Below are 143579 nucleotides of genomic sequence, written 5' to 3'. Positions count from 1 at the left end.
CATATCACAGTGCAGGAGCACTTAGCAATATTGCTAGAGGCGTGGCTCCATTCATTTTACTGTGAACTTTAGTACTTCTTTAAACATAGTCCTTAAGCCCAGAAAGTCATTTACACTTCACTCAACTTTCCCCCCTCCGTCTCTGCCCCCTTGCGCCAGCACACGCCAGCACACTGCCACCTCGGTCCTCTGAGTAGCTCCAGAATTGAAGGCAGGCACCCCCCTCCGGTGCCTCCTCAGTCTCCAACCTAATTTGTAGTTGATGGGTTCTTTGGGAGGTGTGAGTTTTGATGAGATAACAGACTTCCTGGGATGCATGCGGTTTATCTTCTTTGTTTCTTGAAGATGTCTTGGTTTCCACCTCTGTAATTTCTCAACTTAAAGGACATTTATTATCATGTGTTTCTTCCTACGTTTCCCAACATGTTACCACTCATTCGAAGTTACAATTTACTCTAGTCTTGTTTTTACTTACCTATATTTTACCTTAACACTATTTCTACATAGTACATTCTCACTTCTAAATGTTAAAGTGATAGATGCGAAAGACAAAATTTATCGTTCACTCATTTATCACAGGAGGAATGTGTTAGCTGCTTGTGTTGCAGTTCACTTGTAATTGTGGTCTATTACCGCAGGCCTGGGCCCTAGGGTGTATCACTGTGTCCCGCAGCCATAGGGAGGAGGAGGAGAGAAGATCCAGCAGGCAGGAATTGTGCACCAAGATTTATTCATTTAATTATTTCACAAACTCTTTTACAGACTTTTTTCTTCATAGTCTAATTGGACAAAGGATCAGCCCCCCCCCTTGGGGTGATTGGCTAAAATCCTAAACCATCCATTGTCAAAATATTTTTCTACTAGACCATAAACCAGACTTTTCAAGGTTGCAGGTGGCTTGGTTGTTTACATACTCTGCTACCTCTTCTGTGAGAGAGAAAAGTCTCTCACAGACTTAGAAAATAGCAAGAAAATCCTCGCTAGCAGCATTTTGGTATCTACAATTCCCCCTTTTTGTTTGATAAGATAACAACTCCACTATTAATCCTAAATAGAAATTTACATCAGTTATTAATTCTAAATATGTCCTTAAGGCTTTAACGATCTGACTCCATAACAAGAAATTTAAAGTTCAGTCTCTGCTTGTGGAAGGACCATCCCAGTCTCTGCTTGTAGAAGGACCATCTGCCTGATGGTCAACATCTTGGTCATCATCAGAAGAGTCTGATGGCTGATGATCTACATTCTGGTGGCCACTTGGATGGTTGGTGTTCTGGTCATCATTTGGAGGTTGCCTGTTCTGCCTCTGGTGCCGTAGGGCAGGGCGAACACATTTTGCAGCTAGCCACCGTACCCCAGTATCTGTAGAAACGCAAGCATAGCCACGACCCCAAACCATAAGTTCCCGCAGGCCTTCCCACTGGTTAGTGAGTAAATTCCACACCCAGACTTTTGCCCAGGGCAGTTGTCTCTTGCCTGCAGATTGCAATGAGAGAAAGTGATTCAGAAGAACAGGATTCTTTGAATTTTGTGGTACCGTAAGGTGATTAATTGTATACGAGCTTTTGCTAGTCGGCTTCAGTAACCAAATTCAAAGGTTCCTGTGAGAATCGTTGAAAAGCCATGATAACAGCCCTTAATTCAACTAACTAAGCAGAGTCTGACTCGGATTGGTGTGTTAATCAACCACTGCAAAGGCAGTGTAGGATACTGTGCACCTTTGCGCACAGTGACCCCTGCTAAAAATTTGTCCCGATCCGTATGCCCCAGGCTGCCAACACATCCCGTCCCCAAAGGTTAAGGGAAGTGGTAGTAACATAAGGCCTAATTGTAGCTGTGTGCCCCTCTGAGTCCTTCACCGTCACAGGCCGTTCGCTTCAATAGCTCTGTGTGGTTCATCCTCATCCTGTGATGGCCGATCCCACTGGGGGTAAAGGCCATGAGGGAGGCCACGCAGAGAAGGAGATGATAGTTACATCAGCACCAGTATCAATCAAACCTTGAAGCTGAGTCCAGGGCGGACGGGCGTTCGGCAGGATCAGGGTACACGTCATCTGTGGCCTTTGGTCAGAGATGTCTGCAGTCCAGAAGGCCTGCAGAAGTCCTGTAGATCCACTGCTGTTATCTTTGTGAGTTTGTTGTTCTATCCTGGGGACACAAGACTTAAAAGGCACTAATTTAGCAAGGCAGGTCTTTTCAGGAATAGTTACAGGGGGTTTTCAAATTCCCTATAAAACTGAGGACAAGGCTCCGAGGAGCGGATTCCCATCAATCCGACCTCATCCTCATCCTATCGCATTAAACCTGTTAGAAGCCAGACCTGAACAGCCCCTCTCTTCCTTTGTCTCTGAGCTAACGTGAGCCGACATCAACGGCTCCTGCCGTGTTTCCCTCTGCAAAGAAGCCAGCTAGCTAGCCCAGCAAGCTCTTTTCCTGATCCCGAAGTCGCTTCAGCGACGCGTGGAGGTAACGCAGCTGGACTGTCTCTGACCAGGGGCACGCCAGAGTCAGTGCCTCGAGCACCAAACGCTGCGTTATTGGACATTGAAGGTTCAGGCTAAGGAGAATCCAAAACGTGGACAGCATCTCCCTTCTGCTGGAAGCCTTGAAGTTCACCACTGCAGTCTGCAGCCTACACAGATCATGTGAGTATTGTAAAAGTTCTCCAAGGAAGAGCAAGAACGAGGCTAATGCATGCACACAAACGCTGATCAAAAGCACTTGATGCTCTTGGACAAAAATAGGGAACCTTCACTTTTGGAAAGACAAGGTGACTATGGTTGTCTCTACAGTACTAGTAGGAAAATATCCCTGAAGTTTTGCAAAACCTCTTTTCAGGGGTTTGTTAACTTCATCTTTGTTAAGAACTGGGGAACACAGGGAGACCTGTCACTTTTTTTGCAGAATGCCATAGAAACTGCTACACTCACTTCAACAACAGTCCAAGTAACCTTCTCTGCAAATACTGACCATTTGCAGTTCTGGTTGATACAAGCCCCCATTACCTAAGAAAGGAACAACTCGGCAAGCAGTTTGCATAGATGAACAACTTAGCACGACTGCGGCTGATGACATGCCCTGACCTTTTTTGCCTTCAGCTATGGGTGCCGTACCCTCCTACCCTCACACATGCCACTCAAAGATCCACCTGTGACAGCAACTGTGCCAAGCCGCCACCCTTCTTCAGCACCATCGCACCTACCACAAGGTAGCTGAATCAGAGGGAAAAGGAGGTCGCCAATGGAGGTGTTATAAACATATATTATATTGGCTTCTCGCAAAGTATAAAGTAGATATTATATAATGTTAGAAATGCTTTTTGCTGTGTGGATGTAGTTTTCTTTTTAGCAAGAATGTTAGCAAGTGTGAGCACGTAAGATAACCTCCAAACGAACAGAGGATGAGGCCCGAAAAGCTGCTAATCAACACTTTGTCTAGGGAGCAAAAGGGCCCAAAGGCTACTCCGCCCGGAGAACAGGCGGCCAGGAGAGTCCAAGAGCCGTTATCACCACTCTGCCCGGAGAGACGAAGAGGCCCAAAGCTGCAATCAGCCCTGTCTGTCTGGAGAATTAAGAAATCCACCCTACCATCGACTCTTGCCTAGCGGGCCCAACCCCAAGAATCAAGAGAAATAAAACCACAAGGCAGAAGACTACGCATGCTCTAAAAAGGCGGAACCAAGGAGTGGCCATGCAGAACAGCTCCAGGAAAAGTTTTAATATGAATAAAGAACAGACAGTAAAAATGGTATAAAAAAGACTCACCTCTGGCATCAGGTGTGCTCTTGGCAGAGCACCAAGGCACCCGGCCATTACCCCGTTGCTTTATTTGATGTGTCTCTTATTGTCTTTATATTAAACCCTTTAAATTCTCACAGGAGAGTGAACCTCGTTTTTCACAATTAAGGGCTCGTCCCGGAGCTACACCTCGCCTCTGAAAAGCGTGGGAGGATTCAAGAAGCAAGGGTAAGGCGCCTCCCGCCCAAGTTGGCAGGACCTTTGCTTAGCATCCTCTGGCGTGATTTGGTGGCAGCAGGGCAACACCCGGAGGACAAGAAAGACACAAAAATAAAGCAAATGAAAGAGAGCGCTCTCGACAAAAATCCCACAGACACTGGAAAAGAAACAGGACTGGGAAGTATTGTCCAAAGAAAAAGGGGGTGGTTACGGGAGATGAGCGTGTGTGAATGAGACGTGGGCTGGTTGCCCCCAGATCTGCGAAGCGAGTGTGGCAGTCTCTGAGTGCTGCCGTTCCGTCTTGTTCACGAGAACAGCGGCCAGCGAGGAGACAAAGCGAGAGATAAGCGGAGTGAAAGAATCTCCGGGGGTGACTGGGACGGGGTCCCAGAGAAGGGGTTGCAAAGTGGGAGCTACCCCCCCATATGCTGGGTTGAGGAAAACTCCAAGAGCACCCAGGGCCTAAAAGTACCCCAAGAGAGGTTGGGGTTTGGATGCTAGCAATGCTGGGTTGAGGGAAATCCAAGAGCACCCAGAATCCTAAGGATTATATCATACCCATGGGTGGATACTAACAAGTGACTTGAAAGAGGTACCTTATTATTCTGTTGTGAGTAGGAATGAGTGAGTGAACAAATATTAAAAAAGAGTGAATGTGTGAATGAAAAACTGTGTAATTCGAAGTTAACTTTGTTTTTGGGGAAGGTGGGCTCTAATAAATTTTTTGGTGTTTTTTGTACTGTGAAAGGGTGGGTAGTATTTTACAGCAGTGAAGATTGGTGTTTTAAAGGAATGAATTAGTATTTCAAAGGGGGGGATAAATTGGTATTTTGAGTAATAGAGAACTCCTGGGAAAATGGGACAACAACCTAGTAAATTAAGTTCAAATTATAAAAGGGTGCCAGAGGATATACCCCGAGACAGTCCCCTCGGGGTCAAACTCGCAAACTGGGAAACTGATCCTTCTACAAAAGGAAAAGAGAAAGTAAAAATGATTCAATTCTGCATGAAAGAGTGGGTAAAAAAGGAAATCAGATCTGATCATGTGTACTGGCCAAAATACGGGTCTGATGAGGCATGGATTTGCCAGGCTCTAAATGTATTTGTAAATTCAAAAGAGCCATCTCACCCTGAGGAGAGAGAATATGCTTCTTGCTGGACAGGAATTACAAAACCTCTGGGAACCAAAGTCTTCAAAATATCAGAAACCGCAGAGGAAAAGCAAACAGAAGAGAAAAAAGGCTGAGACCCTTTAGAAGTATTGCCTCCGCCGCCAGCACCAGAAGCTGCCCTCCTCCCCCTGGCTCCGGGGCTTCCCCCGCCAGCCCCCCCTCCGCCCGCACCGGGGGCCTTTCCCCCGGCAGCCCTCCCGCCCCAATGGAGCTGGGGGGGAGCCCTGCCCCCGCCCATGCCGGGGATCCCACCCTTCCCATATATCTCGGGAATCCCAGCACCCTCAATTGCATCAAGGGAAAGGTCACACGTCCCGGCTTCAGCCCCTACCTCTCCTGCCTTGAGAAACCCGGCTTTAGCCCCGGTGCCCGCCTCCTGTGCTCCGGAATATCTGGCTTCACTGCCATACCCCACCCCCACCCTCTGCACCACAGAATATTCAGCTTCAGCGCCAGACTTTGAATCTGCCCCTCCTCCCCAGGGGAGTTCGGTGCTTTCTTCCCAAATCAACCCTCTTCTTAACGAAGGAGCACCATACCAGAATACAGGAGGTGCCATTAAGGCTCCGAGGCAGCCCAACAAGCCCTCCATTGCTAAACAAACAGAGGGAAGCCGAGAAATTCATTTCTTTCCGTTAAGAGAAGTACCTACGGGAGGAGGGGGAAGCGGCTTTGTGAGTGCTCCTCTAACCTCTACAGAGGTTAGGAATTTCAAAAAAGAAATTAAAGGATTATTAGAAGACCCCATAGGTACAGCTGAAATGTTGGACCAGTTCTTAGGTCCCAACATTTTCACTTGGGAAGAAATGCAATCAATAATGAAAATAATATTCTCCCAAGAAGAAAGAGAAATGATTAGAATTGCTGGAATAAAAATTTGGGGAAAAGAAAACCAACAAGGTCCACCCGGGGATCAGAAAATGCCCATTACACCTCCTAACTGGAACCAAAATGATGAAGCTGGGAGGGGACATATGAATGATTATTGTAATTTGATAATCAAGGGAATAAAAGAGGGGGCACTCTGAGGACAAAATGTCAGAAAGGCCTTTGAAGGGCAGCAAGGGAAGGAAGAAACCCCGACTGAGTGGCTGGAGAGGCTCCGAAAGAATATGAAACAATATTCTGGGAGAGACCCGGAGTCCCTAGCAGGGCAAGCCCTGCTAAGAGTTAACTTTGTCACTCATGCCTGGCCAGATATTAGAAAAAAATTGGAAAAAATAGAAGATTGGTATGAGAAACCATTACAAGACCTAGTAAGGGAAGCTCAAAAGATATATATGTCCGGAGGGATGAAGAAAAAGCCAAAGTGGGAGCAAAGATCATGATAGCCACTATGCGAGAGAGTACCTTCCAAAAAAAATCTAAAGCCCTCAGGTAACACTCCTAAACATTCCAGATTCAGAAATGGTGGAAAAGAGAAAAATAAAACCTCAGCACAATCAAGATTCCAAGAACAACCCAGGGATGCCTGTTTCTATTGCAAGGAAGAAGGGCATTATCAAAGAGAATGCCCCCACCTGAGGAGGGATCTGAAAAGATTTCAAGAGACACGCACAGAAGAAAAATAGGGAAATCATGGGCTCTATTTTTGGGGGGATAAATACCATCTGGAGCCTTTGATAACTTTAAAAGTAGGCCCCGAAGAGGAAGTATTGGAATTTATAGTTGACACTGGGGCAGAAAAGACTTGTGTGATGAATATTCCAAAAGGGAGTAATGATATGGTAAAAGTAACAGGAGCAAAGGGGGAAGGATTTAAGGTCTCTGTCGTTAAAGATGTGGTTATTGAAGGGGAAACAAAAATAGGGATAGGGGATGCTTTGTTAGCTCCTGAGGCTGGCAGCAATTTATTGGGAAGGGATTTACAAATCCAACTGGGGATTGGAATCATACCAGAAGAAGGGAAAATGACGGCCAAAGTGTTTAAACTTAGCCAAGAAGATGAAAGCAAAATTAACAGAGAGGTTTGGGCTAGGGAAGGGAATAGGGGTGGACTAGATCTTGACCCCATAAGGGTCACAATTGAAAAAGAAGAAGGTCCCATTTGTGTACATCAGTACCCTATATCTTTAGAAGGGAGAAAAGGCTTAAAACCAGTGATAGAAGAATTAATAAAGGATGGGACACTAGAACCTTGTAAATCCCCTCATAATAGCCCTATTCTCCCAGTAAAGAAATCTGATGGAAATTATAAATTAGTGCAAGATTTAAGAGAAGTAAACAAAAGAACACGGGCCTGCTACCCTATGGTTCCTAATCCCTGCACTCTTTTAAGCAAAATTCCACCTCAACATCAGTGGTTTAGTGTGGTAGATCTTAAAAATGCCTTTTGGGCCTGCCCACTGGCAGAGGAAAGCCGAAATATTTTTGCCTTTGAATGGGAAGATCCAAACACAGGGAAAAAGAACCAGTTGAGGTGGACTAAACTGCCACAGGGCTATTGTGAGGCCCCAAATTTATTTGGGCAAGCCTTGGGAGAAATACTACAAACCTTCCCCACTCCCCCAGGAATACAATTTATCCAATATGGAGATGACCTTCTAATATCAGGAGAAGATGAAATGAAAGTTAAAGGAGCTACCATAAAGCTTCTAAATTTTCTTGGGAAAAAGGGACTAAAGGCATCAAAAAGGAAATTACAGTTTGTGGAATCAGAAGTAAAATATCTCGGCCACCTGATAAGCAAAGGTAGCTGACAACTAAGTCCTGAAACAATTACAGGGATTTTATCCCTCCCTCCTCCCTCTTCAAAAAAGGAGGTTAGGAGACTGCTGGGGCTACTGGGATATTGCAGATTATGGATTGAAAGATATACACAAGCAGTAAAATTTTTATATGAAAAATTAACAGGGGGAGACAATATACAATGGACCAAAGATGATGATGATAATAAATTAGAAAAACTGAAGTTGAAACTAGCCTCGGTACCAGCCCTAAGCTTACCCTCACTAGAAAAACCCTTTCATTTATATGTGAATGCAGAAAATGGAGTAGCTCATGGTGTATCAGTCCGGGAATGGGGAGGGGTGAGAAGACCAATAGCTTATTTAGCTAAACTATTGGACCCAGTAAGCCGTGGCTGGCCAGTATGCATTCAAGCCATAGCAGCTACCGCTATTTTGGTGGAGGAGAGCCGTAAGCTCACCTTTGGAAGTAAACTGATTGTATACACACCCCATGCGGTCCGAAATGTGCTAAATCAAAAAGCTGAAAAATGGTTAACAGACTCCAGGCTATTAAAATATGAAGCAATTCTGATTGACAGTAATGATCTAACTATAGAAGCAAGCAAAAGCCTCAATCCGGCCCAATTCCTGTATGGAGAACCAAAAGATGACCTGGCACATGATTGCTTAGAAATTACTCAATACCAAACAAAAGTTCGAGAAGATCTAGCTGAACAAGCCCTCTTAGAAGAGGAAAGAATATATGTGGATGGTTCATCCAGATGCTTGCAAGGAAAAAGAATGTCAAGATATGCCTTAGTCGATGGGATAAATATGCAGGCCATCGAAAAAGGAAAACTACCTTCAAATTGGTCGGCGCAGTCTTGTGAATTATACGCTCTAAAGAGAGCACTGGAGCATTTAGCACACAAAAAGGGGACCGTCTATACTGATTCAAAGTACATACCTTTGGAAAGATCTGGGAAGAAAGGGGTTTACTAAATTCAAAGGGGAAAGAACTGATACATGAAGGCCTGATTTCAGAAGTGTTGGAAGCATTAAAATTGCCTGAAGAAATAGCCGTAGTGCATATCAAAGGACACCAAGAAGGGATGACCCCAGAAATAAGAGGGAATAACCTAGCAGACCAAGAAGCCAAAGATGCAGCAGAAAATGGGACTGAACCAATTCTGTTAATCCTGACCCCAGAAAGGGGAGAATTGGAAATCCCCAAATTTAGTAAAGAAGAAGAAAAAGAATTATTTAAGATAGGGGGAGAACAAGATCAATCTGGAAAACGGAAACTTCCTGATGGGAGACAGTTACTTAATAAGCCACTCACTAAGAGAATATTAGAAGATATGCATCAAAAAACTCATTGGGGTACTCAAGCTAGCTTGTGTGATCATTTTCTAAAAAATTATGGGTGTATTGGAATCTTTGGGGTAGCAAAACAAATAACTGGGAACTGTAGAACTTGCCAAAGAGTGACTAGGAAAATAATGAGAAAAACAACATTAGGAGGCCGTGAGTTAGCTCTGCGACCATTCCAAAGTATCCAAGTAGATTTCACTAAACTTCCTCAAATACAGAGATGGAAGTTCCTATTAGTAATAGCAGACCACCTAACTTGTTGGGTAGAAGCAGTTCCTGCTACTAGAGCTACAGCTAACATAGTATGCAAAACCCTTCTGGAACAAATTATTCCCAGATATGGAATGGTTAATAAAATAAACTCAGATAGAAGAACACATTTTACATCCAAAGTCTTACAACAAATAACTCAAGCCTTGGGAATAAAATGGGAATTACATACCCCCTGGCACCCACAAAGTTCAGGCCAAGTAGAAAGAGTGAACCAGACTTTGAAAAAAACTTTAACAAAATTAATGATTGAAACTCAAATGTCATGGGTAAAATGCTTACCTTTGGCTCTGTTGAGAGGCCGAACACAGCCCAGGTCAGACCTGGGAGTGTCTCCTTATGAGATGATGTTCGGATTACCCTTCCTTACTGCTCAACATGAAACAGCCACTTATGAAGTAGGAGAAGTAAGTGTCAAAAAATATGTCACCGCAATTGCCAGAACACTTGAAAATTTGCGGCTGAAAGGAATGATCCCTCAAACCACAGCTTTGGAGTTCAAAATTCATAATATCCATTCAGGGGAATGGGTACTAGTAAAAACATGGAAAGAACAATCTTTGACTCCACAATGGGAGGGTCCTTTTCAGGTACTGCTGATGACTGAGGCCGCAATCCAGACCAAGGAACGAGGGTAGATCCATGCCAGCAGAATCAAAGGACCTGTAAAAGAACCTGAAGAGTGGACTGTAATATCCAAACCAGGTGATACCAAATTGATTCTTAAACGGAGACCAGGTGGCAATGAGCTAGAACAATCTAAATAATCCAAGGGATATGCAAAGAATCACACCTAACTGAGAAGTAAAAGCCAAATTTATATCAGTGGCCCCTGGACAAATTCTGGGACATCGTGGAGAAGAATATTCTCACTTCAAACAGGAAGGGTTGGGACTGGATCAAACAGGGAACTCTCATGTCCTGATTCTAGCCTGTGATTTGTATTAAGAAGGGGGAGAATCACAACTTCCATCAGTGCCACATCATATACCCTGTTTGAATCATTCTAACACGGGGCATGCCAACCACGTCAAATATAAGTAATTAATCTAGAGGGAAATTGGCATTTCACACCGTCGACACCCTAGTTGTAAAGGGTGTCAAGCACAAAATCAACCCCCTATCCAGACAAAATCATAAGCAACAAAAGCAATAACTTTGCTCTGCAGATGGGAATTACTAGTGCCTGTTGAATGGGAAACACCTAAGATACGATAAGATACTACAGTTAAAAAGGTGCCAAAAGAAATTTGCCTAAAAGCTACAAAGGAAGTGACAAGGAAATAGAGGGCAAGACCGGGTCGGCCACTGTACTCGCCACCGAGAAGATCCAATACACCTGCTATGGGTTGCAACCTCATAGGCAAGGGAGGTGGGAGTATAAGCCATGCCGGACCTCTGTTATTCCTTCTTTTGTCACTTCTCCTGGTCCCTTTTGGGACACCGGCAAGACCATGTTACAAATGCTATCGAAAGCTCTACATGGAAAGACACCGGGGCTTCTTTCTTATTACTCATACCCATACCAACAGTCACTGTTATGACTCATCCAAATTAGGTATTTGCATGCATAAAGGAGAAAAATATTGGATTACAGAAAATTTAGGAACAAGTGGAAACAGACTAAGAAGCAATTGTCCAAAAGGAGAAAAATAGATTTGCTCCACAGCTGCCACCAGGGGAACAGTCCAAGATTTGGTAAAAGAGCAAGTGGTAAGTAAAGATACAAAGCCAGCACAGCAACCTCGCCCTATATTCACCTCACCACGCCAGGACCTGTATGCAAAGCTCAAACAACAAAGAGGAAAAAACCCCAAGGTTAGGAAAAAACCTGTTTGTGGAATTGGGGGAGAGGATAGGTAAAGAACTTAACATAACCAACTGTTGGGTCTGTGGAGGAGCTTTAATGACAGAAGAATGGCCACGGAAAGGTAGCAGCGTAGGCCCGGTAGAACTCCTTAAATGGAACCGGACAAATATAAGAGGGGGGAACCGACCTGAGGGGTGGATTTTAAGTTCAACAGTGATAGGGGAAGAATGCCTCTGGCGAACTGGGATAAACTTTCTTAATGAAGTAGGAAACACTCCCTGTAAAAGCTATAAAGTGAGTAACAAAACTTCAAGGTGGTGGGTCCCAGAAAAACCAACTTGGTATTGAGCCCAGAAAAAAGGAAAAGACTGTGTATATGATCATGAAGTTGGACTCTTTCAGTGTAATGACACGAGGAAAAATCCTTATTTTGGAATCCCAGAAATAGCCAAATTTGGGGAGAATATAAATCAACAAGAAGGTGATTATTGGAAAGCACCAGATGGCTTCTTTTGGATATGTGGGAAAAGGGCATCCCCAAGACTCCCTTCACATTGGAAAGGGAGTTGTACACTAAGAATCATTCAACCAGGGTTTTTCCTTTTCCCAGAACCAGTGGGAGATCAATTAGGTATACCTCTCTATGAAGACTTCAAAAGAAAGAAAAGAGATTTAATTGGAGGATTCCAAAAATGGAAAGATGAGGAATGGCCCCCTGAACGAATATTAGAAACAGATGGGCCAGCTACCTAAGCACAAGATGGAAGCTGGGGATATCAGACCCCAATTTACATGCTGAATCGTATCATCAGACTCCAAGCTCTTGTAGAAATCATAACCAATGAAACAGCTGGGGCTATGGAATTAATAGTCAGCCAGCAACGCCAAACCAGAGCTGCAATACATCAAAATAGGCTGGCTTTAGACTATTTACTGGCCGAAGAAGGCGGTGTGTGCAGGAAGTTCAATACATCGGACTGTTGTTTAAAAATTGATGACAATGGGGATGCCGTTCTAGATATGGCCAACCAAATCAGAAAAATAGCCCATGTACCAGTCCAAAAATGGGAATCAATGATGTCTGCTAACTGGTGGGATGGCATATTGGGGAAAGAATGGTGGAAGAAGCTAGGTTTCTTCCTCTTATGTGCTACAGCTAGTCTAATATTTCTCCCTTGCTTGATCCCCCGCTTTATTCGGCTAATCACCAGCATAGTTCAAGGCATGCAAGTTGTGGCAATGCCTACTGACCCAAAGTTGGCTATGTCTGGAACAGCACAAAAAATTATGGTATTAAAAAGACAAAGTGATACAAAAGACCCTCTTGAAGAAGCCAAATTGATCTGTGAAAAGAACGAACAGACATTAGAAGCCAAGAAAAAAGAATTATTGCTCAAGCCAAATGATTTATAAAATAGAAAAGGGGGGATTGTTATAAACATATATTATATTAGCTTCTCGCAAAGTATAAAGTAGATATTATATAACGTTAGAAATGCTTTCTGCTGTGTGGATGTAGTTTTCTCTCTTTTTAGCAAGAATGTTAGCAAGTGTGAGCACGTAAGATAACCTCCAAACGAACAGAGGATGAGGCCCGAAAAGCTGCTAATCAACACTTTGTCTAGGGAGCAAAAGGGCCCAAAGGCTACTCCGCCCGGAGAACGGGCGGCCAGGAGAGTCCGGGAGATTTTATCACCACTCTGCCCGGAGAGACGAAGAGGCCCAAAGCTGCAATCAGCCCTGACTGTCTGGAGAATTAAGAAATCCACCCTACCATCGACTCTTGCCTAGCGGGCCCAACCCCAAGAATCAAGAGAAATAAAACCACAAGGCAGAAGACTAGGCACGCTCTAAAAAGGCGGAACCAAGGAGTGGCCATGCAGAACAGCTCCAGGAAAAGTTTTAATATGAATAAAGAACAGACAGTAAAAACGGTATAAAAAGGACTGACCTCTGGCATCAGGTGTGCTCTTGGCAGAGCGCCAAGGCAACTGGCTGTTACCCCGTTGCTTTATTTGATGTGTCTCTTATTGTCTTTATATTAAACCCCTTTAAATTCTCACAGGAGAGTGAACTTCGTTTTTCACAGAGAGAAGTTGTTCCCCCTGACAGCTAAGCTCCAACTACGGTGTCGCTTATGTCCTTCCCAGGACGGGCGGGAAAACGCCTCGGCGCAGCGCAGCGCTGGCCGGGAGCGGCCGGCACGGCACCGAGCGCGCTCCCCACTCCCTCCCGCCCGCGCCGCTGCGGAGACCCCGGGTTCGCCGGAATCGGCCACATGCTGCACGGAGGGCAGCGCGGCAAAGGCGGCCTCCCCTCGTCGCCCGGGGAAGGCCGGCCTCGGATCCCCGCTCTCTCCACCGGCACGGGCAGTGCCAGCAGCCTCTCGCTGTGGTCGCCGCTGGCCGAAAGCCTCGCCGCGCACCGCCCGGCCGGCCCCGCCGCTCCGCGGGGTCACACGGCACCTGCCGTGGGCGGCCGCCGAGCGACAGGAAGCAGAAGCACTCACCGCCGCGCCGCTCGCCGCCCCGCCCGGGCGCTCCTCTCCTCGCGCTACCACGATGGCGCCGGCCCGCCCCGCCTTCCCCGTCGCCTGCGGCGCAACGCGGCTGCTCCGAGCCACGCAGCACGCGTGCGGCCGGGCCCTGCCGAGCTGCCGGCGGAGCCGGGGCACAGCACGGGCGGGAGAGCTTCCGGCAAGGCTGGGCGGGCGGCGAGCGCGGCCGAGCGTGAGCGCGCCAGGCGGGCGGCGGGCGGCGGCGTGATGGAGAGCTAGATGGAGGCGGCAGCACCGCGCGGCATAAAATAGCTGATCGTCCGGCAGCCGCCCGCTCCGCAGCCCCTCGGCTGCTGTCGAGAAGGGCCCCGGCCCTGGCCGCGGGCAGCCCTGGCGGGGCAGGGGAGCACTGCGGGCAGCCCCGGGGCCGCGCAGCCGTCTGCAACGCGCGGTGGGAGCCGCTGGGAACTATTTTACACGTTCCGGGGGGCTGGAGAGGAGCACGGAGACCACGCGGCAGGTCGCTGCCGTTAGGGAAAATTAATCCACGATGCCTGAGGTTTATATCCGAAAAGGAGACAGAGGAGTCCTGCAACATTCTTCGACTACAGGGAGAGTCCATGGGGCTTTTCCCATGGCGTCTGTCAAACGGTTGCGGGATGCAGCCCCCTTTTGATGCCAAGTTCCCGGCCACAGCACCCTCTTCCTTTTCCCCACTGGCTGAGGTATTCGGGAGATACAGACTTCCGGAACTGCCTACTCTATGCGCCCCCCTCTAATATGCACCCCCCTCTTGGCATCGAGAAGAAAGAAAAGAACCCCATTCCTAATGCTCTTAAGTCTTTGTTGCCTTGCTCTAGGTTCAGGAATTTAACACGGCCTTGATTAATCAACAGTCTCTGATGATTAGTAACAGTTCTAGAGAACTCCTAGTTTCTTCTGTTACTTCACTAGCCATAACTTCCTAGCCTTGTCTACAGGCCGATTCACACGGTCTCTTTGTAAAGACTCATCCATCTCATTCCTTTTAATCCCTCCTCTTTTTATTTGCTCTGTATTTGTCTTTACAAACCTTAATTACCATGGATTTAATTTTTTCTTCTGGAGTCTTCTTGGGTTTTGCTATTATTTGCAGTGACATTCTTTTCTGTCCTTTTGTAGTCATTTCTGGATCAGGTAGGCATGGCTGCTAGCGGCATCCCCTTGAGCACCTGCTGAAAGAGCTGCAGCCAGCATGGTGTCACGCATGGTAAAAAGATGAGAATTGCGATAGCATATAAGAGGAGAAATCGTATTCATTTAGCCCATAGCTGGCCAGTTAACTATGAAAATATGTCCCATTCCCATCCTTTCAACATTTGGACAGGTCCACGAGCTGACGTTATTTCCTTTGTTATTTGTTTGACCACTTTTCCGCTGTCATCTGCTTGCAAACAGCAGCTCGAGTCATTTAATTTCCCACAAACTCCTCCTTCTTCTGCCAACAGATAATCTAATACCATCCAATGTTGAAATACCGCTTTCCTCATTTAAGTGGGTTGCTCAGCAAAAAGGTCAAGCGCTGTGGCTGGCTGGTTGGTAATTATTTCCGAGACAGCTTGTAACCTAATTATCTCCTTCAAATGATAAATGGGTTCCCAGGCATCTGGGATTAATTCCTTAGGTTTCCAAGGGGCTGGTCCATCGTGTTGGGTAACTTGTTCTGTTGGCCGTTCATCATTTCCCCGTTTTGGGGTGCTCCCTCCAGCCAGGGCTGCATCAGCTGACTGCTTTTCTCTAATTAAATCATCACAGATTTTGATTCCTAAGCGATTTCCCAGAACTTGTAGTAGCAAAAAGAACAACAGTCTACTAAATATACCATCTCCCTGACCAGTTTGGAGGTAACCTGAGCTAAGCATGTTGGCCACAAATCCAATACTGTCCTTTCAAAGCCCGTGTTCCATTAGCAAAGGAACCTACCCATGGTCATCAATTGGTGGCTCAAAATACAGCAGGATTCCCGGGCCTAACGGTCCTCCAACAAGAGTTGCCCCACCATAAGGGTCCCAGCATTTGCATTTCCAAGCTCCCGCACAGGGTTCCCACCTACATTTACATCTGCAAGCTGCTTGGTTGGATTTGGAGCAGAACTCACTAAAAGGCTTTGAGTTCCAATCCGGTGTGGCCATTCCCACTGATAATCACAAACAACATGTCTTCTACTTGTGGAATTTTTGTGGGGACTGCTCAAAAACAGGTGGTCAAAAAAACCCCTTGTCCCTCCCCATTGCTTTACAGGCTTCCAAATATTTTTGGTAAGTGTGATAAGAACGCCTTACGCAGCTACTGTTAGTGAGCCGAACAGGTATTTGATTGCATTTGCCTTGATATTTGGAACAATTGGAAGGAGGGCAATTGGGGGTCCAAACCCAGTTGTTCAAGCCCAGAGGGAAAGTCAATTGACAATTGCCTTTTCCTACATAGACACGCCCTATCCTATTAGGCAATAAGTGCCTGTTGGAGAAGAATGAAGTGGCCGTGAACTTCCTTCTTTGGCCCCAAATCCCATCCCACTGTGGGCCCTCACATTGACCCACCATTTAGGTTCAGCTGGGCTAGCCAACTGTGGCCACTCTTCAGATCCTCCTGGCCTTCCACAGAGCCAGCAATTGCTAAGGTTAAAAACTTTTGCTACTTCTTCTCCTAAGGCTGCAAATTGATTCTCCCACTCCTGGCCTAAACTCAGCTGACCATATCAAAGTAGAATTAGTAAGGAAAATGTTTTAATAGTGTCATCTAATTAGCTAGTCTAATTTTCCCGTTGTCTTCTGCAGCACCTGTGGCAATTGAAGACACAGAAACCACTTAACGTAACAAAATGGCCACAAGTATTAGCCCCCAAGTGAGTGGAGATTCTAGAGGAGGGATGCCTTTACAGTCTATTTCAGCAGACGGTCTGAAGGTAGGACTGCGGGGCTTCTTCCGATGTCGAAGCACTGCCTACTGCTCCGGCCCACTCCTGCAGAGTGTCAGTCACGGCCTCCCGGCCTTCTCCTCCAGCTGAGATGTGCAAATCTCTGAGGCTTCAGAGACCTTGACCCGAGAGTGACGGGTTCACCTGTGTTCAGCTTACTTGACGGCTGTTTTCTGTCGTCAGTGACACTTGGAATGGGCCACGCCATTTCACCAGCACTGGCGCTTCTTTCTACTCCTTAATTAGGACTCAATCTCCTGGTTGGATGTTAAAAGCAGCAAAGTCCAAAGGCCGGGCTTGCGCCAGCTGAGTTTCCTGTTGAAGGGGTTTCACAAGAAGCAGGATCCTGGCCACAGATGGTTTTAAAAATGCATCACTTGCCTCTACCCCCCCCACTGGGTGGAGACTTACCAGGAGGGCAATTGCAAACAACGATTGAAAGGGAGATAACTGAATCTCTCTTCTGGGTTGGGCCCTCATTCTCACCAAAGCCAATGTCCAAAGCCCTACCCATGGCATCTTGGTTTCTATTACCAGCTTCAAAAGGTGTTTATTTCTCTCTTCATTGTTTTCTACCCGAGCCGAGCTCTGGGGGTGCCAGGGCCTATGGAGGTTCCATTGTGTTCCTAAAGAAGCCAAAACCCCTTGAAGGATCTTTCCTGCAAAATGAGTTCCCCTATCTGAATCTATTGCTTCTACAATGCTGTATCTTGGAATGATTTGTTCCAAAAATGCCTTAAGAACAGATCCTGTCATTACTGAAGTAGTTGGAAATACTTCTGGCCACCTTGCTAGCTGACATACGATTACCAGAAGATATTAAGCCTTGCCACTTGGGGCATCTCCGGAAAATCCACCTGGCATCTTTGGAAGGGCCATGCAGCCCAAGGCCTCCCTCCTCTAGCAAGTTACTTTGTAACTTGGCTGTTGGCTTTAGCACAGATCAAGCAACCTTCAACAGCTCCTTTTGCCAGTCTAAAAAGACCCCCAGCAACATACATCATGAGATAGGCTTCTGCCAATCCTCAGGAAGTGCAAGAACTCTCTTAATGGAGTTGCTTTAATATTGGTAGGGCCAAAGGTTCTGGTATCTCGTTTGCCATCCCTTGGAAACCAATTCTTGCCTTTTTTCTCTGCCACACGACTTTTAACTGTATGTCAAACTGCTGTGGTAGAAAAGACAGCTTCCTGGGCAGTGATGGAGTCACGGGGAGCAAAGGGGGCATCTTGGAGAGTTCTGGCAGAAGTGTGGCTTTCTGAGTTTCTTCATCCACCAAAAAGGAGACAGAGGAGTCCTGTAACATTCTTCAACTCCAGGGAGAGGCCATGGGGCTTTTGCCATGGAGTCTCTCAAATGATTGCGGGAAGCAGCCCCCTTCTGATGTTAAGTTCCTGGCAACAGCACCCTCTGAGGTACTCGGGAATTACAGACTTCCGGAACTGCCTACTCTATGCCCCCCTCTAATATGCACTCCCCTTTTGGAATGGAAAAGGAAGAAAACCAAACTATTCCTAATGCTGGGAAGTCTTTGCTGCCTTGCTCTAGGTTCAGGAATTTAGCAGGGCCTTGGCTGAGCAACAGTCTCTGTTGATTAGTAACAGTTTCTAGAACGAATACTTTCTTCTGTTACTTCCCCCCCTGTAAATTCCTAGCCTTGTCTAAGGAGAGATTCACACGGTCTCTTTGTAAAGACACATCTATCTTACTCCTTTCACGCCCACACCTTCCTTGCGGTGGAACGGCTCTCCCCGGCACAGCACCTGGCACAAAACCCCCGTATACGCACACACACACCTGCACTTACCCTGCACTCCACTGCACACACACACACACACACACCTCCCGCACACTAACACCCCCTCCACATCCCCACCATGCTACTTGCAGTGGCCCCGCCCCTGCCATCCCCACCGGCTGGCAGCACCCACTCCTCGCATGCTTCCCCATGCCTTGCATTTCCTTGCTGCCCCCTCTGTAGCCTTCCCTCAACCTGCCTTTTCTCCCCTGCCTTGCACTGACTTGCTCACCCATCCCCCACCTGACTTCCTTTCACATTCGTCTAGGTCTGGCCTCACCTTTCCTTTTCCTTCTAGGACCCTCATTGCCTTGCCTCGCCTCGCAAAGCCACCACTTGCCTTGCCTTGCCCTTGAACCCCTCCCTTGCCTTGCATGACCTTGCTCACCCCTCCCCCACCTGGAATTCAACACCCCTTTTCAATGACATTTCTGGGCCTTGCCCTGCCCTTTCTGCTCCTCCGAGGAATCTCAAAGCTCTCAAGCATCTCCGGTGTTTCAGGATCCCATGAGAGGAAGACCAGGGGAGGACGCATGTTGCCACACTCATCTCTGTGGGCAGCCTTTGTCTGGGAGCAATCCTTGCATGTCTTGAACCTTGGAGGGGCAATTCACATTTTGCCCTTGAGCTCGGGGACCAGAAAGAGAGTTCTTTTGCATACAAGGGAAAGCAGGTAGCTCAAGTCTTTTAGGTACAGAGGAGAGATGACCCACGCGGGATCAAGGCCACACAGAGCACTTGGTCCTGGCCACTTTTGTGTACCAGCAGTCCTTGAATGTACTTCTCACCTGCCTTGCCTGGCCTTGCCTTGGCAACACAACACTTGCCTTGCCTTGCCCTGCTAGCCCTCTGGAGCCTTGCATTCCTTTGCACGGCCATGCCCAGCACATGACCTGCCTACTGTTTTCCTCCAGGGCCTTGGCTTGCTGAGCCCTTCCTGTTTCTGCCTGGCCTTCCCATCAGTGGCCCTTCCTTCCTACAGCCAGCCTTGCCTCTAACTTCTGGACCTTCTCTTGTCTACCACTCCATTTGCTTTCCCCTCACTGCTCTGGCCTTGCCTACCTCTCCCTTGACTTGCCCACAATTGCCTGCACTCGGTTTGCAGCGCCTTGCCTGCATGGAAGGCAAGGGAAAGAGTGGTAGGCCGGGCAAAGCAAAGCCAGCAAGTTGTAGGCAGTGCGAGGCAAGGCAGACGTAGGCAAAGGAAGCAGAGCAAGGGTACCTTAAGAAGAACTAGACAAGGCAAGGCCAAGAGACTCGGAGTGCCTTTCCTTGGGAAGGCAAGGACATAGTGCCAGTGTTGCTGGAGCAGATGTTAAGGTACTGTGGGGAGGAATAGTCCAGCAAGACATTTCTCTTCTGGCCCCTGTGCGTGTGGGGGCAATTGTTGGACATATTCAATACTGGAGGCGGATCAGTCGCTGGATGTGTTGTATTTTGGAGGAGGGGATGCCGTTTCTTTGGAGATGGGCTTGTAGTTGCTCTCTTTGGCAAGGAAGGCAGGTTTGGATGTGCACATCAGGTACTCCTAGGGATTTTAAAGGCTTTTCCCAACAGGCAGAGCTCTCTCTGGGTTCGAGCTGTTGAGCTGTCAGTGGGAATGCAAAGGCCAAGCTCTTAAGCTATTTGTCCTGGTGCCTTCAGTGTGTGAGCAGTCCCTGGTGCCGTTGCCTTTGGATCCTGACTCTGGGAGAGGGAAGGCTTAGGATGGTACCTAGAGCTGAGAAGGAGAGTGCTGAGAACAGCGTGTGTGCTGCTAGTTTGAGGGGTGCAGGTGAAGTTGTAGGCAGCAAGATCTTCCTCAGCTGGCACTGTTTTGAGCCCTGTTTTTGCCAGATGGTTTCAAGTTGGTGGGCGGAATCTGCGAGAGGGAAAAGATTTGTTTGGGCCAAAGAGGTGTGGTGTAAAGAAGAGTGTGCTCTTGGAAGGGGAAGATGAGGGCAACCTTTTTGTCCTGACACCGTTGATTTGAGTGCAGGGCCGTTTGCAAGTTGCCTCTGTCTGCCCTTGGGGTGGTTTCGAGCTGGGCCAGGTGCTTGGCCTTCTTTTGCAAGTCTGCAGCGCCGTCGTGTGGTTGTTTCCATGAGCGCTGACAGTGCCCGGCAAAAAGCGCTTGGCTGGCGCGGCCCCAGTCGTGTGGAAGCAGTTGGTGGAAGAGCTCCGCTGTGCATCCTGCCTCTTGGAGACATAAAAGGATGTAACCCTGCGCGTAGCGGGGAAGCAAGACGAATCTTTTCATTGTTGGCTGAGCAGTTTCTAAGCGGCAAAAGTAAAGGCAGTTTCAGCACGGCCTCTTTCTTTCAGAACCTTTTCTGTGCCATCATGAACATGCTCAACATGCCACTCGCACCCGCTGAACTGCATCAAAGGCCCTGGAGATAGGCGCTTTCCTTCAAGCTCTCTGTAGCATCGTACCCTCCACCTCTGGCGGATCCCAAAGCCCTTCCAAACATCCAGCAGCTGCACGCAGAGAACAAGTGCTAAAACAAGGCGTTGGCCTTCCTAGTCCTTTTAAAGTCTGTGAACTAGGCGAAACATTCCAGTGAGCAGCACTTTCCTTCGCAACTATATCTAGAGCATCATCACATTCTCTCCAAGTGGGTAAGTCCACCCTTGCAGCGCAGCGTTTGCAGCCACAGTTCGGACTGAGAGATAGGCCAGGTGAGAAAGCATTTCTTGACTATCCCTCTTCTCTGGAAGACTTGATACTCGCAGCGCAACCACGTCCACACACCTTCAGTGTGGCCAGGTTCAAGCAGCTAGAGCTCCCAGAGATGGGAGAGTCAGGAGAGAAGACGTTCCAAAAGTACCGTGTACTTACAGCAGCATTAAAACTGTGCACAGCAGTCTGCAGCACTGTAGACTGCGGCTTCTCCGACAGACGAGCCATCCCATTGTTGCCTCTCGCAGCCTGCTTGCTAGCTGCTCTCCTGAAGAAAAGAACTAGAAGAAAAAGCCAATGCTGGGCTGCACCTTCCCCTTGCCTTACGTAAAGCCACCTAAACTCCCCGCTGCACTCTCTACTTCCCCTCTCCTTGGAAGCGACCACTGTGTTTGCTGCATCTCGAAGCCTAAAGTTAAGCGCCAAAGTTTCCAAGGATGGTTGGAAGAAGGATAAGTAGTAGCACAAGGAAGTAGTTGTCGTTGAACTTCCTCCTTCTCAATGCTAACGTGAATTGGGCAGGCAGGCGAGTGCTAGCCACGCTCCTTTCTCAGTTTGTACGCTGCGGACACGAGTCCGGTGCTCTGCGCCTTCGTTCGGCCTCTTTAGTACCCATGTCGCTCTTTCATTCAGCCGGAGTCGAAGCGTCGTCTACTTCTCGCCCAGAGAGCACGGTGCCGGCAGCGAAATGCCCCAGCCGACTGCTTCTGCCGACACACGCCTGGTCTATGCACTTTCCCTCGCAGCGACATACAGCAGCACTTTCGGTCTTTCTTGTCGTCCAAATGTAAAGGGAAAGATTCTCTGCTATGTCCCGCCCAGAGAACAGTTTTAGGTCAACCAGCACGCCCAGAGCTTGCCCTCGACGCGTGGAAACTTGTGTTTGCACCACATTCAAGTGGCTGCCGTCTTTCCTTTACAGCCTGCAGAGCACCGTCAGACCGCCGTGCTCTCTGCACCTGCCTTCTCAGTTCTAAGTACTACCGCGCCTCTTACAGCCTTGCAGGAAGCAAAGACACGGGTAGTCATCTCGCAGAGAAGAACGTGGAAGGACGAAAGGATGATCTTCCTTTCTCCTGCTTCTTGCCTGAATTGTGGTGCTGTATTGAAAGTCTTGGCTAGCGAAAAGCTCATCCAGCAAGTGCCTCATTCCTGACGCATCTCGCTGAGCGAGAGTTTCACGAAGAGTTTAGACTCTGGAAACAGCAAGAAAATGATTGTACGTCGAGCTGAGGAAAATCCGTGCACAGCACACTGTGGATGCGTGCAGTGTTCGCGCTGAAGAGCGCCAAAACGCAAAGCCATCGCTGGGCTTCAGTTTTGTCCAGACCGCAGAAGGCAAAGAACGAAGCAACTGGGCACCGCGTTAACGTACTCAGTGGACCGAATTTCAAATGTCCAGCCAAAAGCTGCTTCATAAGCAGATTCAGCTGAGAATGCTCTGGCTGCTTCACAAAGTAAGGCGCAGCCGTTTCCATTCATCACACTACCTGGCCAGAAGCAGTATCCTACACCTTCAATGCTGCAGCGTCCATGCAGCTGGAGCACACGCAGTAGGACGCGTCCAGATAGACGGCGTTCTTCAAGTACCCCCCTCCTCCAAGCAGCCTTGAAACTGAGCACAACACACTGCGGCTCGGGAGCTTCCTTCTCAGATAGACGTGCCGTCACGTTATTCACTCTCGCAGCTCCGTTGCCCACTTGCAGCAGCTGCTACCAAAGCAAAATGCTCCAGAAGTAAAAAGCACTGCCGGGCTGCACTTTCCCTTGCCTCACGTAAAGCACCATAAACTGTCCGCTGTGCTCTGTATTTCCATTCTCCGCCGCATCTACCACTGTTATCTCTGCATCTCGAAGCATAAAGCTCGGCACAATTCCTCCCAGGGAACGCTGGAAGAGAAATAGGCAGCAGCACAAGTAGCTGCAAGTGGAACTTTCTGTTTTAAAACGCTAACGTGAATCCGGAAACAAGCGAGTGACAGCCAGGCTTCCTCTTGCAGCCTGTGCGATGCACACACCAGCTCGGTGCTCTGCCCTCATTCTTTAATGCTCTTCGTACCATGTCGCGCTTTCATTCTGCCGGAGTCGAAGCGTCGTCTACTTCTCGCCCAGAGAGCACGGTGCCAGCGGAGAAAGGCTCCAGAAAAACGCTCCAGGCTGCTGATTCTTCCCAAACACACCAGGGCTATGCACTTTCCTTCGCAGCGCTAAGTAGCATCACATTCTGTTTGCGTTGGAGCCGGAATGCAAAGGGAAAGATTCTCGGTTACGTCTCACTCAGCGCCCAGTTTTAGGTCACCAAGCTTACCCGGAGCTTACCCGCGACGCGTGGAAATTGGTATTTGCACCATATTCAAGTGGTAGCTTTCTTTCCTTTACAGCCTGCAGAGCGCCGTCAGATCGCGGTGCTCTCTGCACCTGCCTTCTCCCTTCCAAGTACCACCGCGCACCTTACAGCCTTGCAGGAAGCAAAGACGTGGAGAGATGTCTCGCAGAGAAGATCGTGCAAAGACGAAAAGATGTTCTTCTTTGCTTTTCCTCGTCGCCCAGATTGTGGTGCTCTACTGAAAGCGTGGGCTAACGAATGGCTAATCTAGCATGTGCTTCCCTTCTAATGCATTTCGCTGAGCGAGAGCTGAGGAAAATCCTTGCACTGTACACTATGGATGCGTGCAGTAGACACGCAGAAGAGCGGCACAGCTCATAACCATCGCACACTCCAGCCCAGAGCTCTGGGGCTGCGTTCTTCTCAATTTCCGGCGCTGGACAGAACTGAGACATTGAGCCTTGGCTCTCTTTAGTGTGTGTACTGCACGCATCCAGAGCGCGCTGTGCACAGATTCTCCTCAGCGCTACGTGCAAGCACAGACTTTCTGCTTCGCAGAGCCCAACTGTCCGCCGAAGCTCTCGCTCAGAGAAATGTGTCAGGAGAGAAGCACTTGCTGGATTAGCCTTACACTGGCCAACAGTTCCAAAGAAGCACCATAGTCTTCTTGCGAGAAAGGATAATAAAACACATGTATTGTCCCAGCAAAGTTCTCTGTGCTAGCCGAAGCCGAGAATCTTTCCCTTAAGATTAAGACCACAACGCAGACAGCATTTTGTGCTACTTAACGCTGAGAGGGATAGCCCAGGCGTGTTTCGGCAGAGGCAGAAGCCCGGAGCGTTTCTCTGCCGGCACCGTGCTCTCAGGCGAGAAGTAGACGACGCTTCGACTCCGGCTGAATGAAAAGCGCGACATGGTACGAAGAGCATACGAATGAGGGCGCAGAGCACCGAGCTGGTGTGCGCATCGCACAGGCTGCAAGAAGAAGCGTGGCTGCCGCTCGCTTCTTTGCGGATTCACGTTAGCAGTTGAAAACAAAAGTTCCACTTGCAGCTACTTGTGCTGCTACCTATTTCTCTTCCAGCTTTCCCTGGGAAGAATTGTGCTGCGAGAGTGAATAACGTGACGGCACGTCTATCTGAGAAGGAAGCTCCCGAGCCGCAGTGTGTTGTGCTCAGTTTCAAGGCTGCTTGGAGAAGGGGGTACTTGAAGACCGCCTTCTATCTCGACGCGTCCTACTGCGTGTGCTCCAGCTGCATGGACGCTGCAGCATTGAAGGTGTAGGATACTGCTTCTGGCCAGGTAGTGTGATGAATGGAAACGGCTGCGCCTTACTTTGTGAAGCAGCCAGAGCATTCTCAGCTGAATCTGCTTATGAAGCAGCTTTTGGCTGGACATTTGAAATTCGGTCCACTGAGTACGTTAACGCGGTGCCCAGCTGCTTCGTTCTTCGCCTTCTGCCGTCTGGACAGAACTGAAGCCCAGCGATGGCTTTGAGTTTTGCCGCTCTTCAGCATGTGTACTGCACGCATCCGCAGTGTGCTGTGCAAGGATTTTCCTCAGCTCTCCCTCAGCGAAATGCATCAGGTGAGAAACACTTGCTGGATTAGCCTTTCGCTGGCCATGGCTTTCAGTACAGCACCACAATCTGGGCGACGAGGAGGAGCAAAGAAGAACATCTTTTCGTCTTTGCACGTTCTTCTCTGCGAGACGACTATCCGCGTCATTGCTTCCTGCAAGGCTATATTCTGCGCAGTGGTACTTGAAAGGGAGAAGGCAGGTGCAGAGAGCACCGCGATCTGACGGCGCTCTGCAGGCTGTAAAGGAAAGAGGGCTGCCACTGGAATGTGTGCAAACACAAGTTTCCACGAGTCGCGGGCAAGCTCTGGGCGTGCTTGTTGACCTAAAACTGTTCTCTGTGCCCGACATTGCTGAGAATCTTTCCCTTTACATTTGGACGACAAGAAAAGACCGAAAGTGCTGCTGTATGTCGCTGCGAGAAAAGTGCATAGCCCTGGTGTGTTTCGGAAGGGCAGTCGGCTGGGGCATTTCTCTTCCGGCACCGTGCTCTCCGGGCGAGAAGTAGACGACGCTTCGACTCCGGCTGAATGAAAAGCGCGACATGGTACGAAGAGCATACGAATGAGGGCGCAGAGCACCGAGCTGGTGTGCGCATCGCACAGGCTGCAAGAAGAAGCGTGGCTGCCGCTCGCTTCTTTGCGGATTCACGTTAGCAGTTGAAAACAAAAGTTCCACTTGCAGCTACTTGTGCTGCTACCTATTTCTCTTCCAGCTTTCCCTGGGAAGAATTGTGCCGAGCTTTATGCTTCGAGATGCAGAGATGACAGTGGTAGATGCAGCGGAGAATGGAAATAAAGAGTGCAGCGGACAGTTTACAGTGCTTTACGTGAGGCAAAGGAAAAGGTTTGCTCAGCAGTGCTTTTTACTTCTGGAGCATTTTGCTTTGGTAGCACCTGCTGCAAGTGGGCAACGGAGCTGCGAGAGTGAATAACGTGACGGCACGTCTATCTGAGAAGGAAGCTCCCGAGCCGCAGTGTGTTGTGCTCAGTTTCAAGGCTGCTTGGAGGAGGGGGGTACTTGAAGAACGCCGTCTATCTGGACGCGTCCTACTGCGTGTGCTCCAGCTGCATGGACTCTGCAGCATTGAAGGTGTAAGAAACTTCTTCTGGCCTGATAGTGTGATAGAGTGCAACGGCTACGCCTTACTTTGTGAACCATCCAGAGCATTCTCAGCTGAATCTGCTTGTGAAGCAGCTCTTGGCTGGACATTTGAAATTCGGTCCACTGAGTACGTTAACGCGGTGCCCAGCTGCTTCGTTCTTCGCCTTCTGCCGTCTGGACAGAACTGAAGCCCAGCGATTGCTTTTAGCTGTGGCTCTCTTCAGCATGTGTACTGCACGCATCCGCAGTGTGCTGTGCAAGGATTTTCCTCAGCTCTCCCTCAGCGAAATGCATCAGGTGAGAAACACTTGCTGGATTAGCCTTTCGCTGGCCAAGGCTTTTAATACAGCACCACAATATGGGCGACGAGGAGAAAGGAAGAACATCTTTTCGTCCTGGCACGTTCTTCTGAGCGACATGACTATCCGCGTGTTTGCTTCCTGCAAAGCTGTATTGTGCGCGGCGGTATTGGAACTGAGAAGGCAGGTGCAGAGAGCACCGGGATCTGACGGCGTTCTGCAGCCTGTAAAGGAAAGACGGCTACCACTTGAATGTGGTGCAAACACAAGTTTCCACGCGTCGAGGGCAAGCTCTGGGCGTGCTGGTTGACCTAAAACTGTTCTCTGGGCGGGACATAGCAGAGAATCTTTCCCTTTACATTTGGACGACAAGAAAGACCGAAAGTGCTGCTGTATGTCGCTGCGAGGGAAAGTGCATAGACCAGGCGTGTGTCGGCAGAAGCAGTCGGCTGGGGCATTTCGCTGCCGGCACCGTGCTCTCTGGGCGAGAAGTAGACGACGCTTCGACTCCGGCTGAATGAAAGAGCGACATGGGTACTAAAGAGGCCGAACGAAGGCGCAGAGCACCGGACTCGTGTCCGCAGCGTACAAACTGAGAAAGGAGCGTGGCTAGCACTCGCCTGCCTGCCCAATTCACGTTAGCATTGAGAAGGAGGAAGTTCAACGACAACTACTTCCTTGTGCTACTACTTATCCCTCTTCCAACCATCCCCAAAACCACTGGCGCTTAACTTTAGGCTTCGAGATGCAGCAAACACAGTGGTCGCTTCCAAGGAGAGGGGAAGTAGAGAGTGCAGCGGGGAGTTTAGGTGGCTTTACGTAAGGCAAGGGGAAGGTGCAGCCCAGCATTGGCTTTTTCTTCTAGTTCTTTTCTTCAGGAGAGCAGCTAGCAAGCAGGCTGCGAGAGGCAACAATGGGATGGCTCGTCTGTCGGAGAAGCCGCAGTCTACAGTGCTGCAGACTGCTGTGCACAGTTTTAATGCTGCTGTAAGTACACGGTACTTTTGGAACGTCTTCTCTCCTGACTCTCCCATCTCTGGGAGCTCTAGCTGCTTGAACCTGGCCACACTGAAGGTGTGTGGACGTGGTCGCGCTGCGAGTATCAAGTCTTCCAGAGAAGAGGGATAGTCAAGAAATGCTTTCTCACCTGGCCTATCTCTCAGTCCGAACTGTGGCTTCAAACGCTGCGCTGCAAGGGTGGACTTACCCACTTGGAGAGAATGTGATGATGCTCTAGATATAGTTGCGAAGGAAAGTGCTGCTCACTGGAATGTTTCGCCTAGTTCACAGACTTTAAAAGGACTAGGAAGGCCAACGCCTTGTTTTAGCACTTGTTCTCTGCGTGCAGCTGCTGGATGTTTGGAAGGGCTTTGGGATCCGCCAGAGGTGGAGGGTAGGATGCTACAGAGAGCTTGAAGGAAAGTGCCTATCTCCAGGGCCTTTGATGCAGTTCAGCGGGTGCGAGTGGCATGTTGAGCATGTTCATGATGGCACAGAAAAGGTTCTGAAAGAAAGAGGCCGTGCTGAAACTGCCTTTACTTTTGCCGCGTAGAAACTGCTCAGCCAACAATGAAAAGATTCGTCTTGCTTCCCCGCTACGCGCAGGGTTACATCCTTTTATGTCTCCAAGAGGCAGGATGCACAGCGGAGCTCTTCCACCAACTGCTTCCACACGACTGGGGCCGCGCCAGCCAAGCGCTTTTTGCCGGGCACTGTCAGCGCTCATGGAAACAACCACACGACGGCGCTGCAGACTTGCAAAAGAAGGCCAAGCACCTGGCCCAGCTCGAAACCACCCCAAGGGCAGACAGAGGCAACTTGCAAACGGCCCTGCACTCAAATCAACGGTGTCAGGACAAAAAGGTTGCCCTCATCTTCCCCTTCCAAGAGCACACTCTTCTTTACACCACACCTCTTTGGCCCATACAAATCTTTTCCCTCTCGCAGATTCCGCCCACCAACTTGAAACCATCTGGCAAAAACAGGGCTCAAAACAGTGCCAGCTGAGGAAGATCTTGCTGCCTACAACTTCACCTGCACCCCTCAAACTAGCAGCACACACGCTGTTCTCAGCACTCTCCTTCTCAGCTCTAGGTACCATCCTAAGCCTTCCCTCTCCCAGAGTCAGGATCCAAAGGCAACGGCACCAGGGACTGCTCACACACTGAAGGCACCAGGACAAATAGCTTAAGAGCTTGGCCTTTGCATTCCCACTGACAGCTCAACAGCTCGAACCCAGAGAGAGCTCTGCCTGTTGGGAAAAGCCTTTAAAATCCCTAGGAGTACCTGATGTGCACATCCAAACCTGCCTTCCTTGCCAAAGAGAGCAACTACAAGCCCATCTCCAAAGAAACGGCATCCCCTCCTCCAAAATACAACACATCCAGCGACTGATCCGCCTCCAGTATTGAATATGTCCAACAATTGCCCCTACACGCACAGGGGCCAGAAGAGAAATGTCTTGCTGGACTATTCCTCCCCACAGTACCTTAACATCTGCTCCAGCAACACTGGCACTATGTCCTTGCCTTCCCAAGGAAAGGCACTCCGAGTCTCTTGGCCTTGCCTTGTCTAGTTCTTCTTAAGGTACCCTTGCTCTGCTTCCTTTGCCTGCGTCTGCCTTGCCTCGCACTGCCTACAACTTGCTGGCTTTGCTTTGCCCGGCCTACCACTCTTTCCCTTGCCTTCCATGCAGGCAAGGCGCTGCAAACCGAGTGCAGGCAATTGTGGGCAAGTCAAGGGAGAGGTAGGCAAGGCCAGAGCAGTGAGGGGAAAGCAAATGGAGTGGTAGACAAGAGAAGGTCCAGAAGTTAGAGGCAAGGCTGGCTGTAGGAAGGAAGGGCCACTGATGGGAAGGCCAGGCAGAAACAGGAAGGGCTCAGCAAGCCAAGGCCCTGGAGGAAAACAGTAGGCAGGTCATGTGCTGGGCATGGCCGTGCAAAGGAATGCAAGGCTCCAGAGGGCTAGCAGGGCAAGGCAAGGCAAGTGTTGTGTTGCCAAGGCAAGGCCAGGCAAGGCAGGTGAGAAGTACATTCAAGGACTGCTGGTGCACAAAAGTGGCCAGGACCAAGTGCTCTGTGTGGCCTTGATCCCACGTGGGTCATCTCTCCTCTGTACCTAAAAGACTTGAGCTACCTGCTTTCCCTTGTATGCAAAAGAACTCTCTTTCTGGTCCCCGAGCTCAAGGGCAAAATGTGAATTGCCCCTCCAAGGTTCAAGACATGCAAGGATTGCTCCCAGACAAAGGCTGCCCACAGAGATGAGTGTGGCAACATGCGTCCTCCCCTGGTCTTCCTCTCATGGGATCCTGAAACACCGGAGATGCTTGAGAGCTTTGAGATTCCTCGGAGGAGCAGAAAGGGCAGGGCAAGGCCCAGAAATGTCATTGAAAAGGGGTGTTGAATTCCAGGTGGGGGAGGGGTGAGCAAGGTCATGCAAGGCAAGGGAGGGGTTCAAGGGCAAGGCAAGGCAAGTGGTGGCTTTGCGAGGCGAGGCAAGGCAATGAGGGTCCTAGAAGGAAAAGGAAAGGTGAGGCCAGACCTAGACGAATGTGAAAGGAAGTCAGGTGGGGGGTGGGTGAGCAAGTCAGTGCAAGGCAGGGGAGAAAAGGCAGGTTGAGGGAAGGCTACAGAGGGGGCAGCAAGGAAATGCAAGGCATGGGGAAGCATGCGAGGAGTGGGTGCTGCCAGCCGGTGGGGATGGCAGGGGCGGGGCCACTGCAAGTAGCATGGTGGGGATGTGGAGGGGGTGTTAGTGTGCGGGAGGTGTGTGTGTGTGTGTGTGTGCAGTGGAGTGCAGGGTAAGTGCAGGTGTGTGTGTGCGTATACGGGGGTTTTGTGCCAGGTGCTGTGCCGGGGAGAGCCGTTCCACCGCAAGGAAGGTGTGGGCGTGAAAGGAGTAAGATAGATGTGTCTTTACAAAGAGACCGTGTGAATCTCTCCTTAGACAAGGCTAGGAATTTACAGGGGGGGAAGTAACAGAAGAAAGTATTCGTTCTAGAAACTGTTACTAATCAACAGAGACTGTTGCTCAGCCAAGGCCCTGCTAAATTCCTGAACCTAGAGCAAGGCAGCAAAGACTTCCTAGCATTAGGAATAGTTTGGTTTTCTTCCTTTTCCATTCCAAAAGGGGAGTGCATATTAGAGGGGGGCATAGAGTAGGCAGTTCCGGAAGTCTGTAATTCCCGAGTACCTCAGAGGGTGCTGTTGCCAGGAACTTAGCATCAGAAGGGAGCTGCATCCCGCAATCATTTGAGAGACTCCATGGCAAAAGCCCCATGGCCTCTCCCTGGAGTTGAAGAATGTTACAGGACTCCTCTGTCTCCTTTTTGGTGGATGAAGAAACTCAGAAAGCCACACTTCTGCCAGAACTCTCCAAGATGCCCCCTTTGCTCCCCGTGACTCCATCACTGCCCAGGAAGCTGTCTTTTCTACCGCAGCAGTTTGACATACAGTTAAAAGTCGTGTGGCAGAGAAAAAAGGCAAGAATTGGTTTCCAAGGGATGGCAAACAAGAGATACCAGAACCTTTGGCCCTACCAATATTAAAGCAACTCCATTAAGAGAGTTCTTGCACTTCCTGAGGATTGGCAGAAGCCTATCTCATGATGTATGTTGCTGGGGGTCTTTTTAGACTGGCAAAAGGAGCTGTTGAAGGTTGCTTGATCTGTGCTAAAGCCAACAGCCAAGTTACAAAGTAACTTGCTAGAGGAGGGAGGCCTTGGGCTGCATGGCCCTTCCAAAGATGCCAGGTGGATTTTCCGGAGATGCCCCAAGTGGCAAGGCTTAATATCTTCTGGTAATCGTATGTCAGCTAGCAAGGTGGCCAGAAGTATTTCCAACTACTTCAGTAATGACAGGATCAGTTCTTAAGGCATTTTTGGAACAAATCATTCCAAGATACAGCATTGTAGAAGCAATAGATTCAGATAGGGGAACTCATTTTGCAGGAAAGATCCTTCAAGGGGTTTTGGCTTCTTTAGGAACACAATGGAACCTCCATAGGCCCTGGCACCCCCAGAGCTCGGCTCGGGTAGAAAACAATGAAGAGAGAAATAAACACCTTTTGAAGCTGGTAATAGAAACCAAGATGCCATGGGTAGGGCTTTGGACATTGGCTTTGGTGAGAATGAGGGCCCAAGCCAGAAGAGAGATTCAGTTATCTCCCTTTCAATCGTTGTTTGCAATTGCCCTGGTAAGTCTCCACCCAGTGGGGGGGGGTAGAGGCAAGTGATGCATTTTTAAAACCATCTGTGGCCAGGATCCTGCTTCTTGTGAAACCCCTTCAACAGGAAACTCAGCTGGTGCAAGCCCGGCCTTTGGACTTTGCTGCTTTTAACATCCAACCAGGAGATTGAGTCCTAATTAAGGAGTAGAAAGAAGCGCCAGTGCTGGTGAAATGGCGTGGCCCATTCCAAGTGTCACTGACGACAGAAAACAGCCGTCAAGTAAGCTGAACACAGGTGAACCCGTCACTCTCGGGTCAAGGTCTCTGAAGCCTCGGAGATTTGCACATCTCAGCTGGAGGAGAAGGCCGGGAGGCCGTGACTGACACTCTGCAGGAGTGGGCCGGAGCAGTAGGCAGTGCTTCGACATCGGAAGAAGCCCCGCAGTCCTACCTTCAGACCGTCTGCTGAAATAGACTGTATAGGCATCCCTCCTCTAGAATCTCCACTCACTTGGGGGCTAATACTTGTGGCCATTTTGTTACGTTAAGTGGTTTCTGTGTCTTCAATTGCCACAGGTGCTGCAGAAGACAACGGGAAAATTAGACTAGCTAATTAGATGACACTATTAAAACATTTTCCTTACTAATTCTACTTTGATATGGTTAGCTGAGTTTAGGCCAGGAGTGGGAGAATCAATTTGCAGCCTTAGGAGAAGAAGTAGCAAAAGTTTTTAACCTTAGCAATTGCTGGCTCTGTGGAGGGCCAGGAGGATCTGAAGAGTGGCCATAGTTGGCTAGCCCAGCTGAACCTAAATGGTGGGTCAATGTGAGGGCCCACAGTGGGATGGGATTTGGGGCCAAAGAAGGAAGTTCATGGCCACTTCATTCTTCTCCAACAGGCACTTATTGCCTAAATAGGATAGGGCGTGTCTATGTAGGAAAAGGCAATTGTCAATTGACTTTCCCTCTGGGCTTGAACAACTGGGTTTGGACCCCCAATTGCCCTCCTTCCAATTGTTCCAAATATCAAGGCAAATGCAATCAAATACCTGTTCGGCTCACTAACAGTAGCTGCGTAAGGCGTTCTTATCACACTTACCAAAAATATTTGGAAGCCTGTAAAGCAATGGGGAGGGACAAGGGGGTTTTTTGACCACCTGTTTTTGAGCAGTCCCCACAAAAATTCCACAAGTAGAAGACATGTTGTTTGTGATTATCAGTGGGAATGGCCACACCGGATTGGAACTCAAAGCCTTTTAGTGAGTTCTGCTCCAAATCCAACCAAGCAGCTTGCAGATGTAAATGTAGGTGGGAACCCTGTGCGGGAGCTTGGAAATGCAAATGCTGGGACCCTTATGGTGGGGCAACTCTTGTTGGAGGACCGTTAGGCCCGGGAATCCTGCTGTATTTTGAGCCACCAATTGATGACCATGGGTAGGTTCCTTTGCTAATGGAACACGGGCTTTGAAAGGACAGTATTGGATTTGTGGCCAACATGCTTAGCTCAGGTTACCTCCAAACTGGTCAGGGATATGGTATATTTAGTAGACTGTTGTTCTTTTTGCTACTACAAGTTCTGGGAAATCGCTTAGGAATCAAAATCTGTGATGATTTAATTAGAGAAAAGCAGTCAGCTGATGCAGCCCTGGCTGGAGGGAGCACCCCAAAACGGGGAAATGATGAACGGCCAACAGAACAAGTTACCCAACACGATGGACCAGCCCCTTGGAAACCTAAGGAATTAATCCCAGATGCCTGGGAACCCATTTATCATTTGAAGGAGATAATTAGGTTACAAGCTGTCTCGGAAATAATTACCAACCAGCCAGCCACAGCGCTTGACCTTTTTGCTGAGCAACCCACTTAAATGAGGAAAGCGGTATTTCAACATTGGATGGTATTAGATTATCTGTTGGCAGAAGAAGGAGGAGTTTGTGGGAAATTAAATGACTCGAGCTGCTGTTTGCAAGCAGATGACAGCGGAAAAGTGGTCAAACAAATAACAAAGGAAATAACGTCAGCTCGTGGACCTGTCCAAATGTTGAAAGGATGGGGATGGGACATGTTTTCATGGTTAACTGGCCAGCTCTGGGCTAAATGAATACGATTCCTCCTCTTACATGCTATAGCAACTCTCATCTTTTTACCATGTGTGACACCATGCTGGCGGCAGCTCTTTCAGCAGGTGCTCAAGGGGATGCCGCTAGCAGCCATGCCTACCTGATCCAGAAATGACTACAAAAGGACAGAAAAGGATGTCACTGCAAATAATAGCAAAACCCAAGAAGACTCCAGAAGAAAAAAATTAAATCCATGGTAATTAAGGTTTGTAAAGACAAATACAGAGCAAATAAAAAGAGGAGGGATTAAAAGGAATGAGATGGATGAGTCTTTACAAAGAGACCGTGTGAATCGGCCTGTAGACAAGGCTAGGAAGTTATGGCTAGTGAAGTAACAGAAGAAACTAGGAGTTCTCTAGAACTGTTACTAATCATCAGAGACTGTTGATTAATCAAGGCCGTGTTAAATTCCTGAACCTAGAGCAAGGCAACAAAGACTTAAGAGCATTAGGAATGGGGTTCTTTTCTTTCTTCTCGATGCCAAGAGGGGGGTGCATATTAGAGGGGGGCGCATAGAGTAGGCAGTTCCGGAAGTCTGTATCTCCCGAATACCTCAGCCAGTGGGGAAAAGGAAGAGGGTGCTGTGGCCGGGAACTTGGCATCAAAAGGGGGCTGCATCCCGCAACCGTTTGACAGACGCCATGGGAAAAGCCCCATGGACTCTCCCTGTAGTCGAAGAATGTTGCAGGACTCCTCTGTCTCCTTTTCGGATATAAACCTCAGGCATCGTGGATTAATTTTCCCTAACGGCAGCGACCTGCCGCGTGGTCTCCGTGCTCCTCTCCAGCCCCCCGGAACGTGTAAAATAGTTCCCAGCGGCTCCCACCGCGCGTTGCAGACGGCTGCGCGGCCCCGGGGCTGCCCGCAGTGCTCCCCTGCCCCGCCAGGGCTGCCCGCGGGCTGCGGAGCCGCCTCGCCACCGGCGCGGCCAGGGCTGGGGCCCTTCTCGACAGCAGCCGAGGGGCTGCGGAGCGGGCGGCTGCCGGACGATCAGCTATTTTATGCCGCGCGGTGCTGCCGCCTCCATCTAGCTCTCCATCGCGCCGCCGCCCGCCGCCCGCCTGGCGCGCTCACGCTCGGCCGCGCTCGCCGCCCGCCCAGCCTCGCCGGAAGCTCTCCCGCCCGGGCTGTGCCCCGGCTCCGCCGGCAGCTCGGCAGGGCCCGGCCGCACGCGTGCTGCGTGGCTCGGAGCAGCCGCGTTGCGCCGCAGGCGACGGGGAAGGCGGGGCGGGCCGGCGCCATCGTGGTAGCGCGAGGAGAGGAGCGCCCGGGCGGGGCGGCGAGCGGCGCGGCGGTGAGCGCTTCTGCTTCCTGTCGCTCGGCGGCCGCCCACGGCAGGTGCCGTGTGACCCCGCGGAGCGGCGGGGCCGGCCGGGCGGTGCGCGGCGAGGCTTTCGGCCAGCGGCGACCACAGCGAGAGGCTGCTGGCACTGCCCGTGCCGGTGGAGAGAGCGGGGATCCGAGGCCGGCCTTCCCCGGGCGACGAGGGGAGGCCGCCTTTGCCGCGCTGCCCTCCGTGCAGCATGTGGCCGATTCCGGCGAACCCGGGGTCTCCGCAGCGGCGCGGGCGGGAGGGAGTGGGGAGCGCGCTCGGTGCCGTGCCGGCCGCTCCCGGCCAGCGCTGCGCTGCGCCGAGGCGTTTTCCCGCCCGTCCTGGGAAGGACATAAGCGACACCGTAGTTGGAGCTTAGCTGTCAGGGGGAACAACTTCCCTCCATTGGCGACCTCCTTTTCCCTCTGATTCAGCTACCTTGTGGTAGGTGCGATGGTGCTGAAGAAGGGTGGCGGCTTAGCACAGTTGCTGTCATAGGTGGTGCGAGAGCTCCACGCAAGGAGCTTTGAGTGGCATGTGTGAGGGTAGGAGGGTACGGCACCCATAGCTGAAGGCAAAAAAGGTCAGGGCATGTCATCAGCCGCAGTCGTGCTAAGTTGTTCATCTTTGCAAACTGCTTGCCGAGTTGTTCCTTTCTTAGGTAATGGGGGCTTGTATCAACCAGAACTGCAAATGGTCAGTATTTGCAGAGAAGGTTACTTGGACTGTTGTTGAAGTGAGTGTAGCAGTTTCTATGGCATTCTGCAAAAAAAGTGACAGGTCTCCCTGTGTTCCCCAGTTCTTAACAAAGATGAAGTTAACAAACCCCTGAAAAGAGGTTTTGCAAAACTTCAGGGATATTTTCCTACTAGTACTGTAGAGACAACCATAGTCACCTTGTCTTTCCAAAAGTGAAGGTTCCCTATTTTTGTCCAAGAGCATCAAGTGCTTTTGATCAGCGTTTGTGTGCATGCATTAGCCTCGTTCTTGCTCTTCCTTGGAGAACTTTTACAATACTCACATGATCTGTGTAGGCTGCAGACTGCAGTGGTGAACTTCAAGGCTTCCAGCAGAAGGGAGATGCTATCCACATTTTGGATTCTCCTTAGCCTGAACCTTCAACGTCCAAGGCTTCACTTTTCAAGCAGTTGGAAGAGCTCCAAATTAAGACATGAACAGGTCTTAATTGACCTTGCCACCGCCTCAGTTAGTCAAGTAATGCTGTGCATTGGATTTGACTAGTGCAACATATGCTTAAAATATGTAGAGTAACTCCTCGATTACCCTCTCAGAAGGGTTGGAATGGAGAACAAGGAGTTCCCAAGACAAATATTTGGTGTACGAGGAGTAGAATTTAGGAGTTGATTGCAGAGCACTGCATGCACAAATGTCTAAGGAGAATCCATCTTTTGATGTCCCATCTATGCTTGTTCTCATTTGAAATCCTGCACATTCTGCAGGCTGGTTTTGTTAGGCTTGGGGCTGGGGAAGGAGTGATGGTGGGGGAGGAGCGGGTGTTGGTTTTGGGTTATTTTTTTGTTTCCAGAATAGTGTACACAGAACTTGTGCCCAAAACCAGCAGTAGGAAACAATGCAGGTATAAAAGAAGGTCACAGAAATGTCAGATAATACGAATCTGAAAGCGCTTCAGTATTTTACTCAGGAGTTTCACTCTAACAAGGTGATTTTCCTTCACAGAAATGTAGTGGCAGGCTTATGCCATGCTAGAAGTGATGACCTTTCTCTGCCCCAAATTGAGCAGCAAAAGGTTTTGGCTCTTAATTTGAACCCCTGAGCCAGCTGTGTTTCAGGCTGCAGAAGCTGCAGCTGTTGTGGCAGACGCGGGGTGCAGCCCTGCCTGCCAGTTCCGAGCTGGCCTGCGCTGGTGGCAGCCGTCAGCGCCCGGGGTCCCCTGTGCCACCCATGCCAGGGCTCTGCCTGCCTGCCTCGCAGCCCTGGTAGCCTCAGGGAAACATCGCACTACTCCATCTGCTTTAAAAACAAACAAGCAAACAAAAAGCTCCCTGTAAATATATGTAGAAGTCTTGAAACTAATTCTCAGCGCTTGCTCGGAGTTTGTTGATGGAGCAAATGGATTTTGGATAAACTGCTATTGCTAGTACTACTTAGGTTCCTAAACTTCAGAAGGGAGGCTATGGTGGTCACGTACCCCTGAGGAATGTTGGGAACAGTAAGACAGCTCAGTCATTTCAAGGTGGCCAGAAAATGGGTGTGGCAGTGGAGTGGACACTCTGTGAGTAGGTAGCCTTAAGTCATGTAACGACATGCACTTCAGTGGGAATTTTGCATCAACACCAAGAGATTGTGTCATGATGTGTTGCGTAACAACAAATTGGGCCAAAATTCTGCTGATTTTGACCAAGGTGGATGGGCCACCTTCACTTAAGCTGGCAAAGGGACATAAGTCAATGATGTTTGAAAAACAGCCATGAAACATAGCCCCTTTAGTTTGTTGCTCTGTTGCAAGTCTGCAAAGCTCTGTTGACAGGTCATTGGAAGTAGCTGTTGGAATCTAAGTGCAGTTGGACGCTTTGTCAGTCAGCATCAGCAGGAGGCTTAACGGTTTAGGTTGAGAGGTGGTGCATGGTTTTTTTTCAGAGGAATGGCCCAGTGAAGAGCAGTGTTCACTGCCATGACTACCGTTGTAGCCTTCAAGAGCAATGGTTCATTCAGAGAGAACTTCCTTGGTTCTGCTGGTTTGGTTTCGCAGCTGGAGCAAAGGTACAGCACTGGAAGCAATTCCTAGGGCAGAAGCGGGAGATATCCGAAGCTCTGGACTTCGTTGCCTAAGTGAGCGTAGTCTAATTGGAAGAGTGGTGAGCATCAGTGATATCAGATTTTTTACAAGTTCTTAATTCTGTCAAAACAAGAAAGAAGGAGAGTGATGAAGATGAAATCCTTTCCTCTTCAATCTGCCTATGCAACAACTTCAGCTGTAGTTGTAATGTGTATTCACCTATTTTGAATTGCCCAAAACCAGGCCTAGAGATGCTTCAGAGTCAGAGAAGCGGGTATTTGCTTTATTCGGCGCTGGGTGCATGGGGGATCACTCCTCCTAACACACACACACAGAGCACTCCATACAGTCCAGCATTATGTGTAAAATTTATGAACATTCATCACAATTCTTGGGATAGGAGTGGTTCTAGAAATTACTTCTCGGAAGTCATTAATATCATTAGCATACGTGCCATGCATGCGCTGTGTACGCTGATGGGCGCACTGAGGAAGGCTCCTCTTCTTCCTTGAGGGTCTTTCTGATGAAGATCAGTAGTCTTTGTCACAATGCACTTTTTACCTTTCTTTCTGGAGCATGCACAGTTCTTCGGTGGCTGATACAGCGATCTCTGTGCCGGTTTTCAAAAGATCCTGTTCCTCTTATCTTGACAAGATTAAGGCGAATCCTGCTGCTTAGGTTTTGTGATTAACATTTGCTGTCTCTTAGTAGTTCACTCGTGTTTACATGAGTTAACTATGGATCAACCCCCTTCTCAATTTTAGCACTGAAAGGATATTAGAGTCATTTAAAGAGATGTCTCCTATGGAGTACTATAAAACTGCCATAATGGTAAGACGTTTTCATACAGTAGTTTTAGCACAGAAGTAATATATGTACAATCTTGGATGTTTCATCCTGCTGGCTCAGGAGCCAGTATTGAGCTTTTCTCCTTTAAATCCAGTCTTAGAGCTCTGCAAGGATCACTGCAGCATGACGTTGTGACAAGGGGATGCTGATTCATGCATAAACCTTTGACGCTTTCCTTCTATCTTCAAGCAGCTTTGAAAACCAGTGATTATCTGGCATGTTGCGACTTGAGAGTCATGGTAAAGGTTTCACCAAACACTTTGTAATATCAGGCTACAGCTTTCATTCCTAAGGAAAGAGCATTGAGCAGATTGCTGGCAAAATGCTGAAAGAATGAGCCAAAACCAAAATCCTTTAATGGGAAAGATGGAAAAAATTTAGATGTGTTTATTTGAACTAAAAATAATGTGGACCAAGCCTAAATGTATTTCACACTAAATTCTTAGAACTGATTTTAAGGGAAGAAGTGAGAAAGATGAATTCCCAAGCGGAATTTTCAGCAGCATAATATTGAGCATTTATTAGTAGAACAAAGGCATATCACAGTGCAGGAGCACTTAGCAATATTGCTAGAGGCGTGGCTCCATTCATTTTACTGTGAACTTTAGTACTTCTTTAAACATAGTCCTTAAGCCCAGAAAGTCATTTACACTTCACTCAACTTTCCCCCCTCCGTCTCTGCCCCCTTGCGCCAGCACACGCCAGCACACTGCCACCTCGGTCCTCTGAGTAGCTCCAGAATTGAAGGCAGGCACCCCCCTCCGGTGCCTCCTCAGTCTCCAACCTAATTTGTAGTTGATGGGTTCTTTGGGAGGTGTGAGTTTTGATGAGATAACAGACTTCCTGGGATGCGTGCGGTTTATCTTCTTTGTTTCTTGAAGATGTCTTGGTTTCCACCTCTGTAATTTCTCAACTTAAAGGACATTTATTATCATGTGTTTCTTCCTACGTTTCCCAACATGTTACCACTCATTCGAAGTTACAATTTACTCTAGTCTTGTTTTTACTTACCTATATTTTACCTTAACACTATTTCTACATAGTACATTCTCACTTCTAAATGTTAAAGTGATAGATGCGAAAGACAAAATTTATCGTTCACTCATTTATCACAGGAGGAATGTGTTAGCTGCTTGTGTTGCAGTTCACTTGTAATTGTGGTCTATTACCGCAGGCCTGGGCCCTAGGGTGTATCACTGTGTCCCGCAGCCATAGGGAGGAGGAGGAGAGAAGATCCAGCAGGCAGGAATTGTGCACCAAGATTTATTCATTTAATTATTTCACAAACTCTTTTACAGACTTTTTTCTTCATAGTCTAATTGGACAAAGGATCAGCCCCCCCCCTTGGGGTGATTGGCTAAAATCCTAAACCATCCATTGTCAAAATATTTTTCTACTAGACCATAAACCAGACTTTTCAAGGTTGCAGGTGGCTTGGTTGTTTACATACTCTGCTACCTCTTCTGTGAGAGAGAAAAGTCTCTCACAGACTTAGAAAATAGCAAGAAAATCCTCGCTAGCAGCATTTTGGTATCTACAATTCCCCCTTTTTGTTTGATAAGATAACAACTCCACTATTAATCCTAAATAGAAATTTACATCAGTTATTAATTCTAAATATGTCCTTAAGGCTTTAACGATCTGACTCCATAACAAGAAATTTAAAGTTCAGTCTCTGCTTGTGGAAGGACCATCCCAGTCTCTGCTTGTAGAAGGACCATCTGCCTGATGGTCAACATCTTGGTCATCATCAGAAGAGTCTGATGGCTGATGATCTACATTCTGGTGGCCACTTGGATGGTTGGTGTTCTGGTCATCATTTGGAGGTTGCCTGTTCTGCCTCTGGTGCCGTAGGGCAGGGCGAACACATTTTGCAGCTAGCCACCGTACCCCAGTATCTGTAGAAACGCAAGCATAGCCACGACCCCAAACCATAAGTTCCCGCAGGCCTTCCCACTGGTTAGTGAGTAAATTCCACACCCAGACTTTTGCCCAGGGCAGTTGTCTCTTGCCTGCAGATTGCAATGAGAGAAAGTGATTCAGAAGAACAGGATTCTTTGAATTTTGTGGTACCGTAAGGTGATTAATTGTATACGAGCTTTTGCTAGTCGGCTTCAGTAACCAAATTCAAAGGTTCCTGTGAGAATCGTTGAAAAGCCATGATAACAGCCCTTAATTCAACTAACTAAGCAGAGTCTGACTCGGATTGGTGTGTTAATCAACCACTGCAAAGGCAGTGTAGGATACTGTGCACCTTTGCGCACAGTGACCCCTGCTAAAAATTTGTCCCGATCCGTATGCCCCAGGCTGCCAACACATCCCGTCCCCAAAGGTTAAGGGAAGTGGTAGTAACATAAGGCCTAATTGTAGCTGTGTGCCCCTCTGAGTCCTTCACCGTCACAGGCCGTTCGCTTCAATAGCTCTGTGTGGTTCATCCTCATCCTGTGATGGCCGATCCCACTGGGGGTAAAGGCCATGAGGGAGGCCACGCAGAGAAGGAGATGATAGTTACATCAGCACCAGTATCAATCAAACCTTGAAGCTGAGTCCAGGGCGGACGGGCGTTCGGCAGGATCAGGGTACACGTCATCTGTGGCCTTTGGTCAGAGATGTCTGCAGTCCAGAAGGCCTGCAGAAGTCCTGTAGATCCACTGCTGTTATCTTTGTGAGTTTGTTGTTCTATCCTGGGGACACAAGACTTAAAAGGCACTAATTTAGCAAGGCAGGTCTTTTCAGGAATAGTTACAGGGGGTTTTCAAATTCCCTATAAAACTGAGGACAAGGCTCCGAGGAGCGGATTCCCATCAATCCGACCTCATCCTCATCCTATCGCATTAAACCTGTTAGAAGCCAGACCTGAACAGCCCCTCTCTTCCTTTGTCTCTGAGCTAACGTGAGCCGACATCAACGGCTCCTGCCGTGTTTCCCTCTGCAAAGAAGCCAGCTAGCTAGCCCAGCAAGCTCTTTTCCTGATCCCGAAGTCGCTTCAGCGACGCGTGGAGGTAACGCAGCTGGACTGTCTCTGACCAGGGGCACGCCAGAGTCAGTGCCTCGAGCACCAAACGCTGCGTTATTGGACATTGAAGGTTCAGGCTAAGGAGAATCCAAAACGTGGACAGCATCTCCCTTCTGCTGGAAGCCTTGAAGTTCACCACTGCAGTCTGCAGCCTACACAGATCATGTGAGTATTGTAAAAGTTCTCCAAGGAAGAGCAAGAACGAGGCTAATGCATGCACACAAACGCTGATCAAAAGCACTTGATGCTCTTGGACAAAAATAGGGAACCTTCACTTTTGGAAAGACAAGGTGACTATGGTTGTCTCTACAGTACTAGTAGGAAAATATCCCTGAAGTTTTGCAAAACCTCTTTTCAGGGGTTTGTTAACTTCATCTTTGTTAAGAACTGGGGAACACAGGGAGACCTGTCACTTTTTTTGCAGAATGCCATAGAAACTGCTACACTCACTTCAACAACAGTCCAAGTAACCTTCTCTGCAAATACTGACCATTTGCAGTTCTGGTTGATACAAGCCCCCATTACCTAAGAAAGGAACAACTCGGCAAGCAGTTTGCATAGATGAACAACTTAGCACGACTGCGGCTGATGACATGCCCTGACCTTTTTTGCCTTCAGCTATGGGTGCCGTACCCTCCTACCCTCACACATGCCACTCAAAGATCCACCTGTGACAGCAACTGTGCCAAGCCGCCACCCTTCTTCAGCACCATCGCACCTACCACAAGGTAGCTGAATCAGAGGGAAAAGGAGGTCGCCAATGGAGGTGTTATAAACATATATTATATTGGCTTCTCGCAAAGTATAAAGTAGATATTATATAATGTTAGAAATGCTTTTTGCTGTGTGGATGTAGTTTTCTTTTTAGCAAGAATGTTAGCAAGTGTGAGCACGTAAGATAACCTCCAAACGAACAGAGGATGAGGCCCGAAAAGCTGCTAATCAACACTTTGTCTAGGGAGCAAAAGGGCCCAAAGGCTACTCCGCCCGGAGAACGGGCGGCCAGGAGAGTCCGGGAGATTTTATCACCACTCTGCCCGGAGAGACGAAGAGGCCCAAAGCTGCAATCAGCCCTGTCTGTCTGGAGAATTAAGAAATCCACCCTACCATCGACTCTTGCCTAGCGGGCCCAACCCCAAGAATCAAGAGAAATAAAACCACAAGGCAGAAGACTACGCATGCTCTAAAAAGGCGGAACCAAGGAGTGGCCATGCAGAACAGCTCCAGGAAAAGTTTTAATATGAATAAAGAACAGACAGTAAAAATGGTATAAAAAAGACTCACCTCTGGCATCAGGTGTGCTCTTGGCAGAGCACCAAGGCACCCGGCCATTACCCCGTTGCTTTATTTGATGTGTCTCTTATTGTCTTTATATTAAACCCTTTAAATTCTCACAGGAGAGTGAACCTCGTTTTTCACAATTAAGGGCTCGTCCCGGAGCTACACCTCGCCTCTGAAAAGCGTGGGAGGATTCAAGAAGCAAGGGTAAGGCGCCTCCCGCCCAAGTTGGCAGGACCTTTGCTTAGCATCCTCTGGCGTGATTTGGTGGCAGCAGGGCAACACCCGGAGGACAAGAAAGACACAAAAATAAAGCAAATGAAAGAGAGCGCTCTCGACAAAAATCCCACAGACACTGGAAAAGAAACAGGACTGGGAAGTATTGTCCAAAGAAAAAGGGGGTGGTTACGGGAGATGAGCGTGTGTGAATGAGACGTGGGCTGGTTGCCCCCAGATCTGCGAAGCGAGTGTGGCAGTCTCTGAGTGCTGCCGTTCCGTCTTGTTCACGAGAACAGCGGCCAGCGAGGAGACAAAGCGAGAGATAAGCGGAGTGAAAGAATCTCCGGGGGTGACTGGGACGGGGTCCCAGAGAAGGGGTTGCAAAGTGGGAGCTACCCCCCCATATGCTGGGTTGAGGAAAACTCCAAGAGCACCCAGGGCCTAAAAGTACCCCAAGAGAGGTTGGGGTTTGGATGCTAGCAATGCTGGGTTGAGGGAAATCCAAGAGCACCCAGAATCCTAAGGATTATATCATACCCATGGGTGGATACTAACAAGTGACTTGAAAGAGGTACCTTATTATTCTGTTGTGAGTAGGAATGAGTGAGTGAACAAATATTAAAAAAGAGTGAATGTGTGAATGAAAAACTGTGTAATTCGAAGTTAACTTTGTTTTTGGGGAAGGTGGGCTCTAATAAATTTTTTGGTGTTTTTTGTACTGTGAAAGGGTGGGTAGTATTTTACAGCAGTGAAGATTGGTGTTTTAAAGGAATGAATTAGTATTTCAAAGGGGGGGATAAATTGGTATTTTGAGTAATAGAGAACTCCTGGGAAAATGGGACAACAACCTAGTAAATTAAGTTCAAATTATAAAAGGGTGCCAGAGGATATACCCCGAGACAGTCCCCTCGGGGTCAAACTCGCAAACTGGGAAACTGATCCTTCTACAAAAGGAAAAGAGAAAGTAAAAATGATTCAATTCTGCATGAAAGAGTGGGTAAAAAAGGAAATCAGATCTGATCATGTGTACTGGCCAAAATACGGGTCTGATGAGGCATGGATTTGCCAGGCTCTAAATGTATTTGTAAATTCAAAAGAGCCATCTCACCCTGAGGAGAGAGAATATGCTTCTTGCTGGACAGGAATTACAAAACCTCTGGGAACCAAAGTCTTCAAAATATCAGAAACCGCAGAGGAAAAGCAAACAGAAGAGAAAAAAGGCTGAGACCCTTTAGAAGTATTGCCTCCGCCGCCAGCACCAGAAGCTGCCCTCCTCCCCCTGGCTCCGGGGCTTCCCCCGCCAGCCCCCCCTCCGCCCGCACCGGGGGCCTTTCCCCCGGCAGCCCTCCCGCCCCAATGGAGCTGGGGGGGAGCCCTGCCCCCGCCCATGCCGGGGATCCCACCCTTCCCATATATCTCGGGAATCCCAGCACCCTCAATTGCATCAAGGGAAAGGTCACACGTCCCGGCTTCAGCCCCTACCTCTCCTGCCTTGAGAAACCCGGCTTTAGCCCCGGTGCCCGCCTCCTGTGCTCCGGAATATCTGGCTTCACTGCCATACCCCACCCCCACCCTCTGCACCACAGAATATTCAGCTTCAGCGCCAGACTTTGAATCTGCCCCTCCTCCCCAGGGGAGTTCGGTGCTTTCTTCCCAAATCAACCCTCTTCTTAACGAAGGAGCACCATACCAGAATACAGGAGGTGCCATTAAGGCTCCGAGGCAGCCCAACAAGCCCTCCATTGCTAAACAAACAGAGAGAAGCCGAGAAATTCATTTCTTTCCGTTAAGAGAAGTACCTACGGGAGGAGGGGGAAGCGGCTTTGTGAGTGCTCCTCTAACCTCTACAGAGGTTAGGAATTTCAAAAAAGAAATTAAAGGATTATTAGAAGACCCCATAGGTACAGCTGAAATGTTGGACCAGTTCTTAGGTCCCAACATTTTCACTTGGGAAGAAATGCAATCAATAATGAAAATAATATTCTCCCAAGAAGAAAGAGAAATGATTAGAATTGCTGGAATAAAAATTTGGGGAAAAGAAAACCAACAAGGTCCACCCGGGGATCAGAAAATGCCCATTACACCTCCTAACTGGAACCAAAATGATGAAGCTGGGAGGGGACATATGAATGATTATTGTAATTTGATAATCAAGGGAATAAAAGAGGGGGCACTCTGAGGACAAAATGTCAGAAAGGCCTTTGAGGGGCAGCAAGGGAAGGAAGAAACCCCGACTGAGTGGCTGGAGAGGCTCCGAAAGAATATGAAACAATATTCTGGGAGAGACCCGGAGTCCCTAGCAGGGCAAGCCCTGCTAAGAGTTCACTTTGTCACTCATGCCTGGCCAGATATTAGAAAAAAATTGGAAAAAATAGAAGATTGGTATGAGAAACCATTACAAGACCTAGTAAGGGAAGCTCAAAAGATATATATGTCCGGAGGGATGAAGAAAAAGCCAAAGTGGGAGCAAAGATCATGATAGCCACTATGCGAGAGAGTACCTTCCAAAAAAAATCTAAAGCCCTCAGGTAACACTCCTAAACATTCCAGATTCAGAAATGGTGGAAAAGAGAAAAATAAAACCTCAGCACAATCAAGATTCCAAGAACAACCCAGGGATGCCTGTTTCTATTGCAAGGAAGAAGGGCATTATCAAAGAGAATGCCCCCACCTGAGGAGGGATCTGAAAAGATTTCAAGAGACACGCACAGAAGAAAAATAGGGAAATCATGGGCTCTATTTTTGGGGGGATAAATACCATCTGGAGCCTTTGATAACTTTAAAAGTAGGCCCCGAAGAGGAAGTATTGGAATTTATAGTTGACACTGGGGCAGAAAAGACTTGTGTGATGAATATTCCAAAAGGGAGTAATGATATGGTAAAAGTAACAGGAGCAAAGGGGGAAGGATTTAAGGTCTCTGTCATTAAAGATGTGGTTATTGAAGGGGAAACAAAAATAGGGATAGGGGATGCTTTGTTAGCTCCTGAGGCTGGCAGCAATTTATTGGGAAGGGATTTACAAATCCAACTGGGGATTGGAGTCATACCAGAAGAAGGGAAAATGACGGCCAAAGTGTTTAAACTTAGCCAAGAAGATGAAAGCAAAATTAACAGAGAGGTTTGGGCTAGGGAAGGGAATAGGGGTGGACTAGATCTTGACCCCATAAGGGTCACAATTGAAAAAGAAGAAGGTCCCATTTGTGTACATCAGTACCCTATATCTTTAGAAGGGAGAAAAGGCTTAAAACCAGTGATAGAAGAATTAATAAAGGATGGGACACTAGAACCTTGTAAATCCCCTCATAATAGCCCTATTCTCCCAGTAAAGAAATCTGATGGAAATTATAAATTAGTGCAAGATTTAAGAGAAGTAAACAAAAGAACACGGGCCTGCTACCCTATGGTTCCTAATCCCTGCACTCTTTTAAGCAAAATTCCACCTCAACATCAGTGGTTTAGTGTGGTAGATCTTAAAAATGCCTTTTGGGCCTGCCCACTGGCAGAGGAAAGCCGAAATATTTTTGCCTTTGAATGGGAAGATCCAAACACAGGGAAAAAGAACCAGTTGAGGTGGACTAAACTGCCACAGGGCTATTGTGAGGCCCCAAATTTATTTGGGCAAGCCTTGGGAGAAATACTACAAACCTTCCCCACTCCCCCAGGAATACAATTTATCCAATATGGAGATGACCTTCTAATATCAGGAGAAGATGAAATGAAAGTTAAAGGAGCTACCATAAAGCTTCTAAATTTTCTTGGGAAAAAGGGACTAAAGGCATCAAAAAGGAAATTACAGTTTGTGGAATCAGAAGTAAAATATCTCGGCCACCTGATAAGCAAAGGTAGCTGACAACTAAGTCCTGAAACAATTACAGGGATTTTATCCCTCCCTCCTCCCTCTTCAAAAAAGGAGGTTAGGAGACTGCTGGGGCTACTGGGATATTGCAGATTATGGATTGAAAGATATACACAAGCAGTAAAATTTTTATATGAAAAATTAACAGGGGGAGACAATATACAATGGACCAAAGATGATGATGATAATAAATTAGAAAAACTGAAGTTGAAACTAGCCTCGGTACCAGCCCTAAGCTTACCCTCACTAGAAAAACCCTTTCATTTATATGTGAATGCAGAAAATGGAGTAGCTCATGGTGTATTAGTCCGGGAATGGGGAGGGGTGAGAAGACCAATAGCTTATTTAGCTAAACTATTGGACCCAGTAAGCCGTGGCTGGCCAGTATGCATTCAAGCCATAGCAGCTACCGCTATTTTGGTGGAGGAGAGCCGTAAGCTCACCTTTGGAAGTAAACTGATTGTATACACACCCCATGCGGTCCGAAATGTGCTAAATCAAAAAGCTGAAAAATGGTTAACAGACTCCAGGCTATTAAAATATGAAGCAATTCTGATTGACAGTAATGATCTAACTATAGAAGCAAGCAAAAGCCTCAATCCGGCCCAATTCCTGTATGGAGAACCAAAAGATGACCTGGCACATGATTGCTTAGAAATTACTCAATACCAAACAAAAGTTCGAGAAGATCTAGCTGAACAAGCCCTCTTAGAAGAGGAAAGAATATATGTGGATGGTTCATCCAGATGCTTGCAAGGAAAAAGAATGTCAAGATATGCCTTAGTCGATGGGATAAATATGCAGGCCATCGAAAAAGGAAAACTACCTTCAAATTGGTCGGCGCAGTCTTGTGAATTATACGCTCTAAAGAGAGCACTGGAGCATTTAGCACACAAAAAGGGGACCGTCTATACTGATTCAAAATACATACCTTTGGAAAGATCTGGGAAGAAAGGGGTTTACTAAATTCAAAGGGGAAAGAACTGATACATGAAGGCCTGATTTCAGAAGTGTTGGAAGCATTAAAATTGCCTGAAGAAATAGCCGTAGTGCATATCAAAGGACACCAAGAAGGGATGACCCCAGAAATAAGAGGGAATAACCTAGCAGACCAAGAAGCCAAAGATGCAGCAGAAAATGGGACTGAACCAATTCTGTTAATCCTGACCCCAGAAAGGGGAGAATTGGAAATCCCCAAATTTAGTAAAGAAGAAGAAAAAGAATTATTTAAGATAGGGGGAGAACAAGATCAATCTGGAAAACGGAAACTTCCTGATGGGAGACAGTTACTTAATAAGCCACTCACTAAGAGAATATTAGAAGATATGCATCAAAAAACTCATTGGGGTACTCAAGCTAGCTTGTGTGATCATTTTCTAAAAAATTATGGGTGTATTGGAATCTTTGGGGTAGCAAAACAAATAACTGGGAACTGTAGAACTTGCCAAAGAGTGACTAGGAAAATAATGAGAAAAACAACATTAGGAGGCCGTGAGTTAGCTCTGCGACCATTCCAAAGTATCCAAGTAGATTTCACTAAACTTCCTCAAATACAGAGATGGAAGTTCCTATTAGTAATAGCAGACCACCTAACTTGTTGGGTAGAAGCAGTTCCTGCTACTAGAGCTACAGCTAACATAGTATGCAAAACCCTTCTGGAACAAATTATTCCCAGATATGGAATGGTTAATAAAATAAACTCAGATAGAAGAACACATTTTACATCCAAAGTCTTACAACAAATAACTCAAGCCTTGGGAATAAAATGGGAATTACATACCCCCTGGCACCCACAAAGTTCAGGCCAAGTAGAAAGAGTGAACCAGACTTTGAAAAAAACTTTAACAAAATTAATGATTGAAACTCAAATGTCATGGGTAAAATGCTTACCTTTGGCTCTGTTGAGAGGCCGAACACAGCCCAGGTCAGACCTGGGAGTGTCTCCTTATGAGATGATGTTCGGATTACCCTTCCTTACTGCTCAACATGAAACAGCCACTTATGAAGTAGGAGAAGTAAGTGTCAAAAAATATGTCACCGCAATTGCCAGAACACTTGAAAATTTGCGGCTGAAAGGAATGATCCCTCAAACCACAGCTTTGGAGTTCAAAATTCATAATATCCATTCAGGGGAATGGGTACTAGTAAAAACATGGAAAGAACAATCTTTGACTCCACAATGGGAGGGTCCTTTTCAGGTACTGCTGATGACTGAGGCCGCAATCCAGACCAAGGAACGAGGGTAGATCCATGCCAGCAGAATCAAAGGACCTGTAAAAGAACCTGAAGAGTGGACTGTAATATCCAAACCAGGTGATACCAAATTGATTCTTAAACGGAGACCAGGTGGCAATGAGCTAGAACAATCTAAATAATCCAAGGGATATGCAAAGAATCACACCTAACTGAGAAGTAAAAGCCAAATTTATATCAGTGGCCCCTGGACAAATTCTGGGACATCGTGGAGAAGAATATTCTCACTTCAAACAGGAAGGGTTGGGACTGGATCAAACAGGGAACTCTCATGTCCTGATTCTAGCCTGTGATTTGTATTAAGAAGGGGGAGAATCACAACTTCCATCAGTGCCACATCATATACCCTGTTTGAATCATTCTAACACGGGGCATGCCAACCACGTCAAATATAAGTAATTAATCTAGAGGGAAATTGGCATTTCACACCGTCGACACCCTAGTTGTAAAGGGTGTCAAGCACAAAATCAACCCCCTATCCAGACAAAATCATAAGCAACAAAAGCAATAACTTTGCTCTGCAGATGGGAATTACTAGTGCCTGTTGAATGGGAAACACCTAAGATACGATAAGATACTACAGTTAAAAAGGTGCCAAAAGAAATTTGCCTAAAAGCTACAAAGGAAGTGACAAGGAAATAGAGGGCAAGACCGGGTCGGCCACTGTACTCGCCACCGAGAAGATCCAATACACCTGCTATGGGTTGCAACCTCATAGGCAAGGGAGGTGGGAGTATAAGCCATGCCGGACCTCTGTTATTCCTTCTTTTGTCACTTCTCCTGGTCCCTTTTGGGACACCGGCAAGACCATGTTACAAATGCTATCGAAAGCTCTACATGGAAAGACACCGGGGCTTCTTTCTTATTACTCATACCCATACCAACAGTCACTGTTATGACTCATCCAAATTAGGTATTTGCATGCATAAAGGAGAAAAATATTGGATTACAGAAAATTTAGGAACAAGTGGAAACAGACTAAGAAGCAATTGTCCAAAAGGAGAAAAATAGATTTGCTCCACAGCTGCCACCAGGGGAACAGTCCAAGATTTGGTAAAAGAGCAAGTGGTAAGTAAAGATACAAAGCCAGCACAGCAACCTCGCCCTATATTCACCTCACCACGCCAGGACCTGTATGCAAAGCTCAAACAACAAAGAGGAAAAAACCCCAAGGTTAGGAAAAAACCTGTTTGTGGAATTGGGGGAGAGGATAGGTAAAGAACTTAACATAACCAACTGTTGGGTCTGTGGAGGAGCTTTAATGACAGAAGAATGGCCACGGAAAGGTAGCAGCGTAGGCCCGGTAGAACTCCTTAAATGGAACCGGACAAATATAAGAGGGGGGAACCGACCTGAGGGGTGGATTTTAAGTTCAACAGTGATAGGGGAAGAATGCCTCTGGCGAACTGGGATAAACTTTCTTAATGAAGTAGGAAACACTCCCTGTAAAAGCTATAAAGTGAGTAACAAAACTTCAAGGTGGTGGGTCCCAGAAAAACCAACTTGGTATTGAGCCCAGAAAAAAGGAAAAGACTGTGTATATGATCATGAAGTTGGACTCTTTCAGTGTAATGACACGAGGAAAAATCCTTATTTTGGAATCCCAGAAATAGCCAAATTTGGGGAGAATATAAATCAACAAGAAGGTGATTATTGGAAAGCACCAGATGGCTTCTTTTGGATATGTGGGAAAAGGGCATCCCCAAGACTCCCTTCACATTGGAAAGGGAGTTGTACACTAAGAATCATTCAACCAGGGTTTTTCCTTTTCCCAGAACCAGTGGGAGATCAATTAGGTATACCTCTCTATGAAGACTTCAAAAGAAAGAAAAGAGATTTAATTGGAGGATTCCAAAAATGGAAAGATGAGGAATGGCCCCCTGAACGAATATTAGAAACAGATGGGCCAGCTACCTAAGCACAAGATGGAAGCTGGGGATATCAGACCCCAATTTACATGCTGAATCGTATCATCAGACTCCAAGCTCTTGTAGAAATCATAACCAATGAAACAGCTGGGGCTATGGAATTAATAGTCAGCCAGCAACGCCAAACCAGAGCTGCAATACATCAAAATAGGCTGGCTTTAGACTATTTACTGGCCGAAGAAGGCGGTGTGTGCAGGAAGTTCAATACATCGGACTGTTGTTTAAAAATTGATGACAATGGGGATGCCGTTCTAGATATGGCCAACCAAATCAGAAAAATAGCCCATGTACCAGTCCAAAAATGGGAATCAATGATGTCTGCTAACTGGTGGGATGGCATATTGGGGAAAGAATGGTGGAAGAAGCTAGGTTTCTTCCTCTTATGTGCTACAGCTAGTCTAATATTTCTCCCTTGCTTGATCCCCCGCTTTATTCGGCTAATCACCAGCATAGTTCAAGGCATGCAAGTTGTGGCAATGCCTACTGACCCAAAGTTGGCTATGTCTGGAACAGCACAAAAAATTATGGTATTAAAAAGACAAAGTGATACAAAAGACCCTCTTGAAGAAGCCAAATTGATCTGTGAAAAGAACGAACAGACATTAGAAGCCAAGAAAAAAGAATTATTGCTCAAGCCAAATGATTTATAAAATAGAAAAGGGGGGATTGTTATAAACATATATTATATTAGCTTCTCGCAAAGTATAAAGTAGATATTATATAACGTTAGAAATGCTTTCTGCTGTGTGGATGTAGTTTTCTCTCTTTTTAGCAAGAATGTTAGCAAGTGTGAGCACGTAAGATAACCTCCAAACGAACAGAGGATGAGGCCCGAAAAGCTGCTAATCAACACTTTGTCTAGGGAGCAAAAGGGCCCAAAGGCTACTCCGCCCGGAGAACGGGCGGCCAGGAGAGTCCGGGAGATTTTATCACCACTCTGCCCGGAGAGACGAAGAGGCCCAAAGCTGCAATCAGCCCTGACTGTCTGGAGAATTAAGAAATCCACCCTACCATCGACTCTTGCCTAGCGGGCCCAACCCCAAGAATCAAGAGAAATAAAACCACAAGGCAGAAGACTAGGCACGCTCTAAAAAGGCGGAACCAAGGAGTGGCCATGCAGAACAGCTCCAGGAAAAGTTTTAATATGAATAAAGAACAGACAGTAAAAACGGTATAAAAAGGACTGACCTCTGGCATCAGGTGTGCTCTTGGCAGAGCGCCAAGGCAACTGGCTGTTACCCCGTTGCTTTATTTGATGTGTCTCTTATTGTCTTTATATTAAACCCCTTTAAATTCTCACAGGAGAGTGAACTTCGTTTTTCACAGAGAGAAGTTGTTCCCCCTGACAGCTAAGCTCCAACTACGGTGTCGCTTATGTCCTTCCCAGGACGGGCGGGAAAACGCCTCGGCGCAGCGCAGCGCTGGCCGGGAGCGGCCGGCACGGCACCGAGCGCGCTCCCCACTCCCTCCCGCCCGCGCCGCTGCGGAGACCCCGGGTTCGCCGGAATCGGCCACATGCTGCACGGAGGGCAGCGCGGCAAAGGCGGCCTCCCCTCGTCGCCCGGGGAAGGCCGGCCTCGGATCCCCGCTCTCTCCACCGGCACGGGCAGTGCCAGCAGCCTCTCGCTGTGGTCGCCGCTGGCCGAAAGCCTCGCCGCGCACCGCCCGGCCGGCCCCGCCGCTCCGCGGGGTCACACGGCACCTGCCGTGGGCGGCCGCCGAGCGACAGGAAGCAGAAGCACTCACCGCCGCGCCGCTCGCCGCCCCGCCCGGGCGCTCCTCTCCTCGCGCTACCACGATGGCGCCGGCCCGCCCCGCCTTCCCCGTCGCCTGCGGCGCAACGCGGCTGCTCCGAGCCACGCAGCACGCGTGCGGCCGGGCCCTGCCGAGCTGCCGGCGGAGCCGGGGCACAGCACGGGCGGGAGAGCTTCCGGCAAGGCTGGGCGGGCGGCGAGCGCGGCCGAGCGTGAGCGCGCCAGGCGGGCGGCGGGCGGCGGCGTGATGGAGAGCTAGATGGAGGCGGCAGCACCGCGCGGCATAAAATAGCTGATCGTCCGGCAGCCGCCCGCTCCGCAGCCCCTCGGCTGCTGTCGAGAAGGGCCCCGGCCCTGGCCGCGGGCAGCCCTGGCGGGGCAGGGGAGCACTGCGGGCAGCCCCGGGGCCGCGCAGCCGTCTGCAACGCGCGGTGGGAGCCGCTGGGAACTATTTTACACGTCCCGGGGGGCTGGAGAGGAGCACGGAGACCACGCGGCAGGTCGCTGCCGTTAGGGAAAATTAATCCACGATGCCTGAGGTTTATATCCGAAAAGGAGACAGAGGAGTCCTGCAACATTCTTCGACTACAGGGAGAGTCCATGGGGCTTTTCCCATGGCGTCTGTCAAACGGTTGCGGGATGCAGCCCCCTTTTGATGCCAAGTTCCCGGCCACAGCACCCTCTTCCTTTTCCCCACTGGCTGAGGTATTCGGGAGATACAGACTTCCGGAACTGCCTACTCTATGCGCCCCCCTCTAATATGCACCCCCCTCTTGGCATCGAGAAGAAAGAAAAGAACCCCATTCCTAATGCTCTTAAGTCTTTGTTGCCTTGCTCTAGGTTCAGGAATTTAACACGGCCTTGATTAATCAACAGTCTCTGATGATTAGTAACAGTTCTAGAGAACTCCTAGTTTCTTCTGTTACTTCACTAGCCATAACTTCCTAGCCTTGTCTACAGGCCGATTCACACGGTCTCTTTGTAAAGACTCATCCATCTCATTCCTTTTAATCCCTCCTCTTTTTATTTGCTCTGTATTTGTCTTTACAAACCTTAATTACCATGGATTTAATTTTTTCTTCTGGAGTCTTCTTGGGTTTTGCTATTATTTGCAGTGACATTCTTTTCTGTCCTTTTGTAGTCATTTCTGGATCAGGTAGGCATGGCTGCTAGCGGCATCCCCTTGAGCACCTGCTGAAAGAGCTGCAGCCAGCATGGTGTCACGCATGGTAAAAAGATGAGAATTGCGATAGCATATAAGAGGAGAAATCGTATTCATTTAGCCCATAGCTGGCCAGTTAACTATGAAAATATGTCCCATTCCCATCCTTTCAACATTTGGACAGGTCCACGAGCTGACGTTATTTCCTTTGTTATTTGTTTGACCACTTTTCCGCTGTCATCTGCTTGCAAACAGCAGCTCGAGTCATTTAATTTCCCACAAACTCCTCCTTCTTCTGCCAACAGATAATCTAATACCATCCAATGTTGAAATACCGCTTTCCTCATTTAAGTGGGTTGCTCAGCAAAAAGGTCAAGCGCTGTTGCTGGCTGGTTGGTAATTATTTCCGAGACAGCTTGTAACCTAATTATCTCCTTCAAATGATAAATGGGTTCCCAGGCATCTGGGATTAATTCCTTAGGTTTCCAAGGGGCTGGTCCATCGTGTTGGGTAACTTGTTCTGTTGGCCGTTCATCATTTCCCCGTTTTGGGGTGCTCCCTCCAGCCAGGGCTGCATCAGCTGACTGCTTTTCTCTAATTAAATCATCACAGATTTTGATTCCTAAGCGATTTCCCAGAACTTGTAGTAGCAAAAAGAACAACAGTCTACTAAATATACCATATCCCTGACCAGTTTGGAGGTAACCTGAGCTAAGCATGTTGGCCACAAATCCAATACTGTCCTTTCAAAGCCCGTGTTCCATTAGCAAAGGAACCTACCCATGGTCATCAATTGGTGGCTCAAAATACAGCAGGATTCCCGGGCCTAACGGTCCTCCAACAAGAGTTGCCCCACCATAAGGGTCCCAGCATTTGCATTTCCAAGCTCCCGCACAGGGTTCCCACCTACATTTACATCTGCAAGCTGCTTGGTTGGATTTGGAGCAGAACTCACTAAAAGGCTTTGAGTTCCAATCCGGTGTGGCCATTCCCACTGATAATCACAAACAACATGTCTTCTACTTGTGGAATTTTTGTGGGGACTGCTCAAAAACAGGTGGTCAAAAAAACCCCTTGTCCCTCCCCATTGCTTTACAGGCTTCCAAATATTTTTGGTAAGTGTGATAAGAACGCCTTACGCAGCTACTGTTAGTGAGCCGAACAGGTATTTGATTGCATTTGCCTTGATATTTGGAACAATTGGAAGGAGGGCAATTGGGGGTCCAAACCCAGTTGTTCAAGCCCAGAGGGAAAGTCAATTGACAATTGCCTTTTCCTACATAGACACGCCCTATCCTATTAGGCAATAAGTGCCTGTTGGAGAAGAATGAAGTGGCCGTGAACTTCCTTCTTTGGCCCCAAATCCCATCCCACTGTGGGCCCTCACATTGACCCACCATTTAGGTTCAGCTGGGCTAGCCAACTGTGGCCACTCTTCAGATCCTCCTGGCCTTCCACAGAGCCAGCAATTGCTAAGGTTAAAAACTTTTGCTACTTCTTCTCCTAAGGCTGCAAATTGATTCTCCCACTCCTGGCCTAAACTCAGCTGACCATATCAAAGTAGAATTAGTAAGGAAAATGTTTTAATAGTGTCATCTAATTAGCTAGTCTAATTTTCCCGTTGTCTTCTGCAGCACCTGTGGCAATTGAAGACACAGAAACCACTTAACGTAACAAAATGGCCACAAGTATTAGCCCCCAAGTGAGTGGAGATTCTAGAGGAGGGATGCCTTTACAGTCTATTTCAGCAGACGGTCTGAAGGTAGGACTGCGGGGCTTCTTCCGATGTCGAAGCACTGCCTACTGCTCCGGCCCACTCCTGCAGAGTGTCAGTCACGGCCTCCCGGCCTTCTCCTCCAGCTGAGATGTGCAAATCTCTGAGGCTTCAGAGACCTTGACCCGAGAGTGACGGGTTCACCTGTGTTCAGCTTACTTGACGGCTGTTTTCTGTCGTCAGTGACACTTGGAATGGGCCACGCCATTTCACCAGCACTGGCGCTTCTTTCTACTCCTTAATTAGGACTCAATCTCCTGGTTGGATGTTAAAAGCAGCAAAGTCCAAAGGCCGGGCTTGCGCCAGCTGAGTTTCCTGTTGAAGGGGTTTCACAAGAAGCAGGATCCTGGCCACAGATGGTTTTAAAAATGCATCACTTGCCTCTACCCCCCCCACTGGGTGGAGACTTACCAGGAGGGCAATTGCAAACAACGATTGAAAGGGAGATAACTGAATCTCTCTTCTGGGTTGGGCCCTCATTCTCACCAAAGCCAATGTCCAAAGCCCTACCCATGGCATCTTGGTTTCTATTACCAGCTTCAAAAGGTGTTTATTTCTCTCTTCATTGTTTTCTACCCGAGCCGAGCTCTGGGGGTGCCAGGGCCTATGGAGGTTCCATTGTGTTCCTAAAGAAGCCAAAACCCCTTGAAGGATCTTTCCTGCAAAATGAGTTCCCCTATCTGAATCTATTGCTTCTACAATGCTGTATCTTGGAATGATTTGTTCCAAAAATGCCTTAAGAACAGATCCTGTCATTACTGAAGTAGTTGGAAATACTTCTGGCCACCTTGCTAGCTGACATACGATTACCAGAAGATATTAAGCCTTGCCACTTGGGGCATCTCCGGAAAATCCACCTGGCATCTTTGGAAGGGCCATGCAGCCCAAGGCCTCCCTCCTCTAGCAAGTTACTTTGTAACTTGGCTGTTGGCTTTAGCACAGATCAAGCAACCTTCAACAGCTCCTTTTGCCAGTCTAAAAAGACCCCCAGCAACATACATCATGAGATAGGCTTCTGCCAATCCTCAGGAAGTGCAAGAACTCTCTTAATGGAGTTGCTTTAATATTGGTAGGGCCAAAGGTTCTGGTATCTCGTTTGCCATCCCTTGGAAACCAATTCTTGCCTTTTTTCTCTGCCACACGACTTTTAACTGTATGTCAAACTGCTGTGGTAGAAAAGACAGCTTCCTGGGCAGTGATGGAGTCACGGGGAGCAAAGGGGGCATCTTGGAGAGTTCTGGCAGAAGTGTGGCTTTCTGAGTTTCTTCATCCACCAAAAAGGAGACAGAGGAGTCCTGTAACATTCTTCAACTCCAGGGAGAGGCCATGGGGCTTTTGCCATGGAGTCTCTCAAATGATTGCGGGAAGCAGCCCCCTTCTGATGTTAAGTTCCTGGCAACAGCACCCTCTGAGGTACTCGGGAATTACAGACTTCCGGAACTGCCTACTCTATGCCCCCCTCTAATATGCACTCCCCTTTTGGAATGGAAAAGGAAGAAAACCAAACTATTCCTAATGCTGGGAAGTCTTTGCTGCCTTGCTCTAGGTTCAGGAATTTAGCAGGGCCTTGGCTGAGCAACAGTCTCTGTTGATTAGTAACAGTTTCTAGAACGAATACTTTCTTCTGTTACTTCCCCCCCTGTAAATTCCTAGCCTTGTCTAAGGAGAGATTCACACGGTCTCTTTGTAAAGACACATCTATCTTACTCCTTTCACGCCCACACCTTCCTTGCGGTGGAACGGCTCTCCCCGGCACAGCACCTGGCACAAAACCCCCGTATACGCACACACACACCTGCACTTACCCTGCACTCCACTGCACACACACACACACACACACACACACCTCCCGCACACTAACACCCCCTCCACATCCCCACCATGCTACTTGCAGTGGCCCCGCCCCTGCCATCCCCACCGGCTGGCAGCACCCACTCCTCGCATGCTTCCCCATGCCTTGCATTTCCTTGCTGCCCCCTCTGTAGCCTTCCCTCAACCTGCCTTTTCTCCCCTGCCTTGCACTGACTTGCTCACCCATCCCCCACCTGACTTCCTTTCACATTCGTCTAGGTCTGGCCTCACCTTTCCTTTTCCTTCTAGGACCCTCATTGCCTTGCCTCGCCTCGCAAAGCCACCACTTGCCTTGCCTTGCCCTTGAACCCCTCCCTTGCCTTGCATGACCTTGCTCACCCCTCCCCCACCTGGAATTCAACACCCCTTTTCAATGACATTTCTGGGCCTTGCCCTGCCCTTTCTGCTCCTCCGAGGAATCTCAAAGCTCTCAAGCATCTCCGGTGTTTCAGGATCCCATGAGAGGAAGACCAGGGGAGGACGCATGTTGCCACACTCATCTCTGTGGGCAGCCTTTGTCTGGGAGCAATCCTTGCATGTCTTGAACCTTGGAGGGGCAATTCACATTTTGCCCTTGAGCTCGGGGACCAGAAAGAGAGTTCTTTTGCATACAAGGGAAAGCAGGTAGCTCAAGTCTTTTAGGTACAGAGGAGAGATGACCCACGCGGGATCAAGGCCACACAGAGCACTTGGTCCTGGCCACTTTTGTGTACCAGCAGTCCTTGAATGTACTTCTCACCTGCCTTGCCTGGCCTTGCCTTGGCAACACAACACTTGCCTTGCCTTGCCCTGCTAGCCCTCTGGAGCCTTGCATTCCTTTGCACGGCCATGCCCAGCACATGACCTGCCTACTGTTTTCCTCCAGGGCCTTGGCTTGCTGAGCCCTTCCTGTTTCTGCCTGGCCTTCCCATCAGTGGCCCTTCCTTCCTACAGCCAGCCTTGCCTCTAACTTCTGGACCTTCTCTTGTCTACCACTCCATTTGCTTTCCCCTCACTGCTCTGGCCTTGCCTACCTCTCCCTTGACTTGCCCACAATTGCCTGCACTCGGTTTGCAGCGCCTTGCCTGCATGGAAGGCAAGGGAAAGAGTGGTAGGCCGGGCAAAGCAAAGCCAGCAAGTTGTAGGCAGTACGAGGCAAGGCAGACGTAGGCAAAGGAAGCAGAGCAAGGGTACCTTAAGAAGAACTAGACAAGGCAAGGCCAAGAGACTCGGAGTGCCTTTCCTTGGGAAGGCAAGGACATAGTGCCAGTGTTGCTGGAGCAGATGTTAAGGTACTGTGGGGAGGAATAGTCCAGCAAGACATTTCTCTTCTGGCCCCTGTGCGTGTGGGGGCAATTGTTGGACATATTCAATACTGGAGGCGGATCAGTCGCTGGATGTGTTGTATTTTGGAGGAGGGGATGCCGTTTCTTTGGAGATGGGCTTGTAGTTGCTCTCTTTGGCAAGGAAGGCAGGTTTGGATGTGCACATCAGGTACTCCTAGGGATTTTAAAGGCTTTTCCCAACAGGCAGAGCTCTCTCTGGGTTCGAGCTGTTGAGCTGTCAGTGGGAATGCAAAGGCCAAGCTCTTAAGCTATTTGTCCTGGTGCCTTCAGTGTGTGAGCAGTCCCTGGTGCCGTTGCCTTTGGATCCTGACTCTGGGAGAGGGAAGGCTTAGGATGGTACCTAGAGCTGAGAAGGAGAGTGCTGAGAACAGCGTGTGTGCTGCTAGTTTGAGGGGTGCAGGTGAAGTTGTAGGCAGCAAGATCTTCCTCAGCTGGCACTGTTTTGAGCCCTGTTTTTGCCAGATGGTTTCAAGTTGGTGGGCGGAATCTGCGAGAGGGAAAAGATTTGTTTGGGCCAAAGAGGTGTGGTGTAAAGAAGAGTGTGCTCTTGGAAGGGGAAGATGAGGGCAACCTTTTTGTCCTGACACCGTTGATTTGAGTGCAGGGCCGTTTGCAAGTTGCCTCTGTCTGCCCTTGGGGTGGTTTCGAGCTGGGCCAGGTGCTTGGCCTTCTTTTGCAAGTCTGCAGCGCCGTCGTGTGGTTGTTTCCATGAGCGCTGACAGTGCCCGGCAAAAAGCGCTTGGCTGGCGCGGCCCCAGTCGTGTGGAAGCAGTTGGTGGAAGAGCTCCGCTGTGCATCCTGCCTCTTGGAGACATAAAAGGATGTAACCCTGCGCGTAGCGGGGAAGCAAGACGAATCTTTTCATTGTTGGCTGAGCAGTTTCTAAGCGGCAAAAGTAAAGGCAGTTTCAGCACGGCCTCTTTCTTTCAGAACCTTTTCTGTGCCATCATGAACATGCTCAACATGCCACTCGCACCCGCTGAACTGCATCAAAGGCCCTGGAGATAGGCGCTTTCCTTCAAGCTCTCTGTAGCATCGTACCCTCCACCTCTGGCGGATCCCAAAGCCCTTCCAAACATCCAGCAGCTGCACGCAGAGAACAAGTGCTAAAACAAGGCGTTGGCCTTCCTAGTCCTTTTAAAGTCTGTGAACTAGCCGAAACATTCCAGTGAGCAGCACTTTCCTTCGCAACTATATCTAGAGCATCATCACATTCTCTCCAAGTGGGTAAGTCCACCCTTGCAGCGCAGCGTTTGCAGCCACAGTTCGGACTGAGAGATAGGCCAGGTGAGAAAGCATTTCTTGACTATCCCTCTTCTCTGGAAGACTTGATACTCGCAGCGCAACCACGTCCACACACCTTCAGTGTGGCCAGGTTCAAGCAGCTAGAGCTCCCAGAGATGGGAGAGTCAGGAGAGAAGACGTTCCAAAAGTACCGTGTACTTACAGCAGCATTAAAACTGTGCACAGCAGTCTGCAGCACTGTAGACTGCGGCTTCTCCGACAGACGAGCCATCCCATTGTTGCCTCTCGCAGCCTGCTTGCTAGCTGCTCTCCTGAAGAAAAGAACTAGAAGAAAAAGCCAATGCTGGGCTGCACCTTCCCCTTGCCTTACGTAAAGCCACCTAAACTCCCCGCTGCACTCTCTACTTCCCCTCTCCTTGGAAGCGACCACTGTGTTTGCTGCATCTCGAAGCCTAAAGTTAAGCGCCAAAGTTTCCAAGGATGGTTGGAAGAAGGATAAGTAGTAGCACAAGGAAGTAGTTGTCGTTGAACTTCCTCCTTCTCAATGCTAACGTGAATTGGGCAGGCAGGCGAGTGCTAGCCACGCTCCTTTCTCAGTTTGTACGCTGCGGACACGAGTCCGGTGCTCTGCGCCTTCGTTCGGCCTCTTTAGTACCCATGTCGCTCTTTCATTCAGCCGGAGTCGAAGCGTCGTCTACTTCTCGCCCAGAGAGCACGGTGCCGGCAGCGAAATGCCCCAGCCGACTGCTTCTGCCGACACACGCCTGGTCTATGCACTTTCCCTCGCAGCGACATACAGCAGCACTTTCGGTCTTTCTTGTCGTCCAAATGTAAAGGGAAAGATTCTCTGCTATGTCCCGCCCAGAGAACAGTTTTAGGTCAACCAGCACGCCCAGAGCTTGCCCTCGACGCGTGGAAACTTGTGTTTGCACCACATTCAAGTGGCTGCCGTCTTTCCTTTACAGCCTGCAGAGCACCGTCAGACCGCCGTGCTCTCTGCACCTGCCTTCTCAGTTCTAAGTACTACCGCGCCTCTTACAGCCTTGCAGGAAGCAAAGACACGGGTAGTCATCTCGCAGAGAAGAACGTGGAAGGACGAAAGGATGATCTTCCTTTCTCCTGCTTCTTGCCTGAATTGTGGTGCTGTATTGAAAGTCTTGGCTAGCGAAAAGCTCATCCAGCAAGTGCCTCATTCCTGACGCATCTCGCTGAGCGAGAGTTTCACGAAGAGTTTAGACTCTGGAAACAGCAAGAAAATGATTGTACGTCGAGCTGAGGAAAATCCGTGCACAGCACACTGTGGATGCGTGCAGTGTTCGCGCTGAAGAGCGCCAAAACGCAAAGCCATCGCTGGGCTTCAGTTTTGTCCAGACCGCAGAAGGCAAAGAACGAAGCAACTGGGCACCGCGTTAACGTACTCAGTGGACCGAATTTCAAATGTCCAGCCAAAAGCTGCTTCATAAGCAGATTCAGCTGAGAATGCTCTGGCTGCTTCACAAAGTAAGGCGCAGCCGTTTCCATTCATCACACTACCTGGCCAGAAGCAGTATCCTACACCTTCAATGCTGCAGCGTCCATGCAGCTGGAGCACACGCAGTAGGACGCGTCCAGATAGACGGCGTTCTTCAAGTACCCCCCTCCTCCAAGCAGCCTTGAAACTGAGCACAACACACTGCGGCTCGGGAGCTTCCTTCTCAGATAGACGTGCCGTCACGTTATTCACTCTCGCAGCTCCGTTGCCCACTTGCAGCAGCTGCTACCAAAGCAAAATGCTCCAGAAGTAAAAAGCACTGCCGGGCTGCACTTTCCCTTGCCTCACGTAAAGCACCATAAACTGTCCGCTGTGCTCTGTATTTCCATTCTCCGCCGCATCTACCACTGTTATCTCTGCATCTCGAAGCATAAAGCTCGGCACAATTCCTCCCAGGGAACGCTGGAAGAGAAATAGGCAGCAGCACAAGTAGCTGCAAGTGGAACTTTCTGTTTTAAAACGCTAACGTGAATCCGGAAACAAGCGAGTGACAGCCAGGCTTCCTCTTGCAGCCTGTGCGATGCACACACCAGCTCGGTGCTCTGCCCTCATTCTTTAATGCTCTTCGTACCATGTCGCGCTTTCATTCTGCCGGAGTCGAAGCGTCGTCTACTTCTCGCCCAGAGAGCACGGTGCCAGCGGAGAAAGGCTCCAGAAAAACGCTCCAGGCTGCTGATTCTTCCCAAACACACCAGGGCTATGCACTTTCCTTCGCAGCGCTAAGTAGCATCACATTCTGTTTGCGTTGGAGCCGGAATGCAAAGGGAAAGATTCTCGGTTACGTCTCACTCAGCGCCCAGTTTTAGGTCACCAAGCTTACCCGGAGCTTACCCGCGACGCGTGGAAATTGGTATTTGCACCATATTCAAGTGGTAGCTTTCTTTCCTTTACAGCCTGCAGAGCGCCGTCAGATCGCGGTGCTCTCTGCACCTGCCTTCTCCCTTCCAAGTACCACCGCGCACCTTACAGCCTTGCAGGAAGCAAAGACGTGGAGAGATGTCTCGCAGAGAAGATCGTGCAAAGACGAAAAGATGTTCTTCTTTGCTTTTCCTCGTCGCCCAGATTGTGGTGCTCTACTGAAAGCGTGGGCTAACGAATGGCTAATCTAGCATGTGCTTCCCTTCTAATGCATTTCGCTGAGCGAGAGCTGAGGAAAATCCTTGCACTGTACACTATGGATGCGTGCAGTAGACACGCAGAAGAGCGGCACAGCTCATAACCATCGCACACTCCAGCCCAGAGCTCTGGGGCTGCGTTCTTCTCAATTTCCGGCGCTGGACAGAACTGAGACATTGAGCTTTGGCTCTCTTTAGTGTGTGTACTGCACGCATCCAGAGCGCGCTGTGCACAGATTCTCCTCAGCGCTACGTGCAAGCACAGACTTTCTGCTTCGCAGAGCCCAACTGTCCGCCGAAGCTCTCGCTCAGAGAAATGTGTCAGGAGAGAAGCACTTGCTGGATTAGCCTTACACTGGCCAACAGTTCCAAAGAAGCACCATAGTCTTCTTGCGAGAAAGGATAATAAAACACATGTATTGTCCCAGCAAAGTTCTCTGTGCTAGCCGAAGCCGAGAATCTTTCCCTTAAGATTAAGACCACAACGCAGACAGCATTTTGTGCTACTTAACGCTGAGAGGGATAGCCCAGGCGTGTTTCGGCAGAGGCAGAAGCCCGGAGCGTTTCTCTGCCGGCACCGTGCTCTCAGGCGAGAAGTAGACGACGCTTCGACTCCGGCTGAATGAAAAGCGCGACATGGTACGAAGAGCATACGAATGAGGGCGCAGAGCACCGAGCTGGTGTGCGCATCGCACAGGCTGCAAGAAGAAGCGTGGCTGCCGCTCGCTTCTTTGCGGATTCACGTTAGCAGTTGAAAACAAAAGTTCCACTTGCAGCTACTTGTGCTGCTACCTATTTCTCTTCCAGCTTTCCCTGGGAAGAATTGTGCTGCGAGAGTGAATAACGTGACGGCACGTCTATCTGAGAAGGAAGCTCCCGAGCCGCAGTGTGTTGTGCTCAGTTTCAAGGCTGCTTGGAGAAGGGGGTACTTGAAGACCGCCTTCTATCTCGACGCGTCCTACTGCGTGTGCTCCAGCTGCATGGACGCTGCAGCATTGAAGGTGTAGGATACTGCTTCTGGCCAGGTAGTGTGATGAATGGAAACGGCTGCGCCTTACTTTGTGAAGCAGCCAGAGCATTCTCAGCTGAATCTGCTTATGAAGCAGCTTTTGGCTGGACATTTGAAATTCGGTCCACTGAGTACGTTAACGCGGTGCCCAGCTGCTTCGTTCTTCGCCTTCTGCCGTCTGGACAGAACTGAAGCCCAGCGATGGCTTTGAGTTTTGCCGCTCTTCAGCATGTGTACTGCACGCATCCGCAGTGTGCTGTGCAAGGATTTTCCTCAGCTCTCCCTCAGCGAAATGCATCAGGTGAGAAACACTTGCTGGATTAGCCTTTCGCTGGCCATGGCTTTCAGTACAGCACCACAATCTGGGCGACGAGGAGGAGCAAAGAAGAACATCTTTTCGTCTTTGCACGTTCTTCTCTGCGAGACGACTATCCGCGTCATTGCTTCCTGCAAGGCTATATTCTGCGCAGTGGTACTTGAAAGGGAGAAGGCAGGTGCAGAGAGCACCGCGATCTGACGGCGCTCTGCAGGCTGTAAAGGAAAGAGGGCTGCCACTGGAATGTGTGCAAACACAAGTTTCCACGAGTCGCGGGCAAGCTCTGGGCGTGCTTGTTGACCTAAAACTGTTCTCTGTGCCCGACATTGCTGAGAATCTTTCCCTTTACATTTGGACGACAAGAAAAGACCGAAAGTGCTGCTGTATGTCGCTGCGAGAAAAGTGCATAGCCCTGGTGTGTTTCGGAAGGGCAGTCGGCTGGGGCATTTCTCTTCCGGCACCGTGCTCTCCGGGCGAGAAGTAGACGACGCTTCGACTCCGGCTGAATGAAAAGCGCGACATGGTACGAAGAGCATACGAATGAGGGCGCAGAGCACCGAGCTGGTGTGCGCATCGCACAGGCTGCAAGAAGAAGCGTGGCTGCCGCTCGCTTCTTTGCGGATTCACGTTAGCAGTTGAAAACAAAAGTTCCACTTGCAGCTACTTGTGCTGCTACCTATTTCTCTTCCAGCTTTCCCTGGGAAGAATTGTGCCGAGCTTTATGCTTCGAGATGCAGAGATGACAGTGGTAGATGCAGCGGAGAATGGAAATAAAGAGTGCAGCGGACAGTTTACAGTGCTTTACGTGAGGCAAAGGAAAAGGTTTGCTCAGCAGTGCTTTTTACTTCTGGAGCATTTTGCTTTGGTAGCACCTGCTGCTAGTGGGCAACGGAGCTGCGAGAGTGAATAACGTGACGGCACGTCTATCTGAGAAGGAAGCTCCCGAGCCGCAGTGTGTTGTGCTCAGTTTCAAGGCTGCTTGGAGGAGGGGGGTACTTGAAGAACGCCGTCTATCTGGACGCGTCCTACTGCGTGTGCTCCAGCTGCATGGACTCTGCAGCATTGAAGGTGTAGGATACTGCTTCTGGCCAGGTAGTGTGATGAATGGAAACGGCTGCGCCTTACTTTGTGAAGCAGCCAGAGCATTCTCAGCTGAATCTGCTTATGAAGCAGCTTTTGGCTGGACATTTGAAATTCGGTCCACTGAGTACGTTAACGCGGTGCCCAGCTGCTTCGTTCTTCGCCTTCTGCGGTCTGGACAGAACTGAAGCCCAGCGATGGCTTTGAGTTTTGCCGCTCTTCAGCATGTGTACTGCACGCATCCGCAGTGTGCTGTGCAAGGATTTTCCTCAGCTCTCCCTCAGCGAAATGCATCAGGTGAGAAACACTTGCTGGATTAGCCTTTCGCTGGCCATGGCTTTCAGTACAGCACCACAATCTGGGCGACGAGGAGGAGCAAAGAAGAACATCTTTTCGTCTTTGCACGTTCTTCTCTGCGAGACGACTATCCGCGTCATTGCTTCCTGCAAGGCTATATTCTGCGCAGTGGTACTTGAAAGGGAGAAGGCAGGTGCAGAGAGCACCGCGATCTGACGGCGCTCTGTAGGCTGTAAAGGAAAGAGGGCTGCCACTGGAATGTGTGCAAACACAAGTTTCCACGAGTCGCGGGCAAGCTCTGGGCGTGCTTGTTGACCTAAAACTGTTCTCTGTGCCCGACATTGCTGAGAATCTTTCCCTTTACATTTGGACGACAAGAAAAGACCGAAAGTGCTGCTGTATGTCGCTGCGAGAAAAGTGCATAGCCCTGGTGTGTTTCGGAAGGGCAGTCGGCTGGGGCATTTCTCTTCCGGCACCGTGCTCTCCGGGCGAGAAGTAGACGACGCTTCGACTCCGGCTGAATGAAAAGCGCGACATGGTACGAAGAGCATACGAATGAGGGCGCAGAGCACCGAGCTGGTGTGCGCATCGCACAGGCTGCAAGAAGAAGCGTGGCTGCCGCTCGCTTCTTTGCGGATTCACGTTAGCAGTTGAAAACAAAAGTTCCACTTGCAGCTACTTGTGCTGCTACCTATTTCTCTTCCAGCTTTCCCTGGGAAGAATTGTGCCGAGCTTTATGCTTCGAGATGCAGAGATGACAGTGGTAGATGCAGCGGAGAATGGAAATAAAGAGTGCAGCGGACAGTTTACAGTGCTTTACGTGAGGCAAAGGAAAAGGTTTGCTCAGCAGTGCTTTTTACTTCTGGAGCATTTTGCTTTGGTAGCACCTGCTGCAAGTGGGCAACGGAGCTGCGAGAGTGAATAACGTGACGGCACGTCTATCTGAGAAGGAAGCTCCCGAGCCGCAGTGTGTTGTGCTCAGTTTCAAGGCTGCTTGGAGGAGGGGGGTACTTGAAGAACGCCGTCTATCTGGACGCGTCCTACTGCGTGTGCTCCAGCTGCATGGACTCTGCAGCATTGAAGGTGTAAGAAACTTCTTCTGGCCTGATAGTGTGATAGAGTGCAACGGCTACGCCTTACTTTGTGAACCATCCAGAGCATTCTCAGCTGAATCTGCTTGTGAAGCAGCTCTTGGCTGGACATTTGAAATTCGGTCCACTGAGTACGTTAACGCGGTGCCCAGCTGCTTCGTTCTTCGCCTTCTGCCGTCTGGACAGAACTGAAGCCCAGCGATTGCTTTTAGCTGTGGCTCTCTTCAGCATGTGTACTGCACGCATCCGCAGTGTGCTGTGCAAGGATTTTCCTCAGCTCTCCCTCAGCGAAATGCATCAGGTGAGAAACACTTGCTGGATTAGCCTTTCGCTGGCCAAGGCTTTTAATACAGCACCACAATATGGGCGACGAGGAGAAAGGAAGAACATCTTTTCGTCCTGGCACGTTCTTCTGAGCGACATGACTATCCGCGTGTTTGCTTCCTGCAAAGCTGTATTGTGCGCGGCGGTATTGGAACTGAGAAGGCAGGTGCAGAGAGCACCGGGATCTGACGGCGTTCTGCAGCCTGTAAAGGAAAGACGGCTACCACTTGAATGTGGTGCAAACACAAGTTTCCACGCGTCGAGGGCAAGCTCTGGGCGTGCTGGTTGACCTAAAACTGTTCTCTGGGCGGGACATAGCAGAGAATCTTTCCCTTTACATTTGGACGACAAGAAAGACCGAAAGTGCTGCTGTATGTCGCTGCGAGGGAAAGTGCATAGACCAGGCGTGTGTCGGCAGAAGCAGTCGGCTGGGGCATTTCGCTGCCGGCACCGTGCTCTCTGGGCGAGAAGTAGACGACGCTTCGACTCCGGCTGAATGAAAGAGCGACATGGGTACTAAAGAGGCCGAACGAAGGCGCAGAGCACCGGACTCGTGTCCGCAGCGTACAAACTGAGAAAGGAGCGTGGCTAGCACTCGCCTGCCTGCCCAATTCACGTTAGCATTGAGAAGGAGGAAGTTCAACGACAACTACTTCCTTGTGCTACTACTTATCCCTCTTCCAACCATCCCCAAAACCACTGGCGCTTAACTTTAGGCTTCGAGATGCAGCAAACACAGTGGTCGCTTCCAAGGAGAGGGGAAGTAGAGAGTGCAGCGGGGAGTTTAGGTGGCTTTACGTAAGGCAAGGGGAAGGTGCAGCCCAGCATTGGCTTTTTCTTCTAGTTCTTTTCTTCAGGAGAGCAGCTAGCAAGCAGGCTGCGAGAGGCAACAATGGGATGGCTCGTCTGTCGGAGAAGCCGCAGTCTACAGTGCTGCAGACTGCTGTGCACAGTTTTAATGCTGCTGTAAGTACACGGTACTTTTGGAACGTCTTCTCTCCTGACTCTCCCATCTCTGGGAGCTCTAGCTGCTTGAACCTGGCCACACTGAAGGTGTGTGGACGTGGTCGCGCTGCGAGTATCAAGTCTTCCAGAGAAGAGGGATAGTCAAGAAATGCTTTCTCACCTGGCCTATCTCTCAGTCCGAACTGTGGCTTCAAACGCTGCGCTGCAAGGGTGGACTTACCCACTTGGAGAGAATGTGATGATGCTCTAGATATAGTTGCGAAGGAAAGTGCTGCTCACTGGAATGTTTCGCCTAGTTCACAGACTTTAAAAGGACTAGGAAGGCCAACGCCTTGTTTTAGCACTTGTTCTCTGCGTGCAGCTGCTGGATGTTTGGAAGGGCTTTGGGATCCGCCAGAGGTGGAGGGTAGGATGCTACAGAGAGCTTGAAGGAAAGTGCCTATCTCCAGGGCCTTTGATGCAGTTCAGCGGGTGCGAGTGGCATGTTGAGCATGTTCATGATGGCACAGAAAAGGTTCTGAAAGAAAGAGGCCGTGCTGAAACTGCCTTTACTTTTGCCGCGTAGAAACTGCTCAGCCAACAATGAAAAGATTCGTCTTGCTTCCCCGTTACGCGCAGGGTTACATCCTTTTATGTCTCCAAGAGGCAGGATGCACAGCGGAGCTCTTCCACCAACTGCTTCCACACGACTGGGGCCGCGCCAGCCAAGCGCTTTTTGCCGGGCACTGTCAGCGCTCATGGAAACAACCACACGACGGCGCTGCAGACTTGCAAAAGAAGGCCAAGCACCTGGCCCAGCTCGAAACCACCCCAAGGGCAGACAGAGGCAACTTGCAAACGGCCCTGCACTCAAATCAACGGTGTCAGGACAAAAAGGTTGCCCTCATCTTCCCCTTCCAAGAGCACACTCTTCTTTACACCACACCTCTTTGGCCCATACAAATCTTTTCCCTCTCGCAGATTCCGCCCACCAACTTGAAACCATCTGGCAAAAACAGGGCTCAAAACAGTGCCAGCTGAGGAAGATCTTGCTGCCTACAACTTCACCTGCACCCCTCAAACTAGCAGCACACACGCTGTTCTCAGCACTCTCCTTCTCAGCTCTAGGTACCATCCTAAGCCTTCCCTCTCCCAGAGTCAGGATCCAAAGGCAACGGCACCAGGGACTGCTCACACACTGAAGGCACCAGGACAAATAGCTTAAGAGCTTGGCCTTTGCATTCCCACTGACAGCTCAACAGCTCGAACCCAGAGAGAGCTCTGCCTGTTGGGAAAAGCCTTTAAAATCCCTAGGAGTACCTGATGTGCACATCCAAACCTGCCTTCCTTGCCAAAGAGAGCAACTACAAGCCCATCTCCAAAGAAACGGCATCCCCTCCTCCAAAATACAACACATCCAGCGACTGATCCGCCTCCAGTATTGAATATGTCCAACAATTGCCCCTACACGCACAGGGGCCAGAAGAGAAATGTCTTGCTGGACTATTCCTCCCCACAGTACCTTAACATCTGCTCCAGCAACACTGGCACTATGTCCTTGCCTTCCCAAGGAAAGGCACTCCGAGTCTCTTGGCCTTGCCTTGTCTAGTTCTTCTTAAGGTACCCTTGCTCTGCTTCCTTTGCCTGCGTCTGCCTTGCCTCGCACTGCCTACAACTTGCTGGCTTTGCTTTGCCCGGCCTACCACTCTTTCCCTTGCCTTCCATGCAGGCAAGGCGCTGCAAACCGAGTGCAGGCAATTGTGGGCAAGTCAAGGGAGAGGTAGGCAAGGCCAGAGCAGTGAGGGGAAAGCAAATGGAGTGGTAGACAAGAGAAGGTCCAGAAGTTAGAGGCAAGGCTGGCTGTAGGAAGGAAGGGCCACTGATGGGAAGGCCAGGCAGAAACAGGAAGGGCTCAGCAAGCCAAGGCCCTGGAGGAAAACAGTAGGCAGGTCATGTGCTGGGCATGGCCGTGCAAAGGAATGCAAGGCTCCAGAGGGCTAGCAGGGCAAGGCAAGGCAACTGTTGTGTTGCCAAGGCAAGGCCAGGCAAGGCAGGTGAGAAGTACATTCAAGGACTGCTGGTGCACAAAAGTGGCCAGGACCAAGTGCTCTGTGTGGCCTTGATCCCACGTGGGTCATCTCTCCTCTGTACCTAAAAGACTTGAGCTACCTGCCTTCCCTTGTATGCAAAAGAACTCTCTTTCTGGTCCCCGAGCTCAAGGGCAAAATGTGAATTGCCCCTCCAAGGTTCAAGACATGCAAGGATTGCTCCCAGACAAAGGCTGCCCACAGAGATGAGTGTGGCAACATGCGTCCTCCCCTGGTCTTCCTCTCATGGGATCCTGAAACACCGGAGATGCTTGAGAGCTTTGAGATTCCTCGGAGGAGCAGAAAGGGCAGGGCAAGGCCCAGAAATGTCATTGAAAAGGGGTGTTGAATTCCAGGTGGGGGAGGGGTGAGCAAGGTCATGCAAGGCAAGGGAGGGGTTCAAGGGCAAGGCAAGGCAAGTGGTGGCTTTGCGAGGCGAGGCAAGGCAATGAGGGTCCTAGAAGGAAAAGGAAAGGTGAGGCCAGACCTAGACGAATGTGAAAGGAAGTCAGGTGGGGGGTGGGTGAGCAAGTCAGTGCAAGGCAGGGGAGAAAAGGCAGGTTGAGGGAAGGCTACAGAGGGGGCAGCAAGGAAATGCAAGGCATGGGGAAGCATGCGAGGAGTGGGTGCTGCCAGCCGGTGGGGATGGCAGGGGCGGGGCCACTGCAAGTAGCATGGTGGGGATGTGGAGGGGGTGTTAGTGTGCGGGAGGTGTGTGTGTGTGTGTGTGTGTGTGCAGTGGAGTGCAGGGTAAGTGCAGGTGTGTGTGTGCGTATACGGGGGTTTTGTGCCAGGTGCTGTGCCGGGGAGAGCCGTTCCACCGCAAGGAAGGTGTGGGCGTGAAAGGAGTAAGATAGATGTGTCTTTACAAAGAGACCGTGTGAATCTCTCCTTAGACAAGGCTAGGAATTTACAGGGGGGGAAGTAACAGAAGAAAGTATTCGTTCTAGAAACTGTTACTAATCAACAGAGACTGTTGCTCAGCCAAGGCCCTGCTAAATTCCTGAACCTAGAGCAAGGCAGCAAAGACTTCCTAGCATTAGGAATAGTTTGGTTTTCTTCCTTTTCCATTCCAAAAGGGGAGTGCATATTAGAGGGGGGCATAGAGTAGGCAGTTCCGGAAGTCTGTAATTCCCGAGTACCTCAGAGGGTGCTGTTGCCAGGAACTTAGCATCAGAAGGGAGCTGCATCCCGCAATCATTTGAGAGACTCCATGGCAAAAGCCCCATGGCCTCTCCCTGGAGTTGAAGAATGTTACAGGACTCCTCTGTCTCCTTTTTGGTGGATGAAGAAACTCAGAAAGCCACACTTCTGCCAGAACTCTCCAAGATGCCCCCTTTGCTCCCCGTGACTCCATCACTGCCCAGGAAGCTGTCTTTTCTACCGCAGCAGTTTGACATACAGTTAAAAGTCGTGTGGCAGAGAAAAAAGGCAAGAATTGGTTTCCAAGGGATGGCAAACAAGAGATACCAGAACCTTTGGCCCTACCAATATTAAAGCAACTCCATTAAGAGAGTTCTTGCACTTCCTGAGGATTGGCAGAAGCCTATCTCATGATGTATGTTGCTGGGGGTCTTTTTAGACTGGCAAAAGGAGCTGTTGAAGGTTGCTTGATCTGTGCTAAAGCCAACAGCCAAGTTACAAAGTAACTTGCTAGAGGAGGGAGGCCTTGGGCTGCATGGCCCTTCCAAAGATGCCAGGTGGATTTTCCGGAGATGCCCCAAGTGGCAAGGCTTAATATCTTCTGGTAATCGTATGTCAGCTAGCAAGGTGGCCAGAAGTATTTCCAACTACTTCAGTAATGACAGGATCAGTTCTTAAGGCATTTTTGGAACAAATCATTCCAAGATACAGCATTGTAGAAGCAATAGATTCAGATAGGGGAACTCATTTTGCAGGAAAGATCCTTCAAGGGGTTTTGGCTTCTTTAGGAACACAATGGAACCTCCATAGGCCCTGGCACCCCCAGAGCTCGGCTCGGGTAGAAAACAATGAAGAGAGAAATAAACACCTTTTGAAGCTGGTAATAGAAACCAAGATGCCATGGGTAGGGCTTTGGACATTGGCTTTGGTGAGAATGAGGGCCCAAGCCAGAAGAGAGATTCAGTTATCTCCCTTTCAATCGTTGTTTGCAATTGCCCTCCTGGTAAGTCTCCACCCAGTGGGGGGGGGTAGAGGCAAGTGATGCATTTTTAAAACCATCTGTGGCCAGGATCCTGCTTCTTGTGAAACCCCTTCAACAGGAAACTCAGCTGGTGCAAGCCCGGCCTTTGGACTTTGCTGCTTTTAACATCCAACCAGGAGATTGAGTCCTAATTAAGGAGTAGAAAGAAGCGCCAGTGCTGGTGAAATGGCGTGGCCCATTCCAAGTGTCACTGACGACAGAAAACAGCCGTCAAGTAAGCTGAACACAGGTGAACCCGTCACTCTCGGGTCAAGGTCTCTGAAGCCTCGGAGATTTGCACATCTCAGCTGGAGGAGAAGGCCGGGAGGCCGTGACTGACACTCTGCAGGAGTGGGCCGGAGCAGTAGGCAGTGCTTCGACATCGGAAGAAGCCCCGCAGTCCTACCTTCAGACCGTCTGCTGAAATAGACTGTATAGGCATCCCTCCTCTAGAATCTCCACTCACTTGGGGGCTAATACTTGTGGCCATTTTGTTACGTTAAGTGGTTTCTGTGTCTTCAATTGCCACAGGTGCTGCAGAAGACAACGGGAAAATTAGACTAGCTAATTAGATGACACTATTAAAACATTTTCCTTACTAATTCTACTTTGATATGGTTAGCTGAGTTTAGGCCAGGAGTGGGAGAATCAATTTGCAGCCTTAGGAGAAGAAGTAGCAAAAGTTTTTAACCTTAGCAATTGCTGGCTCTGTGGAGGGCCAGGAGGATCTGAAGAGTGGCCATAGTTGGCTAGCCCAGCTGAACCTAAATGGTGGGTCAATGTGAGGGCCACAGTGGGATGGGATTTGGGGCCAAAGAAGGAAGTTCATGGCCACTTCATTCTTCTCCAACAGGCACTTATTGCCTAAATAGGATAGGGCGTGTCTATGTAGGAAAAGGCAATTGTCAATTGACTTTCCCTCTGGGCTTGAACAACTGGGTTTGGACCCCCAATTGCCCTCCTTCCAATTGTTCCAAATATCAAGGCAAATGCAATCAAATACCTGTTCGGCTCACTAACAGTAGCTGCGTAAGGCGTTCTTATCACACTTACCAAAAATATTTGGAAGCCTGTAAAGCAATGGGGAGGGACAAGGGGGTTTTTTGACCACCTGTTTTTGAGCAGTCCCCACAAAAATTCCACAAGTAGAAGACATGTTGTTTGTGATTATCAGTGGGAATGGCCACACCGGATTGGAACTCAAAGCCTTTTAGTGAGTTCTGCTCCAAATCCAACCAAGCAGCTTGCAGATGTAAATGTAGGTGGGAACCCTGTGCGGGAGCTTGGAAATGCAAATGCTGGGACCCTTATGGTGGGGCAACTCTTGTTGGAGGACCGTTAGGCCCGGGAATCCTGCTGTATTTTGAGCCACCAATTGATGACCATGGGTAGGTTCCTTTGCTAATGGAACACGGGCTTTGAAAGGACAGTATTGGATTTGTGGCCAACATGCTTAGCTCAGGTTACCTCCAAACTGGTCAGGGATATGGTATATTTAGTAGACTGTTGTTCTTTTTGCTACTACAAGTTCTGGGAAATCGCTTAGGAATCAAAATCTGTGATGATTTAATTAGAGAAAAGCAGTCAGCTGATGCAGCCCTGGCTGGAGGGAGCACCCCAAAACGGGGAAATGATGAACGGCCAACAGAACAAGTTACCCAACACGATGGACCAGCCCCTTGGAAACCTAAGGAATTAATCCCAGATGCCTGGGAACCCATTTATCATTTGAAGGAGATAATTAGGTTACAAGCTGTCTCGGAAATAATTACCAACCAGCCAGCCACAGCGCTTGACCTTTTTGCTGAGCAACCCACTTAAATGAGGAAAGCGGTATTTCAACATTGGATGGTATTAGATTATCTGTTGGCAGAAGAAGGAGGAGTTTGTGGGAAATTAAATGACTCGAGCTGCTGTTTGCAAGCAGATGACAGCGGAAAAGTGGTCAAACAAATAACAAAGGAAATAACGTCAGCTCGTGGACCTGTCCAAATGTTGAAAGGATGGGGATGGGACATGTTTTCATGGTTAACTGGCCAGCTCTGGGCTAAATGAATACGATTCCTCCTCTTACATGCTATAGCAACTCTCATCTTTTTACCATGTGTGACACCATGCTGGCGGCAGCTCTTTCAGCAGGTGCTCAAGGGGATGCCGCTAGCAGCCATGCCTACCTGATCCAGAAATGACTACAAAAGGACAGAAAAGGATGTCACTGCAAATAATAGCAAAACCCAAGAAGACTCCAGAAGAAAAAAATTAAATCCATGGTAATTAAGGTTTGTAAAGACAAATACAGAGCAAATAAAAAGAGGAGGGATTAAAAGGAATGAGATGGATGAGTCTTTACAAAGAGACCGTGTGAATCGGCCTGTAGACAAGGCTAGGAAGTTATGGCTAGTGAAGTAACAGAAGAAACTAGGAGTTCTCTAGAACTGTTACTAATCATCAGAGACTGTTGATTAATCAAGGCCGTGTTAAATTCCTGAACCTAGAGCAAGGCAACAAAGACTTAAGAGCATTAGGAATGGGGTTCTTTTCTTTCTTCTCGATGCCAAGAGGGGGGTGCATATTAGAGGGGGGCGCATAGAGTAGGCAGTTCCGGAAGTCTGTATCTCCCGAATACCTCAGCCAGTGGGGAAAAGGAAGAGGGTGCTGTGGCCGGGAACTTGGCATCAAAAGGGGGCTGCATCCCGCAACCGTTTGACAGACGCCATGGGAAAAGCCCCATGGACTCTCCCTGTAGTCGAAGAATGTTGCAGGACTCCTCTGTCTCCTTTTCGGATATAAACCTCAGGCATCGTGGATTAATTTTCCCTAACGGCAGCGACCTGCCGCGTGGTCTCCGTGCTCCTCTCCAGCCCCCCGGAACGTGTAAAATAGTTCCCAGCGGCTCCCACCGCGCGTTGCAGACGGCTGCGCGGCCCCGGGGCTGCCCGCAGTGCTCCCCTGCCCCGCCAGGGCTGCCCGCGGGCTGCGGAGCCGCCTCGCCACCGGCGCGGCCAGGGCTGGGGCCCTTCTCGACAGCAGCCGAGGGGCTGCGGAGCGGGCGGCTGCCGGACGATCAGCTATTTTATGCCGCGCGGTGCTGCCGCCTCCATCTAGCTCTCCATCGCGCCGCCGCCCGCCGCCCGCCTGGCGCGCTCACGCTCGGCCGCGCTCGCCGCCCGCCCAGCCTCGCCGGAAGCTCTCCCGCCCGGGCTGTGCCCCGGCTCCGCCGGCAGCTCGGCAGGGCCCGGCCGCACGCGTGCTGCGTGGCTCGGAGCAGCCGCGTTGCGCCGCAGGCGACGGGGAAGGCGGGGCGGGCCGGCGCCATCGTGGTAGCGCGAGGAGAGGAGCGCCCGGGCGGGGCGGCGAGCGGCGCGGCGGTGAGCGCTTCTGCTTCCTGTCGCTCGGCGGCCGCCCACGGCAGGTGCCGTGTGACCCCGCGGAGCGGCGGGGCCGGCCGGGCGGTGCGCGGCGAGGCTTTCGGCCAGCGGCGACCACAGCGAGAGGCTGCTGGCACTGCCCGTGCCGGTGGAGAGAGCGGGGATCCGAGGCCGGCCTTCCCCGGGCGACGAGGGGAGGCCGCCTTTGCCGCGCTGCCCTCCGTGCAGCATGTGGCCGATTCCGGCGAACCCGGGGTCTCCGCAGCGGCGCGGGCGGGAGGGAGTGGGGAGCGCGCTCGGTGCCGTGCCGGCCGCTCCCGGCCAGCGCTGCGCTGCGCCGAGGCGTTTTCCCGCCCGTCCTGGGAAGGACATAAGCGACACCGTAGTTGGAGCTTAGCTGTCAGGGGGAACAACTTCTCTCTGTGAAAAACGAAGTTCACTCTCCTGTGAGAATTTAAAGGGGTTTAATATAAAGACAATAAGAGACACATCAAATAAAGCAACGGGGTAACAGCCAGTTGCCTTGGCGCTCTGCCAAGAGCACACCTGATGCCAGAGGTCAGTCCTTTTTATACCGTTTTTACTGTCTGTTCTTTATTCATATTAAAACTTTTCCTGGAGCTGTTCTGCATGGCCACTCCTTGGTTCCGCCTTTTTAGAGCGTGCCTAGTCTTCTGCCTTGTGGTTTTATTTCTCTTGATTCTTGGGGTTGGGCCCGCTAGGCAAGAGTCGATGGTAGGGTGGATTTCTTAATTCTCCAGACAGTCAGGGCTGATTGCAGCTTTGGGCCTCTTCGTCTCTCCGGGCAGAGTGGTGATAAAATCTCCCGGACTCTCCTGGCCGCCCGTTCTCCGGGCGGAGTAGCCTTTGGGCCCTTTTGCTCCCTAGACAAAGTGTTGATTAGCAGCTTTTCGGGCCTCATCCTCTGTTCGTTTGGAGGTTATCTTACGTGCTCACACTTGCTAACATTCTTGCTAAAAAGAGAGAAAACTACATCCACACAGCAGAAAGCATTTCTAACGTTATATAATATCTACTTTATACTTTGCGAGAAGCTAATATAATATATGTTTATAACAATCCCCCCTTTTCTATTTTATAAATCATTTGGCTTGAGCAATAATTCTTTTTTCTTGGCTTCTAATGTCTGTTCGTTCTTTTCACAGATCAATTTGGCTTCTTCAAGAGGGTCTTTTGTATCACTTTGTCTTTTTAATACCATAATTTTTTGTGCTGTTCCAGACATAGCCAACTTTGGGTCAGTAGGCATTGCCACAACTTGCATGCCTTGAACTATGCTGGTGATTAGCCGAATAAAGCGGGGGATCAAGCAAGGGAGAAATATTAGACTAGCTGTAGCACATAAGAGGAAGAAACCTAGCTTCTTCCACCATTCTTTCCCCAATATGCCATCCCACCAGTTAGCAGACATCATTGATTCCCATTTTTGGACTGGTACATGGGCTATTTTTCTGATTTGGTTGGCCATATCTAGAACGGCATCCCCATTGTCATCAATTTTTAAACAACAGTCCGATGTATTGAACTTCCTGCACACACCGCCTTCTTCGGCCAGTAAATAGTCTAAAGCCAGCCTATTTTGATGTATTGCAGCTCTGGTTTGGCGTTGCTGGCTGACTATTAATTCCATAGCCCCAGCTGTTTCATTGGTTATGATTTCTACAAGAGCTTGGAGTCTGATGATACGATTCAGCATGTAAATTGGGGTCTGATATCCCCAGCTTCCATCTTGTGCTTAGGTAGCTGGCCCATCTGTTTCTAATATTCGTTCAGGGGGCCATTCCTCATCTTTCCATTTTTGGAATCCTCCAATTAAATCTCTTTTCTTTCTTTTGAAGTCTTCATAGAGAGGTATACCTAATTGATCTCCCACTGGTTCTGGGAAAAGGAAAAACCCTGGTTGAATGATTCTTAGTGTACAACTCCCTTTCCAATGTGAAGGGAGTCTTGGGGATGCCCTTTTCCCACATATCCAAAAGAAGCCATCTGGTGCTTTCCAATAATCACCTTCTTGTTGATTTATATTCTCCCCAAATTTGGCTATTTCTGGGATTCCAAAATAAGGATTTTTCCTCGTGTCATTACACTGAAAGAGTCCAACTTCATGATCATATACACAGTCTTTTCCTTTTTTCTGGGCTCAATACCAAGTTGGTTTTTCTGGGACCCACCACCTTGAAGTTTTGTTACTCACTTTATAGCTTTTACAGGGAGTGTTTCCTACTTCATTAAGAAAGTTTATCCCAGTTCGCCAGAGGCATTCTTCCCCTATCACTGTTGAACTTAAAATCCACCCCTCAGGTCGGTTCCCCCCTCTTATATTTGTCCGGTTCCATTTAAGGAGTTCTACCGGGCCTACGCTGCTACCTTTCCGTGGCCATTCTTCTGTCATTAAAGCTCCTCCACAGACCCAACAGTTGGTTATGTTAAGTTCTTTACCTATCCTCTCCCCCAATTCCACAAACAGGTTTTTTCCTAACCTTGGGGTTTTTTCCTCTTTGTTGTTTGAGCTTTGCATACAGGTCCTGGCGTGGTGAGGTGAATATAGGGCGAGGTTGCTGTGCTGGCTTTGTATCTTTACTTACCACTTGCTCTTTTACCAAATCTTGGACTGTTCCCCTGGTGGCAGCTGTGGAGCAAATCTATTTTTCTCCTTTTGGACAATTGCTTCTTAGTCTGTTTCCACTTGTTCCTAAATTTTCTGTAATCCAATATTTTTCTCCTTTATGCATGCAAATACCTAATTTGGATGAGTCATAACAGTGACTGTTGGTATGGGTATGAGTAATAAGAAAGAAGCCCCGGTGTCTTTCCATGTAGAGCTTTCGATAGCATTTGTAACATGGTCTTGCCGGTGTCCCAAAAGGGACCAGGAGAAGTGACAAAAGAAGGAATAACAGAGGTCCGGCATGGCTTATACTCCCACCTCCCTTGCCTATGAGGTTGCAACCCATAGCAGGTGTATTGGATCTTCTCGGTGGCGAGTACAGTGGCCGACCCGGTCTTGCCCTCTATTTCCTTGTCACTTCCTTTGTAGCTTTTAGGCAAATTTCTTTTGGCACCTTTTTAACTGTAGTATCTTATCGTATCTTAGGTGTTTCCCATTCAACAGGCACTAGTAATTCCCATCTGCAGAGCAAAGTTATTGCTTTTGTTGCTTATGATTTTGTCTGGATAGGGGGTTGATTTTGTGCTTGACACCCTTTACAACTAGGGTGTCGACGGTGTGAAATGCCAATTTCCCTCTAGATTAATTACTTATATTTGACGTGGTTGGCATGCCCCGTGTTAGAATGATTCAAACAGGGTATATGATGTGGCACTGATGGAAGTTGTGATTCTCCCCCTTCTTAATACAAATCACAGGCTAGAATCAGGACATGAGAGTTCCCTGTTTGATCCAGTCCCAACCCTTCCTGTTTGAAGTGAGAATATTCTTCTCCACGATGTCCCAGAATTTGTCCAGGGGCCACTGATATAAATTTGGCTTTTACTTCTCAGTTAGGTGTGATTCTTTGCATATCCCTTGGATTATTTAGATTGTTCTAGCTCATTGCCACCTGGTCTCCGTTTAAGAATCAATTTGGTATCACCTGGTTTGGATATTACAGTCCACTCTTCAGGTTCTTTTACAGGTCCTTTGATTCTGCTGGCATGGATCTACCCTCGTTCCTTGGTCTGGATTGCGGCCTCAGTCATCAGCAGTACCTGAAAAGGACCCTCCCATTGTGGAGTCAAAGATTGTTCTTTCCATGTTTTTACTAGTACCCATTCCCCTGAATGGATATTATGAATTTTGAACTCCAAAGCTGTGGTTTGAGGGATCATTCCTTTCAGCCGCAAATTTTCAAGTGTTCTGGCAATTGCGGTGACATATTTTTTGACACTTACTTCTCCTACTTCATAAGTGGCTGTTTCATGTTGAGCAGTAAGGAAGGGTAATCCGAACATCATCTCATAAGGAGACACTCCCAGGTCTGACCTGGGCTGTGTTCGGCCTCTCAACAGAGCCAAAGGTAAGCATTTTACCCATGACATTTGAGTTTCAATCATTAATTTTGTTAAAGTTTTTTTCAAAGTCTGGTTCACTCTTTCTACTTGGCCTGAACTTTGTGGGTGCCAGGGGGTATGTAATTCCCATTTTATTCCCAAGGCTTGAGTTATTTGTTGTAAGACTTTGGATGTAAAATGTGTTCTTCTATCTGAGTTTATTTTATTAACCATTCCATATCTGGGAATAATTTGTTCCAGAAGGGTTTTGCATACTATGTTAGCTGTAGCTCTAGTAGCAGGAACTGCTTCTACCCAACAAGTTAGGTGGTCTGCTATTACTAATAGGAACTTCCATCTCTGTATTTGAGGAAGTTTAGTGAAATCTACTTGGATACTTTGGAATGGTCGCAGAGCTAACTCACGGCCTCCTAATGTTGTTTTTCTCATTATTTTCCTAGTCACTCTTTGGCAAGTTCTACAGTTCCCAGTTATTTGTTTTGCTACCCCAAAGATTCCAATACACCCATAATTTTTTAGAAAATGATCACACAAGCTAGCTTGAGTACCCCAATGAGTTTTTTGATGCATATCTTCTAATATTCTCTTAGTGAGTGGCTTATTAAGTAACTGTCTCCCATCAGGAAGTTTCCGTTTTCCAGATTGATCTTGTTCTCCCCCTATCTTAAATAATTCTTTTTCTTCTTCTTTACTAAATTTGGGGATTTCCAATTCTCCCCTTTCTGGGGTCAGGATTAACAGAATTGGTTCAGTCCCATTTTCTGCTGCATCTTTGGCTTCTTGGTCTGCTAGGTTATTCCCTCTTATTTCTGGGGTCATCCCTTCTTGGTGTCCTTTGATATGCACTACGGCTATTTCTTCAGGCAATTTTAATGCTTCCAACACTTCTGAAATCAGGCCTTCATGTATCAGTTCTTTCCCCTTTGAATTTAGTAAACCCCTTTCTTCCCAGATCTTTCCAAAGGTATGTATTTTGAATCAGTATAGACGGTCCCCTTTTTGTGTGCTAAATGCTCCAGTGCTCTCTTTAGAGCGTATAATTCACAAGACTGCGCCGACCAATTTGAAGGTAGTTTTCCTTTTTCGATGGCCTGCATATTTATCCCATCGACTAAGGCATATCTTGACATTCTTTTTCCTTGCAAGCATCTGGATGAACCATCCACATATATTCTTTCCTCTTCTAAGAGGGCTTGTTCAGCTAGATCTTCTCGAACTTTTGTTTGGTATTGAGTAATTTCTAAGCAATCATGTGCCAGGTCATCTTTTGGTTCTCCATACAGGAATTGGGCCGGATTGAGGCTTTTGCTTGCTTCTATAGTTAGATCATTACTGTCAATCAGAATTGCTTCATATTTTAATAGCCTGGAGTCTGTTAACCATTTTTCAGCTTTTTGATTTAGCACATTTCGGACCGCATGGGGTGTGTATACAATCAGTTTACTTCCAAAGGTGAGCTTACGGCTCTCCTCCACCAAAATAGCGGTAGCTGCTATGGCTTGAATGCATACTGGCCAGCCACGGCTTACTGGGTCCAATAGTTTAGCTAAATAAGCTATTGGTCTTCTCACCCCTCCCCATTCCCGGACTAATACACCATGAGCTACTCCATTTTCTGCATTCACATATAAATGAAAGGGTTTTTCTAGTGAGGGTAAGCTTAGGGCTGGTACCGAGGCTAGTTTCAACTTCAGTTTTTCTAATTTATTATCATCATCATCTTTGGTCCATTGTATATTGTCTCCCCCTGTTAATTTTTCATATAAAAATTTTACTGCTTGTGTATATCTTTCAATCCATAATCTGCAATATCCCAGTAGCCCCAGCAGTCTCCTAACCTCCTTTTTTGAAGAGGGAGGAGGGAGGGATAAAATCCCTGTAATTGTTTCAGGACTTAGTTGTCAGCTACCTTTGCTTATCAGGTGGCCGAGATATTTTACTTCTGATTCCACAAACTGTAATTTCCTTTTTGATGCCTTTAGTCCCTTTTTCCCAAGAAAATTTAGAAGCTTTATGGTAGCTCCTTTAACTTTCATTTCATCTTCTCCTGATATTAGAAGGTCATCTCCATATTGGATAAATTGTATTCCTGGGGGAGTGGGGAAGGTTTGTAGTATTTCTCCCAAGGCTTGCCCAAATAAATTTGGGGCCTCACAATAGCCCTGTGGCAGTTTAGTCCACCTCAACTGGTTCTTTTTCCCTGTGTTTGGATCTTCCCATTCAAAGGCAAAAATATTTCGGCTTTCCTCTGCCAGTGGGCAGGCCCAAAAGGCATTTTTAAGATCTACCACACTAAACCACTGATGTTGAGGTGGAATTTTGCTTAAAAGAGTGCAGGGATTAGGAACCATAGGGTAGCAGGCCCGTGTTCTTTTGTTTACTTCTCTTAAATCTTGCACTAATTTATAATTTCCATCAGATTTCTTTACTGGGAGAATAGGGCTATTATGAGGGGATTTACAAGGTTCTAGTGTCCCATCCTTTATTAATTCTTCTATCACTGGTTTTAAGCCTTTTCTCCCTTCTAAAGATATAGGGTACTGATGTACACAAATGGGACCTTCTTCTTTTTCAATTGTGACCCTTATGGGGTCAAGATCTAGTCCACCCCTATTCCCTTCCCTAGCCCAAACCTCTCTGTTAATTTTGCTTTCATCTTCTTGGCTAAGTTTAAACACTTTGGCCGTCATTTTCCCTTCTTCTGGTATGACTCCAATCCCCAGTTGGATTTGTAAATCCCTTCCCAATAAATTGCTGCCAGCCTCAGGAGCTAACAAAGCATCCCCTATCCCTATTTTTGTTTCCCCTTCAATAACCACATCTTTAATGACAGAGACCTTAAATCCTTCCCCCTTTGCTCCTGTTACTTTTACCATATCATTACTCCCTTTTGGAATATTCATCACACAAGTCTTTTCTGCCCCAGTGTCAACTATAAATTCCAATACTTCCTCTTCGGGGCCTACTTTTAAAGTTATCAAAGGCTCCAGATGGTATTTATCCCCCCAAAAATAGAGCCCATGATTTCCCTATTTTTCTTCTGTGCGTGTCTCTTGAAATCTTTTCAGATCCCTCCTCAGGTGGGGGCATTCTCTTTGATAATGCCCTTCTTCCTTGCAATAGAAACAGGCATCCCTGGGTTGTTCTTGGAATCTTGATTGTGCTGAGGTTTTATTTTTCTCTTTTCCACCATTTCTGAATCTGGAATGTTTAGGAGTGTTACCTGAGGGCTTTAGATTTTTTTTGGAAGGTACTCTCTCGCATAGTGGCTATCATGATCTTTGCTCCCACTTTGGCTTTTTCTTCATCCCTCCGGACATATATATCTTTTGAGCTTCCCTTACTAGGTCTTGTAATGGTTTCTCATACCAATCTTCTATTTTTTCCAATTTTTTTCTAATATCTGGCCAGGCATGAGTGACAAAGTGAACTCTTAGCAGGGCTTGCCCTGCTAGGGACTCCGGGTCTCTCCCAGAATATTGTTTCATATTCTTTCGGAGCCTCTCCAGCCACTCAGTCGGGGTTTCTTCCTTCCCTTGCTGCCCCTCAAAGGCCTTTCTGACATTTTGTCCTCAGAGTGCCCCCTCTTTTATTCCCTTGATTATCAAATTACAATAATCATTCATATGTCCCCTCCCAGCTTCATCATTTTGGTTCCAGTTAGGAGGTGTAATGGGCATTTTCTGATCCCCGGGTGGACCTTGTTGGTTTTCTTTTCCCCAAATTTTTATTCCAGCAATTCTAATCATTTCTCTTTCTTCTTGGGAGAATATTATTTTCATTATTGATTGCATTTCTTCCCAAGTGAAAATGTTGGGACCTAAGAACTGGTCCAACATTTCAGCTGTACCTATGGGGTCTTCTAATAATCCTTTAATTTCTTTTTTGAAATTCCTAACCTCTGTAGAGGTTAGAGGAGCACTCACAAAGCCGCTTCCCCCTCCTCCCGTAGGTACTTCTCTTAACGGAAAGAAATGAATTTCTCGGCTTCTCTCTGTTTGTTTAGCAATGGAGGGCTTGTTGGGCTGCCTCGGAGCCTTAATGGCACCTCCTGTATTCTGGTATGGTGCTCCTTCGTTAAGAAGAGGGTTGATTTGGGAAGAAAGCACCGAACTCCCCTGGGGAGGAGGGGCAGATTCAAAGTCTGGCGCTGAAGCTGAATATTCTGTGGTGCAGAGGGTGGGGGTGGGGTATGGCAGTGAAGCCAGATATTCCGGAGCACAGGAGGCGGGCACCGGGGCTAAAGCCGGGTTTCTCAAGGCAGGAGAGGTAGGGGCTGAAGCCGGGACGTGTGACCTTTCCCTTGATGCAATTGAGGGTGCTGGGATTCCCGAGATATATGGGAAGGGTGGGATCCCCGGCATGGGCGGGGGCAGGGCTCCCCCCCAGCTCCATTGGGGCGGGAGGGCTGCCGGGGGAAAGGCCCCCGGTGCGGGCGGAGGGGGGGCTGGCGGGGGAAGCCCCGGAGCCAGGGGGAGGAGGGCAGCTTCTGGTGCTGGCGGCGGAGGCAATACTTCTAAAGGGTCTCAGCCTTTTTTCTCTTCTGTTTGCTTTTCCTCTGCGGTTTCTGATATTTTGAAGACTTTGGTTCCCAGAGGTTTTGTAATTCCTGTCCAGCAAGAAGCATATTCTCTCTCCTCAGGGTGAGATGGCTCTTTTGAATTTACAAATACATTTAGAGCCTGGCAAATCCATGCCTCATCAGACCCGTATTTTGGCCAGTACACATGATCAGATCTGATTTCCTTTTTTACCCACTCTTTCATGCAGAATTGAATCATTTTTACTTTCTCTTTTCCTTTTGTAGAAGGATCAGTTTCCCAGTTTGCGAGTTTGACCCCGAGGGGACTGTCTCGGGGTATATCCTCTGGCACCCTTTTATAATTTGAACTTAATTTACTAGGTTGTTGTCCCATTTTCCCAGGAGTTCTCTATTACTCAAAATACCAATTTATCCCCCCCTTTGAAATACTAATTCATTCCTTTAAAACACCAATCTTCACTGCTGTAAAATACTACCCACCCTTTCACAGTACAAAAAACACCAAAAAATTTATTAGAGCCCACCTTCCCCAAAAACAAAGTTAACTTCGAATTACACAGTTTTTCATTCACACATTCACTCTTTTTTAATATTTGTTCACTCACTCATTCCTACTCACAACAGAATAATAAGGTACCTCTTTCAAGTCACTTGTTAGTATCCACCCATGGGTATGATATAATCCTTAGGATTCTGGGTGCTCTTGGATTTCCCTCAACCCAGCATTGCTAGCATCCAAACCCCAACCTCTCTTGGGGTACTTTTAGGCCCTGGGTGCTCTTGGAGTTTTCCTCAACCCAGCATATGGGGGGGTAGCTCCCACTTTGCAACCCCTTCTCTGGGACCCCGTCCCAGTCACCCCCGGAGATTCTTTCACTCCGCTTATCTCTCGCTTTGTCTCCTCGCTGGCCGCTGTTCTCGTGAACAAGACGGAACGGCAGCACTCAGAGACTGCCACACTCGCTTCGCAGATCTGGGGGCAACCAGCCCACGTCTCATTCACACACGCTCATCTCCCGTAACCACCCCCTTTTTCTTTGGACAATACTTCCCAGTCCTGTTTCTTTTCCAGTGTCTGTGGGATTTTTGTCGAGAGCGCTCTCTTTCATTTGCTTTATTTTTGTGTCTTTCTTGTCCTCCGGGTGTTGCCCTGCTGCCACCAAATCACGCCAGAGGATGCTAAGCAAAGGTCCTGCCAACTTGGGCGGGAGGCGCCTTACCCTTGCTTCTTGAATCCTCCCACGCTTTTCAGAGGCGAGGTGTAGCTCCGGGACGAGCCCTTAATTGTGAAAAACGAGGTTCACTCTCCTGTGAGAATTTAAAGGGTTTAATATAAAGACAATAAGAGACACATCAAATAAAGCAACGGGGTAATGGCCGGGTGCCTTGGTGCTCTGCCAAGAGCACACCTGATGCCAGAGGTGAGTCTTTTTTATACCATTTTTACTGTCTGTTCTTTATTCATATTAAAACTTTTCCTGGAGCTGTTCTGCATGGCCACTCCTTGGTTCCGCCTTTTTAGAGCATGCGTAGTCTTCTGCCTTGTGGTTTTATTTCTCTTGATTCTTGGGGTTGGGCCCGCTAGGCAAGAGTCGATGGTAGGGTGGATTTCTTAATTCTCCAGACAGACAGGGCTGATTGCAGCTTTGGGCCTCTTCGTCTCTCCGGGCAGAGTGGTGATAACGGCTCTTGGACTCTCCTGGCCGCCTGTTCTCCGGGCGGAGTAGCCTTTGGGCCCTTTTGCTCCCTAGACAAAGTGTTGATTAGCAGCTTTTCGGGCCTCATCCTCTGTTCGTTTGGAGGTTATCTTACGTGCTCACACTTGTTAACATTCTTGCTAAAAAGAGAGAAAACTACATCCACACAGCAAAAAGCATTTCTAACATTATATAATATCTACTTTATACTTTGCGAGAAGCCAATATAATATATGTTTATAACACCTCCATTGGCGACCTCCTTTTCCCTCTGATTCAGCTACCTTGTGGTAGGTGCGATGGTGCTGAAGAAGGGTGGCGGCTTGGCACAGTTGCTGTCACAGGTGGATCTTTGAGTGGCATGTGTGAGGGTAGGAGGGTACGGCACCCATAGCTGAAGGCAAAAAAGGTCAGGGCATGTCATCAGCCGCAGTCGTGCTAAGTTGTTCATCTATGCAAACTGCTTGCCGAGTTGTTCCTTTCTTAGGTAATGGGGGCTTGTATCAACCAGAACTGCAAATGGTCAGTATTTGCAGAGAAGGTTACTTGGACTGTTGTTGAAGTGAGTGTAGCAGTTTCTATGGCATTCTGCAAAAAAAGTGACAGGTCTCCCTGTGTTCCCCAGTTCTTAACAAAGATGAAGTTAACAAACCCCTGAAAAGAGGTTTTGCAAAACTTCAGGGATATTTTCCTACTAGTACTGTAGAGACAACCATAGTCACCTTGTCTTTCCAAAAGTGAAGGTTCCCTATTTTTGTCCAAGAGCATCAAGTGCTTTTGATCAGCGTTTGTGTGCATGCATTAGCCTCGTTCTTGCTCTTCCTTGGAGAACTTTTACAATACTCACATGATCTGTGTAGGCTGCAGACTGCAGTGGTGAACTTCAAGGCTTCCAGCAGAAGGGAGATGCTGTCCACGTTTTGGATTCTCCTTAGCCTGAACCTTCAATGTCCAATAACGCAGCGTTTGGTGCTCGAGGCACTGACTCTGGCGTGCCCCTGGTCAGAGACAGTCCAGCTGCGTTACCTCCACGCGTCGCTGAAGCGACTTCGGGATCAGGAAAAGAGCTTGCTGGGCTAGCTAGCTGGCTTCTTTGCAGAGGGAAACACGGCAGGAGCCGTTGATGTCGGCTCACGTTAGCTCAGAGACAAAGGAAGAGAGGGGCTGTTCAGGTCTGGCTTCTAACAGGTTTAATGCGATAGGATGAGGATGAGGTCGGATTGATGGGAATCCGCTCCTCGGAGCCTTGTCCTCAGTTTTATAGGGAATTTGAAAACCCCCTGTAACTATTCCTGAAAAGACCTGCCTTGCTAAATTAGTGCCTTTTAAGTCTTGTGTCCCCAGGATAGAACAACAAACTCACAAAGATAACAGCAGTGGATCTACAGGACTTCTGCAGGCCTTCTGGACTGCAGACATCTCTGACCAAAGGCCACAGATGACGTGTACCCTGATCCTGCCGAACGCCCGTCCGCCCTGGACTCAGCTTCAAGGTTTGATTGATACTGGTGCTGATGTAACTATCATCTCCTTCTCTGCGTGGCCTCCCTCATGGCCTTTACCCCCAGTGGGATCGGCCATCACAGGATGAGGATGAACCACACAGAGCTATTGAAGCGAACGGCCTGTGACGGTGAAGGACTCAGAGGGGCACACAGCTACAATTAGGCCTTATGTTACTACCACTTCCCTTAACCTTTGGGGACGGGATGTGTTGGCAGCCTGGGGCATACGGATCGGGACAAATTTTTAGCAGGGGTCACTGTGCGCAAAGGTGCACAGTATCCTACACTGCCTTTGCAGTGGTTGATTAACACACCAATCCGAGTCAGACTCTGCTTAGTTAGTTGAATTAAGGGCTGTTATCATGGCTTTTCAACGATTCTCACAGGAACCTTTGAATTTGGTTACTGAAGCCGACTAGCAAAAGCTCGTATACAATTAATCACCTTACGGTACCACAAAATTCAAAGAATCCTGTTCTTCTGAATCACTTTCTCTCATTGCAATCTGCAGGCAAGAGACAACTGCCCTGGGCAAAAGTCTGGGTGTGGAATTTACTCACTAACCAGTGGGAAGGCCTGCGGGAACTTATGGTTTGGGGTCGTGGCTATGCTTGCGTTTCTACAGATACTGGGGTACGGTGGCTAGCTGCAAAATGTGTTCGCCCTGCCCTACGGCACCAGAGGCAGAACAGGCAACCTCCAAATGATGACCAGAACACCAACCATCCAAGTGGCCACCAGAATGTAGATCATCAGCCATCAGACTCTTCTGATGATGACCAAGATGTTGACCATCAGGCAGATGGTCCTTCTACAAGCAGAGACTGGGATGGTCCTTCCACAAGCAGAGACTGAACTTTAAATTTCTTGTTATGGAGTCAGATCGTTAAAGCCTTAAGGACATATTTAGAATTAATAACTGATGTAAATTTCTATTTAGGATTAATAGTGGAGTTGTTATCTTATCAAACAAAAAGGGGGAATTGTAGATACCAAAATGCTGCTAGCGAGGATTTTCTTGCTATTTTCTAAGTCTGTGAGAGACTTTTCTCTCTCACAGAAGAGGTAGCAGAGTATGTAAACAACCAAGCCACCTGCAACCTTGAAAAGTCTGGTTTATGGTCTAGTAGAAAAATATTTTGACAATGGATGGTTTAGGATTTTAGCCAATCACCCCAAGGGGGGGGGCTGATCCTTTGTCCAATTAGACTATGAAGAAAAAAGTCTGTAAAAGAGTTTGTGAAATAATTAAATGAATAAATCTTGGTGCACAATTCCTGCCTGCTGGATCTTCTCTCCTCCTCCTCCCTATGGCTGCGGGACACAGTGATACACCCTAGGGCCCAGGCCTGCGGTAATAGACCACAATTACAAGTGAACTGCAACACAAGCAGCTAACACATTCCTCCTGTGATAAATGAGTGAACGATAAATTTTGTCTTTCGCATCTATCACTTTAACATTTAGAAGTGAGAATGTACTATGTAGAAATAGTGTTAAGGTAAAATATAGGTAAGTAAAAACAAGACTAGAGTAAATTGTAACTTCGAATGAGTGGTAACATGTTGGGAAACGTAGGAAGAAACACATGATAATAAATGTCCTTTAAGTTGAGAAATTACAGAGGTGGAAACCAAGACATCTTCAAGAAACAAAGAAGATAAACCGCATGCATCCCAGGAAGTCTGTTATCTCATCAAAACTCACACCTCCCAAAGAACCCATCAACTACAAATTAGGTTGGAGACTGAGGAGGCACCGGAGGGGGGTGCCTGCCTTCAATTCTGGAGCTACTCAGAGGACCGAGGTGGCAGTGTGCTGGCGTGTGCTGGCGCAAGGGGGCAGAGACGGAGGGGGGAAAGTTGAGTGAAGTGTAAATGACTTTCTGGGCTTAAGGACTATGTTTAAAGAAGTACTAAAGTTCACAGTAAAATGAATGGAGCCACGCCTCTAGCAATATTGCTAAGTGCTCCTGCACTGTGATATGCCTTTGTTCTACTAATAAATGCTCAATATTATGCTGCTGAAAATTCCGCTTGGGAATTCATCTTTCTCACTTCTTCCCTTAAAATCAGTTCTAAGAATTTAGTGTGAAATACATTTAGGCTTGGTCCACATTATTTTTAGTTCAAATAAACACATCTAAATTTTTTCCATCTTTCCCATTAAAGGATTTTGGTTTTGGCTCATTCTTTCAGCATTTTGCCAGCAATCTGCTCAATGCTCTTTCCTTAGGAATGAAAGCTGTAGCCTGATATTACAAAGTGTTTGGTGAAACCTTTACCATGACTCTCAAGTCGCAACATGCCAGATAATCACTGGTTTTCAAAGCTGCTTGAAGATAGAAGGAAAGCGTCAAAGGTTTATGCATGAATCAGCATCCCCTTGTCACAACGTCATGCTGCAGTGATCCTTGCAGAGCTCTAAGACTGGATTTAAAGGAGAAAAGCTCAATACTGGCTCCTGAGCCAGCAGGATGAAACATCCAAGATTGTACATATATTACTTCTGTGCTAAAACTACTGTATGAAAACGTCTTACCATTATGGCAGTTTTATAGTACTCCATAGGAGACATCTCTTTAAATGACTCTAATATCCTTTCAGTGCTAAAATTGAGAAGGGGGTTGATCCATAGTTAACTCATGTAAACACGAGTGAACTACTAAGAGACAGCAAATGTTAATCACAAAACCTAAGCAGCAGGATTCGCCTTAATCTTGTCAAGATAAGAGGAACAGGATCTTTTGAAAACCGGCACAGAGATCGCTGCATCAGCCACCGAAGAACTGCGCATGCTCCAGAAAGAAAGGTAAAAAGTGCATTGTGACAAAGACTACTGATCTTCATCAGAAAGACCCTCGAGGAAGAAGAGGAGCCTTCCTCAGTGCGCCCATCAGCGTACACAGCGCATGCATGGCACGTATGCTAATGATATTAATGACTTCCGAGAAGTAATTTCTAGAACCACTCCTATCCCAAGAATTGTGATGAATGTTCATAAATTTTACACATAATGCTGGACTGTATGGAGTGCTCTGTGTGTGTGTGTTAGGAGGAGTGATCCCCCATGCACCCAGCGCCGAATAAAGCAAATACCCGCTTCTCTGACTCTGAAGCATCTCTAGGCCTGGTTTTGGGCAATTCAAAATAGGTGAATACACATTACAACTACAGCTGAAGTTGTTGCGTAGGCAGATTGAAGAGGAAAGGATTTCATCTTCATCACTCTCCTTCTTTCTTGTTTTGACAGAATTAAGAACTTGTAAAAAATCTGATATCACTGATGCTCACCACTCTTCCAATTAGACTACGCTCACTTAGGCAACGAAGTCCAGAGCTTCGGATATCTCCCGCTTCTGCCCTAGGAATTGCTTCCAGTGCTGTACCTTTGCTCCAGCTGCGAAACCAAACCAGCAGAACCAAGGAAGTTCTCTCTGAATGAACCATTGCTCTTGAAGGCTACAACGGTAGTCATGGCAGTGAACACTGCTCTTCACTGGGCCATTCCTCTGAAAAAAAACCATGCACCACCTCTCAACCTAAACCGTTAAGCCTCCTGCTGATGCTGACTGACAAAGCGTCCAACTGCACTTAGATTCCAACAGCTACTTCCAATGACCTGTCAACAGAGCTTTGCAGACTTGCAACAGAGCAACAAACTAAAGGGGCTATGTTTCATGGCTGTTTTTCAAACATCATTGACTTATGTCCCTTTGCCAGCTTAAGTGAAGGTGGCCCATCCACCTTGGTCAAAATCAGCAGAATTTTGGCCCAATTTGTTGTTACGCAACACATCATGACACAATCTCTTGGTGTTGATGCAAAATTCCCACTGAAGTGCATGTCGTTACATGACTTAAGGCTACCTACTCACAGAGTGTCCACTCCACTGCCACACCCATTTTCTGGCCACCTTGAAATGACTGAGCTGTCTTACTGTTCCCAACATTCCTCAGGGGTACGTGACCACCATAGCCTCCCTTCTGAAGTTTAGGAACCTAAGTAGTACTAGCAATAGCAGTTTATCCAAAATCCATTTGCTCCATCAACAAACTCCGAGCAAGCGCTGAGAATTAGTTTCAAGACTTCTACATATATTTACAGGGAGCTTTTTGTTTGCTTGTTTGTTTTTAAAGCAGATGGAGTAGTGCGATGTTTCCCTGAGGCTACCAGGGCTGCGAGGCAGGCAGGCAGAGCCCTGGCATGGGTGGCACAGGGGACCCCGGGCGCTGACGGCTGCCACCAGCGCAGGCCAGCTCGGAACTGGCAGGCAGGGCTGCACCCCGCGTCTGCCACAACAGCTGCAGCTTCTGCAGCCTGAAACACAGCTGGCTCAGGGGTTCAAATTAAGAGCCAAAACCTTTTGCTGCTCAATTTGGGGCAGAGAAAGGTCATCACTTCTAGCATGGCATAAGCCTGCCACTACATTTCTGTGAAGGAAAATCACCTTGTTAGAGTGAAACTCCTGAGTAAAATACTGAAGCGCTTTCAGATTCGTATTATCTGACATTTCTGTGACCTTCTTTTATACCTGCATTGTTTCCTACTGCTGGTTTTGGGCACAAGTTCTGTGTACACTATTCTGGAAACAAAAAAATAACCCAAAACCAACACCCGCTCCTCCCCCACCATCACTCCTTCCCCAGCCCCAAGCCTAACAAAACCAGCCTGCAGAATGTGCAGGATTTCAAATGAGAACAAGCATAGATGGGACATCAAAAGATGGATTCTCCTTAGACATTTGTGCATGCAGTGCTCTGCAATCAACTCCTAAATTCTACTCCTCGTACACCAAATATTTGTCTTGGGAACTCCTTGTTCTCCATTCCAACCCTTCTGAGAGGGTAATCGAGGAGTTACTCTACATATTTTAAGCATATGTTGCACTAGTCAAATCCAATGCACAGCATTACTTGACTAACTGAGGCGGTGGCAAGGTCAATTAAGACCTGTTCATGTCTTAATTTGGAGCTCTTCCAACTGCTTGAAAAGTGAAGCCTTGGACGTTGAAGGTTCAGGCTAAGGAGAATCCAAAATGTGGATAGCATCTCCCTTCTGCTGGAAGCCTTGAAGTTCACCACTGCAGTCTGCAGCCTACACAGATCATGTGAGTATTGTAAAAGTTCTCCAAGGAAGAGCAAGAACGAGGCTAATGCATGCACACAAACGCTGATCAAAAGCACTTGATGCTCTTGGACAAAAATAGGGAACCTTCACTTTTGGAAAGACAAGGTGACTATGGTTGTCTCTACAGTACTAGTAGGAAAATATCCCTGAAGTTTTGCAAAACCTCTTTTCAGGGGTTTGTTAACTTCATCTTTGTTAAGAACTGGGGAACACAGGGAGACCTGTCACTTTTTTTGCAGAATGCCATAGAAACTGCTACACTCACTTCAACAACAGTCCAAGTAACCTTCTCTGCAAATACTGACCATTTGCAGTTCTGGTTGATACAAGCCCCCATTACCTAAGAAAGGAACAACTCGGCAAGCAGTTTGCAAAGATGAACAACTTAGCACGACTGCGGCTGATGACATGCCCTGACCTTTTTTGCCTTCAGCTATGGGTGCCGTACCCTCCTACCCTCACACATGCCACTCAAAGCTCCTTGCGTGGAGCTCTCGCACCACCTATGACAGCAACTGTGCTAAGCCGCCACCCTTCTTCAGCACCATCGCACCTACCACAAGGTAGCTGAATCAGAGGGAAAAGGAGGTCGCCAATGGAGGGAAGTTGTTCCCCCTGACAGCTAAGCTCCAACTACGGTGTCGCTTATGTCCTTCCCAGGACGGGCGGGAAAACGCCTCGGCGCAGCGCAGCGCTGGCCGGGAGCGGCCGGCACGGCACCGAGCGCGCTCCCCACTCCCTCCCGCCCGCGCCGCTGCGGAGACCCCGGGTTCGCCGGAATCGGCCACATGCTGCACGGAGGGCAGCGCGGCAAAGGCGGCCTCCCCTCGTCGCCCGGGGAAGGCCGGCCTCGGATCCCCGCTCTCTCCACCGGCACGGGCAGTGCCAGCAGCCTCTCGCTGTGGTCGCCGCTGGCCGAAAGCCTCGCCGCGCACCGCCCGGCCGGCCCCGCCGCTCCGCGGGGTCACACGGCACCTGCCGTGGGCGGCCGCCGAGCGACAGGAAGCAGAAGCGCTCACCGCCGCGCCGCTCGCCGCCCCGCCCGGGCGCTCCTCTCCTCGCGCTACCACGATGGCGCCGGCCCGCCCCGCCTTCCCCGTCGCCTGCGGCGCAACGCGGCTGCTCCGAGCCACGCAGCACGCGTGCGGCCGGGCCCTGCCGAGCTGCCGGCGGAGCCGGGGCACAGCCCGGGCGGGAGAGCTTCCGGCGAGGCTGGGCGGGCGGCGAGCGCGGCCGAGCGTGAGCGCGCCAGGCGGGCGGCGGGCGGCGGCGCGATGGAGAGCTAGATGGAGGCGGCAGCACCGCGCGGCATAAAATAGCTGATCGTCCGGCAGCCGCCCGCTCCGCAGCCCCTCGGCTGCTGTCGAGAAGGGCCCCAGCCCTGGCCGCGCCGGTGGCGAGGCGGCTCCGCAGCCCGCGGGCAGCCCTGGCGGGGCAGGGGAGCACTGCGGGCAGCCCCGGGGCCGCGCAGCCGTCTGCAACGCGCGGTGGGAGCCGCTGGGAACTATTTTACACGTTCCGGGGGGCTGGAGAGGAGCACGGAGACCACGCGGCAGGTCGCTGCCGTTAGGGAAAATTAATCCACGATGCCTGAGGTTTATATCCGAAAAGGAGACAGAGGAGTCCTGCAACATTCTTCGACTACAGGGAGAGTCCATGGGGCTTTTCCCATGGCGTCTGTCAAACGGTTGCGGGATGCAGCCCCCTTTTGATGCCAAGTTCCCGGCCACAGCACCCTCTTCCTTTTCCCCACTGGCTGAGGTATTCGGGAGATACAGACTTCCGGAACTGCCTACTCTATGCGCCCCCCTCTAATATGCACCCCCCTCTTGGCATCGAGAAGAAAGAAAAGAACCCCATTCCTAATGCTCTTAAGTCTTTGTTGCCTTGCTCTAGGTTCAGGAATTTAACACGGCCTTGATTAATCAACAGTCTCTGATGATTAGTAACAGTTCTAGAGAACTCCTAGTTTCTTCTGTTACTTCACTAGCCATAACTTCCTAGCCTTGTCTACAGGCCGATTCACACGGTCTCTTTGTAAAGACTCATCCATCTCATTCCTTTTAATCCCTCCTCTTTTTATTTGCTCTGTATTTGTCTTTACAAACCTTAATTACCATGGATTTAATTTTTTTCTTCTGGAGTCTTCTTGGGTTTTGCTATTATTTGCAGTGACATCCTTTTCTGTCCTTTTGTAGTCATTTCTGGATCAGGTAGGCATGGCTGCTAGCGGCATCCCCTTGAGCACCTGCTGAAAGAGCTGCCGCCAGCATGGTGTCACACATGGTAAAAAGATGAGAGTTGCTATAGCATGTAAGAGGAGGAATCGTATTCATTTAGCCCAGAGCTGGCCAGTTAACCATGAAAACATGTCCCATCCCCATCCTTTCAACATTTGGACAGGTCCACGAGCTGACGTTATTTCCTTTGTTATTTGTTTGACCACTTTTCCGCTGTCATCTGCTTGCAAACAGCAGCTCGAGTCATTTAATTTCCCACAAACTCCTCCTTCTTCTGCCAACAGATAATCTAATACCATCCAATGTTGAAATACCGCTTTCCTCATTTAAGTGGGTTGCTCAGCAAAAAGGTCAAGCGCTGTGGCTGGCTGGTTGGTAATTATTTCCGAGACAGCTTGTAACCTAATTATCTCCTTCAAATGATAAATGGGTTCCCAGGCATCTGGGATTAATTCCTTAGGTTTCCAAGGGGCTGGTCCATCGTGTTGGGTAACTTGTTCTGTTGGCCGTTCATCATTTCCCCGTTTTGGGGTGCTCCCTCCAGCCAGGGCTGCATCAGCTGACTGCTTTTCTCTAATTAAATCATCACAGATTTTGATTCCTAAGCGATTTCCCAGAACTTGTAGTAGCAAAAAGAACAACAGTCTACTAAATATACCATATCCCTGACCAGTTTGGAGGTAACCTGAGCTAAGCATGTTGGCCACAAATCCAATACTGTCCTTTCAAAGCCCGTGTTCCATTAGCAAAGGAACCTACCCATGGTCATCAATTGGTGGCTCAAAATACAGCAGGATTCCCGGGCCTAACGGTCCTCCAACAAGAGTTGCCCCACCATAAGGGTCCCAGCATTTGCATTTCCAAGCTCCCGCACAGGGTTCCCACCTACATTTACATCTGCAAGCTGCTTGGTTGGATTTGGAGCAGAACTCACTAAAAGGCTTTGAGTTCCAATCCGGTGTGGCCATTCCCACTGATAATCACAAACAACATGTCTTCTACTTGTGGAATTTTTGTGGGGACTGCTCAAAAACAGGTGGTCAAAAAACCCCCTTGTCCCTCCCCATTGCTTTACAGGCTTCCAAATATTTTTGGTAAGTGTGATAAGAACGCCTTACGCAGCTACTGTTAGTGAGCCGAACAGGTATTTGATTGCATTTGCCTTGATATTTGGAACAATTGGAAGGAGGGCAATTGGGGGTCCAAACCCAGTTGTTCAAGCCCAGAGGGAAAGTCAATTGACAATTGCCTTTTCCTACATAGACACGCCCTATCCTATTTAGGCAATAAGTGCCTGTTGGAGAAGAATGAAGTGGCCATGAACTTCCTTCTTTGGCCCCAAATCCCATCCCACTGTGGCCCTCACATTGACCCACCATTTAGGTTCAGCTGGGCTAGCCAACTATGGCCACTCTTCAGATCCTCCTGGCCCTCCACAGAGCCAGCAATTGCTAAGGTTAAAAACTTTTGCTACTTCTTCTCCTAAGGCTGCAAATTGATTCTCCCACTCCTGGCCTAAACTCAGCTAACCATATCAAAGTAGAATTAGTAAGGAAAATGTTTTAATAGTGTCATCTAATTAGCTAGTCTAATTTTCCCGTTGTCTTCTGCAGCACCTGTGGCAATTGAAGACACAGAAACCACTTAACGTAACAAAATGGCCACAAGTATTAGCCCCCAAGTGAGTGGAGATTCTAGAGGAGGGATGCCTATACAGTCTATTTCAGCAGACGGTCTGAAGGTAGGACTGCGGGGCTTCTTCCGATGTCGAAGCACTGCCTACTGCTCCGGCCCACTCCTGCAGAGTGTCAGTCACGGCCTCCCGGCCTTCTCCTCCAGCTGAGATGTGCAAATCTCCGAGGCTTCAGAGACCTTGACCCGAGAGTGACGGGTTCACCTGTGTTCAGCTTACTTGACGGCTGTTTTCTGTCGTCAGTGACACTTGGAATGGGCCACGCCATTTCACCAGCACTGGCGCTTCTTTCTACTCCTTAATTAGGACTCAATCTCCTGGTTGGATGTTAAAAGCAGCAAAGTCCAAAGGCCGGGCTTGCACCAGCTGAGTTTCCTGTTGAAGGGGTTTCACAAGAAGCAGGATCCTGGCCACAGATGGTTTTAAAAATGCATCACTTGCCTCTACCCCCCCCCACTGGGTGGAGACTTACCAGGGCAATTGCAAACAACGATTGAAAGGGAGATAACTGAATCTCTCTTCTGGCTTGGGCCCTCATTCTCACCAAAGCCAATGTCCAAAGCCCTACCCATGGCATCTTGGTTTCTATTACCAGCTTCAAAAGGTGTTTATTTCTCTCTTCATTGTTTTCTACCCGAGCCGAGCTCTGGGGGTGCCAGGGCCTATGGAGGTTCCATTGTGTTCCTAAAGAAGCCAAAACCCCTTGAAGGATCTTTCCTGCAAAATGAGTTCCCCTATCTGAATCTATTGCTTCTACAATGCTGTATCTTGGAATGATTTGTTCCAAAAATGCCTTAAGAACTGATCCTGTCATTACTGAAGTAGTTGGAAATACTTCTGGCCACCTTGCTAGCTGACATACGATTACCAGAAGATATTAAGCCTTGCCACTTGGGGCATCTCCGGAAAATCCACCTGGCATCTTTGGAAGGGCCATGCAGCCCAAGGCCTCCCTCCTCTAGCAAGTTACTTTGTAACTTGGCTGTTGGCTTTAGCACAGATCAAGCAACCTTCAACAGCTCCTTTTGCCAGTCTAAAAAGACCCCCAGCAACATACATCATGAGATAGGCTTCTGCCAATCCTCAGGAAGTGCAAGAACTCTCTTAATGGAGTTGCTTTAATATTGGTAGGGCCAAAGGTTCTGGTATCTCTTGTTTGCCATCCCTTGGAAACCAATTCTTGCCTTTTTTCTCTGCCACACGACTTTTAACTGTATGTCAAACTGCTGCGGTAGAAAAGACAGCTTCCTGGGCAGTGATGGAGTCACGGGGAGCAAAGGGGGCATCTTGGAGAGTTCTGGCAGAAGTGTGGCTTTCTGAGTTTCTTCATCCACCAAAAAGGAGACAGAGGAGTCCTGTAACATTCTTCAACTCCAGGGAGAGGCCATGGGGCTTTTGCCATGGAGTCTCTCAAATGATTGCGGGATGCAGCTCCCTTCTGATGCTAAGTTCCTGGCAACAGCACCCTCTGAGGTACTCGGGAATTACAGACTTCCGGAACTGCCTACTCTATGCCCCCCTCTAATATGCACTCCCCTTTTGGAATGGAAAAGGAAGAAAACCAAACTATTCCTAATGCTAGGAAGTCTTTGCTGCCTTGCTCTAGGTTCAGGAATTTAGCAGGGCCTTGGCTGAGCAACAGTCTCTGTTGATTAGTAACAGTTTCTAGAACGAATACTTTCTTCTGTTACTTCCCCCCCTGTAAATTCCTAGCCTTGTCTAAGGAGAGATTCACACGGTCTCTTTGTAAAGACACATCTATCTTACTCCTTTCACGCCCACACCTTCCTTGCGGTGGAACGGCTCTCCCCGGCACAGCACCTGGCACAAAACCCCCGTATACGCACACACACACCTGCACTTACCCTGCACTCCACTGCACACACACACACACACACACACACACCTCCCGCACACTAACACCCCCTCCACATCCCCACCATGCTACTTGCAGTGGCCCCGCCCCTGCCATCCCCACCGGCTGGCAGCACCCACTCCTCGCATGCTTCCCCATGCCTTGCATTTCCTTGCTGCCCCCTCTGTAGCCTTCCCTCAACCTGCCTTTTCTCCCCTGCCTTGCACTGACTTGCTCACCCATCCCCCACCTGACTTCCTTTCACATTCGTCTAGGTCTGGCCTCACCTTTCCTTTTCCTTCTAGGACCCTCATTGCCTTGCCTCGCCTCGCAAAGCCACCACTTGCCTTGCCTTGCCCTTGAACCCCTCCCTTGCCTTGCATGACCTTGCTCACCCCTCCCCCACCTGGAATTCAACACCCCTTTTCAATGACATTTCTGGGCCTTGCCCTGCCCTTTCTGCTCCTCCGAGGAATCTCAAAGCTCTCAAGCATCTCCGGTGTTTCAGGATCCCATGAGAGGAAGACCAGGGGAGGACGCATGTTGCCACACTCATCTCTGTGGGCAGCCTTTGTCTGGGAGCAATCCTTGCGTGTCTTGAACCTTGGAGGGGCAATTCACATTTTGCCCTTGAGCTCGGGGACCAGAAAGAGAGTTCTTTTGCATACAAGGGAAGGCAGGTAGCTCAAGTCTTTTAGGTACAGAGGAGAGATGACCCACGTGGGATCAAGGCCACACAGAGCACTTGGTCCTGGCCACTTTTGTGCACCAGCAGTCCTTGAATGTACTTCTCACCTGCCTTGCCTGGCCTTGCCTTGGCAACACAACACTTGCCTTGCCTTGCCCTGCTAGCCCTCTGGAGCCTTGCATTCCTTTGCAGGGCCCTGCCCCGCACATGACCTGCCTACTGTTTTCCTCCAGGGCCTTGGCTTGCTGAGCCCTTCCTGTTTCTGCCTGGCCTTCCCATCAGTGGCCCTTCCTTCCTACAGCCAGCCTTGCCTCTAACTTCTGGGCCTTCTCTTGCCTACCAGTCCATTTGCTTTCCCCTCACTGCTCTGGCCTTGCCTACCTCTCCCTTGACTTGCCCACAATTGCCTGCACTCGGTTTGCAGCGCCTTGCCTGCATGGAAGGCAAGGGAAAGAGTGGTAGGCCGGGCAAAGCAAAGCCAGCAAGTTGTAGGCAGTGCGAGGCAAGGCAGACGCAGGCAAAGGAAGCAGAGCAAGGGTACCTTAAGAAGAACTAGACAAGGCAAGGCCAAGAGACTCGGAGTGCCTTTCCTTGGGAAGGCAAGGACATAGTGCCAGTGTTGCTGGAGCAGATGTTAAGGTACTGTGGGGAGGAATAGTCCAGCAAGACATTTCTCTTCTGGCCCCTGTGCATGTGGGGGCAATTGTTGGACATATTCAATACTGGAGGCGGATCAGTCGCTGGATGTGTTGTATTTTGGAGGAGGGGATGCCGTTTCTTTGGAGATGGGCTTGTAGTTGCTCTCTTTGGCAAGGAAGGCAGGTTTGGATGTGCACATCAGGTACTCCTAGGGATTTTAAAGGCTTTTCCCAACAGGCAGAGCTCTCTCTGGGTTCGAGCTGTTGAGCTGTCAGTGGGAATGCAAAGGCCAAGCTCTTAAGCTATTTGTCCTGGTGCCTTCAGTGTGTGAGCAGTCCCTGGTGCCGTTGCCTTTGGATCCTGACTCTGGGAGAGGGAAGGCTTAGGATGGTACCTAGAGCTGAGAAGGAGAGTGCTGAGAACAGCGTGTGTGCTGCTAGTTTGAGGGGTGCAGGTGAAGTTGTAGGCAGCAAGATCTTCCTCAGCTGGCACTGTTTTGAGCCCTGTTTTTGCCAGATGGTTTCAAGTTGGTGGGCGGAATCTGCGAGAGGGAAAAGATTTGTATGGGCCAAAGAGGTGTGGTGTAAAGAAGAGTGTGCTCTTGGAAGGGGAAGATGAGGGCAACCTTTTTGTCCTGACACCGTTGCTTTGAGTGCAGGGCCGTTTGCAAGTTGCCTCTGTCTGCCCTTGGGGTGGTTTCGAGCTGGGCCAGGTGCTTGGCCTTCTTTTGCAAGTCTGCAGCGCCGTCGTGTGGTTGTTTCCATGAGCGCTGACAGTGCCCGGCAAAAAGCTCTTGGCTGGCGCGGCCCCAGTCGTGTGGAAGCAGTTGGTGGAAGAGCTCCGCTGTGCATCCTGCCTCTTGGAGACATAAAAGGATGTAACCCTGCGCGTAGCGGGGAAGCAAGACGAATCTTTTCATTGTTGGCTGAGCAGTTTCTAAGCGGCAAAAGTAAAGGCAGTTTCAGCACGGCCTCTTTCTTTCAGAACCTTTTCTGTGCCATCATGAACATGCTCAACATGCCACTCGCACCCGCTGAACTGCATCAAAGGCCCTGGAGATAGGCGCTTTCCTTCAAGCTCTCTGTAGCATCGTACCCTCCACCTCTGGCGGATCCCAAAGCCCTTCCAAACATCCAGCAGCTGCACGCAGAGAACAAGTGCTAAAACAAGGCGTTGGCCTTCCTAGTCCTTTTAAAGTCTGTGAACTAGGCGAAACATTCCAGTGAGCAGCACTTTCCTTCGCAACTATATCTAGAGCATCATCACATTCTCTCCAAGTGGGTAAGTCCACCCTTGCAGCGCAGCGTTTGCAGCCACAGTTCGGACTGAGAGATAGGCCAGGTGAGAAAGCATTTCTTGACTATCCCTCTTCTCTGGAAGACTTGATACTCGCAGCGCGACCACGTCCACACACCTTCAGTGTGGCCAGGTTCAAGCAGCTAGAGCTCCCAGAGATGGGAGAGTCAGGAGAGAAGACGTTCCAAAAGTACCGTGTACTTACAGCAGCATTAAAACTGTGCACAGCAGTCTGCAGCACTGTAGACTGCGGCTTCTCCGACAGACGAGCCATCCCATTGTTGCCTCTCGCAGCCTGCTTGCTAGCTGCTCTCCTGAAGAAAAGAACTAGAAGAAAAAGCCAATGCTGGGCTGCACCTTCCCCTTGCCTTACGTAAAGCCACCTAAACTCCCCGCTGCACTCTCTACTTCCCCTCTCCTTGGAAGCGACCACTGTGTTTGCTGCATCTCGAAGCCTAAAGTTAAGCGCCAGTGGTTTTGGGGATGGTTGGAAGAGGGATAAGTAGTAGCACAAGGAAGTAGTTGTCGTTGAACTTCCTCCTTCTCAATGCTAACGTGAATTGGGCAGGCAGGCGAGTGCTAGCCACGCTCCTTTCTCAGTTTGTACGCTGCGGACACGAGTCCGGTGCTCTGCGCCTTCGTTCGGCCTCTTTAGTACCCATGTCGCTCTTTCATTCAGCCGGAGTCGAAGCGTCGTCTACTTCTCGCCCAGAGAGCACGGTGCCGGCAGCGAAATGCCCCAGCCGACTGCTTCTGCCGACACACGCCTGGTCTATGCACTTTCCCTCGCAGCGACATACAGCAGCACTTTCGGTCTTTCTTGTCGTCCAAATGTAAAGGGAAAGATTCTCTGCTATGTCCCGCCCAGAGAACAGTTTTAGGTCAACCAGCACGCCCAGAGCTTGCCCTCGACGCGTGGAAACTTGTGTTTGCACCACATTCAAGTGGTAGCCGTCTTTCCTTTACAGGCTGCAGAACGCCGTCAGATCCCGGTGCTCTCTGCACCTGCCTTCTCAGTTCCAATACCGCCGCGCACAATACAGCTTTGCAGGAAGCAAACACGCGGATAGTCATGTCGCTCAGAAGAACGTGCCAGGACGAAAAGATGTTCTTCCTTTCTCCTCGTCGCCCATATTGTGGTGCTCTACTGAAAGCCTTGGCCAGCGAAAGGCTAATCCAGCAAGTGTTTCTCACCTGACGCATTTCGCTGAGGGAGAGCTGAGGAAAATCCTTGCACAGCACACTGCGGATGCGTGCAGTACACATGCTGAAGAGAGCCACAGCTAAAAGCAATCGCTGGGCTTCAGTTCTGTCCAGACCGCAGAAGGCGAAGAACGAAGCAGCTGGGCACCGCGTTAACGTACTCAGTGGACCGAATTTCAAATGTCCAGCCAAGAGCTGCTTCACAAGCAGATTCAGCTGAGAATGCTCTGGATGGTTCACAAAGTAAGGCGTAGCCGTTGCACTCTATCACACTACCTGGCCAGAAGAAGTTTCTTACACCTTCAATGCTGCAGCGTCCATGCAGCTGGAGCACACGCAGTAGGACGCGTCCAGATAGACGGCGTTCTTCAAGTACCCCCCTCCTCCAAGCAGCCTTGAAACTGAGCACAACACACTGCGGCTCGGGAGCTTCCTTCTCAGACAGACGTGCCGTCACGTTATTCACTCTCGCAGCTCCGTTGCCCACTAGCAGCAGGTGCTACCAAAGCAAAATGCTCCAGAAGTAAAAAGCACTGCTGAGCAAACCTTTTCCTTTGCCTCACGTAAAGCACTGTAAACTGTCCGCTGCACTCTTTATTTCCATTGTCCGCTGCATCTACCACTGTCATCTCTGCATCTCGAAGCATAAAGCTCGGCACAATTCTTCCCAGGGAAAGCTGGAAGAGAAATAGGTAGCAGCACAAGTAGCTGCAAGTGGAACTTTTGTTTTCAACTGCTAACGTGAATCCGCAAAGAAGCGAGCGGCAGCCACGCTTCTTCTTGCAGCCTGTGCGATGCGCACACCAGCTCGGTGCTCTGCGCCCTCATTCGTATGCTCTTCGTACCATGTCGCGCTTTTCATTCTGCCGGAGTCGAAGCGTCGTCTACTTCTCGCCCGGAGAGCACGGTGCCGGAAGAGAAATGCCCCAGCCGACTGCCCTTCCGAAACACACCAGGGCTATGCACTTTTCTCGCAGCGACATACAGCAGCACTTTCGGTCTTTTCTTGTCGTCCAAATGTAAAGGGAAAGATTCTCAGCAATGTCGGGCACAGAGAACAGTTTTAGGTCAACAAGCACGCCCAGAGCTTGCCCGCGACTCGTGGAAACTTGTGTTTGCACACATTCCAGTGGCAGCCCTCTTTCCTTTACAGCCTGCAGAGCGCCGTCAGATCGCGGTGCTCTCTGCACCTGCCTTCTCCCTTTCAAGTACCACTGCGCAGAATATAGCCTTGCAGGAAGCAATGACGCGGATAGTCGTCTCGCAGAGAAGAACGTGCAAAGACGAAAAGATGTTCTTCTTTGCTCCTCCTCGTCGCCCAGATTGTGGTGCTGTACTGAAAGCCATGGCCAGCGAAAGGCTAATCCAGCAAGTGTTTCTCACCTGATGCATTTCGCTGAGGGAGAGCTGAGGAAAATCCTTGCACAGCACACTGCGGATGCGTGCAGTACACATGCTGAAGAGCGGCAAAACTCAAAGCCATCGCTGGGCTTCAGTTCTGTCCAGACCGCAGAAGGCGAAGAACGAAGCAGCTGGGCACCGCGTTAACGTACTCAGTGGACCGAATTTCAAATGTCCAGCCAAAAGCTGCTTCATAAGCAGATTCAGCTGAGAATGCTCTGGCTGCTTCACAAAGTAAGGCGCAGCCGTTTCCATTCATCACACTACCTGGCCAGAAGCAGTATCCTACACCTTCAATGCTGCAGCGTCCATGCAGCTGGAGCACACGCAGTAGGACGCGTCGAGATAGAAGGCGGTCTTCAAGTACCCCCTTCTCCAAGCAGCCTTGAAACTGAGCACAACACACTGCGGCTCGGGAGCTTCCTTCTCAGATAGACGTGCCGTCACGTTATTCACTCTCGCAGCACAATTCTTCCCAGGGAAAGCTGGAAGAGAAATAGGTAGCAGCACAAGTAGCTGCAAGTGGAACTTTTGTTTTCAACTGCTAACGTGAATCCGCAAAGAAGCGAGCGGCAGCCACGCTTCTTCTTGCAGCCTGTGCGATGCGCACACCAGCTCGGTGCTCTGCGCCCTCATTCGTATGCTCTTCGTACCATGTCGCGCTTTTCATTCTGCCGGAGTCGAAGCGTCGTCTACTTCTCGCCTGAGAGCACGGTGCCGGCAGAGAAACGCTCCGGGCTTCTGCCTCTGCCGAAACACGCCTGGGCTATCCCTCTCAGCGTTAAGTAGCACAAAATGCTGTCTGCGTTGTGGTCTTAATCTTAAGGGAAAGATTCTCGGCTTCGGCTAGCACAGAGAACTTTGCTGGGACAATACATGTGTTTTATTATCCTTTCTCGCAAGAAGACTATGGTGCTTCTTTGGAACTGTTGGCCAGTGTAAGGCTAATCCAGCAAGTGCTTCTCTCCTGACACATTTCTCTGAGCGAGAGCTTCGGCGGACAGTTGGGCTCTGCGAAGCAGAAAGTCTGTGCTTGCACGTAGCGCTGAGGAGAATCTGTGCACAGCGCGCTCTGGATGCGTGCAGTACACACACTAAAGAGAGCCAAAGCTCAATGTCTCAGTTCTGTCCAGCGCCGGAAATTGAGAAGAACGCAGCCCCAGAGCTCTGGGCTGGAGTGTGCGATGGTTATGAGCTGTGCCGCTCTTCTGCGTGTCTACTGCACGCATCCATAGTGTACAGTGCAAGGATTTTCCTCAGCTCTCGCTCAGCGAAATGCATTAGAAGGGAAGCACATGCTAGATTAGCCATTCGTTAGCCCACGCTTTCAGTAGAGCACCACAATCTGGGCGACGAGGAAAAGCAAAGAAGAACATCTTTTCGTCTTTGCACGATCTTCTCTGCGAGACATCTCTCCACGTCTTTGCTTCCTGCAAGGCTGTAAGGTGCGCGGTGGTACTTGGAAGGGAGAAGGCAGGTGCAGAGAGCACCGCGATCTGACGGCGCTCTGCAGGCTGTAAAGGAAAGAAAGCTACCACTTGAATATGGTGCAAATACCAATTTCCACGCGTCGCGGGTAAGCTCCGGGTAAGCTTGGTGACCTAAAACTGGGCGCTGAGTGAGACGTAACCGAGAATCTTTCCCTTTGCATTCCGGCTCCAACGCAAACAGAATGTGATGCTACTTAGCGCTGCGAAGGAAAGTGCATAGCCCTGGTGTGTTTGGGAAGAATCAGCAGCCTGGAGCGTTTTTCTGGAGCCTTTCTCCGCTGGCACCGTGCTCTCTGGGCGAGAAGTAGACGACGCTTCGACTCCGGCAGAATGAAAGCGCGACATGGTACGAAGAGCATTAAAGAATGAGGGCAGAGCACCGAGCTGGTGTGTGCATCGCACAGGCTGCAAGAGGAAGCCTGGCTGTCACTCGCTTGTTTCCGGATTCACGTTAGCGTTTTAAAACAGAAAGTTCCACTTGCAGCTACTTGTGCTGCTGCCTATTTCTCTTCCAGCGTTCCCTGGGAGGAATTGTGCCGAGCTTTATGCTTCGAGATGCAGAGATAACAGTGGTAGATGCGGCGGAGAATGGAAATACAGAGCACAGCGGACAGTTTATGGTGCTTTACGTGAGGCAAGGGAAAGTGCAGCCCGGCAGTGCTTTTTACTTCTGGAGCATTTTGCTTTGGTAGCAGCTGCTGCAAGTGGGCAACGGAGCTGCGAGAGTGAATAACGTGACGGCACGTCTATCTGAGAAGGAAGCTCCCGAGCCGCAGTGTGTTGTGCTCAGTTTCAAGGCTGCTTGGAGGAGGGGGGTACTTGAAGAACGCCGTCTATCTGGACGCGTCCTACTGCGTGTGCTCCAGCTGCATGGACGCTGCAGCATTGAAGGTGTAGGATACTGCTTCTGGCCAGGTAGTGTGATGAATGGAAACGGCTGCGCCTTACTTTGTGAAGCAGCCAGAGCATTCTCAGCTGAATCTGCTTATGAAGCAGCTTTTGGCTGGACATTTGAAATTCGGTCCACTGAGTACGTTAACGCGGTGCCCAGTTGCTTCGTTCTTTGCCTTCTGCGGTCTGGACAAAACTGAAGCCCAGCGATGGCTTTGCGTTTTGGCGCTCTTCAGCGCGAACACTGCACGCATCCACAGTGTGCTGTGCACGGATTTTCCTCAGCTCGACGTACAATCATTTTCTTGCTGTTTCCAGAGTCTAAACTCTTCGTGAAACTCTCGCTCAGCGAGATGCGTCAGGAATGAGGCACTTGCTGGATGAGCTTTTCGCTAGCCAAGACTTTCAATACAGCACCACAATTCAGGCAAGAAGCAGGAGAAAGGAAGATCATCCTTTCGTCCTTCCACGTTCTTCTCTGCGAGATGACTACCCGTGTCTTTGCTTCCTGCAAGGCTGTAAGAGGCGCGGTAGTACTTAGAACTGAGAAGGCAGGTGCAGAGAGCACGGCGGTCTGACGGTGCTCTGCAGGCTGTAAAGGAAAGACGGCAGCCACTTGAATGTGGTGCAAACACAAGTTTCCACGCGTCGAGGGCAAGCTCTGGGCGTGCTGGTTGACCTAAAACTGTTCTCTGGGCGGGACATAGCAGAGAATCTTTCCCTTTCCATTTGGACGACAAGAAAGACCGAAAGTGCTGCTGTATGTCGCTGCGAGGGAAAGTGCATAGACCAGGCGTGTGTCGGCAGAAGCAGTCGGCTGGGGCATTTCGCTGCCGGCACCGTGCTCTCTGGGCGAGAAGTAGACGACGCTTCGACTCCGGCTGAATGAAAGAGCGACATGGGTACTAAAGAGGCCGAACGAAGGCGCAGAGCACCGGACTCGTGTCCGCAGCGTACAAACTGAGAAAGGAGCGTGGCTAGCACTCGCCTGCCTGCCCAATTCACGTTAGCATTGAGAAGGAGGAAGTTCAACGACAACTACTTCCTTGTGCTACTACTTATCCTTCTTCCAACCATCCTTGGAAACTTTGGCGCTTAACTTTAGGCTTCGAGATGCAGCAAACACAGTGGTCGCTTCCAAGGAGAGGGGAAGTAGAGAGTGCAGCGGGGAGTTTAGGTGGCTTTACGTAAGGCAAGGGGAAGGTGCAGCCCAGCATTGGCTTTTTCTTCTAGTTCTTTTCTTCAGGAGAGCAGCTAGCAAGCAGGCTGCGAGAGGCAACAATGGGATGGCTCGTCTGTCGGAGAAGCCGCAGTCTACAGTGCTGCAGACTGCTGTGCACAGTTTTAATGCTGCTGTAAGTACACGGTACTTTTGGAACGTCTTCTCTCCTGACTCTCCCATCTCTGGGAGCTCTAGCTGCTTGAACCTGGCCACACTGAAGGTGTGTGGACGTGGTCGCGCTGCGAGTATCAAGTCTTCCAGAGAAGAGGGATAGTCAAGAAATGCTTTCTCACCTGGCCTATCTCTCAGTCCGAACTGTGGCTGCAAACGCTGCGCTGCAAGGGTGGACTTACCCACTTGGAGAGAATGTGATGATGCTCTAGATATAGTTGCGAAGGAAAGTGCTGCTCACTGGAATGTTTCGCCTAGTTCACAGACTTTAAAAGGACTAGGAAGGCCAACGCCTTGTTTTAGCACTTGTTCTCTGCGTGCAGCTGCTGGATGTTTGGAAGGGCTTTGGGATCCGCCAGAGGTGGAGGGTACGATGCTACAGAGAGCTTGAAGGAAAGCGCCTATCTCCAGGGCCTTTGATGCAGTTCAGCGGGTGCGAGTGGCATGTTGAGCATGTTCATGATGGCACAGAAAAGGTTCTGAAAGAAAGAGGCCGTGCTGAAACTGCCTTTACTTTTGCCGCTTAGAAACTGCTCAGCCAACAATGAAAAGATTCGTCTTGCTTCCCCGCTACGCGCAGGGTTACATCCTTTTATGTCTCCAAGAGGCAGGATGCACAGCGGAGCTCTTCCACCAACTGCTTCCACACGACTGGGGCCGCGCCAGCCAAGCGCTTTTTGCCGGGCACTGTCAGCGCTCATGGAAACAACCACACGACGGCGCTGCAGACTTGCAAAAGAAGGCCAAGCACCTGGCCCAGCTCGAAACCACCCCAAGGGCAGACAGAGGCAACTTGCAAACGGCCCTGCACTCAAAGCAACGGTGTCAGGACAAAAAGGTTGCCCTCATCTTCCCCTTCCAAGAGCACACTCTTCTTTACACCACACCTCTTTGGCCCATACAAATCTTTTCCCTCTCGCAGATTCCGCCCACCAACTTGAAACCATCTGGCAAAAACAGGGCTCAAAACAGTGCCAGCTGAGGAAGATCTTGCTGCCTACAACTTCACCTGCACCCCTCAAACTAGCAGCACACACGCTGTTCTCAGCACTCTCCTTCTCAGCTCTAGGTACCATCCTAAGCCTTCCCTCTCCCAGAGTCAGGATCCAAAGGCAACGGCACCAGGGACTGCTCACACACTGAAGGCACCAGGACAAATAGCTTAAGAGCTTGGCCTTTGCATTCCCACTGACAGCTCAACAGCTCGAACCCAGAGAGAGCTCTGCCTGTTGGGAAAAGCCTTTAAAATCCCTAGGAGTACCTGATGTGCACATCCAAACCTGCCTTCCTTGCCAAAGAGAGCAACTACAAGCCCATCTCCAAAGAAACGGCATCCCCTCCTCCAAAATACAACACATCCAGCGACTGATCCGCCTCCAGTATTGAATATGTCCAACAATTGCCCCCACACGCACAGGGGCCAGAAGAGAAATGTCTTGCTGGACTATTCCTCCCCACAGTACCTTAACATCTGCTCCAGCAACACTGGCACTATGTCCTTGCCTTCCCAAGGAAAGGCACTCCGAGTCTCTTGGCCTTGCCTTGTCTAGTTCTTCTTAAGGTACCCTTGCTCTGCTTCCTTTGCCTACGTCTGCCTTGCCTCGCACTGCCTACAACTTGCTGGCTTTGCTTTGCCCGGCCTACCACTCTTTCCCTTGCCTTCCATGCAGGCAAGGCGCTGCAAACCGAGTGCAGGCAATTGTGGGCAAGTCAAGGGAGAGGTAGGCAAGGCCAGAGCAGTGAGGGGAAAGCAAATGGAGTGGTAGACAAGAGAAGGTCCAGAAGTTAGAGGCAAGGCTGGCTGTAGGAAGGAAGGGCCACTGATGGGAAGGCCAGGCAGAAACAGGAAGGGCTCAGCAAGCCAAGGCCCTGGAGGAAAACAGTAGGCAGGTCATGTGCTGGGCATGGCCGTGCAAAGGAATGCAAGGCTCCAGAGGGCTAGCAGGGCAAGGCAAGGCAACTGTTGTGTTGCCAAGGCAAGGCCAGGCAAGGCAGGTGAGAAGTACATTCAAGGACTGCTGGTGCACAAAAGTGGCCAGGACCAAGTGCTCTGTGTGGCCTTGATCCCGCGTGGGTCATCTCTCCTCTGTACCTAAAAGACTTGAGCTACCTGCTTTCCCTTGTATGCAAAAGAACTCTCTTTCTGGTCCCCGAGCTCAAGGGCAAAATGTGAATTGCCCCTCCAAGGTTCAAGACATGCAAGGATTGCTCCCAGACAAAGGCTGCCCACAGAGATGAGTGTGGCAACATGCGTCCTCCCCTGGTCTTCCTCTCATGGGATCCTGAAACACCGGAGATGCTTGAGAGCTTTGAGATTCCTCGGAGGAGCAGAAAGGGCAGGGCAAGGCCCAGAAATGTCATTGAAAAGGGGTGTTGAATTCCAGGTGGGGGAGGGGTGAGCAAGGTCATGCAAGGCAAGGGAGGGGTTCAAGGGCAAGGCAAGGCAAGTGGTGGCTTTGCGAGGCGAGGCAAGGCAATGAGGGTCCTAGAAGGAAAAGGAAAGGTGAGGCCAGACCTAGACGAATGTGAAAGGAAGTCAGGTGGGGGATGGGTGAGCAAGTCAGTGCAAGGCAGGGGAGAAAAGGCAGGTTGAGGGAAGGCTACAGAGGGGGCAGCAAGGAAATGCAAGGCATGGGGAAGCATGCGAGGAGTGGGTGCTGCCAGCCGGTGGGGATGGCAGGGGCGGGGCCACTGCAAGTAGCATGGTGGGGATGTGGAGGGGGTGTTAGTGTGCGGGAGGTGTGTGTGTGTGTGTGTGTGCAGTGGAGTGCAGGGTAAGTGCAGGTGTGTGTGTGCGTATACGGGGGTTTTGTGCCAGGTGCTGTGCCGGGGAGAGCCGTTCCACCGCAAGGAAGGTGTGGGAGTGAAAGGAGTAAGATAGATGTGTCTTTACAAAGAGACCGTGTGAATCTCTCCTTAGACAAGGCTAGGAATTTACAGGGGGGGAAGTAACAGAAGAAAGTATTCGTTCTAGAAACTGTTACTAATCAACAGAGACTGTTGCTCAGCCAAGGCCCTGCTAAATTCCTGAACCTAGAGCAAGGCAGCAAAGACTTCCTAGCATTAGGAATAGTTTGGTTTTCTTCCTTTTCCATTCCAAAAGGGGAGTGCATATTAGAGGGGGGCATAGAGTAGGCAGTTCCGGAAGTCTGTAATTCCCGAGTACCTCAGAGGGTGCTGTTGCCAGGAACTTAACATCAGAAGGGGGCTGCTTCCCGCAATCATTTGAGAGACTCCATGGCAAAAGCCCCATGGCCTCTCCCTGGAGTTGAAGAATGTTACAGGACTCCTCTGTCTCCTTTTTGGTGGATGAAGAAACTCAGAAAGCCACACTTCTGCCAGAACTCTCCAAGATGCCCCCTTTGCTCCCCGTGACTCCATCACTGCCCAGGAAGCTGTCTTTTCTACCACAGCAGTTTGACATACAGTTAAAAGTCGTGTGGCAGAGAAAAAAGGCAAGAATTGGTTTCCAAGGGATGGCAAACGAGATACCAGAACCTTTGGCCCTACCAATATTAAAGCAACTCCATTAAGAGAGTTCTTGCACTTCCTGAGGATTGGCAGAAGCCTATCTCATGATGTATGTTGCTGGGGGTTTTTTTAGACTGGCAAAAGGAGCTGTTGAAGGTTGCTTGATCTGTGCTAAAGCCAACAGCCAAGTTACAAAGTAACTTGCTAGAGGAGGGAGGCCTTGGGCTGCATGGCCCTTCCAAAGATGCCAGGTGGATTTTCTGGAGATGCCCCAAGTGGCAAGGCTTAATATCTTCTGGTAATCGTATGTCAGCTAGCAAGGTGGCCAGAAGTATTTCCAACTACTTCAGTAATGACAGGATCTGTTCTTAAGGCATTTTTGGAACAAATCATTCCAAGATACAGCATTGTAGAAGCAATAGATTCAGATAGGGGAACTCATTTTGCAGGAAAGATCCTTCAAGGGGTTTTGGCTTCTTTAGGAACACAATGGAACCTCCATAGGCCCTGGCACCCCCAGAGCTCGGCTCGGGTAGAAAACAATGAAGAGAGAAATAAACACCTTTTGAAGCTGGTAATAGAAACCAAGATGCCATGGGTAGGGCTTTGGACATTGGCTTTGGTGAGAATGAGGGCCCAAGCCAGAAGAGAGATTCAGTTATCTCCCTTTCAATCGTTGTTTGCAATTGCCCTCCTGGTAAGTCTCCACCCAGTGGGGGGGGGGGTAGAGGCAAGTGATGCATTTTTAAAACCATCTGTGGCCAGGATCCTGCTTCTTGTGAAACCCCTTCAACAGGAAACTCAGCTGGCGCAAGCCCGGCCTTTGGACTTTGCTGCTTTTAACATCCAACCAGGAGATTGAGTCCTAATTAAGGAGTAGAAAGAAGCGCCAGTGCTGGTGAAATGGCGTGGCCCATTCCAAGTGTCACTGACGACAGAAAACAGCCGTCAAGTAAGCTGAACACAGGTGAACCCGTCACTCTCGGGTCAAGGTCTCTGAAGCCTCGGAGATTTGCACATCTCAGCTGGAGGAGAAGGCCGGGAGGCCGTGACTGACACTCTGCAGGAGTGGGCCGGAGCAGTAGGCAGTGCTTCGACATCGGAAGAAGCCCCGCAGTCCTACCTTCAGACCGTCTGCTGAAATAGACTGTAAAGGCATCCCTCCTCTAGAATCTCCACTCACTTGGGGGCTAATACTTGTGGCCATTTTGTTACGTTAAGTGGTTTCTGTGTCTTCAATTGCCACAGGTGCTGCAGAAGACAACGGGAAAATTAGACTAGCTAATTAGATGACACTATTAAAACATTTTCCTTACTAATTCTACTTTGATATGGTCAGCTGAGTTTAGGCCAGGAGTGGGAGAATCAATTTGCAGCCTTAGGAGAAGAAGTAGCAAAAGTTTTTAACCTTAGCAATTGCTGGCTCTGTGGAAGGCCAGGAGGATCTGAAGAGTGGCCACAGTTGGCTAGCCCAGCTGAACCTAAATGGTGGGTCAATGTGAGGGCCCACAGTGGGATGGGATTTGGGGCCAAAGAAGGAAGTTCACGGCCACTTCATTCTTCTCCAACAGGCACTTATTGCCTAATAGGATAGGGCGTGTCTATGTAGGAAAAGGCAATTGTCAATTGACTTTCCCTCTGGGCTTGAACAACTGGGTTTGGACCCCCAATTGCCCTCCTTCCAATTGTTCCAAATATCAAGGCAAATGCAATCAAATACCTGTTCGGCTCACTAACAGTAGCTGCGTAAGGCGTTCTTATCACACTTACCAAAAATATTTGGAAGCCTGTAAAGCAATGGGGAGGGACAAGGGGTTTTTTTGACCACCTGTTTTTGAGCAGTCCCCACAAAAATTCCACAAGTAGAAGACATGTTGTTTGTGATTATCAGTGGGAATGGCCACACCGGATTGGAACTCAAAGCCTTTTAGTGAGTTCTGCTCCAAATCCAACCAAGCAGCTTGCAGATGTAAATGTAGGTGGGAACCCTGTGCGGGAGCTTGGAAATGCAAATGCTGGGACCCTTATGGTGGGGCAACTCTTGTTGGAGGACCGTTAGGCCCGGGAATCCTGCTGTATTTTGAGCCACCAATTGATGACCATGGGTAGGTTCCTTTGCTAATGGAACACGGGCTTTGAAAGGACAGTATTGGATTTGTGGCCAACATGCTTAGCTCAGGTTACCTCCAAACTGGTCAGGGATATGGTATATTTAGTAGACTGTTGTTCTTTTTGCTACTACAAGTTCTGGGAAATCGCTTAGGAATCAAAATCTGTGATGATTTAATTAGAGAAAAGCAGTCAGCTGATGCAGCCCTGGCTGGAGGGAGCACCCCAAAACGGGGAAATGATGAACGGCCAACAGAACAAGTTACCCAACACGATGGACCAGCCCCTTGGAAACCTAAGGAATTAATCCCAGATGCCTGGGAACCCATTTATCATTTGAAGGAGATAATTAGGTTACAAGCTGTCTCGGAAATAATTACCAACCAGCCAGCCACAGCGCTTGACCTTTTTGCTGAGCAACCCACTTAAATGAGGAAAGCGGTATTTCAACATTGGATGGTATTAGATTATCTGTTGGCAGAAGAAGGAGGAGTTTGTGGGAAATTAAATGACTCGAGCTGCTGTTTGCAAGCAGATGACAGCGGAAAAGTGGTCAAACAAATAACAAAGGAAATAACGTCAGCTCGTGGACCTGTCCAAATGTTGAAAGGATGGGAATGGGACATATTTTCATAGTTAACTGGCCAGCTATGGGCTAAATGAATACGATTTCTCCTCTTATATGCTATCGCAATTCTCATCTTTTTACCATGCGTGACACCATGCTGGCTGCAGCTCTTTCAGCAGGTGCTCAAGGGGATGCCGCTAGCAGCCATGCCTACCTGATCCAGAAATGACTACAAAAGGACAGAAAAGAATGTCACTGCAAATAATAGCAAAACCCAAGAAGACTCCAGAAGAAAAAATTAAATCCATGGTAATTAAGGTTTGTAAAGACAAATACAGAGCAAATAAAAAGAGGAGGGATTAAAAGGAATGAGATGGATGAGTCTTTACAAAGAGACCGTGTGAATCGGCCTGTAGACAAGGCTAGGAAGTTATGGCTAGTGAAGTAACAGAAGAAACTAGGAGTTCTCTAGAACTGTTACTAATCATCAGAGACTGTTGATTAATCAAGGCCGTGTTAAATTCCTGAACCTAGAGCAAGGCAACAAAGACTTAAGAGCATTAGGAATGGGGTTCTTTTCTTTCTTCTCGATGCCAAGAGGGGGGTGCATATTAGAGGGGGGCGCATAGAGTAGGCAGTTCCGGAAGTCTGTATCTCCCGAATACCTCAGCCAGTGGGGAAAAGGAAGAGGGTGCTGTGGCCGGGAACTTGGCATCAAAAGGGGGCTGCATCCCGCAACCGTTTGACAGACGCCATGGGAAAAGCCCCATGGACTCTCCCTGTAGTCGAAGAATGTTGCAGGACTCCTCTGTCTCCTTTTCGGATATAAACCTCAGGCATCGTGGATTAATTTTCCCTAACGGCAGCGACCTGCCGCGTGGTCTCCGTGCTCCTCTCCAGCCCCCCGGAACGTGTAAAATAGTTCCCAGCGGCTCCCACCGCGCGTTGCAGACGGCTGCGCGGCCCCGGGGCTGCCCGCAGTGCTCCCCTGCCCCGCCAGGGCTGCCCGCGGGCTGCGGAGCCGCCTCGCCACCGGCGCGGCCAGGGCCGGGGCCCTTCTCGACAGCAGCCGAGGGGCTGCGGAGCGGGCGGCTGCCGGACGATCAGCTATTTTATGCCGCGCGGTGCTGCCGCCTCCATCTAGCTCTCCATCACGCCGCCGCCCGCCGCCCGCCTGGCGCGCTCACGCTCGGCCGCGCTCGCCGCCCGCCCAGCCTCGCCGGAAGCTCTCCCGCCCGGGCTGTGCCCCGGCTCCGCCGGCAGCTCGGCAGGGCCCGGCCGCACGCGTGCTGCGTGGCTCGGAGCAGCCGCGTTGCGCCGCAGGCGACGGGGAAGGCGGGGCGGGCCGGCGCCATCGTGGTAGCGCGAGGAGAGGAGCGCCCGGGCGGGGCGGCGAGCGGCGCGGCGGTGAGCGCTTCTGCTTCCTGTCGCTCGGCGGCCGCCCACGGCAGGTGCCGTGTGACCCCGCGGAGCGGCGGGGCCGGCCGGGCGGTGCGCGGCGAGGCTTTCGGCCAGCGGCGACCACAGCGAGAGGCTGCTGGCACTGCCCGTGCCGGTGGAGAGAGCGGGGATCCGAGGCCGGCCTTCCCCGGGCGACGAGGGGAGGCCGCCTTTGCCGCGCTGCCCTCCGTGCAGCATGTGGCCGATTCCGGCGAACCCGGGGTCTCCGCAGCGGCGCGGGCGGGAGGGAGTGGGGAGCGCGCTCGGTGCCGTGCCGGCCGCTCCCGGCCAGCGCTGCGCTGCGCCGAGGCGTTTTCCCGCCCGTCCTGGGAAGGACATAAGCGACACCGTAGTTGGAGCTTAGCTGTCAGGGGGAACAACTTCTCTCTGTGAAAAACGAAGTTCACTCTCCTGTGAGAATTTAAAGGGGTTTAATATAAAGACAATAAGAGACACATCAAATAAAGCAACGGGGTAACAGCCAGTTGCCTTGGCGCTCTGCCAAGAGCACACCTGATGCCAGAGGTCAGTCCTTTTTATACCGTTTTTACTGTCTGTTCTTTATTCATATTAAAACTTTTCCTGGAGCTGTTCTGCATGGCCACTCCTTGGTTCCGCCTTTTTAGAGCGTGCCTAGTCTTCTGCCTTGTGGTTTTATTTCTCTTGATTCTTGGGGTTGGGCCCGCTAGGCAAGAGTCGATGGTAGGGTGGATTTCTTAATTCTCCAGACAGTCAGGGCTGATTGCAGCTTTGGGCCTCTTCGTCTCTCCGGGCAGAGTGGTGATAAAATCTCCCGGACTCTCCTGGCCGCCCGTTCTCCGGGCGGAGTAGCCTTTGGGCCCTTTTGCTCCCTAGACAAAGTGTTGATTAGCAGCTTTTCGGGCCTCATCCTCTGTTCGTTTGGAGGTTATCTTACGTGCTCACACTTGCTAACATTCTTGCTAAAAAGAGAGAAAACTACATCCACACAGCAGAAAGCATTTCTAACGTTATATAATATCTACTTTATACTTTGCGAGAAGCTAATATAATATATGTTTATAACAATCCCCCCTTTTCTGTTTTATAAATCATTTGGCTTGAGCAATAATTCTTTTTTCTTGGCTTCTAATGTCTGTTCGTTCTTTTCACAGATCAATTTGGCTTCTTCAAGAGGGTCTTTTGTATCACTTTGTCTTTTTAATACCATAATTTTTTGTGCTGTTCCAGACATAGCCAACTTTGGGTCAGTAGGCATTGCCACAACTTGCATGCCTTGAACTATGCTGGTGATTAGCCGAATAAAGCAGGGGATCAAGCAAGGGAGAAATATTAGACTAGCTGTAGCACATAAGAGGAAGAAACCTAGCTTCTTCCACCATTCTTTCCCCAATATGCCATCCCACCAGTTAGCAGACATCATTGATTCCCATTTTTGGACTGGTACATGGGCTATTTTTCTGATTTGGTTGGCCATATCTAGAACGGCATCCCCATTGTCATCAATTTTTAAACAACAGTCCGATGTATTGAACTTCCTGCACACACCGCCTTCTTCGGCCAGTAAATAGTCTAAAGCCAGCCTATTTTGATGTATTGCAGCTCTGGTTTGGCGTTGCTGGCTGACTATTAATTCCATAGCCCCAGCTGTTTCATTGGTTATGATTTCTACAAGAGCTTGGAGTCTGATGATACGATTCAGCATGTAAATTGGGGTCTGATATCCCCAACTTCCATCTTGTGCTTAGGTAGCTGGCCCATCTGTTTCTAATATTCGTTCAGGGGGCCATTCCTCATCTTTCCATTTTTGGAATCCTCCAATTAAATCTCTTTTCTTTCTTTTGAAGTCTTCATAGAGAGGTATACCTAATTGATCTCCCACTGGTTCTGGGAAAAGGAAAAACCCTGGTTGAATGATTCTTAGTGTACAACTCCCTTTCCAATGTGAAGGGAGTCTTGGGGATGCCCTTTTCCCACATATCCAAAAGAAGCCATCTGGTGCTTTCCAATAATCACCTTCTTGTTGATTTATATTCTCCCCAAATTTGGCTATTTCTGGGATTCCAAAATAAGGATTTTTCCTCGTGTCATTACACTGAAAGAGTCCAACTTCATGATCATATACACAGTCTTTTCCTTTTTTCTGGGCTCAATACCAAGTTGGTTTTTCTGGGACCCACCACCTTGAAGTTTTGTTACTCACTTTATAGCTTTTACAGGGAGTGTTTCCTACTTCATTAAGAAAGTTTATCCCAGTTCGCCAGAGGCATTCTTCCCCTATCACTGTTGAACTTAAAATCCACCCCTCAGGTCGGTTCCCCCCTCTTATATTTGTCCGGTTCCATTTAAGGAGTTCTACCGGGCCTACGCTGCTACCTTTCCGTGGCCATTCTTCTGTCATTAAAGCTCCTCCACAGACCCAACAGTTGGTTATGTTAAGTTCTTTACCTATCCTCTCCCCCAATTCCACAAACAGGTTTTTTCCTAACCTTGGGGTTTTTTCCTCTTTGTTGTTTGAGCTTTGCATACAGGTCCTGGCGTGGTGAGGTGAATATAGGGCGAGGTTGCTGTGCTGGCTTTGTATCTTTACTTACCACTTGCTCTTTTACCAAATCTTGGACTGTTCCCCTGGTGGCAGCTGTGGAGCAAATCTATTTTTCTCCTTTTGGACAATTGCTTCTTAGTCTGTTTCCACTTGTTCCTAAATTTTCTGTAATCCAATATTTTTCTCCTTTATGCATGCAAATACCTAATTTGGATGAGTCATAACAGTGACTGTTGGTATGGGTATGAGTAATAAGAAAGAAGCCCCGGTGTCTTTCCATGTAGAGCTTTCGATAGCATTTGTAACATGGTCTTGCCGGTGTCCCAAAAGGGACCAGGAGAAGTGACAAAAGAAGGAATAACAGAGGTCCGGCATGGCTTATACTCCCACCTCCCTTGCCTATGAGGTTGCAACCCATAGCAGGTGTATTGGATCTTCTCGGTGGCGAGTACAGTGGCCGACCCGGTCTTGCCCTCTATTTCCTTGTCACTTCCTTTGTAGCTTTTAGGCAAATTTCTTTTGGCACCTTTTTAACTGTAGTATCTTATCGTATCTTAGGTGTTTCCCATTCAACAGGCACTAGTTATTCCCATCTGCAGAGCAAAGTTATTGCTTTTGTTGCTTATGATTTTGTCTGGATAGGGGGTTGATTTTGTGCTTGACACCCTTTACAACTAGGGTGTCGACGGTGTGAAATGCCAATTTCCCTCTAGATTAATTACTTATATTTGACGTGGTTGGCATGCCCCGTGTTAGAATGATTCAAACAGGGTATATGATGTGGCACTGATGGAAGTTGTGATTCTCCCCCTTCTTAATACAAATCACAGGCTAGAATCAGGACATGAGAGTTCCCTGTTTGATCCAGTCCCAACCCTTCCTGTTTGAAGTGAGAATATTCTTCTCCACGATGTCCCAGAATTTGTCCAGGGGCCACTGATATAAATTTGGCTTTTACTTCTCAGTTAGGTGTGATTCTTTGCATATCCCTTGGATTATTTAGATTGTTCTAGCTCATTGCCACCTGGTCTCCGTTTAAGAATCAATTTGGTATCACCTGGTTTGGATATTACAGTCCACTCTTCAGGTTCTTTTACAGGTCCTTTGATTCTGCTGGCATGGATCTACCCTCGTTCCTTGGTCTGGATTGCGGCCTCAGTCATCAGCAGTACCTGAAAAGGACCCTCCCATTGTGGAGTCAAAGATTGTTCTTTCCATGTTTTTACTAGTACCCATTCCCCTGAATGGATATTATGAATTTTGAACTCCAAAGCTGTGGTTTGAGGGATCATTCCTTTCAGCCGCAAATTTTCAAGTGTTCTGGCAATTGCGGTGACATATTTTTTGACACTTACTTCTCCTACTTCATAAGTGGCTGTTTCATGTTGAGCAGTAAGGAAGGGTAATCCGAACATCATCTCATAAGGAGACACTCCCAGGTCTGACCTGGGCTGTGTTCGGCCTCTCAACAGAGCCAAAGGTAAGCATTTTACCCATGACATTTGAGTTTCAATCATTAATTTTGTTAAAGTTTTTTTCAAAGTCTGGTTCACTCTTTCTACTTGGCCTGAACTTTGTGGGTGCCAGGGGGTATGTAATTCCCATTTTATTCCCAAGGCTTGAGTTATTTGTTGTAAGACTTTGGATGTAAAATGTGTTCTTCTATCTGAGTTTATTTTATTAACCATTCCATATCTGGGAATAATTTGTTCCAGAAGGGTTTTGCATACTATGTTAGCTGTAGCTCTAGTAGCAGGAACTGCTTCTACCCAACAAGTTAGGTGGTCTGCTATTACTAATAGGAACTTCCATCTCTGTATTTGAGGAAGTTTAGTGAAATCTACTTGGATACTTTGGAATGGTCGCAGAGCTAACTCACGGCCTCCTAATGTTGTTTTTCTCATTATTTTCCTAGTCACTCTTTGGCAAGTTCTACAGTTCCCAGTTATTTGTTTTGCTACCCCAAAGATTCCAATACACCCATAATTTTTTAGAAAATGATCACACAAGCTAGCTTGAGTACCCCAATGAGTTTTTTGATGCATATCTTCTAATATTCTCTTAGTGAGTGGCTTATTAAGTAACTGTCTCCCATCAGGAAGTTTCCGTTTTCCAGATTGATCTTGTTCTCCCCCTATCTTAAATAATTCTTTTTCTTCTTCTTTACTAAATTTGGGGATTTCCAATTCTCCCCTTTCTGGGGTCAGGATTAACAGAATTGGTTCAGTCCCATTTTCTGCTGCATCTTTGGCTTCTTGGTCTGCTAGGTTATTCCCTCTTATTTCTGGGGTCATCCCTTCTTGGTGTCCTTTGATATGCACTACGGCTATTTCTTCAGGCAATTTTAATGCTTCCAACACTTCTGAAATCAGGCCTTCATGTATCAGTTCTTTCCCCTTTGAATTTAGTAAACCCCTTTCTTCCCAGATCTTTCCAAAGGTATGTACTTTGAATCAGTATAGACGGTCCCCTTTTTGTGTGCTAAATGCTCCAGTGCTCTCTTTAGAGCGTATAATTCACAAGACTGCGCCGACCAATTTGAAGGTAGTTTTCCTTTTTCGATGGCCTGCATATTTATCCCATCGACTAAGGCATATCTTGACATTCTTTTTCCTTGCAAGCATCTGGATGAACCATCCACATATATTCTTTCCTCTTCTAAGAGGGCTTGTTCAGCTAGATCTTCTCGAACTTTTGTTTGGTATTGAGTAATTTCTAAGCAATCATGTGCCAGGTCATCTTTTGGTTCTCCATACAGGAATTGGGCCGGATTGAGGCTTTTGCTTGCTTCTATAGTTAGATCATTACTGTCAATCAGAATTGCTTCATATTTTAATAGCCTGGAGTCTGTTAACCATTTTTCAGCTTTTTGATTTAGCACATTTCGGACCGCATGGGGTGTGTATACAATCAGTTTACTTCCAAAGGTGAGCTTACGGCTCTCCTCCACCAAAATAGCGGTAGCTGCTATGGCTTGAATGCATACTGGCCAGCCACGGCTTACTGGGTCCAATAGTTTAGCTAAATAAGCTATTGGTCTTCTCACCCCTCCCCATTCCCGGACTAATACACCATGAGCTACTCCATTTTCTGCATTCACATATAAATGAAAGGGTTTTTCTAGTGAGGGTAAGCTTAGGGCTGGTACCGAGGCTAGTTTCAACTTCAGTTTTTCTAATTTATTATCATCATCATCTTTGGTCCATTGTATATTGTCTCCCCCTGTTAATTTTTCATATAAAAATTTTACTGCTTGTGTATATCTTTCAATCCATAATCTGCAATATCCCAGTAGCCCCAGCAGTCTCCTAACCTCCTTTTTTGAAGAGGGAGGAGGGAGGGATAAAATCCCTGTAATTGTTTCAGGACTTAGTTGTCAGCTACCTTTGCTTATCAGGTGGCCGAGATATTTTACTTCTGATTCCACAAACTGTAATTTCCTTTTTGATGCCTTTAGTCCCTTTTTCCCAAGAAAATTTAGAAGCTTTATGGTAGCTCCTTTAACTTTCATTTCATCTTCTCCTGATATTAGAAGGTCATCTCCATATTGGATAAATTGTATTCCTGGGGGAGTGGGGAAGGTTTGTAGTATTTCTCCCAAGGCTTGCCCAAATAAATTTGGGGCCTCACAATAGCCCTGTGGCAGTTTAGTCCACCTCAACTGGTTCTTTTTCCCTGTGTTTGGATCTTCCCATTCAAAGGCAAAAATATTTCGGCTTTCCTCTGCCAGTGGGCAGGCCCAAAAGGCATTTTTAAGATCTACCACACTAAACCACTGATGTTGAGGTGGAATTTTGCTTAAAAGAGTGCAGGGATTAGGAACCATAGGGTAGCAGGCCCGTGTTCTTTTGTTTACTTCTCTTAAATCTTGCACTAATTTATAATTTCCATCAGATTTCTTTACTGGGAGAATAGGGCTATTATGAGGGGATTTACAAGGTTCTAGTGTCCCATCCTTTATTAATTCTTCTATCACTGGTTTTAAGCCTTTTCTCCCTTCTAAAGATATAGGGTACTGATGTACACAAATGGGACCTTCTTCTTTTTCAATTGTGACCCTTATGGGGTCAAGATCTAGTCCACCCCTATTCCCTTCCCTAGCCCAAACCTCTCTGTTAATTTTGCTTTCATCTTCTTGGCTAAGTTTAAACACTTTGGCCGTCATTTTCCCTTCTTCTGGTATGACTCCAATCCCCAGTTGGATTTGTAAATCCCTTCCCAATAAATTGCTGCCAGCCTCAGGAGCTAACAAAGCATCCCCTATCCCTATTTTTGTTTCCCCTTCAATAACCACATCTTTAATGACAGAGACCTTAAATCCTTCCCCCTTTGCTCCTGTTACTTTTACCATATCATTACTCCCTTTTGGAATATTCATCACACAAGTCTTTTCTGCCCCAGTGTCAACTATAAATTCCAATACTTCCTCTTCGGGGCCTACTTTTAAAGTTATCAAAGGCTCCAGATGGTATTTATCCCCCCAAAAATAGAGCCCATGATTTCCCTATTTTTCTTCTGTGCGTGTCTCTTGAAATCTTTTCAGATCCCTCCTCAGGTGGGGGCATTCTCTTTGATAATGCCCTTCTTCCTTGCAATAGAAACAGGCATCCCTGGGTTGTTCTTGGAATCTTGATTGTGCTGAGGTTTTATTTTTCTCTTTTCCACCATTTCTGAATCTGGAATGTTTAGGAGTGTTACCTGAGGGCTTTAGATTTTTTTTGGAAGGTACTCTCTCGCATAGTGGCTATCATGATCTTTGCTCCCACTTTGGCTTTTTCTTCATCCCTCCGGACATATATATCTTTTGAGCTTCCCTTACTAGGTCTTGTAATGGTTTCTCATACCAATCTTCTATTTTTTCCAATTTTTTTCTAATATCTGGCCAGGCATGAGTGACAAAGTTAACTCTTAGCAGGGCTTGCCCTGCTAGGGACTCCGGGTCTCTCCCAGAATATTGTTTCATATTCTTTCGGAGCCTCTCCAGCCACTCAGTCGGGGTTTCTTCCTTCCCTTGCTGCCCCTCAAAGGCCTTTCTGACATTTTGTCCTCAGAGTGCCCCCTCTTTTATTCCCTTGATTATCAAATTACAATAATCATTCATATGTCCCCTCCCAGCTTCATCATTTTGGTTCCAGTTAGGAGGTGTAATGGGCATTTTCTGATCCCCGGGTGGACCTTGTTGGTTTTCTTTTCCCCAAATTTTTATTCCAGCAATTCTAATCATTTCTCTTTCTTCTTGGGAGAATATTATTTTCATTATTGATTGCATTTCTTCCCAAGTGAAAATGTTGGGACCTAAGAACTGGTCCAACATTTCAGCTGTACCTATGGGGTCTTCTAATAATCCTTTAATTTCTTTTTTGAAATTCCTAACCTCTGTAGAGGTTAGAGGAGCACTCACAAAGCCGCTTCCCCCTCCTCCCGTAGGTACTTCTCTTAACGGAAAGAAATGAATTTCTCGGCTTCCCTCTGTTTGTTTAGCAATGGAGGGCTTGTTGGGCTGCCTCGGAGCCTTAATGGCACCTCCTGTATTCTGGTATGGTGCTCCTTCGTTAAGAAGAGGGTTGATTTGGGAAGAAAGCACCGAACTCCCCTGGGGAGGAGGGGCAGATTCAAAGTCTGGCGCTGAAGCTGAATATTCTGTGGTGCAGAGGGTGGGGGTGGGGTATGGCAGTGAAGCCAGATATTCCGGAGCACAGGAGGCGGGCACCGGGGCTAAAGCCGGGTTTCTCAAGGCAGGAGAGGTAGGGGCTGAAGCCGGGACGTGTGACCTTTCCCTTGATGCAATTGAGGGTGCTGGGATTCCCGAGATATATGGGAAGGGTGGGATCCCCGGCATGGGCGGGGGCAGGGCTCCCCCCCAGCTCCATTGGGGCGGGAGGGCTGCCGGGGGAAAGGCCCCCGGTGCGGGCGGAGGGGGGGCTGGCGGGGGAAGCCCCGGAGCCAGGGGGAGGAGGGCAGCTTCTGGTGCTGGCGGCGGAGGCAATACTTCTAAAGGGTCTCAGCCTTTTTTCTCTTCTGTTTGCTTTTCCTCTGCGGTTTCTGATATTTTGAAGACTTTGGTTCCCAGAGGTTTTGTAATTCCTGTCCAGCAAGAAGCATATTCTCTCTCCTCAGGGTGAGATGGCTCTTTTGAATTTACAAATACATTTAGAGCCTGGCAAATCCATGCCTCATCAGACCCGTATTTTGGCCAGTACACATGATCAGATCTGATTTCCTTTTTTACCCACTCTTTCATGCAGAATTGAATCATTTTTACTTTCTCTTTTCCTTTTGTAGAAGGATCAGTTTCCCAGTTTGCGAGTTTGACCCCGAGGGGACTGTCTCGGGGTATATCCTCTGGCACCCTTTTATAATTTGAACTTAATTTACTAGGTTGTTGTCCCATTTTCCCAGGAGTTCTCTATTACTCAAAATACCAATTTATCCCCCGCTTTGAAATACTAATTCATTCCTTTAAAACACCAATCTTCACTGCTGTAAAATACTACCCACCCTTTCACAGTACAAAAAACACCAAAAAATTTATTAGAGCCCACCTTCCCCAAAAACAAAGTTAACTTCGAATTACACAGTTTTTCATTCACACATTCACTCTTTTTTAATATTTGTTCACTCACTCATTCCTACTCACAACAGAATAATAAGGTACCTCTTTCAAGTCACTTGTTAGTATCCACCCATGGGTATGATATAATCCTTAGGATTCTGGGTGCTCTTGGATTTCCCTCAACCCGGCATTGCTAGCATCCAAACCCCAACCTCTCTTGGGGTACTTTTAGGCCCTGGGTGCTCTTGGAGTTTTCCTCAACCCAGCATATGGGGGGGTAGCTCCCACTTTGCAACCCCTTCTCTGGGACCCCGTCCCAGTCACCCCCGGAGATTCTTTCACTCCGCTTATCTCTCGCTTTGTCTCCTCGCTGGCCGCTGTTCTCGTGAACAAGACGGAACGGCAGCACTCAGAGACTGCCACACTCGCTTCGCAGATCTGGGGGCAACCAGCCCACGTCTCATTCACACACGCTCATCTCCCGTAACCACCCCCTTTTTCTTTGGACAATACTTCCCAGTCCTGTTTCTTTTCCAGTGTCTGTGGGATTTTTGTCGAGAGCGCTCTCTTTCATTTGCTTTATTTTTGTGTCTTTCTTGTCCTCCGGGTGTTGCCCTGCTGCCACCAAATCACGCCAGAGGATGCTAAGCAAAGGTCCTGCCAACTTGGGCGGGAGGCGCCTTACCCTTGCTTCTTGAATCCTCCCACGCTTTTCAGAGGCGAGGTGTAGCTCCGGGACGAGCCCTTAATTGTGAAAAACGAGGTTCACTCTCCTGTGAGAATTTAAAGGGTTTAATATAAAGACAATAAGAGACACATCAAATAAAGCAACGGGGTAATGGCCGGGTGCCTTGGTGCTCTGCCAAGAGCACACCTGATGCCAGAGGTGAGTCTTTTTTATACCATTTTTACTGTCTGTTCTTTATTCATATTAAAACTTTTCCTGGAGCTGTTCTGCATGGCCACTCCTTGGTTCCGCCTTTTTAGAGCATGCGTAGTCTTCTGCCTTGTGGTTTTATTTCTCTTGATTCTTGGGGTTGGGCCCGCTAGGCAAGAGTCGATGGTAGGGTGGATTTCTTAATTCTCCAGACAGACAGGGCTGATTGCAGCTTTGGGCCTCTTCGTCTCTCCGGGCAGAGTGGTGATAACGGCTCTTGGACTCTCCTGGCCGCCTGTTCTCCGGGCGGAGTAGCCTTTGGGCCCTTTTGCTCCCTAGACAAAGTGTTGATTAGCAGCTTTTCGGGCCTCATCCTCTGTTCGTTTGGAGGTTATCTTACGTGCTCACACTTGCTAACATTCTTGCTAAAAAGAAAACTACATCCACACAGCAAAAAGCATTTCTAACATTATATAATATCTACTTTATACTTTGCGAGAAGCCAATATAATATATGTTTATAACACCTCCATTGGCGACCTCCTTTTCCCTCTGATTCAGCTACCTTGTGGTAGGTGCGATGGTGCTGAAGAAGGGTGGCGGCTTGGCACAGTTGCTGTCACAGGTGGATCTTTGAGTGGCATGTGTGAGGGTAGGAGGGTACGGCACCCATAGCTGAAGGCAAAAAAGGTCAGGGCATGTCATCAGCCGCAGTCGTGCTAAGTTGTTCATCTATGCAAACTGCTTGCCGAGTTGTTCCTTTCTTAGGTAATGGGGGCTTGTATCAACCAGAACTGCAAATGGTCAGTATTTGCAGAGAAGGTTACTTGGACTGTTGTTGAAGTGAGTGTAGCAGTTTCTATGGCATTCTGCAAAAAAAGTGACAGGTCTCCCTGTGTTCCCCAGTTCTTAACAAAGATGAAGTTAACAAACCCCTGAAAAGAGGTTTTGCAAAACTTCAGGGATATTTTCCTACTAGTACTGTAGAGACAACCATAGTCACCTTGTCTTTCCAAAAGTGAAGGTTCCCTATTTTTGTCCAAGAGCATCAAGTGCTTTTGATCAGCGTTTGTGTGCATGCATTAGCCTCGTTCTTGCTCTTCCTTGGAGAACTTTTACAATACTCACATGATCTGTGTAGGCTGCAGACTGCAGTGGTGAACTTCAAGGCTTCCAGCAGAAGGGAGATGCTGTCCACGTTTTGGATTCTCCTTAGCCTGAACCTTCAATGTCCAATAACGCAGCGTTTGGTGCTCGAGGCACTGACTCTGGCGTGCCCCTGGTCAGAGACAGTCCAGCTGCGTTACCTCCACGCGTCGCTGAAGCGACTTCGGGATCAGGAAAAGAGCTTGCTGGGCTAGCTAGCTGGCTTCTTTGCAGAGGGAAACACGGCAGGAGCCGTTGATGTCGGCTCACGTTAGCTCAGAGACAAAGGAAGAGAGGGGCTGTTCAGGTCTGGCTTCTAACAGGTTTAATGCGATAGGATGAGGATGAGGTCGGATTGATGGGAATCCGCTCCTCGGAGCCTTGTCCTCAGTTTTATAGGGAATTTGAAAACCCCCTGTAACTATTCCTGAAAAGACCTGCCTTGCTAAATTAGTGCCTTTTAAGTCTTGTGTCCCCAGGATAGAACAACAAACTCACAAAGATAACAGCAGTGGATCTACAGGACTTCTGCAGGCCTTCTGGACTGCAGACATCTCTGACCAAAGGCCACAGATGACGTGTACCCTGATCCTGCCGAACGCCCGTCCGCCCTGGACTCAGCTTCAAGGTTTGATTGATACTGGTGCTGATGTAACTATCATCTCCTTCTCTGCGTGGCCTCCCTCATGGCCTTTACCCCCAGTGGGATCGGCCATCACAGGATGAGGATGAACCACACAGAGCTATTGAAGCGAACGGCCTGTGACGGTGAAGGACTCAGAGGGGCACACAGCTACAATTAGGCCTTATGTTACTACCACTTCCCTTAACCTTTGGGGACGGGATGTGTTGGCAGCCTGGGGCATACGGATCGGGACAAATTTTTAGCAGGGGTCACTGTGCGCAAAGGTGCACAGTATCCTACACTGCCTTTGCAGTGGTTGATTAACACACCAATCCGAGTCAGACTCTGCTTAGTTAGTTGAATTAAGGGCTGTTATCATGGCTTTTCAACGATTCTCACAGGAACCTTTGAATTTGGTTACTGAAGCCGACTAGCAAAAGCTCGTATACAATTAATCACCTTACGGTACCACAAAATTCAAAGAATCCTGTTCTTCTGAATCACTTTCTCTCATTGCAATCTGCAGGCAAGAGACAACTGCCCTGGGCAAAAGTCTGGGTGTGGAATTTACTCACTAACCAGTGGGAAGGCCTGCGGGAACTTATGGTTTGGGGTCTTGGCTATGCTTGCGTTTCTACAGATACTGGGGTACGGTGGCTAGCTGCAAAATGTGTTCGCCCTGCCCTACGGCACCAGAGGCAGAACAGGCAACCTCCAAATGATGACCAGAACACCAACCATCCAAGTGGCCACCAGAATGTAGATCATCAGCCATCAGACTCTTCTGATGATGACCAAGATGTTGACCATCAGGCAGATGGTCCTTCTACAAGCAGAGACTGGGATGGTCCTTCCACAAGCAGAGACTGAACTTTAAATTTCTTGTTATGGAGTCAGATCGTTAAAGCCTTAAGGACATATTTAGAATTAATAACTGATGTAAATTTCTATTTAGGATTAATATTGGAGTTGTTATCTTATCAAACAAAAAGGGGGAATTGTAGATACCAAAATGCTGCTAGCGAGGATTTTCTTGCTATTTTCTAAGTCTGTGAGAGACTTTTCTCTCTCACAGAAGAGGTAGCAGAGTATGTAAACAACCAAGCCACCTGCAACCTTGAAAAGTCTGGTTTATGGTCTAGTAGAAAAATATTTTGACAATGGATGGTTTAGGATTTTAGCCAATCACCCCAAGGGGGGGGGCTGATCCTTTGTCCAATTAGACTATGAAGAAAAAAGTCTGTAAAAGAGTTTGTGAAATAATTAAATGAATAAATCTTGGTGCACAATTCCTGCCTGCTGGATCTTCTCTCCTCCTCCTCCCTATGGCTGCGGGACACAGTGATACACCCTAGGGCCCAGGCCTGCGGTAATAGACCACAATTACAAGTGAACTGCAACACAAGCAGCTAACACATTCCTCCTGTGATAAATGAGTGAACGATAAATTTTGTCTTTCGCATCTATCACTTTAACATTTAGAAGTGAGAATGTACTATGTAGAAATAGTGTTAAGGTAAAATATAGGTAAGTAAAAACAAGACTAGAGTAAATTGTAACTTCGAATGAGTGGTAACATGTTGGGAAACGTAGGAAGAAACACATGATAATAAATGTCCTTTCAGTTGAGAAATTACAGAGGTGGAAACCAAGACATCTTCAAGAAACAAAGAAGATAAACCGCATGCATCCCAGGAAGTCTGTTATCTCATCAAAACTCACACCTCCCAAAGAACCCATCAACTACAAATTAGGTTGGAGACTGAGGAGGCACCGGAGGGGGGTGCCTGCCTTCAATTCTGGAGCTACTCAGAGGACCGAGGTGGCAGTGTGCTGGCGTGTGCTGGCGCAAGGGGGCAGAGACGGAGGGGGGAAAGTTGAGTGAAGTGTAAATGACTTTCTGGGCTTAAGGACTATGTTTAAAGAAGTACTAAAGTTCACAGTAAAATGAATGGAGCCACGCCTCTAGCAATATTGCTAAGTGCTCCTGCACTGTGATATGCCTTTGTTCTACTAATAAATGCTCAATATTATGCTGCTGAAAATTCCGCTTGGGAATTCATCTTTCTCACTTCTTCCCTTAAAATCAGTTCTAAGAATTTAGTGTGAAATACATTTAGGCTTGGTCCACATTATTTTTAGTTCAAATAAACACATCTAAATTTTTTCCATCTTTCCCATTAAAGGATTTTGGTTTTGGCTCATTCTTTCAGCATTTTGCCAGCAATCTGCTCAATGCTCTTTCCTTAGGAATGAAAGCTGTAGCCTGATATTACAAAGTGTTTGGTGAAACCTTTACCATGACTCTCAAGTCGCAACATGCCAGATAATCACTGGTTTTCAAAGCTGCTTGAAGATAGAAGGAAAGCGTCAAAGGTTTATGCATGAATCAGCATCCCCTTGTCACAACGTCATGCTGCAGTGATCCTTGCAGAGCTCTAAGACTGGATTTAAAGGAGAAAAGCTCAATACTGGCTCCTGAGCCAGCAGGATGAAACATCCAAGATTGTACATATATTACTTCTGTGCTAAAACTACTGTGTGAAAACGTCTTACCATTATGGCAGTTTTATAGTACTCCATAGGAGACATCTCTTTAAATGACTCTAATATCCTTTCAGTGCTAAAATTGAGAAGGGGGTTGATCCATAGTTAACTCATGTAAACACGAGTGAACTACTAAGAGACAGCAAATGTTAATCACAAAACCTAAGCAGCAGGATTCGCCTTAATCTTGTCAAGATAAGAGGAACAGGATCTTTTGAAAACCGGCACAGAGATCGCTGCATCAGCCACCGAAGAACTGTGCATGCTCCAGAAAGAAAGGTAAAAAGTGCATTGTGACAAAGACTACTGATCTTCATCAGAAAGACCCTCGAGGAAGAAGAGGAGCCTTCCTCAGTGCGCCCATCAGCGTACACAGCGCATGCATGGCACGTATGCTAATGATATTAATGACTTCCGAGAAGTAATTTCTAGAACCACTCCTATCCCAAGAATTGTGATGAATGTTCATAAATTTTACACATAATGCTGGACTGTATGGAGTGCTCTGTGTGTGTGTGTTAGGAGGAGTGATCCCCCATGCACCCAGCGCCGAATAAAGCAAATACCCGCTTCTCTGACTCTGAAGCATCTCTAGGCCTGGTTTTGGGCAATTCAAAATAGGTGAATACACATTACAACTACAGCTGAAGTTGTTGCATAGGCAGATTGAAGAGGAAAGGATTTCATCTTCATCACTCTCCTTCTTTCTTGTTTTGACAGAATTAAGAACTTGTAAAAAATCTGATATCACTGATGCTCACCACTCTTCCAATTAGACTACGCTCACTTAGGCAACGAAGTCCAGAGCTTCGGATATCTCCCGCTTCTGCCCTAGGAATTGCTTCCAGTGCTGTACCTTTGCTCCAGCTGCGAAACCAAACCAGCAGAACCAAGGAAGTTCTCTCTGAATGAACCATTGCTCTTGAAGGCTACAACGGTAGTCATGGCAGTGAACACTGCTCTTCACTGGGCCATTCCTCTGAAAAAAAACCATGCACCACCTCTCAACCTAAACCGTTAAGCCTCCTGCTGATGCTGACTGACAAAGCGTCCAACTGCACTTAGATTCCAACAGCTACTTCCAATGACCTGTCAACAGAGCTTTGCAGACTTGCAACAGAGCAACAAACTAAAGGGGCTATGTTTCATGGCTGTTTTTCAAACATCATTGACTTATGTCCCTTTGCCAGCTTAAGTGAAGGTGGCCCATCCACCTTGGTCAAAATCAGCAGAATTTTGGCCCAATTTGTTGTTACGCAACACATCATGACACAATCTCTTGGTGTTGATGCAAAATTCCCACTGAAGTGCATGTCGTTACATGACTTAAGGCTACCTACTCACAGAGTGTCCACTCCACTGCCACACCCATTTTCTGGCCACCTTGAAATGACTGAGCTGTCTTACTGTTCCCAACATTCCTCAGGGGTACGTGACCACCATAGCCTCCCTTCTGAAGTTTAGGAACCTAAGTAGTACTAGCAATAGCAGTTTATCCAAAATCCATTTGCTCCATCAACAAACTCCGAGCAAGCGCTGAGAATTAGTTTCAAGACTTCTACATATATTTACAGGGAGCTTTTTGTTTGCTTGTTTGTTTTTAAAGCAGATGGAGTAGTGCGATGTTTCCCTGAGGCTACCAGGGCTGCGAGGCAGGCAGGCAGAGCCCTGGCATGGGTGGCACAGGGGACCCCGGGCGCTGACGGCTGCCACCAGCGCAGGCCAGCTCGGAACTGGCAGGCAGGGCTGCACCCCGCGTCTGCCACAACAGCTGCAGCTTCTGCAGCCTGAAACACAGCTGGCTCAGGGGTTCAAATTAAGAGCCAAAACCTTTTGCTGCTCAATTTGGGGCAGAGAAAGGTCATCACTTCTAGCATGGCATAAGCCTGCCACTACATTTCTGTGAAGGAAAATCACCTTGTTAGAGTGAAACTCCTGAGTAAAATACTGAAGCGCTTTCAGATTCGTATTATCTGACATTTCTGTGACCTTCTTTTATACCTGCATTGTTTCCTACTGCTGGTTTTGGGCACAAGTTCTGTGTACACTATTCTGGAAACAAAAAAATAACCCAAAACCAACACCCACTCCTCCCCCACCATCACTCCTTCCCCAGCCCCAAGCCTAACAAAACCAGCCTGCAGAATGTGCAGGATTTCAAATGAGAACAAGCATAGATGGGACATCAAAAGATGGATTCTCCTTAGACATTTGTGCATGCAGTGCTCTGCAATCAACTCCTAAATTCTACTCCTCGTACACCAAATATTTGTCTTGGGAACTCCTTGTTCTCCATTCCAACCCTTCTGAGAGGGTAATCGAGGAGTTACTCTACATATTTTAAGCACATGTTGCACTAGTCAAATCCAATGCACAGCATTACTTGACTAACTGAGGCGGTGGCAAGGTCAATTAAGACCTGTTCATGTCTTAATTTGGAGCTCTTCCAACTGCTTGAAAAGTGAAGCCTTGGACGTTGAAGGTTCAGGCTAAGGAGAATCCAAAATGTGGATAGCATCTCCCTTCTGCTGGAAGCCTTGAAGTTCACCACTGCAGTCTGCAGCCTACACAGATCATGTGAGTATTGTAAAAGTTCTCCAAGGAAGAGCAAGAACGAGGCTAATGCATGCACACAAACGCTGATCAAAAGCACTTGATGCTCTTGGACAAAAATAGGGAACCTTCACTTTTGGAAAGACAAGGTGACTATGGTTGTCTCTACAGTACTAGTAGGAAAATATCCCTGAAGTTTTGCAAAACCTCTTTTCAGGGGTTTGTTAACTTCATCTTTGTTAAGAACTGGGGAACACAGGGAGACCTGTCACTTTTTTTGCAGAATGCCATAGAAACTGCTACACTCACTTCAACAACAGTCCAAGTAACCTTCTCTGCAAATACTGACCATTTGCAGTTCTGGTTGATACAAGCCCCCATTACCTAAGAAAGGAACAACTCGGCAAGCAGTTTGCAAAGATGAACAACTTAGCACGACTGCGGCTGATGACATGCCCTGACCTTTTTTGCCTTCAGCTATGGGTGCCGTACCCTCCTACCCTCACACATGCCACTCAAAGCTCCTTGCGTGGAGCTCTCGCACCACCTATGACAGCAACTGTGCCAAGCCGCCACCCTTCTTCAGCACCATCGCACCTACCACAAGGTAGCTGAATCAGAGGGAAAAGGAGGTCGCCAATGGAGGGAAGTTGTACCCCCTGACAGCTAAGCTCCAACTACGGTGTCGCTTATGTCCTTCCCAGGACGGGCGGGAAAACGCCTCGGCGCAGCGCAGCGCTGGCCGGGAGCGGCCGGCACGGCACCGAGCGCGCTCCCCACTCCCTCCCGCCCGCGCCGCTGCGGAGACCCCGGGTTCGCCGGAATCGGCCACATGCTGCACGGAGGGCAGCGCGGCAAAGGCGGCCTCCCCTCGTCGCCCGGGGAAGGCCGGCCTCGGATCCCCGCTCTCTCCACCGGCACGGGCAGTGCCAGCAGCCTCTCGCTGTGGCCGCCGCTGGCCGAAAGCCTCGCCGCGCACCGCCCGGCCGGCCCCGCCGCTCCGCGGGGTCACACGGCACCTGCCGTGGGCGGCCGCCGAGCGACAGGAAGCAGAAGCGCTCACCGCCGCGCCGCTCGCCGCCCCGCCCGGGCGCTCCTCTCCTCGCGCTACCACGATGGCGCCGGCCCGCCCCGCCTTCCCCGTCGCCTGCGGCGCAACGCGGCTGCTCCGAGCCACGCAGCACGCGTGCGGCCGGGCCCTGCCGAGCTGCCGGCGGAGCCGGGGCACAGCCCGGGCGGGAGAGCTTCCGGCGAGGCTGGGCGGGCGGCGAGCGCGGCCGAGCGTGAGCGCGCCAGGCGGGCGGCGGGCGGCGGCGCGATGGAGAGCTAGATGGAGGCGGCAGCACCGCGCGGCATAAAATAGCTGATCGTCCGGCAGCCGCCCGCTCCGCAGCCCCTCGGCTGCTGTCGAGAAGGGCCCCAGCCCTGGCCGCGCCGGTGGCGAGGCGGCTCCGCAGCCCGCGGGCAGCCCTGGCGGGGCAGGGGAGCACTGCGGGCAGCCCCGGGGCCGCGCAGCCGTCTGCAACGCGCGGTGGGAGCCGCTGGGAACTATTTTACACGTTCCGGGGGGCTGGAGAGGAGCACGGAGACCACGCGGCAGGTCGCTGCCGTTAGGGAAAATTAATCCACGATGCCTGAGGTTTATATCCGAAAAGGAGACAGAGGAGTCCTGCAACATTCTTCGACTACAGGGAGAGTCCATGGGGCTTTTCCCATGGCGTCTGTCAAACGGTTGCGGGATGCAGCCCCCTTTTGATGCCAAGTTCCCGGCCACAGCACCCTCTTCCTTTTCCCCACTGGCTGAGGTATTCGGGAGATACAGACTTCCGGAACTGCCTACTCTATGCGCCCCCCTCTAATATGCACCCCCCTCTTGGCATCGAGAAGAAAGAAAAGAACCCCATTCCTAATGCTCTTAAGTCTTTGTTGCCTTGCTCTAGGTTCAGGAATTTAACACGGCCTTGATTAATCAACAGTCTCTGATGATTAGTAACAGTTCTAGAGAACTCCTAGTTTCTTCTGTTACTTCACTAGCCATAACTTCCTAGCCTTGTCTACAGGCCGATTCACACGGTCTCTTTGTAAAGACTCATCCATCTCATTCCTTTTAATCCCTCCTCTTTTTATTTGCTCTGTATTTGTCTTTACAAACCTTAATTACCATGGATTTAATTTTTTTCTTCTGGAGTCTTCTTGGGTTTTGCTATTATTTGCAGTGACATCCTTTTCTGTCCTTTTGTAGTCATTTCTGGATCAGGTAGGCATGGCTGCTAGCGGCATCCCCTTGAGCACCTGCTGAAAGAGCTGCAGCCAGCATGGTGTCCCGCATGGTAAAAAGATGAGAATTGCGATAGCATATAAGAGGAGAAATCGTATTCATTTAGCCCATAGCTGGCCAGTTAACCATGAAAATATGTCCCATTCCCATCCTTTCAACATTTGGACAGGTCCACGAGCTGACGTTATTTCCTTTGTTATTTGTTTGACCACTTTTCCGCTGTCATCTGCTTGCAAACAGCAGCTCGAGTCATTTAATTTCCCACAAACTCCTCCTTCTTCTGCCAACAGATAATCTAATACCATCCAATGTTGAAATACCGCTTTCCTCATTTAAGTGGGTTGCTCAGCAAAAAGGTCAAGCGCTGTGGCTGGCTGGTTGGTAATTATTTCCGAGACAGCTTGTAACCTAATTATCTCCTTCAAATGATAAATGGGTTCCCAGGCATCTGGGATTAATTCCTTAGGTTTCCAAGGGGCTGGTCCATCGTGTTGGGTAACTTGTTCTGTTGGCCGTTCATCATTTCCCCGTTTTGGGGTGCTCCCTCCAGCCAGGGCTGCATCAGCTGACTGCTTTTCTCTAATTAAATCATCACAGATTTTGATTCCTAAGCGATTTCCCAGAACTTGTAGTAGCAAAAAGAACAACAGTCTACTAAATATACCATATCCCTGACCAGTTTGGAGGTAACCTGAGCTAAGCATGTTGGCCACAAATCCAATACTGTCCTTTCAAAGCCCGTGTTCCATTAGCAAAGGAACCTACCCATGGTCATCAATTGGTGGCTCAAAATACAGCAGGATTCCCGGGCCTAACGGTCCTCCAACAAGAGTTGCCCCACCATAAGGGTCCCAGCATTTGCATTTCCAAGCTCCCGCACAGGGTTCCCACCTACATTTACATCTGCAAGCTGCTTGGTTGGATTTGGAGCAGAACTCACTAAAAGGCTTTGAGTTCCAATCCGGTGTGGCCATTCCCACTGATAATCACAAACAACATGTCTTCTACTTGTGGAATTTTTGTGGGGACTGCTCAAAAACAGGTGGTCAAAAAAACCCCTTGTCCCTCCCCATTGCTTTACAGGCTTCCAAATATTTTTGGTAAGTGTGATAAGAACGCCTTACGCAGCTACTGTTAGTGAGCCGAACAGGTATTTGATTGCATTTGCCTTGATATTTGGAACAATTGGAAGGAGGGCAATTGGGGGTCCAAACCCAGTTGTTCAAGCCCAGAGGGAAAGTCAATTGACAATTGCCTTTTCCTACATAGACACGCCCTATCCTATTTAGACAATAAGTGCCTGTTGGAGAAGAATGAAGTGGCCATGAACTTCCTTCTTTGGCCCCAAATCCCATCCCACTGTGGGCCCTCACATTGACCCACCATTTAGGTTCAGCTGGGCTAGCCAACTATGGCCACTCTTCAGATCCTCCTGGCCTTCCACAGAGCCAGCAATTGCTAAGGTTAAAAACTTTTGCTACTTCTTCTCCTAAGGCTGCAAATTGATTCTCCCACTCCTGGCCTAAACTCAGCTGACCATATCAAAGTAGAATTAGTAAGGAAAATGTTTTAATAGTGTCATCTAATTAGCTAGTCTAATTTTCCCCTTGTCTTCTGCAGCACCTGTGGCAATTGAAGACACAGAAACCACTTAACGTAACAAAATGGCCACAAGTATTAGCCCCCAAGTGAGTGGAGATTCTAGAGGAGGGATGCCTATACAGTCTATTTCAGCAGACGGTCTGAAGGTAGGACTGCGGGGCTTCTTCCGATGTCGAAGCACTGCCTACTGCTCCGGCCCACTCCTGCAGAGTGTCAGTCACGGCCTCCCGGCCTTCTCCTCCAGCTGAGATGTGCAAATCTCCGAGGCTTCAGAGACCTTGACCCGAGAGTGACGGGTTCACCTGTGTTCAGCTTACTTGACGGCTGTTTTCTGTCGTCAGTGACACTTGGAATGGGCCACGCCATTTCACCAGCACTGGCGCTTCTTTCTACTCCTTAATTAGGACTCAATCTCCTGGTTGGATGTTAAAAGCAGCAAAGTCCAAAGGCCGGGCTTGCGCCAGCTGAGTTTCCTGTTGAAGGGGTTTCACAAGAAGCAGGATCCTGGCCACAGATGGTTTTAAAAATGCATCACTTGCCTCTACCCCCCCCCACTGGGTGGAGACTTACCAGGGCAATTGCAAACAACGATTGAAAGGGAGATAACTGAATCTCTCTTCTGGGTTGGGCCCTCATTCTCACCAAAGCCAATGTCCAAAGCCCTACCCATGGCATCTTGGTTTCTATTACCAGCTTCAAAAGGTGTTTATTTCTCTCTTCATTGTTTTCTACCCGAGCCGAGCTCTGGGGGTGCCAGGGCCTATGGAGGTTCCATTGTGTTCCTAAAGAAGCCAAAACCCCTTGAAGGATCTTTCCTGCAAAATGAGTTCCCCTATCTGAATCTATTGCTTCTACAATGCTGTATCTTGGAATGATTTGTTCCAAAAATGCCTTAAGAACTGATCCTGTCATTACTGAAGTAGTTGGAAATACTTCTGGCCACCTTGCTAGCTGACATACGATTACCAGAAGATATTAAGCCTTGCCACTTGGGGCATCTCCGGAAAATCCACCTGGCATCTTTGGAAGGGCCATGCAGCCCAAGGCCTCCCTCCTCTAGCAAGTTACTTTGTAACTTGGCTGTTGGCTTTAGCACAGATCAAGCAACCTTCAACAGCTCCTTTTGCCAGTCTAAAAAGACCCCCAGCAACATACATCATGAGATAGGCTTCTGCCAATCCTCAGGAAGTGCAAGAACTCTCTTAATGGAGTTGCTTTAATATTGGTAGGGCCAAAGGTTCTGGTATCTCTTGTTTGCCATCCCTTGGAAACCAATTCTTGCCTTTTTTCTCTGCCACACGACTTTTAACTGTATGTCAAACTGCTGCGGTAGAAAAGACAGCTTCCTGGGCAGTGATGGAGTCACGGGGAGCAAAGGGGGCATCTTGGAGAGTTCTGGCAGAAGTGTGGCTTTCTGAGTTTCTTCATCCACCAAAAAGGAGACAGAGGAGTCCTGTAACATTCTTCAACTCCAGGGAGAGGCCATGGGGCTTTTGCCATGGAGTCTCTCAAATGATTGCGGGATGCAGCTCCCTTCTGATGCTAAGTTCCTGGCAACAGCACCCTCTGAGGTACTCGGGAATTACAGACTTCCGGAACTGCCTACTCTATGCCCCCCTCTAATATGCACTCCCCTTTTGGAATGGAAAAGGAAGAAAACCAAACTATTCCTAATGCTAGGAAGTCTTTGCTGCCTTGCTCTAGGTTCAGGAATTTAGCAGGGCCTTGGCTGAGCAACAGTCTCTGTTGATTAGTAACAGTTTCTAGAACGAATACTTTCTTCTGTTACTTCCCCCCCTGTAAATTCCTAGCCTTGTCTAAGGAGAGATTCACACGGTCTCTTTGTAAAGACACATCTATCTTACTCCTTTCACGCCCACACCTTCCTTGCGGTGGAACGGCTCTCCCCGGCACAGCACCTGGCACAAAACCCCCGTATACGCACACACACACCTGCACTTACCCTGCACTCCACTGCACACACACACACACACACACACACACCTCCCGCATACTAACACCCCCTCCACATCCCCACCATGCTACTTGCAGTGGCCCCGCCCCTGCCATCCCCACCGGCTGGCAGCACCCACTCCTCGCATGCTTCCCCATGCCTTGCATTTCCTTGCTGCCCCCTCTGTAGCCTTCCCTCAACCTGCCTTTTCTCCCCTGCCTTGCACTGACTTGCTCACCCATCCCCCACCTGACTTCCTTTCACATTCGTCTAGGTCTGGCCTCACCTTTCCTTTTCCTTCTAGGACCCTCATTGCCTTGCCTCGCCTCGCAAAGCCACCACTTGCCTTGCCTTGCCCTTGAACCCCTCCCTTGCCTTGCATGACCTTGCTCACCCCTCCCCCACCTGGAATTCAACACCCCTTTTCAATGACATTTCTGGGCCTTGCCCTGCCCTTTCTGCTCCTCCGAGGAATCTCAAAGCTCTCAAGCATCTCCGGTGTTTCAGGATCCCATGAGAGGAAGACCAGGGGAGGACGCATGTTGCCACACTCATCTCTGTGGGCAGCCTTTGTCTGGGAGCAATCCTTGCATGTCTTGAACCTTGGAGGGGCAATTCACATTTTGCCCTTGAGCTCGGGGACCAGAAAGAGAGTTCTTTTGCATACAAGGGAAAGCAGGTAGCTCAAGTCTTTTAGGTACAGAGGAGAGATGACCCACGCGGGATCAAGGCCACACAGAGCACTTGGTCCTGGCCACTTTTGTGTACCAGCAGTCCTTGAATGTACTTCTCACCTGCCTTGCCTGGCCTTGCCTTGGCAACACAACAGTTGCCTTGCCTTGCCCTGCTAGCCCTCTGGAGCCTTGCATTCCTTTGCACGGCCATGCCCAGCACATGACCTGCCTACTGTTTTCCTCCAGGGCCTTGGCTTGCTGAGCCCTTCCTGTTTCTGCCTGGCCTTCCCATCAGTGGCCCTTCCTTCCTACAGCCAGCCTTGCCTCTAACTTCTGGGCCTTCTCTTGCCTACCAGTCCATTTGCTTTCCCCTCACTGCTCTGGCCTTGCCTACCTCTCCCTTGACTTGCCCACAATTGCCTGCACTCGGTTTGCAGCGCCTTGCCTGCATGGAAGGCAAGGGAAAGAGTGGTAGGCCGGGCAAAGCAAAGCCAGCAAGTTGTAGGCAGTGCGAGGCAAGGCAGACGTAGGCAAAGGAAGCAGAGCAAGGGTAGCTTAAGAAGAACTAGACAAGGCAAGGCCAAGAGACTCGGAGTGCCTTTCCTTGGGAAGGCAAGGACATAGTGCCAGTGTTGCTGGAGCAGATGTTAAGGTACTGTGGGGAGGAATAGTCCAGCAAGACATTTCTCTTCTGGCCCCTGTGCGTGTAGGGGCAATTGTTGGACATATTCAATACTGGAGGCGGATCAGTCGCTGGATGTGTTGTATTTTGGAGGAGGGGATGCCGTTTCTTTGGAGATGGGCTTGTAGTTGCTCTCTTTGGCAAGGAAGGCAGGTTTGGATGTGCACATCAGGTACTCCTAGGGATTTTAAAGGCTTTTCCCAACAGGCAGAGCTCTCTCTGGGTTCGAGCTGTTGAGCTGTCAGTGGGAATGCAAAGGCCAAGCTCTTAAGCTATTTGTCCTGGTGCCTTCAGTGTGTGAGCAGTCCCTGGTGCCGTTGCCTTTGGATCCTGACTCTGGGAGAGGGAAGGCTTAGGATGGTACCTAGAGCTGAGAAGGAGAGTGCTGAGAACAGCGTGTGTGCTGCTAGTTTGAGGGGTGCAGGTGAAGTTGTAGGCAGCAAGATCTTCCTCAGCTGGCACTGTTTTGAGCCCTGTTTTTGCCAGATGGTTTCAAGTTGGTGGGCGGAATCTGCGAGAGGGAAAAGATTTGTTTGGGCCAAAGAGGTGTGGTGTAAAGAAGAGTGTGCTCTTGGAAGGGGAAGATGAGGGCAACCTTTTTGTCCTGACACCGTTGATTTGAGTGCAGGGCCGTTTGCAAGTTGCCTCTGTCTGCCCTTGGGGTGGTTTCGAGCTGGGCCAGGTGCTTGGCCTTCTTTTGCAAGTCTGCAGCGCCGTCGTGTGGTTATTTCCATGAGCGCTGACAGTGCCCGGCAAAAAGCTCTTGGCTGGCGCGGCCCCAGTCGTGTGGAAGCAGTTGGTGGAAGAGCTCCGCTGTGCATCCTGCCTCTTGGAGACATAAAAGGATGTAACCCTGCGCGTAGGGGGGAAGCAAGACGAATCTTTTCATTGTTGGCTGAGCAGTTTCTACGCGGCAAAAGTAAAGGCAGTTTCAGCACGGCCTCTTTCTTTCAGAACCTTTTCTGTGCCATCATGAACATACTCAACATGCCACTCGCACCCGCTGAACTGCATCAAAGGCCCTGGAGATAGGCACTTTCCTTCAAGCTCTCTGTAGCATCGTACCCTCCACCTCTGGCGGATCCCAAAGCCCTTCCAAACATCCAGCAGCTGCACGCAGAGAACAAGTGCTAAAACAAGGCGTTGGCCTTCCTAGTCCTTTTAAAGTCTGTGAACTAGGCGAAACATTCCAGTGAGCAGCACTTTCCTTCGCAACTATATCTAGAGCATCATCACATTCTCTCCAAGTGGGTAAGTCCACCCTTGCAGCGCAGCGTTTGCAGCCACAGTTCGGACTGAGAGATAGGCCAGGTGAGAAAGCATTTCTTGACTATCCCTCTTCTCTGGAAGACTTGATACTCGCAGCGCGACCACGTCCACACACCTTCAGTGTGGCCAGGTTCAAGCAGCTAGAGCTCCCAGAGATGGGAGAGTCAGGAGAGAAGACGTTCCAAAAGTACCGTGTACTTACAGCAGCATTAAAACTGTGCACAGCAGTCTGCAGCACTGTAGACTGCGGCTTCTCCGACAGACGAGCCATCCCATTGTTGCCTCTCGCAGCCTGCTTGCTAGCTGCTCTCCTGAAGAAAAGAACTAGAAGAAAAAGCCAATGCTGGGCTGCACCTTCCCCTTGCCTTACGTAAAGCCACCTAAACTCCCCGCTGCACTCTCTACTTCCCCTCTCCTTGGAAGCGACCACTGTGTTTGCTGCATCTCGAAGCCTAAAGTTAAGCGCCAGTGGTTTTGGGGATGGTTGGAAGAGGGATAAGTAGTAGCACAAGGAAGTAGTTGTCGTTGAACTTCCTCCTTCTCAATGCTAACGTGAATTGGGCAGGCAGGCGAGTGCTAGCCACGCTCCTTTCTCAGTTTGTACGCTGCGGACACGAGTCCGGTGCTCTGCGCCTTCGTTCGGCCTCTTTAGTACCCATGTCGCTCTTTCATTCAGCCGGAGTCGAAGCGTCGTCTACTTCTCGCCCAGAGAGCACGGTGCCGGCAGCGAAATGTCCCCAGCCGACTGCTTCTGCCGACACACGCCTGGTCTATGCACTTTCCCTCGCAGCGACATACAGCAGCACTTTCGGTCTTTCTTGTCGTCCAAATGGAAAGGGAAAGATTCTCTGCTATGTCCCGCCCAGAGAACAGTTTTAGGTCAACCAGCACGCCCAGAGCTTGCCCTCGACGCGTGGAAACTTGTGTTTGCACCACATTCAAGTGGTAGCCGTCTTTCCTTTACAGGCTGCAGAACGCCGTCAGATCCCGGTGCTCTCTGCACCTGCCTTCTCAGTTCCAATACCGCCGCGCACAATACAGCTTTGCAGGAAGCAAACACGCGGATAGTCATGTCGCTCAGAAGAACGTGCCAGGACGAAAAGATGTTCTTCCTTTCTCCTCGTCGCCCATATTGTGGTGCTGTATTAAAAGCCTTGGCCAGCGAAAGGCTAATCCAGCAAGTGTTTCTCACCTGATGCATTTCGCTGAGGGAGAGCTGAGGAAAATCCTTGCACAGCACACTGCGGATGCGTGCAGTACACATGCTGAAGAGAGCCACAGCTAAAAGCAATCGCTGGGCTTCAGTTCTGTCCAGACGGCAGAAGGCGAAGAACGAAGCAGCTGGGCACCGCGTTAACGTACTCAGTGGACCGAATTTCAAATGTCCAGCCAAGAGCTGCTTCACAAGCAGATTCAGCTGAGAATGCTCTGGATGGTTCACAAAGTAAGGCGTAGCCGTTGCACTCTATCACACTACCTGGCCAGAAGAAGTTTCTTACACCTTCAATGCTGCAGAGTCCATGCAGCTGGAGCACACGCAGTAGGACGCGTCCAGATAGACGGCGTTCTTCAAGTACCCCCCTCCTCCAAGCAGCCTTGAAACTGAGCACAACACACTGCGGCTCGGGAGCTTCCTTCTCAGATAGACGTGCCGTCACGTTATTCACTCTCGCAGCTCCGTTGCCCACTAGCAGCAGGTGCTACCAAAGCAAAATGCTCCAGAAGTAAAAAGCACTGCTGAGCAAACCTTTTCCTTTGCCTCACGTAAAGCACTGTAAACTGTCCGCTGCACTCTTTATTTCCATTGTCCGCTGCATCTACCACTGTCATCTCTGCATCTCGAAGCATAAAGCTCGGCACAATTCTTCCCAGGGAAAGCTGGAAGAGAAATAGGTAGCAGCACAAGTAGCTGCAAGTGGAACTTTTGTTTTCAACTGCTAACGTGAATCCGCAAAGAAGCGAGCGGCAGCCACGCTTCTTCTTGCAGCCTGTGCGATGCGCACACCAGCTCGGTGCTCTGCGCCCTCATTCGTATGCTCTTCGTACCATGTCGCGCTTTTCATTCTGCCGGAGTCGAAGCGTCGTCTACTTCTCGCCCGGAGAGCACGGTGCCGGCAGCGAAATGCCCCAGCCGACTGCCCTTCCGAAACACACCAGGGCTATGCACTTTTCTCGCAGCGACATACAGCAGCACTTTCGGTCTTTTCTTGTCGTCCAAATGTAAAGGGAAAGATTCTCAGCAATGTCGGGCACAGAGAACAGTTTTAGGTCAACAAGCACGCCCAGAGCTTGCCCGCGACTCGTGGAAACTTGTGTTTGCACACATTCCAGTGGCAGCCCTCTTTCCTTTACAGCCTGCAGAGCGCCGTCAGATCGCGGTGCTCTCTGCACCTGCCTTCTCCCTTTCAAGTACCACTGCGCAGAATATAGCCTTGCAGGAAGCAATGACGCGGATAGTCGTCTCGCAGAGAAGAACGTGCAAAGACGAAAAGATGTTCTTCTTTGCTCCTCCTCGTCGCCCAGATTGTGGTGCTGTACTGAAAGCCATGGCCAGCGAAAGGCTAATCCAGCAAGTGTTTCTCACCTGATGCATTTCGCTGAGGGAGAGCTGAGGAAAATCCTTGCACAGCACACTGCGGATGCGTGCAGTACACATGCTGAAGAGCGGCAAAACTCAAAGCCATCGCTGGGCTTCAGTTCTGTCCAGACGGCAGAAGGCGAAGAACGAAGCAGCTGGGCACCGCGTTAACGTACTCAGTGGACCGAATTTCAAATGTCCAGCCAAGAGCTGCTTCACAAGCAGATTCAGCTGAGAATGCTCTGGATGGTTCACAAAGTAAGGCGTAGCCGTTGCACTCTATCACACTATCAGGCCAGAAGAAGTTTCTTACACCTTCAATGCTGCAGAGTCCATGCAGCTGGAGCACACGCAGTAGGACGCGTCCAGATAGACGGCGTTCTTCAAGTACCCCCCTCCTCCAAGCAGCCTTGAAACTGAGCACAACACACTGCGGCTCGGGAGCTTCCTTCTCAGATAGACGTGCCGTCACGTTATTCACTCTCGCAGCTCCGTTGCCCACTAGCAGCAGGTGCTACCAAAGCAAAATGCTCCAGAAGTAAAAAGCACTGCTGAGCAAACCTTTTCCTTTGCCTCACGTAAAGCACTGTAAACTGTCCGCTGCACTCTTTATTTCCATTGTCCGCTGCATCTACCACTGTCATCTCTGCATCTCGAAGCATAAAGCTCGGCACAATTCTTCCCAGGGAAAGCTGGAAGAGAAATAGGTAGCAGCACAAGTAGCTGCAAGTGGAACTTTTGTTTTCAACTGCTAACGTGAATCCGCAAAGAAG

This window comes from Aphelocoma coerulescens, chromosome 11 (genome assembly GCF_041296385.1).
Source record: "Aphelocoma coerulescens isolate FSJ_1873_10779 chromosome 11, UR_Acoe_1.0, whole genome shotgun sequence".
Taxonomy (NCBI): Eukaryota; Metazoa; Chordata; class Aves; order Passeriformes; family Corvidae; genus Aphelocoma; species Aphelocoma coerulescens.
This window is presented reverse-complemented; position numbering follows the sequence as displayed.